Here is a 144,179-nt window from a genome sequence, read left to right on the forward strand (position 1 = left end):
CCTGCAATGTACTAGTGCTCTATCCAGAGTGCATTCCTGCCTTGTGCTTCGTGATTCCATGCTGTTTTTACTTTTGCCGAGAAAACATCTACAAATCTAAATACACCAAGAATCTAAATACAAGGCTTTTCCCCATTCATCCAGCTGGTCACATTATGATAATGCTTCTGAGAACCTTTTATTTTACCCTAATCTTTACATCAAACTGAATGTACTACAGTACAACTGAACCCATAGCAGATCCCTAAATGTTCAGCAACTTACTGCATTGTAATAAAGCTAAAATTCAACTTCATGCACCTTTCATGGATGTAAATGTCAACGTGGCATATTTAGAACTGTTTGACCTGCTTCTAATTCTTAATGTCTACCATTGTCTCTGACTATCAATTCCTTTGGGGCTTATGGCCTAAATTCTGCTCCAGTTCACATCCAAAATACAAGACCAAAAGTGCAAACCAAAGTCTAGAACACATGGGACATTAGGACACACTGTCATGCAATGAAGCATTTTATTGTGTTATACTGTTTCAGTGTGTTATACTGTTTCACTTGTGAGAGGAAACTGGATTCCCCGTAGGAAAGTGTGGATCCCACACCAGAAACAAGGAGAATATGCAGACTCCACACAGAAAGGACCCTGACGGTTTGGCCCAGGAAATTGAACCCAGGCCTTTTTGTTGTGAGGTGACAGCACTACCCACTGTGCCAGCCACAAGCTTCTGATGAGTAGATCAAATAAGTAAAAACTAAGTTGTATGATTGTGTGCTTAAATGGAAAGACTATAACAAAGTAACTGACATGGTTATTTTTACAAATGTGCTTACTTGCTTTTCAGTAAAGCCAAATATATGTATGTATTTAAATATAAAATATTTTATAATATAATATATACAGCGGTACCTTGAAACTCGACTCCAGTTAGTTCTGGGACTGGCATTCAGTTTTAAAGGCATTGAGTTTCAAGGTATTTTTTCCCATAAGGATGTATAGGAAACCTGTTACTGTGTTCTGGTTTTAGCACATTGCTCAAGCCAAGTGCTGAACAAAGCGACTGTTCATTGTTCTCTATACTTTTTAAAGATAGATGGATGGATGGATGGATGGATGGATAGATGATAGACAGACAGACAGACAGACAGACAGACAGACAGACAGATAGATAGATAGATAGATAGATAGATAGATAGATAGATAGATGGATCACTTTATTAATCCCATAGGGAAAGTCAGTAACAACAGCTCAAGATACATTAAAGCAAAAAGTATTAAAGTACACAAGTATTAAGTAGTATAATAAAAAATGTAGTATGTAATATAAAAAAACATTAAAAAGTGTAATTGCAGTAAATATTAGATGAGATATTTAATATGTAATTTTTTAAACTGTTGTTAGGTGTTCTTTGCAGTAAATATTAACATGAGTGTAATGTAATGTAGGCTCCATAAACAGGGAACCAAATGATGCTCCATGGGTCTATCCTGATAGAAGCTCAGTGTTCAATGACTTCCTGAACCAGTGAAGTACTATACAGCGTGATCGCTGCTGGTACAAATGATCTCCTGTACCGTTCCTTGTTACAGCGGAGTTGGATGAGTCTGTTGCTGAAAGTTCCCCGCTGTCTGACTAGCAGGTCATGGAGGGGGTGTGATGAGTTGTCAGGTATGGTTGTGAGTTCCGTCTGAAACTGTGAAGTGAGCAGCCCAAGACTGAGCCAGGCTTCCTGATCAGTTTGTTGAGTTTCTTTACATACCCTGCTCTGAGGCTGCCTCCCCAACACACTGCTGCAAAGAAGACAGCCCCCGCAACAACCGACTGGTAAAAGATTAGAGGACATGAGCTTTCTCAGAGGACATCAGCTTTCCTGTACACAGCCTCTGTGTTGGCCCTCCAATCCAGTCTGTTGTCAAGCCATTGTCAAGCTATTTGGAAACTAAACGTGGTGTTCCGTATTGAACTGATACAGGACGCGCTTTGTTCCGTATTTTTATCAATGGGAGAGAGAGATGCTGCAGATTAGACTGAGACAGGCCGATATGTATGAAACAAAAGGAAACTGTCGCTACCGTGGTAATTAGAAAGTGTTTAAGGAGCGTTCACTTTTAGTCTTAGTAACGCCGTGTGTGCGCAGGCATATCAGCATAACAACCTATTTAATACACCGTTGTTTGAGTAGCGCAGTGGGCAGAGTGCATTGTGCGTATTTTTCCGCCCTAGGTTCGAATCCGGCTTAGGGCGAAACTAAAGTAACACAAGCAGGGCCGGCGCTATGGGGGCGCTGGGGTGGGCATTGCCCCCCAAGATTTTCTCACTGCTCCCCTAAGCAACGCAGTCCAGAACTGGGGCTGCATGTCAGTGTGAAGATGGATTATGTACAAATGTTGTTTGCATTATTGAGAAAAAATGTTACCTATGACGGTGTAAGACCCGTTATATTTTTTATAGGTGCAACCCTAACCGCCTACCCCCCGCTCCCGCTCAGGTAAACACCCACCACACCACCCCCCACCCTATGCCCTCCGCCAACCCGCCAGCCGAGGGTCTTCCTTATTTCCAGTTCTGAAAGTTGGCAACCCTACTTGTAAGTGTCCACCAGTTCTACGTTCTGACTCATGATGGTAACAGGTCTGATTGTGGTCCTATTCCTCCTGAAGTCCACTAACATCTCCTTCAACTTTTCCTTCAAGATTCAACTTTTCATTCAAATTCTGATGCTTATTATAGACCTTGTAATTAAAAATGTATTAAATGCAAGAAAAATGCTAAATAAAAGTTCGTCTGCAAGTGTTCTGAGACACTCAGCCGCCCAATAGAGCTTAAATACTCAGAAATGCTTCAATTCCACCCAGCAGCCTGAAATTCTGATCCTCACACTCATCTTCACTCCACCAGGATCAAAAACGGCCAGCCTGGGGCTACACACTTTCAACCAATCACAACACAGCGCTGAGGACTTTTCACCAATCACAGCACAGAGTCTCAGAATCCCCGCCCCTATTCCAAAGCGGTTACTCTTGGTTACGAACTTTTCACCAATCACAGCAGGGCAACGCTTCCCTCGAAGCAGACATGGAAGTTCGGGCTGTGTTTTGATTCTGAGTTGAGCACGAAAAGCAAACACTTTAACTCGCTGTAAACTTGACATTTCTCCTCAGTGTTCTGTTTTCAAATCTGTAGAAAATGTTGGGCATGTACGTGCCAGACAGGTTCATTCTGAAGTCCTCCAAAGTGCAAGACGGAGTCGGACTGTTCACTGCGAGACCAGTCAACAAGGTTTGTTCGTTTTAGTCCAAAAATAAACAACTTAAGCGCTTAGACCGTCACAGACTGGGAACGTTCACAGCATAACGTCATGTTTTGTGGTTATCTGTGTCATGTCCACTTTTAGTCGCTCGTTTTTAACTGTTCTGACTGATGATGTGCCACGTATATACTGCACTGGAGGTAGCGTAGGAAACGAGGCTGTATCTCAAATCGAATTGATCCTCACTACATTTGCGCACTACGTTAGTATGACCTTATAAGGATATGCGCACTACCTAGTGTGCATAGCTAAACATTTTGAAGGTATTTGGAACCTGTCCTTGAGTTTGTATTCCCAAATAGGCAGCTCATTGTTCCCTGTCACGACTCCTTCATTCATTGCAGTTTAACACAAAAGTTGGTAAAAAGAATTGGTACTTTAGTTCCTTGGTACCTTATGGTTCTTACTGTACATTAACTGGGACTTTCTAAGTGTAGAATAGGTATTTTATACTGGAAATAGTTCTTTTGGTAGATAAACGTTTGAAATTGGAACTGTTATATTTGTTATTAGAGCTAGAAGTTTTGGAGCTGTAACTGGTTCTGTTGGTGTTTGGGTTGGGGTGACACAGCAATGTTTCCCATGGATCTAACTTAAATCCTTGAATTGGAACACAAAGTTTGGCATGTTCACCAAGTGCCTGTAAGGCTTCCTGCATCTCCCAAATTATGCAGAAGGTAGAGCGGCCTCTTTGAATTGCCCCTTTGTGTAGATTTCACATTTTGAGCATTTAGCAGACACTTTTATTCAAAGCGACTGAAGAGCACTGCTCAAGGGCCCAACAGTAGCAACCTGGCAGAGATGAGGCTTGAACCAGCAACCTTTTAATTACGAGTCCAGTATTTTAACCACTGGGCTACAGCTGCCTATAGAAAACATAAAAGTCTGTAAAAGTAGTGGCCTGTTATAAATGCCCTGTTGATGTGCTGCACTGGAGAAGATGAGACTCAATCTGACCTTTTGTACTAAGGAATTAGTGTGGTCACTTTCACAAGTGCTTTTATGTTGCACCGAATACCAAGAATTTCTGGAATTCATGTTTTTACTCAAATGGTTATACCGAAATTATTCCTTTAAATGAAAAACATTGTACTAAATAAAAACAATATCTAAATAACAGCATTTTCACCAGTGGCTTCATACTTTTTGGTCCCCATGTCCCTGAATAGTGAATGTAAACTTTTAATATCAGATGTAACACTCTTTTTCCCGAATCTACACTGAAATATGAATATATGTGTTTTAAGACGCTTGTGTTTTTGTATTTTAGGGGGAAAAGTTTGGCCCGTTTGCGGGTGAGAAGCGAATGCCCAGTGACTTGAATGACAGCATGGACCCGAGGCTGATGTGGGAGGTGGGAATCATTTTCATGTAGCTTCTTTTCATAACCCACCAATGCAAGATCTGAAAACAATGAAGAATCAAAAATGTCAAATTCAGATGGTACAAAATCACAAAAAATCTTGTATTTTCTTGGATTTAATGTGATGAGCGTTTTGTGCTTGGTTTACCCCTACGGAAAACCAAGCACATATTGCCACAGCGGTAGGGTAATGCCAAGTTCACACTACATGACTTTCCAAGTCATCAGGTCGCTGTACAGTTCACACTACACGACTGGATCTCTTGTAATCGGGAGTCTTTCAAGTTGGTGTGGCTTTCACACTACAAGACTGATCGGCGATAGGGGGTTTCACACTACACCATCTATCACCAACTGGAATTGCAGGCGAGCTTCTCTGGTCTCCCAAACTACGTTCTGTCACGAAAACAATTGCGAGAAGTGACGAGGGGTTTAATGATAACTGTAAAACTTGTGTGTGTGCCGATGTATTGATATAAACTATATTATGCCCCTGTCCCACCTATTTACACCCCTCCCCTGCGTTTCCCCTCACCCCGTATCTTGCGTTCTCATTGGCTGTTCGACATAGCACATCATTGCCAGTTGGGCAACTCAGATCCAGATATTTGACAAGCTAGAAATGTTTCTTTAGTCGAGTGCTTGGCGAGCCGCTCGGATCGAGTTGTTGAGTAGTTCACACATAGCGATTGAGAGCTTAGTTTCGCCGAGCGAAAATCAGGGCAAAAATCATGTAGCGTGAACTAGACATAAGCAGCTCTGCCTCGCTTCATAGGAAACAATGGCACAGTCAAAACGTTGGGTGTGACAAAACATTTCACTAGTACTTTAGATTAGAAAGATTCTCATTAATATTAATCTTTTGCCTGCTTCGCCACACCGGATCATTCTGGTCCACATACCTGTTTTGGCACAGTTGTTTAGACAGGATGCCCTTTCAGCCTTATTTTATCCAGGCTTGGGACCAGCACTGACAAGAGCACCTCTCAGTAGCTATCCAAACCCCCTCTTTAGACATAGCCAGTGATTTCTGTGTATACACCTGGCGGTCAGATTTCAACCCCAGATCTCAGTGGTAATGGGCTAGCATATTTTGCATGCGCTGTTTATGATTATATATGTTTATGATGACATAACCCCGGTGTATTTTTTTCATGGAGCAAAAACCTGTTTAACTTACAGATGTTCCTTTGGTTTTTTTCGATACAGAATTAAAAACAGACTGGATGCACAGGCATCAACTAGAAAAATAGCTAAAGCATGAAAACATTCCTGAAAGTGGTTTGGCGCTGTGAATTGCTGCATTTTAGCCTAGAAATGCTCGACTGGGCAACTCTTAGCGACGAGTAATCAGGACAGGCATGTAGACCATGTTCCCAGCTCATGCTGCCTGGCCTCTATAGTCTCTATAATAATGGCTTTGCCTGCCAAGCGGCACCACGGGCACACAGCAAATCCCCTCTGCCCTGAAGCCGCTCTTCCACCATGTGCCCTGAAGGATTCAGGTTTTATTTTCAGCTCCGTAGCGTTTTAATTAGAGCTGGCATTAGCCGGGGTTAAGCCACATTACTGGGGTGATTTATTCATCTGTCTGTTTGAATGCGGCTCTGCGTTGCCTCCTGTACAGTACCGTTTGAATCCTAAATTACAGTGCTGCTCGTGTGTTCGCTCTGATTTGCAGCCAGGACGTGTAATCTGCTAACCATACTGCGTTTTATGTGCAGGGGGGGTTTCGGTGCTGCTGTGCAATTACGAGAGACTGTTGTTTCATACTTTGGGAGAGTGAGGCATCATTTGCTATCATTTCAGTCTAGTAAAGCTAAATTATTCACACAAAATAATCATTTGTATCCAAAACAGTGCTGGAGGAGCGCTTGTTAGCGTGTCTGAGCAACTGTGACTTTGATATATGTAGGATTTTCCCATCCACTGAAGTTTGAGGCTTTTTTAGGGGGTTTTGTTGTTGCTGAAGTCAAAGGTTGACGTTTACTTAAAAGGAACACGTACATTATATGGCCAGAAGTATTGAATTCATGTGTTTCAGCAACAGTTGAAATAAATCAATTATATAAAGAAACTTCTATGCTTCTAACTTTGCAGCAACAGTTTAGGGAAGGCCCTTTCCTGTTTCAAAGCATTTACATTTTAGGCATTTAGCAAAGCGACTTACAATTATGACTGAACAGGATTTTTAAGCAATTGAGGGTTAAGAGCCTTGCTCAGGGGCCCAACAGTGGGGTTTGAACCGGCAATCTTCTGATTACTGGTCCAGTACCTTAACCACTGAGCTATCACTGCCCCTAAGCAAGCTCTATAAAGACACAAATAAAATCTAGGCTCCAGTGACCAGTACAGAGCCCTGACCTCAGCCACACTGAACAGTTTTGGAATGAACCGGAACATCAGTCAAGGCTTTCTTGACCAACATCAGTGCCCAGCCATACAAAAGCTCTTTTGGGCACTAAATGGGCACACATTCTTACAGTTATACTCCAAAGTCTTCTCAGTAGAGCGGATGTTGTTATAGTTAAAAAGTTCTCATAGTGTTGCTTTATTTGATGTCCGGGGCGGCACGGTGGCTCACAGCAGGAAGGTCCTGGGTTCGATCCCCAGGTAGGGGGTTCGGGTCTTTTCTGTGTGGAGTTTGCATGTTCTCCCCATGTCTGCGTGGGTTTCCTCTGGGAGCTTCGGTTTCCTCCCACAGTCCAAAAACACACAAGTGAGGTGAGTTGGAGATACTAAATTGTCCATGACTGTGTTTGACATTAAACTTGAGTGAACTGATGAATCTTGTGTAATGAGTAACTACCGTTTCTGTCATGAATGTAACCAGAGTGTAAAACGTGACGTTAAAATCCTAATAAACAAACAAACAAACAATATTTGATGTCCAGCAAGCTCATGGTCAGGTGTCCAAATACCTTTGGCCATATAGTGATGTCACGGCTGTTATGGAATTTTAGCGATTACTGCAACTCTTCTTTTTCTGTGACTGGATGTAGGTCCGTGGAAACAGAGGTGATGTGCTTTACATACTGGATGCCAGCAATCCTCGACATGCTAACTGGCTCCGCTTTGTGCACCAGGCGCCATCTCAGGAACAGAAGAACCTCGCTGCGATCCAGGTACGACTCGTACGACAGTCAAACACATGTGATCTGCCATTTACACCCTATGATCTGCTGTTATCTGCCACCCATGTTTAAATAATCCACATCTTTAAAGCTTTTACTTAAAATAACATGAACATTAAAAAAAATGCTGCATGAAAGGTTGGAGGCCACTGTTCATCAAACAGTGTAGATGTGGCATTAAGAAATTATTCAGCATTTCATTTCCCCCCCATTTATTCATCGAATTCAGTCATGGCCAAGCGGAGCTTATCTTTCTCTCTCAGAGCTGACGCCACCACCACCCACACGCGTGCACAGCCGCTGCAGTTGGGGCGTGGTCTCACAGAGCTCAGTATTGTGTGTGGAGAGCCACGCTCTGCCATCTGTGATCAGCCGCCTCCGTGCAGGCACCTTAACTGGCCAGCAAAGGCTGTTTCAGCCATTCTGAATCTTGTGTCTCTGTAGGTGCCCGGCCGATTGATAGCACAGTCGAAATTCCCGCCCTGTGATGGACTGGCGACGTGTCCAGGGTGTTTTCTGCCTTTCGTCCCATTTATAGTGATTAGTAAATCTAAACTATTTGACATGTTCCCCCAATTCATTCATTTCCAATTCCCTTCTTACACTTCCTCAACCACAGTGAATAGAAACTGTCCAGTTTTCTCTTCCTTAGCCACGGATAATAGCGTCCATCCAGTCCCTGGCTAGTATTATACTGTATGCAGCTTCTTCCTTTGTCCGACAGCCTGTGCCAGTGACTGGACAGTGCAACTTTTAATCCATAACACACTGTGTTTTTGAGGTTTTTGGATCAAAGGATCAGACCATCAGAATAGATTTGTTCTCAGTGACAGTTTGAATTTGCTGGCTTAAAAACTGGACAAAGGTACATAAGAGCTAAAATGTAACCAAACATAAGGTGTGTGTGTATATTTTTGATCAGATTTAAACCAGAACAAGAACGATAGTATGGGTTTGTTATGTCTGCTGTGGGAGTGTTGTGGTGTGTGCACTTCAGTTTGTGTGTGTGTGGGTGTGGGTGTGTGGTGATGCTTTGAAGACGGCCCTGATAAGGAGGTGTAATGATGTTTGGACTGTGATAAGGAAATAAAGACAGAGGAACACACACATGCATGAACGTATAAACACACACCCACTTACCCTCCATGTTTCATCTGGCTCCCTCTCTCACGCCCTTTGTCTCCTCCCTTCCTCATGTTCCCCTTCATCAGTTTCATCTCTTTCCAGTAAAGAAGTGCAGCGGCATAAGGAACTGTCTCAAACACACACACACACACACACACCGTTCAGCCTCCAGACGACTTCAAATGAAAAAGTTTTGACTTGCAAATAATAAACAAATTACTAAGAGGTACTTGGGTGGCACAGCAGTCTATTACTCCAGCCCACCATCGAGACCTGGCCTGGTCAGGCACGCTACAGGCACAGCTTGTCATGTCTGAGGAGAGGAGAGCCGGATAGGTTATCGCCTCATTGTCGCTGTCTGTTTATTAACACCTGCTGTCTGGTCAAGGCACCACCGGCTGGTAAAAAGAATTTCAGTAGTCCAGTCTGCAGATGACAAAATACTGGACCTTAATAGCTTGGACACTTCCATGCATTCTCCTAAAGTTTCAGAGCAGAAACCAGCATGACCAGGTCAGGTTAGAAACATGAAACACACACAATACAGTAGAATAGAATAGACATTTTGAAAAAGACAAAATTGTGTGTGTGTGTGTGTATGGCTCAAATGTATGTGTGTGTGTGGCTCAAATGTATGTGTGTGTGTATATGACCTATGTGTGGGTGGGTCTCTATGACCTGTATGTATGTTTGTGTGTGTAACTGATCAGTGTATAAGCATGTGTGTGTATATGACCTGTATGTGTGTGTAAATGATGTGTGTATGTGTATCTGATCAGTGTATGTGTGTGTAAATGATGTGTGTATGTGTATCTGATCAGTGTATGTGTGTGTATGTGTATGACCTGTGTGTATCTCATCAGTGTGTATGCGTGTGTGTATGTGTGTGTGTGTGTGTGTGTGTGTGTGTGTGTGTGTGTGTGTGTGTGTGTGTGTGTGTGTGTGTGTATGTGTGTATGTGTGTATGTGTATCTGATCAGTGTATATGAGCGTGTGTATGTGTGTATATGGCCTGTGTGTGTGTGTGTGTGTGTGTGTATCTGATTGGTGTATATGAGCGTGTGTATATATGACCTGTGTGTGTGTATATCTGATCTGTGTGTGTGCATGGCCTTTGTGTGTATGAACGTGTATATTTCTTGAATACAAAGTGCAGAAAGTGTGAGGGATTGGTGGTCTGTGTTTGACCCTCCAGGAGATGAAGTTTTGTTAATGGCAAATTTAGGGCTGCACGGTGCTTGACCTCTGACCTCAATCAGGAAGAGCGGATGAACTGTTTTCCTTCTCTTTCCGTCGGTGTTTGCGTGTGTGTGTGTTTTTGTAAGGATTTGATTAGCAATTCCTCATCCTGTCATCTGTTCTGCACAGTCTCACTCTGACATGTATGACCACAATCATAAAAACATATTTCTTGCATATTTATTATGGTTCGGCTCTCTTTACATTTTCCTGTGCTAGCTTTGCGTTCTCAAAATAAGTGTGAGTTATTTTCCTGAAGCCACTCACACACAGATCAGCCAGAACATTAGGACCACCCTGAGCTCCACCTGTTTGTGTGTGTTGTGTTACAGGATGGGGAGAATATCTTCTACCTGGCGGTGGATAATATAGAGCCGGATACAGAGCTGCTGATCGGCTACCTGGACAGTGATATGGAGGAGGACGACGAGGACGACGAGATAGTTAAAGATGAAGAAGATGGCAAAGAAGCCAAAGCCACAAACACCCAGCCAGGTTTGTGTGTCCTTCTTCTTCTTCTTCTTTTTAAATGACTTGGATCAGTCTGTAACTGAACAGTATGCAAGAGAGAACATCCAACAGACCGTCTTGTTATGGGGAAATAATTCACAGGATGGAGACGAAGATGAAGAACCTTGACTGTGTATCTGTTTTGCTTTTTAAACATCTCTTTTCATACACTATATGGCCAAAAGTATTTGGACACCTGACTGTGAGCTTGTCGGACGTCCCATTTCAAAAACAAATGGTTTTAAAACAGAGTGACCTCTGTGTGATCTCTTCATCTCTAAGAACAGCCACTCTTCTGAGACGGCTTCTCACAAGACTTTGAATTATGTCTGTGGAAACTTGTGCCTCTTCAGTCAAAAGAGCATTTCTTTGGCTGGTCAAGAAAGCCTCAGTTGATGTTCCAGTTTATTCCTAAGCTGTTCAGTGGGGCTGAGATCAGGGCTCTGTGCAGGACACTGAAGTGTCACTTTGAACCGAGCTTTATAGAGCAGAAACAGGAAAGGGCCTTCCCTAAAGTGTTGCTGCAATTTGGAGGCATATAATTATATATTTTTAAATAATCGCAACTCTTGTGGCTGAAACACATACATACAGGGGTTGGACAAAATAACTGAAACACCTGGTTTTAGACCACAATAATTTATTAGTATGGTGTAGGGCCTCCTTTTGTGGCCAATACAGCGTCAATTCGTCTTGGAAATGACATATACAAGTCCTGCACAGTGGTCAGAGGGATTTTAAGCCATTCTTCTTGCAGGATAGTGGCCAGGTCACTACGTGATGCTGGTGGAGGAAAACGTTTCCTGACTCGCTTCTCCAAAACACCCCAAAGTGGCTCAATAATATTTAGATCTGGTGACTGTGCAGGCCATGGGAGATGTTCAACTTCACTTTCATGTTCATCAAACCAATCTTTCACCAGTCTTGCTGTGTGTATTGGTGCATTGTCATCCTGATACACGGCACCGCCATTGGATGCACATGATCCTCCAGAATGGTTCGGTAGTCCTTGGCAGTGACACGCCCATCTAGCACAAGTATTGGGCCAAGGGAATGCCATGATATGGCAGCCCAAACCATCACTGATCCACCCCCATGCTTCACTCTGGGCATGCAACAGTCTGGGTGGTACGCTTCTTTGGGGCTTCTCCACACCGTAACTCTCCCGGATGTGGGGAAAACAGTAAAGGTGGACTCATCAGAGAACAATACATGTTTCACATTGTCCACAGCCCAAGATTTGCGCTCCTTGCACCATTGAAACCGACGTTTGGCATTGGCACGAGTGACCAAAGGTTTGGCTATAGCAGCCCGGCCGTGTATATTGACCCTGTGGAGCTCCCGACGGACAGTTCTGGTGGAAACAGGAGAGTTGAGGTGCACATTTAATTCTGCCGTGATTTGGGCAGCCATGGTTTTATGTTTTTTGGATACAATCCGGGTTAGCACCCGAACATCCCTTTCAGACAGCTTCCTCTTGCGTCCACAGTTAATCCTGTTGGATGTGGTTTGTCCTTCTTGGTGGTATGCTGACATTACCCTGGATACCGTGGCTCTTGATACATCACAAAGACTTGCTGTCTTGGTCACAGATGCGCCAGCAAGACGTGCACCAACAATTTGTCCTCTTTTGAACTCTGGTATGTCACCCATAATGTTGTGTGCATTGCAATATTTTGAGCAAAACTGTGCTCTTACCCTGCTAATTGAACCTTCACACTCTGCTCTTACTGGTGCAATGTGCAATTAATGAAGATTGGCCACCAGACTGGTCCAATTTAGCCATGAAACCTCCCACACTAAAATGACAGGTGTTTCAGTTATTTTGTCCAACCCCTGTACATTGTCCTAATACTCTTGTCCATATGGTGAAGTTACCTGGTGCTTTCATCCAAACTGATGGTGCTGTAAATGTATGTAAACGTTTGACTTCAGCTGTGTGTGTGTGTGTGTGTGTGTGTGTGTGTGTGTGTGTGTGTGTGTGTGTGTGTGTGTGTGTGTGTGTGTGTGTAGAATCAGTAATAAAGCAGGAAGATCACCCCTGTTTGCTGTGTGAGAGCAGTTTTCCCAGTGAGGAGGTTCTGGCTGAGCACTTACAGAGTCTGCACCAGAGAGCCAGCGCTGAGGACAAGGAGTTCAAATGTCGAAACTGTGGAAAGGAGTTTCCAGTTAAACAAGCTCTACAGCGCCAGTCAGTACATACACACTCATACCTGCATGTTAAAACAGCAAGCTTACACATCAGTTTTCTTTTGGCTGCTTCCATAAGTACTGTATCAGATGTTGCCACAGCTGATCGTTCTGGTCTGCAATATCTGGATTGGCACAGTTTTAGGGCCGGCACGGTGGCACAGGTTTCACTGTTGCCTCACAGCAAGAAGGTCCTGGTTTCGATTGCCAAGGGAAAGTGGTCCGGGTCCTTTCTGTGTGGAGTTTGCATGTTCTCCCCGTGTCTGTGTGGGTTTCCTTCTGGGAGCTCCAGTTTCCTGCCACAGTACAAAGACTTTGAAATGAGGTGAACTGGAGATACAAAATTGTCCATGACTGTGTTTGATATTAAAAACTTGAATCGATCAATCTTGTGTAACCAGTAACTACCTGTCCTGTGAGTAAAGTAACCAAAGTGTGTAAAACATGACGTTAAAATCCCTATAAATAAATAAATAAGTTTTACACCGGATGCCCTTCTGACGCTATCTGCCTTATTTTATCTGGGTTTGGGACAACTGACAATTGCACCGCCTAATGACTAGACTATTCAGCCATCACCCCTCAGACACCAATCATGTCTGTGCAGACACCCAACCAACCAATAGCACAGCTAAAATTCGAACCCAGAATCTTGGTGGTAGCGACCTATCGTGTTTTACTGCTACGCCAATCAAGTGCAAGCTTACACATTACTGATAATGTTAGTTTTCAATCATTTAGGTTTTTTGTTCATTCTTGGAGTACAAGTCTGCTTGTCTTGGTGTTTTTCAGTGTTCTGCACTGCACAGAAAGTCCTGATTTGTCAGTAGACGCTTCCAAAGTTCATCAGTGTGCTCTCTGCCATTCATCCTTCAGCTCTGAGTCCAGGTACACACACACACACACACACACACCAGTCACTTTATTAGGTTCACCTATTTTGTATGTATATTCATTATTCAATTGCATGAGCTACACCTACCATATAGATGCATTTTGTTGGTATACAATTACTAACTGTAGCTCGTCTGTTACTCTGTACTGAGTAAGTCCTTTGTACCCCATATTTTAATGAAAGAAAAGGCCCACTGGACCATTCTCTGCACTGTACTGACACTAATATGATAATGACATGATAGTGGGTGTTGTCCTATTAGGTGCAACAGTGTTGTTGGTATTTGAAAAAAACTGTGTACATTTCTTTTTCTCATCATTAGAAACACAAACACACACCCTTAACTCTGGTTGTAGGTGTACAGTTAGACAGTTAGACAGTTAGAGAGCAGAGCTGTTTACGCTCTGTGTGAACACTTTGTGATCACATGACACTGTTGGCATAATATTTTTGGATTTTCCATTGTCCCTCAGCAGTGACATTCAACTGGTAGTAGCTCAGTGGTGAAGGTTTTGGACTTGTGATCAGAAGGTTGCTGGGTCAAGCCCCACCATTGCCAAGTTACCAGTGTTGGGCGCTTGAGCAAGACTCTTAACCCCTCAGTTGCTTACATCGTATCCAGCCTCTGTCAAATGCCAAAATCCCACCAACACTGCTGCATCTGCTACACTTATTCAAGTGCCTTACTTACTCCTACACTCCTACATTACCTGAGAATGGCCCACTAACTAAATAATATTAGGTCATTGGGGGTCCTATGGGGAACATAGCCCACAGTCATTAATTATATCCACAGTGTGCATCCATATGGTAGGTGTAGTTTATAAATCTGCAATGAGAATGTCCAGTGAAAAGATATAACTGACCATGCCTCGTGTAAATGTGTGTGTGTGCAGCTTTGAGCAGCATAAGGAAGCATGTAAAGGAGAAGCTAGATTTATCTGTAAGGTTGAAAGCTGTGGGAAGAGATTTAAGAGCAAAGATGCCTTAAAGAAACACAAAAGCAACGTACACACAGGTACCATCATATACATGTGCACAAACACATATTTAGGATGTCGGCTGTGGTGTTTTCTCACTGCAGCAGTGTTTAATAATGCACATTTGTGTATTTATTTTCTTTAGTACTTTTTATTTTATTGTTTTATTTTTGATCCAATCTCACTGGTGATGCAGCGGTCGGTCACGCTTACTGAACACAGCTGAGATCCGGGTTTGTGGCCGTCACTCATTCTCTCAAGCACTTTTTCATTTTTTGAAATGGGATGTCCAACCAGGTCATGGGCAGGTGTACAAGTAATTTTGGCTATATAATGTATGTCCACAGTACAGGTTAAATAGCAATAAATGAATATGTAAATAAATAAATAAATTCTTTTTTCGTAGACTAGGAGGCCACGTTTTTTCCTGTAATCCTCTCACACCCTCAGACTTCCTCTCACAGAGTCTGTTGATATATAAATAAAAGAGTTAACATTGATAAATTGTTTCTGATCAGCTCAAACTGGAAGCTTTTAATCAGAAACGACTTTCAGTTGAAAAGAAGCCGTTTGTTTTCTCCACCGATCCATCCAATCTGATTCCACCAAGTAAGTGATATCAGTGCAGCTTCCAATGGACTCCTGATGTGTAAACAAACTGACGTAGCAAGTTAAACAAAGCTCCTAGCGGGACTACTGTTGCTGAAAGGATCGAGTGAGGACCACACACATGCATGTGTTAGTGTGTGATTGAGTGTGTACGCTGAAGTGGTATTCTACACTAAAGTGATAGCAAGAGGCCTGGAAAGCTCTGAAAGCACTCAGACTAGTTTTTGTTCTGAACCGGAGTCCATTCGGACCTTGGTCGTGTCTAAAAGTGTCTTTATGTTCAGGTGCGGCCCGGGGTTCAGAGCTCCGATCTGCTTAAAAACGACGGTCTGGGATTTGCTTTAAGTGAGCTTCACGTGATCTGCTCCAGAGGCCGGAAACGGAGTGATGTGATTAAATAAACATGTGTTACTCAAGATCTGGACGCTGTGATGGACTGATAAAACAGTGAGACCAGACAGACGAGCAGGACGAGGACGAGCTTCATTCATACGGAGAAAGAAAGAAACACGAGTAACTAGAACTAGAGTAAAACACGTGGTTTTGTATTAATCATGCAGCTTTGTCTTTAAGAATTCACCTAAATCAGTAACAAAGCAAAATGATTAAAGGAACAATGTATGCACCAGGGAACACTGGGCTCGAGGCAGGAATACCCCGGACATTATACTGTAGATTCCCAGCAGGTTGGTGGCACCACTGAGATTAAAACCCGAATCTCTGAAAATACACCACAGTAACTGTAAACAATAGCAGTAGCGTAAATAGTTTTCCTTTTTTAATGTTTTTTATGACATGGCTTTTATGAAACCGTGTGCAGTTTGGATTTGTATTTGGTGCTTGTGCTTTCTCAGTCCTGTGCTGATTCTATTTAACCAATCAATCGTCTGCACTGTTTCTTGCTCCTCCCACCAGGTCTCTGGTTGAGATGGGTAAGGGTACATTTACATGAGAAGCAGCAAAACTGTTTTTGCGCTGGCTGTGCCGTTGTTTCCTATGCAGTGAGACACTTTTTTGCTGCGTTGGGCTGGCGATTTTTGCACTTGCCGCAGCACTTAAAGCGCTGACCTTTTTAAAGCGCTTCCAATAAGACGAACTGTTTGACATGACTCGTTAAAAGCGACAGAACAAACGAAAGTTAACGTGACTTATTGCATTAAAACATCGAGCGAGGAATTTCATTAGTGGTGAGAACTTATGAGCAGTGATAATTAAGAGAAGTTTAGTGCTCCTGTCTCCTTCTTTTAGTACATTAAACCACTTTAAGCTTTGGTTTTTTTTTTAACGATAAGCGTTTTAGACTCTCAGAAAAAAGCTGATTTTTACAATTTCTCAAAACCTCGAGCTGTAACACAAGTTTAAAAGTGAAACAGGGAAGAAAATCCAGATGAACACATACATATGGAGCTTTCAGAGTGAATTTGATGGTTATTCCACACAAATGCAGATTCGTCTCATATTCGCACTTTGATGACGTTTTACTGCACTGCTCAAGCCGAGCGCCCTAACTGATTTAAGACGGGTACTGAAGTACAGTATGGCTTGCTTAGCAATGAAAGCATCCACTAAATGTTTGGAAAACACCCATCTTTATATCTCTTAACTCAATTACCCCGAGCTTTTGATTGACCGGCTCCCAGCTGTCGGTCACTGACGTCACTGCCCTCCCTGGCCTCTTCATAATGAAATCACAATGCTGGTGACTTTTCTATATAATTCTTTCGCTATATGTTTCACTTTGCTGTGAATGCGCTGATTCATTTTGCGTGTGTGTTTGTGCAGGCAGCACTCGCAGGAAGCTCATCTGCACCATCTGCAACAAGAAATGCTCGTCTTCAGTCAACCTGCAGGAGCATCGCAAGGTCAGCCATGTGTCCTCTCCTCGCTCCATCCATCCCTCTATTTTTCTTCCCTCTATCGCTGATCTGCGTGTCTCGTGCTCATCTCCTCGCTCCTCGTTTTTCTTCTCTTTCCTCCGTCAGTCCGTCTCTCGCGTCTCTCGCGCGTCTTCACTCGACTCTCCTGTTCTGCCTTTCTACGCTTCACAATGGCTCGTGTTCCAGCTTTCTGAATATTTTTATCTCTCACAGCATTTCTTTCAGACTTTTACACACTCTCTGCCCTCTCGGTAGGAGGTGAGCTTTATGTCGACGCTGTAACATTTTTTTTTGCCAGTGCAAGCACACACAGAGGTCATCTCTTGTGCTGTCGTTTCATGAACGTCCCCACCGCTCTCGTGAAATCAGCGTCCGCTGATGGATGTTAGCCAAAACCCAGTCAGGTAGGAAAACGTCCAAAGGCCAGGATTAAAAGACCTCTCAGTTCAGTGCTGGTTCAGACTGGAGTCTGTTAGCACCCAGAGTTTGGAGCGTCTTAGTTGAAACTGATTTCATAGTCAAATGAGATTTGATCTTTCGTTCATCTAAAACAATCGTCTGTGGTTCACTTTAAGTAAAATCTGGGGCAGATCAGGCCTTGTGTGAACTACATGGCCAAAAGTAAATAAACACCCCTTTTAATAATTGGTTTAAGGTGTTTCAAAAGTGTTTGGACACCTGGCCATGAGCTGATTGGCCTATTTAAAAAAACTGTACTAAAACATAGTGACCTCTATGTGATCTTTTCAGCTAGATTAACAGCCACTTTGGAATATGTCTGTGGGAACGTGTGCCCATTCAGTCAAAAGAGCATTTATATGGCTGGTCGGCAAGGCTGAGGTCAGGGCTCTGTGCAGGACACTGGAGTTTCTTTACTTTAAACCGAGCTTTTCTTCATGGCTTTATAGAGCTTTGTGCACAGGGGAACAGTCATGCTGGAACATGAAAGGGCCTTCCCTAAACTGTTGCTGCAAAGTCAGAAGCACATGATTTCTGTTAGCAATTATTCTGGCTGAAACACATGAATTCAAGAATTAGAAGGCGTGTCCTAATACTTATAGAGTCCATATCGTGTATATAAAATACATAATGCAAATAATTGCTAACAGCTTGGTCTAAATACTATATGGTCAAAAATATGTGGACAGCTGTCAGTGAGCTTGTCCCGTTCCAAGTCCAGTTAGTTTCCTCTCAAGCTGAAAGTCTAGGTAGGTGCTGGTGAAGTGTAGTTAGAAAATATAAGAAGTTCATAACATAACAAATCTACCGCCGCTCAGGTGACACAGTGGTGAAGTACACTCACCCACTACGGCTCATATCTGTGGATCCAGGGTTCAAATCTCAGTGGTGCTATTAGACAGTCAGGTATCTGCATAGACATAGACATGATTGACTAAGAGCCGAGATGTATATATGGCAGAAACAGCCTAGCCATTGGGAGGTGCACCTCTCATTGCGCTCTCAAGGCCGGCCCCAGGCCCAGATGGAAATGGGAGGGTTGCGTCAGGAGAGGCATCCAGCGTAAACATGTGCCAAGTCTGGTATTAGGGTCAGATCCTCTGTGGTGACCCATATATACCTCATTGATCCCCCCAACATCAGTGGCCAGAACAGCATTTTCTTCATCTTCTTTTCTCCAGGACATATTCACTGCCCTTTACGTTCATCCTGATTCCTCCACGACCCTAAACGATTTCGCCACATGTTTGCAGCTGTGTAACACATACGAACACAGCCGAGCTGTTTGTCTTCCTCTGCAGAGACGTCTCCGTACTGTCCACACCACAGCTCAGCCTGAATGACCAGATCCATCTGGAACTTTAGGACCCAGGGGTGAATAAACTGGCACTAATCGACGTTTCTGCACTGTGGATGACAGCAGCACGTAACTCAGCGGTTATTAGGGTCGACCTCACCGAGACCTTATAAGATCAGATGTCGGGTGCTCGCGGCCTGGTGTGTATGACTCTGTGCTGAACGTTGCTGAGAGAAGTTGCATTCAGATAAATGTTAACTGGCTGAACGGATTAAGCTGGCGTGAGGAACTGAGACAGACCCATAATTCCACCAGGGTTATCTGTTACAGGTCAAAAGTTTACATGCACCCACACATGCACGTGGGCATCATGTCAGTATTTAGCAGCAACACACCCTTTACAGATTCCAGTCCATCACTATGTCTCTTCTATACCCCCCAACCCACCCAACAAGGCCAATCATGTCTGTATCTAGACAATCCATGTTGTATGGGCTAGCTTAATTTATTGCTGTTCTACCCTAAGTTCTTGAATTTATGTTTTCTGAGTATCTGGGTGGCACAGTGGCACTTCTGTTTGGAGTTTGCATGTTCTCCCCGTGTCTGTGTGGGTTTCCTCCTTGTGCTCCAGTTTCCTCCCAAAGTAAGAGACGTGTAAGTGAGGGTGAATTGAAGATACAAAATTGTCCATGACTGTGTTTGATATTAAAGACTTGAGCTGATTAATTTTGTGTAACCAGTAACTACTTGTCCTGTCATGAATCTAACCAAAGTGTGTAAAACATGATGTTAAAATCCTTATGAATAAATAAATAAATAAATAAATAAATATTTGGCAGCCTTTGAGCAGATTTGTTACTGGTGTGTCACTGCAGTCCAGAATAAATGCTCAACATCTTTTGTTACAAGCCTTTTCCATTTAATTGGGCTCCAATAATCCATTTTCCATTTTTGCTCTCACTGGCTGCCACTTTCTGGTGGTTTTATGAGACACCAGTACTTTTCTGATGATGGGAGTTAATTAGCTGCTTAGTGAGTCTTTGTATGTATTAGATTGGTTTAATTAGGGGAGATTAGTTGAGCTGTATTTGCACAGACGGTTATCAGAGTGCTATACAGAAGGGCACATAGATGAGCTAATGGGGAATTATTTACAGTAAAGACTCAGGATTGGTGTCATTTACTGAATTGGTTTTTGATGAAAAAGTTTGTAGTTCTTATGTGTTTTGTTTCACCATAAGTTGGTTTAATCCTTTTGTGTTTATGCATTTTAGGGTTCTAATACGTGAATCTTTAGGGTTACAGTATATCTCATGATTGTAAAAGCTGATAAAGATTTGATTGTGTGGTTTGCTAAATTAAAGACTAAAGTAAACAAAACAGCCGATGTGAAAATGAACATATTTGGTTAAATAAGTTTGTGTTTGTGTAAGGGTTTCAGATTTAATTTGTTTGTTTTACCAGTGTTTTATCTCAGTCAATTTGCAGTGTGTCCCGTTTCCCCGGAATCACTGGGTGCAGTGCAGTAACACACCCTGGACAGGACGCAAATCTATTTCAGGGCCTCGTCCACCCACAGACATTGTCAATCATGTCTGTGTGTGACTGGCTGAAACCACAGTGGGGATTATAACCCTGGATCCCAGCGGTAACGGGCTAGCATAATTTACCGCTGTGCCACCCAAGCACTTGGAACATCCTCTGTGAGAATCGTCTTTATTAGACTAAAATGAGTAGCTACCAATTCGAATCACAGCTCTGCTACCGGCAGGTTGGGCAGCGACATGAACAATGATTGGCTCGTTCGTAGGGAGGGTGCTGGAGGGGATTCCTCATACCTGATACAGTTATGACCTTTGCTGGCTGATTAATGGTGCCTTCACAGAGACGGGGGATAATGTGATCAGGGTGTGTCTATCCGTGTGCAAATTTCATCCACATATGAACTCGCCTCGTGCAGGTCAAAAGATGCAGTCGACTACTTCACACTGCCGTGTGTCAGTCACAACTCTCCTCAGTCAGGAGTGGAGGTCAACATCAGTAGAGAGAAAGCATAATGCAATTAGGGTAATTGGATACAAGTAGATTGGGAGAAAAATTGGGGGAAAATGCAAAAAAAATGAGTAGCCACGTGGTCAATGCTAGCTTATCGCTGCTTAAGATTGGTAGCAGCCAGTCAGGCATTTAAGCAGGCATGATTGGTTATGTCTGAACGGTGTGGTTGGGATGGTTGAAGCCCTGCGATGGATTGCCGTTCTGTCCAGGGCCTTTCTGCCTCTCGTCCAGTGTTTCCCGGTTCAAACAAAATGAAATGAAAATGAAAATTATTGTTATGATGAAGAAAACATGAGAGGAAATCCAGAGCTTTTATTATATGGCTTATTTGATGTTACAGATTTACAGACGTCCTCGTAAGAGCGAAACATCCGTTAAGCAAACAATACCGGCGCCATCGACCTAGAAGATTTCATTATACAAATATTATAGTTCCTTCAGTGTGTTTTCTGAGTCTTAAGGACACATTGACTGACTATAAAAGCCATTTAAGAATTTACTGTCCAGTTTAAAAAAATTTGAACTTGTACTCTGACTGGTGAGAAAATGTCACCTTTTATAACGCTCGTATTTATCACTTGTTGAATTTGTGTGGTCTGCTAGAAGACATGTCAGTATTCCTCAGCAGAGACACATTACAGACTTTATCGAGTATTATTGTATTGGGTGGGTAGCCGTTTAAACTTCTCGTAAGTGGAATTATTTTTCCATCTGTTGAAGAACGGCTCCACGACTCTTTGCGACCGCTCTGGAAGGTTTCTCTCAGGACGTTTCCAAGGCTGTACTTTACCGAATCGTCCCCGAGGGGGGCTCCGAAACAACCCTGAACCTTCAATTAAAATACCTCTTACATGCTCTAGTGATTATATACTGAGTTGTTCTGCACCAACAGTGCTGTGTGTTTTGGCTGTGTGCACAGCAGGGACTGGGAAACGTATGTTAGTGTTTTTTTTTTTAATTGATTGGGACTGGAACATTGTACGTTTTTCGGTTGTCTAGTTTCAGATGGAATTTTTGACAGATTTAGTTGATTTGATTGTTGACGATCAATAGTTTAGTTTCATTGGGTTTTTGATGGATGTGGAGCATGTTTGGTGTAAAAAATGCCCAATCTGACGAATTTCTGACATCACACATGTTGGTCTGTGGTCTAGCGGTGTGAGTAGTGTTACCAACCAACATCAGATAAACACTTACATTTTATTATACACCGATCAGCCATAACATTAAAACCACCTCCTTGTTTTTACACACATTGTCCATTTTATCAGCTCCACTTACCATAGAGAAGCACTTTGTAGTTCTACAATTACTGACTGTAGTCCATCTGTTTCTCTACATACCTTTTTAAACCTGCTTTTCAGGACTCTCCCAGGACCACTACAGAGCAGGTATTATTTGGGTGGTGGTTTGGTCCACCAATCAAAAACATCCAGCCAACAGCGCCCCGTGGGCAGCGTCCTGTGACCACTGATGAAGGTCTAGAAGATGACCAACTCAAACAGCAGCAATAGATGAGCGATCGTCTCTGACTTTACATCTACAAGGGGGACTAACTAGGTAGGAGTGTATAATAGAGTGGACAGTGAGTGGACACGGTATTTAAAATTGTGTCTGATCCACTCATACCAGCACAACACACACTAACACACCACCACCATGTCGGTGTTACTGCAGTGCTGAGAATGATCCACCACCTAAATAATACCTGCTCTGTGGTGGTCCCCGGGGGTCCTGACCATTGAGAAACAGGGGGATACCGGCTAAAAAAGTATGTAGAGAAACAGATGGACTACAGTCAGTAATTGTAGAACTACAAAGTGCTTCTATATGGTAAGTGGAGCTGATAAAATAGACAGTGAGTGTAGAAACAAGGAGGTGGTTTTAATGTTATGGCTGATCAGTGTATATACTTATACATATACAGTACAATGAAATGCATTTTCCGCACATCCCAGTCTCTTTGGAAGCTGGGGTCAGAGCCGAGACAGTTAAATGCCTTGTTCAGACGGGTTAGTCATGAGGGTTAGGGCCCAGCAGGGGCTTCATGGCAGAGCTACGATTCAAACCCACAACCTTCCAGTTGGTAACCCACAGCTCTACCTACTAGGCCACTAGTATGTAACTCTTAAGCAGCTCTTGATCAGTGTATTTAAGCGACGTGTGACCTGAACTCTGGTTCACTGTTCATCCTCAGGTCCACGAGATCGTCGACTGCACAGAGTGTGACAAGAAGTTTATCTCGACCAATCAGCTGAAGCGCCACATGATCACACATTCAGGTATTTCATGCTCACCTAGACGAAGACCGGACGCCACTTGTCAAGCGTTCATACCACTATAATTCTATAACATAATAAAATAAGTTTGTGTGTTTTTTCCACAGAAAAGCGGCCGTACACCTGTGAGATCTGCAACCGCAGCTTTAAACGTTTGGACCAGGTGACCGCTCATAAGATCATCCACAGCGAGGATAAACCATACAAGTGCAAGCTGTGCTGGAAGGAGTTCGCCCATCGCAACGTCTACAAGAACCACAAAAAAGTGGGTGTTCATGTCTGTGTGTGTGATGTGACGTCCTCATCAGGATCTCATGGGCTTATTTTGTGCTATATATAGCAGTAAAACTGTAGGAATTTGTGATGTATCAGTAAAACTATCAGCTGGAGGTCACAATATTAAGTGCCAGGTATGGTTTTACTGACTGAACCTGCTCTTCAGGTGGAACAAATGGCTTTTTCTGTCTCAATTTTAGCTAAGTGGACTGTCGCTTCACAGCAAGAAGGTCCTGGGTTCGATCCCCAGGTGGGGCGGTCCGGGTCCTTTCTGTGTGGAGTTTGCATGTTCTCCCTGTTTCCGCATAGGTTTACTCCAGGTCCTCCAGTTTCCTTCCACAGTCCAAAGACGTGCAAGTGAGGTGAATTGGACACTAAATTGTCCATGACTGTGTTCGATATAACCTCGTGAACTGATAAATCTTGTGTAATGAGTAACTACCGTTCCTGTCATGAATGTAACCAAAGTGTAAAACATGACGTTAAAATCCTAATAAACAAACAAACAATAGGATGATGTGATAATAATATAATAATAATAGTAGTAGTAAAGGTGCCTGCTAGCACTCTAGCGCCGAGATTCTGAGCTCCCGGGTTCGAATCTCGGCTCTGCCACCAGTCGGCTGGGCACAATTGTCTAATGCCTGCAGCAGACAAAATTGCCTTCCAGTCTGCTGGGTGGGAATGACCAAACTAAGGGGTGTGGTTATCAACGCTGCGTAAGGACCTTGGTTACCAAGGGTGCCTTTACAGAAAGTGGAGGAAAGCAGAGATCGGCGTGTGGCTCTCCGTATGTGAAGCCGACCTCACAGACCTCCAGAGTATAAGTGATTAAGGAGGGACTGCGTACACATCGGAGTATTTGTGTCAGGTGAATGTACACCCTCCTGGGAGGTCGTCGGTGTCCCCAGCAGTGGATTGTCTATGCTAAAATTGAAAGATAAAGAGGGTAAAATGCATTAAAAATTGCAATAATAATAGTAACAATTAAAATAATAGTACTAGGAGTAATAACAATGATGATAATATTACTACTACTGGTATAATAATCATTATTATAATAATTATGATGATTATTATTATTTTGCTGTTCATTCTATAACAGTGGTATCTTGTAAAAATAAAAGACCTCTTTTTACCCGTCCTGTTCTGCAGACACATTCGGAGGAGAGGCCGTTTCAGTGTGAGGAGTGTAAGGCCCTGTTCCGCACCCCGTTCTCCCTACAGCGTCATCTCCTCATCCACAACAGTAAGATATACCTCATTCCCAAACCATGTGTTTGTGTGTGATTTAAAAACATTACTGTGTTTTTATACAGTACCTATGTAATCAGTTTCAGTCATAATGAGGCAGAATTCTGCCCTGCATGTCATTTTTAAAAGGCTTCATTAGCCTCACTTAAGGCATTTGCAGTCACCCTTCCAGTTCATCCCGGTGGACTAGAGGTCATGCTTTTGTGCAGGCCTTAATTGAAAGCTGACAGTAAACTTTAGCTTTCATCTCAGTCCATTTCCAGCCCCTTTGCTACTGTTGTGTGTGAATGTGTGTTTAGAGCTGGCACGATGGCCCTGTCCTCTGCCTTTTATGTCTAGACCGATGACACAGAGGGTACAGAATGGTAGACGGCTCCAGCTGTCCCTCACGGGGGCCAGTGCCTGCCTTCCCTGTACTCGACGGACTTCTTTTACTCTTTTACTTCTTTTACTAAGTGAGGGACAGACTGAAAGAAGAAAGATGATCACATATAAAAACTAGAAAAGATTAATTATGTGTGTGTGTGTGTGTGTGTGTGTGTGTGTGTGATTACAGTGTACAAACTTCTCACTGTGAGAAAATAGAACATGTTATTTTAGGAATTTCTTCCAAAATAAATCTGCTGTTGTGAGAATGAATGAAACCCTTTTGCTCTTTCAACAAGGTCAACGAAATTACTGGGATTAGTCTTTAAACATACCTATATAACAGATAGGGTGTGTGTGTGTGTGTGTGTGTTCCACAAATATTCAAACTGCTGACACGATCAGCATATAAAGAAACCGTAGTCAAAGGGAAACTGAGTCAACCATAATTATATTAATTTAAGAAGAATTTAAATTATCCAACACCCATTGTAATAATTGTTTAAGCATTTTGATAAAAGGGACTGAAACCTAACTGGGTCGGTGGAGTTCCTGAGTCTTTAAAATTAGTTTCTTAAAATTTGTCTTTTGTCTTTTTGAGCAGAGCAGATACACTTAGGCTGTAGGAACAGACAGAGGTGATTGTGGTACAAGTGAACTGTTGCTCACGCTTCTTTCAGGTCATCCAGCAACCTTTAACAAATAGCCACTTTTTCCTACATTTCTATTATTAGTCCAGGAGGATTTGTGGTTTTATGAACGTATTAAGCCACTCCTGTCAGCACAGGGGTGTTTAATGTGTTTGTGTTGGACTGTAATGGCCGGTCCAACACGTGTTCTCGCTCTGTGCCCAGTGTTTCAGGGTTGGGTTGTTGGGTCGTCGGGTCGTCGACCACCTCAATCATTTGGATGGCATGCTTTCAGGGGAAGGATGAATAGAGAATGTAGTTTCCTATTGTGGCACCCAGACTGGTTGTCTTGGACGTGAAACATGCAGCACGGTGCCATTTGGCAACTCTGGCCCTCTGTAACTGCTTTTTTTGGTCAAATTCATGACAATGAGTCACAGTCACAGTGGGACCAGTTTCCCAACAATCACTGGGCTCGGGGCAGCAACACGCCTCAGACTGGATGCTGGACGGCTGTGAGTGTATGTCAGAATTGTTGATATAAGAGCAGTGGCTGGCTTTATGTGTAGCAGAGGAAGCTGCTGTCTTGTGAGAAGGACGTGCTGGAAGAAATCTGAATCAAAAACCAAACAAAAGCCAGTCAGTGCACGTTTTTTTTGGGACGTATTGGTCAGACAATGTAAATACGCACCTGAAGTATTTCCCCCTGCTGTATTTCTGAATGAAAGCTTTGATAAAGGGAATTGTATTGAAAAATCCACTAAACTGAATAACCGACCTCGAACAGCATTAAAAATCGATTCCAGATGTAAGAATTTTCATTAAAAATGCTCCACTGCACATTTTCGGCTGGTTGGACTCCGATCCAAACACCAACTCAACAATGTGATGAGTGTAGGAAACATTTTTACACAGAACAGATTGGGAGCCTGCGCTAGCTCACTGTGGTGGCGGTTAAGCTTCCGTGCCAGTGACCAGAAGGTTGTGGGTTTAAATACCAAGACTGCCAAAGAGCCCCTGGCGAGCCCTTCAGCGAGACTCCTAAGCCACATGTGCTCAGTTGTAGGTCTAGATCGGATTCTGCCAAGTCGTAACCTGAAATATTTAAATGTGCGAATCTAGCCTTCAATAACCATCTTCACTCCACACTGTGTGAAAGCTTTCCACTTTATTATAGAACATCACCACTGGGATTCGCTTCAGTTTAGCCCATGCCTGGCCTGCTGTTGTGTTTCGGAGCATGCCCACAGGGTTGAGGTCGTAGCTCTGTCCAGGATTTCACACCAAACTCAGTACGTTATCTTTCTGGATCTTTCACATCCACGTGGACCTCACATTTAAAAGAAATGAATGTTCTGCACACACACGTCACTAAATGCGGACCTTGTTTTTCAGAAATCACAGATTTCACAGATTTTTAAGGAAAAGAGCCACATTTCACAGCAATCATTAAATTACACTCGTAAATTGAATGATAGAATAAATAGAAGCTACAATACACAGCACAGCTACCTTAATAGTTTAATGTAAACCTAGAACATCCAGTGACGGTGCTTCATGTTTAAAAATTCTCATCCGTGTTTTGACCTCCCCGCCCACTCCCCTGCGTCCACAGAAATGGTTGGAAATTTTCCAAACTCCGTTACCTAGGTCGTGTTTTTAGCTGCTTTAGACTTAGACATCTTGGACATTTTGACTAACCAATTGCTAACTGAATTGTCGTTGCAAATTCACATTCAGTTCACATCCATATTGTTTCATCAAACTGCCTAAAGTTGTAGCATGATTTGTCATTCCAGAGATTGTTTCAGCTACTCAAGAGACCAAAGGCGGCGTGCTTTGCACCACGTTTAGCATTTTGCTTGGTGATCTGAGGCTTGTCTGATGCAGCCTTGGAAACCCTGTCTGTAAAGCAGATGAACTGGAATTCGGCTAGGAATTCTCTTACTGGACATTCATTAAGAAATTCATTAAGCTAAAAGAGCTTTGTAGTGCGTCCCACTCTACAGATGTTTGTATATAAATGCTGTATTGCAGCATGGCTTATTTTAGGGGCGGCATGGTGGTTAAGTGGGTAGCACTGTCGCCTCACAGCAAAAAGGTCCTGGGTTCGATCCCCAGGTGGGGTGGTCTGGGTTCTTTCTGTGTAGAGTTTGCATGTTCTCCCCGTGTCTATGTGGGTTTCCGCAAGTGAGGTGACTTGGAGATACAAAATTGTCCATGACTGTGTTTGACATTAAACTTGAACTGATGAATCTTGTGTAATGAGTAACGTTTCTGTCATGAATGTGACAAGTGTAAAACATGACGTTAAAATCCTAATAAACAAAAATTGTATTTTTTTATTTTATAAACCTGATGAACCGCCTTTAACAAATTCACTGATTATTGAACACACCCCTCTGGATCTTTTTTTGGACATTCTGCTAAACAGAGTTACATTCACAAACAGCAGCTGCTCCTAAAAACCCTATATGAGGAACAGTTTCTAGTCTTTAAATCTGAGATCTGGAGTAGCGTTTGTTTCATTTTTATTGTTTCTAACTCAAACCAGAGCCTCAGCCTGGAAAGACACATTTGGATTTTTTTCCAGCGTCCATATTTTTGTGGAAAGTTTCCATTATTGTGTGGTTTCTATAAAAACGAACCAAGCTTTTAAAGGAAACTTTCAAAGCGCTCGGGCTTTTCGGAGGAACGGCGCGGACCCTCGCTTCAGTCTTTATTTGTTTACCACTTCATTTTTCTTTTTTATTTCTCGCACTTCCTTCACCACAGACACAAGTACAAACACCCAGCAGGGAAAATATCGTGAAGAGAATAATAGAACCATTCGTGTAGCCAGACAGACACTTCACTTCACTAAGCGGTGGTGAAGTGGCTCCCACAAAGCCGTCGGGACGCAGATTGAAAAAGCTGGACACGTGTTGACGCTCGGAACAAAAAGATAAAAAGCCGAGATGCTTTTTTATCCAGAAGAAATTGTTGCTCTTTTGCTGAGTGCCTCTTCCGATCTGATCTGTTCTTTCCTGATCTGTCCAGGTGAGCGGACTTTCAAGTGCGACCAGTGCGACGCCACATTCAAGCGCAAGGACACGCTGAACGTGCACATCCAGGTGGTTCACGATGGCCACAAGAAGTACAAATGTGACCTGTGTGAGAAAGCTTTCGTCACTCCCTCCGTCCTCAAGAGCCACAAGAAGGTACCGGACATCCCAAACTGGAAACACTGCCTGTCGTTTCTCATTTAAATACAATAACAAATAAAACAGGCTTTTTAAACGTGCAGTCAAGGTCAAACGTTTACATACACTTGTGAGGATTTACTGTCTGAGCAATTGAGGGTTAAGGGCCTTGCTCAAGGGCCCAACAGTGGCAACCTTGCAATGGTGGGGCTTGAACCGGTGACCTTTCGTTTACTGGTCCAGTATCTTAACCGCTTGGCTACAACTGCCTACGTGAGGGGACACGTACATTTAATTTTACTTCATTATTTTAGTGAGAGTTCTCTGAAGATCTAACAGTTTGCTCATATTTGGTCCCAAAAATCCATACCGCAACTTTGATTGCTCTGTCGGGGGTGTCGAAAGTTTTGCCATGTCCTTTTAAGTCCCCATTAGTGATGATGATGATTCACTATAGCTGGTGACTTCTCTGTGCCCACGTAAATGATGTCTGACAGCACATATGGCCAGAGGTCTACACAGACATGAATGGATATATCTGAGGTGCAGATGACAGACATTCCTAAGATTGAGCAGTGCCCTGTCCAAGGTATTCCCGCTCGAACCAGAGCCACAACCCTGACCAGGACAGAGCAACAGATTGAAATGAAATACAACCCCATAGTGAGGAGGTTTAAACATTTTTTTTCATTTAGAAAGCTGTCTGAAAACCTGGTGATCGCTCTACATAGACGCATTTTACGTCATCCTACACTCCCGAGAAGAAGGCATGTCTAAATTCTTAGAAAGCTTAAAATGCTGCCTAATGAGGTGCCTTATTTTGAAGTGATAATCTGACCGAATAACGAGGGAGCGTCCGATGCTTCCTTAGCAGTAAAGGCAATCCCAGCATTCAGTGCAGCACAACTTTTCTGTCAAAAAATTACAAATGTGTCGGACGAATGCGGAGCAACCAACAGAGTTCTTTTCAAATGTAAATAAATTCTCATTGATTTTTATTTATATAAAGGTACACAAGTGTCGTTTATTTGCAAATTCGGGCTCGTTAGGGACAGTTTAACCATTTTTGGTACACAGAGGGAGACTTTAGCTGGCATGCTAGCGTGTTGTGCCACCTCAGCCCGTTGGTTTGAATGGTCTAAGCCTAACTGTGTTAGCTTAGTAAGCGAAAACTGCGGTGATGTAAGTAGTGCGTCTAAATAATCTGCCTTATACTGTAAGTTCATTGTCTTATTAGAATCCTCTCTACTGAGGCAGCTGCCCAGGTACGCAGTCGATTTTCGAACAGACCCACAGAATTTGAGCAGGCTGGTTGCATTTGACTTCAGTCACCCTCAGTTGTTCAGCAGTCGCTAACCTTCCCAGATGAAGCTCAGTGGAACCTGACACAAACTTTTCCTCACTCCACTTTCCTGTTCAGTTTCTGGTGTGGTTCTGGTTTTACTCTGTTAACTGATCATGAGCGGTTGGGATTCTTATCAGTAGAACGACTGACGCTGCTTCCTTTTTCCTCTGAAGTCTGTCTTTATTACAGCCAGTGAAGTTTGACAGCATGTACAGGAATCCAGAACCCTGTCGACTCTTTAAAAGATGAACTCAGGCACGCAGTCCATTAGCACCACCGAGCTTTTACAGCATCAGACTGAACGTGAAGATTAAACGTGCAGCAGTTTGACAGCATCTAATGCGGATTTAGATCAGATTAAAATCAAACCAAATCCGGATCACATGATTTCATTCATGCTCAGTTACATTTTTAAGCACAGACTTCACGACAGTGTGTGTGTGTCGGACAAGTAAACCGTCAGTGTAAAAAAGCCAGTGTAAAATGTTCAGCTTCTCTTCGACATGTAAACAACACTGGAACAGACTGAACACATGGCCATGTGGTAGACGTGTGTTTGGTCTGCGCATGAGTGTGTGTTTGGGTAAAGTACATCTTAAGGGTTTATTGGGGGTGAGATAGAGGGCGAGAGGACCATACGTCATCACCAGCTGGCATCGGGAAGACCGTGAGCAATCGCCAGACCTGAACAGGCACAAATTTCCACAGACATACTCCAGAAAGGGATGTCCAACAAGCTCATGGTCATGTGTCCAAATACCTTTGGACAAATAGTGGATATAATGGTTAAAAAAAGGTCTGTACGTATGTGAGTGAGTATTTAAGGAAGGAAGGCTGAGAATGGGCTGAGGGAGTAGCGTACTAGGGAGAGAGGGAAATGGAAAAAGGGTGGAGAAGATAAGAAGTGGGAACGGAACTGACTGGATAAGGAGAGGAAAAGGGGGAATAAGGACGAGACCAAAAAATAGAAGGAGGACGTGACATCACACCTATTCTACTCACATTATATCTGGTTTCTGTTCTGGAACCTTCAACATTTTGTGCTAATCTAATGGAATATGACATATCTTTATCTTTTACACTGAGGATTATTAGTTGACCGGTCTTGGATGTCGTCAAATTGCTCTCTTTGTCTGTCCGGCAGACTCACACCGGAGAGAAGGAGAAGATCTGTCCCTACTGCGGTCAAAAGTTCGCCAGTAACGGGACGCTGAGAGTGCACATCCGCAGCCATACAGGTCAGCAGCACAACCCCCGCACGTGCAAATACAGTTTCGTTCGAACACAAGGTCACCTCAGAAAGCTCCGTCTGTTTACCCCATAAATCCGTATTCCCCAAACTGCTGAATGTGCAGCCTGTTATCACTGACTCACACAGATATTCGGATCAGGTTTCATGCATTTATAACAGTGTTTAACCTCGAAGTAACAGCAGAACAGCAGCAGGAGCACCGTGCGTACGCCACTACACGATATATCCCACCTATATTATGATAAATACATGTGATGGGATATAATCCTCCCAAAGATTCATGAAACGTTCATTCTTTCATTTTTATTACATTCATGATTTATTATGGTTGAAGTCAAACACTCATTACAAGGCAGAAACACACTCACACATGTACTCACACATGTACTCACTCACACACAGCACTGATTCAGAGTAGCCAGTCCAGCTGAGGACCTGGAGAGAACATGGTGAAAACAATCTAAACTCTTTACAGACAGGGATGGGTTTCCCAAGGTTCTAGTTTGATCCTCGCTTTCTCGCTACAGTGGTGCATTTAATGCATTTATGGATTTTGCTTTTGTAATTTTAGTTATAAATTGACATGAACTGGTGAGACTACTTATTTGCCTTTGGGATTAATTAAGTATCTATCTATCTATCTATCTATCTATCTATCTATCTATCTATCTATCTATCTATCTATCTATCTATCTATCTATCTATCTATCTATCTATTCTGTCTGTCCGTCTGTCCATCTATCTAATCTGTCTGTCTGTCTAGATGGATGGATTAATGGATGGATGGATAAATGGATGGATGGATTTAAATGGATAGATAGATTCAACTTTATTGTCAGTGCTCAGTACAGTTACAAGGCAATGAAATGCAGTTAGCAAATAGTAGCACCGTGCAAAAAGAACATCAGTAGACTTATATATCTATACTTAGTACAATAATTATAACAATAGATATTTACATATATGGTATTAGGTCTATATGCATGGTAATATACATAATAAAATCAGTATTACAACAATAATAGTAATAAGCATCAAAATGGGAATATTAGGTATGTATGATAACAATAATAATAATAATAATAACAAATAACTATCTATCTAAAACAACAGTATATCAAAGAAAACTAAACAATCTGTTGCTTTACTTTAATTACTTTAAGCACAGCCAGCTGATAGCAGAGCTATAGAGTTACAATCCCAGCTCTCAGAAGTGGTGGGCTAGCGCAACAGACCGCTGCTCCATGTGAGCGCTCAATCTATCAAATCTAAACATCAGCTATGAGATATTATCATGTAAGGAAAATCAACCCACTGGTGCCCAAACATCTGGGTCCAGTACTCGGCTAGTAGCTCCATCATCTCTTAAAAGTCCTGATGACAGGTCATTTTCAGTACAGTAAACACACTTGCTGGCCACTTTATTAGAAACACCTGTACCCCTGCTCATTTGTGTAAGTATCCAGTCTGCCAGTCAAGTGGTTTGAGTGTATCAGTTTACACAGACTGCTCGGTTGGTCGGGCGGGACCTTAAGTAAGCGGCGTGTTTACGGGCGGAAACACTTTGTTGATCAGAGAGGTCAGGGAGGAACTTTTTAAACCAGACCGGTTTGAGCTAACAGGAATGCTACGGTGACTTAAATAACCGGTGCTTACAGCCATAGTGAGAATTAATGTGTCTGAGAATGCCCGCAACATAAGGGTGTTTAAATATTTCACAAATGCATCAATAATGCAACTATGTTATTAAACTTATAAATAAACAGCTACTTTTTAACAAGACAACTAACAAATGCGTTTAAAGTCAGACGATCTCATACTTTCAATTCAGCGTTTAGCCCTAAACAATAAAAACAACAACAAATAAAATAGTTATTATTTTATGCCAAGTTCACACTACACGACTTTCCAAGTCGTCAGGTCACTGTACAGTTCACACTGCACAACCGGATCTCTTGTAATCGGGAGTCTTTCAAGTTGGTGTGGCTTTCACTCTACAAGACTGATCGGCGATAGAGGGTTTCACACTACACCATCTATCACCAACTGGAATCGCAGGCGAGCTTCTCTGGTCTCCCAAACTACGTTCTGTCACAAAAACAAACGCGAGAAGTGACGAGGGGTTTAATGATACCACGTCCAAAAATACACGTCAACAAGTAGCGAGCGATCAAAGTTTGTGCGCTGATGTGCAGCGTAAAATCAAAGAGAAACAATAAATGAATCTGAGTGGATTTTGCTTGGATTGTTCTGTAGTGAGTTGGAGGTTAATAAATATTGTTTTGCAATGCAGCATGGGTGTTATGTTTTGTAGAGAACAATAAGGTCAGAAATACTGTATAAAACTTGTGTGTGTGCTGATGTATTCTGATATAAACTATATTATGCCCCTGTCCCACCTGTTTACACTCCTCCCCAGCGTTTCCCCTCACACCGTATCTTGGGTTCTCATTGGCTGTTTGATATAGCACTCATTGCCAGTCGGGCAACTCGGATCCAGATATCTGACATGCTAGAAATCTCGCTTCGGCGAGCCACTCGGATCGAGTTGTTGAGTAGTTCACACATAGCGATTGAGAGCCGAGTTTCAATCGCCGAGCGAACGCTGAGTTGCTCCCGAGCCGGTAAATCTAGTGCCGACCAGTCGGCGAGCGAATATCAGGGCAAAAATCGTGTCGTGTGAACTAGGCATTAGTACGAGCATTTGAAAATGTTTGCGCTGTTTCAGAATCGGAAGAACGCTTTTTAACAAGGCAGACATGCTGCAGTCCACTGATCTGTAGCTGTTGTGATGCTCTGTGGTGTGAAATGCAAAAACTCCCTCTGCAGCAGTAACGTGTTCCATTTTACCCGGTCTTTACCTGACAGATGCCTTTCTTTAGCTGCAGTTTTGTATTTTCCTTAACTCGCACCTTTACTTAACTATGACACGTACATGTCAGCTTTGCTGGTCATGAATTCTGCTTCCAGTGATCCATACTGAGACAAAAGCGCAGATTTTTTTTTTGTAATTCATCTCTGAATTGTTAATTTGCGCTTGGGCATTTTTAAGAGAAGTGCGAGAAGGCAGGACCTAATGAGAAAGGTGAAATCAGTGCAAAAATATGCAAAGAATAGAGTACGCACACAGACTACAAAAGCCAAATCCCGGACATTTTTGGTGATTTAGAATTCCCGGCCGGACTCATTTTTTAGGTCCAAAAAAGAGGACGTGTCCAGGGAATAAGAGGACGTATGGTCACCCTACACAACGTCCACTTCTGTTAGACAAAAACGGAATCCATGTCTACAGCATACGCCGAAGAAAAGGAGCCAGCTCGTATTAGTAAGGTCTTTCTAGTATGGTTTTCCTACGTTTCCTGCTTTTTCCAATGCTAATTGAATGACAGGGGTCCGAACGGCGAGCCAAACATTCCTGCGTGCGGCCATGACAACGTTTCAGCGTGAGGCCACACGCAAACACACCAGAACACTTCCTCGCCTCCCCCCATTCAGGTCTGGTCTCTCTGAAATATACTGATACTGATACAGATACAGATAATCTTGCTTCCTTTGGTCTTTTTCGGTTTTCTTTTGTCTGGGGTTCTTTTTGCCAGTTTTTTTTTTTATACCACTTATGTTCTCTGTTAACGATTTTCTTTAAACACCAGCGTCTTCCCACAATGTCATTTAGAACATCTTCCAGCTGGATCTCTATCAGAGCTTTAGAACTATAGAAGGAACGACAGAAGGATGGTAAGAGAGGGACGGCTGCCAAAACGAGCATAGAGAAAAGAACTTCTCATTGTCCTCAGTCTTGTTTTGGAACGCAGCTCTGTAATAAGACGCTTGTTCTTTTTCAGCCGCTTGGTTTCATGCTTAATGGGGTTATGATTGTAAATTGAAAAACACGTCTTCAGTGCTTCTCTTGGGCTCTTTGAAGAGTCTTGTTTTCCTTCCCTCAACCCGAGATTAAAACTGGGCGTCTGCATGCACGTCCCGTAAGTGGGGTGTTGACGGGGTTACACTAGATGTGAACCAAAGCTCAGACGCCTGTCAGCCACACCCATTGCTAACAGATGCAAGTCAAGCATACAGCCATGCGATCGCCATAGACAAACACTGGCAGTAAAGTGACTCATACTGAAGAGCTCTGAGACTTTTAGTGTTTTCCCGCCATACGTTCTGCCCCGTTCTGCCAAATAGAGCAACAACAGCGCAGTCGCAAAACTTCACAAGCTGTTTGTATGATACACCATCGAGCTCCAAGGCACTCGGGTGATGCAGCGGTTAATTATGCTACCTCACTACTTCTGGGAAACAGGGTTGGGCATCTACATACAGACATGATTGGCTATGTCTGAGAGGGGGGGTTGCCGGGGCTTAGTGATGGATTGCCCTCCTGTTTGAGGTGTGTTATGGCATTGCGCCCAGTGATTTCAAGTAAACTGGACCCACAGGGTGGCACGGTGGCTTGGTTGGTAGCACTGTCGCCTCACACCGAGAAGGTCCTGGGTCCTTTCTGTGTGGAGTTTGCATGTTCTCCCCGTGCCTGTGTGCGTTTCCTCCGGGAGCTCCTTTTTAACCTCCATTTCTGCTCCACCTCACTATTTGGTAAAGCCAGGAAAAACCAACCTAATGAACTAAATTAGTTTTTTTGAACACGTGTGGATGGGATGTTCAGGTGTCTACATAGTTTTTACCGTGCAATGTATCTTTTGACGTCCATGTCAACTATTTTTGTGTCTCGGGAGACAGATTGAACTTTATGACTTTATGATCCTGGAGTTGTCTTTGTCCACAAACTAACACAACACACCCTTTATTAACACTGCCGCTCTTCTTCTCCTCTCACACTTCCATGTGCGCGTAAACATGTCTGGCTTAAAAATGACAAACGGCCGTCCCGACCAGCGAGAGTAGCGTCCGCGTCGGAATGTGCGTGCGAATGTTTACGTTTAGGTTTGTTCGTGTATAGAGGCTGGTTTAACCCATGTTTGGAGGGGTAAACAAAGAGAGGGGTGTTTGGGAATGCAGTAGGAGGGGTGGGAGAGAGGGACGCATCTCCACACAAGAAAAGAGCCAAGGAGGGAAGAAGAAAAAAAAAAACAAGTAGAGGAAGAATGGCGCTCTCCAAGACGGCATCTAGCAACATGACCTCTGACCCCTGCTGCCTGTAAATCTGTTTCTCTAAGCTCAGGCATCCTTTCACTTTTATTAGCCTTGCCCCCCCCCCCCCCCCCCCCCCCCCCCCCAAGCTCTCTCTGTCTAAATTCACACTGAGAAATCATTTATGTGGCATCCAACACACGTTACAGAAGTCTACACTGCAGTGAAAAAGTATTTGCCCCCTTACTTTAATGTCTCATATCTTCGCACTAATTTGAATAAATGATAAACACAAATGCAGCCTTTAAATGATCTGTCCATTTTTTAAAGATAAAGATTTATTCAAAACCTAAATCACCCACGTAAAATTTACCCCCCCCCTCCCCAATCTAATAACTGCTTGCACCAGTAACAACTGCAATCACAGTTTTACGGCCTTTTTTTGTAGAATTGTTTTAGAATTGTTCGGCTACGTGCCCAGGTGGCACAGCGGGATATTCCGCAACCACACCAGCGCCGAGATTCTGAACGCCGCGGTTCGAAACTCGGCATTGCCTGCAGCAGGCACGTCTCTGCTAGGGCGGGAGGACCGGACTATGTGTGTGGGGTCTTCAAACGCTGTGTAAGAACCCTGATTAGCAGGTAGGTGAAAAAGGGTTCTGGTAAGGGCTGTGCGCGGGTCGGAGGAGGCATGAGGAGCAATATACCCTCCTCGACTGCAATCGGGGATCCCCCACTAGCGGAAGACAAATTGACTACTAGGGATGTAACGATGCACCACAAGACAGTTAAAAATCGATTCACATGTGTACCGATTCAAATCTGTTATTCATTTAAGATGAATCGATATTCACTTTAAACAGCAGAGGGCACTGGCGCTATTTACCGCCCCTGGTTGACATCACTATAGGGTTGCCAGGTTCAGAATTTTCCAGGCAAATTTATTTATGTGAGGATACTTTCTTTATTTGTGTTATTCATATATTTATTTAATGTGGGATTTATTTCATTTCAGGTTTTTTTTTTTTACACAAAAAGGGAAATGTGCAGCATTGTTTTGCATAGTTTGTACCTACCTCAGAAATAAAAGGACATTCATTATTTAAATAAATAAAAGATTTTATTTTATTTTTTAAGAGAATTAATGAAAGGAAACTGTCATAATTTCTCTTCAATTTAATTTTGTTTAAAAAAACGGGGAAAAATCGTATCGTGAACCCAATATCGTGAACCGCATCGCATCGTGGATAGAGTGTATCGTTACATCCCTATTGACAACGCTAAACAGGGAGGAAAAATTGTTCGGCTACGTTGAAAAGTTTTCAAGCATAAACGGTCTAAGGTCCTGCCACAGCATTTCAATGCGATTCACGTCAGGACTTTTAACAATTATTTAAATAACTTGAGCAGGATATCAGTGAAGGATTATCAAAAACTCTCCCTGAGCTCAAGTCCTGAAAGTGCTGAAGACCAGCGCTGAAAGACCTGAGGGGTTAATCCCTCACCATGTGTTTGATCAGCCGGCAAAGGAAAAGTCTACAAACAGCGTTTGTTTTCTTTAGCACACACTCTAAAATAGCTAACCTTATCCATAAAGGTCTAACCAATCTCTTCCTAATCCAGATCCAGATCCTGTTAAACCCCGTCATGCTGGAAAACTGCAGTCGTGAATTAGCACGTCTGATCAGACTTTATTAGGCTCGTCGCTTAGTCGACATCTGCATTTTTACTTTTGGGTTTTAGACTTCCTTCTTGAGAATTGGGCGACATGGTGGCTCGGTGCCTCACTGTCACCAAGTTCCTGTCCACTGTATTCAATCGTAATTGAGTCGCTTTGGATAAGGACGTCTGTTAAATGCCATAAATGTAACTGTAAATGTGTAGTGGGGCTGGGATCAGGGCTCTGTGGAAGCCACTGGAGTGCTTTTAAGTGTGTTTATTGACCTCACTTTATGAAAGCATACTTTGGGTCTGTCCGAAAACTACACTACACAAAACTCTACACAAAACTCTCTACACGGACGCATTTTACGTCCATTTTACGTCCTCCTATGCTCCCGAGAAGAAGGCATGTCCAAATTCTTAGATAGCTTAAGATGTTGCCTACTGAGGTGCCTGAATTCTAAGTGATAATCTGACTTAATAACAAGGGAGCATCCAATGCTTCTTTAGCAGTGAAGGCAATCCCATCATTCAGTGCGGCACAACTTTTCTCACAAAAAATAACAATTATTTTGGACGAATGCGGAGCAACCAACTGAGTTGTTTTTTTGCATTTTATGCATTTTCTCCACTTTTCTCCCAATTGCCTGACTGCGTCATGCTTCATCTTCACCAATGCCCGGTGTAATTGAGGAGAACGAAGCTAACCCACGCCCCCTCCGACACGTGGGCAGCAGCCGTATGCATTTTGTCACCTACACTTTGACAAGTGCAATGCAGATCAGCACTGTGTACGGAGAGACACACCCTGACAGCACTCTTTTCCCGTCTCTGTGCAGGCACCATCAATCAGCCAGCAGAGGTCGTAATTGCATTAGTTATGAGAAAGAGACCCCATCCGGCTTTTAAATCCCACCCCTGTTTGAACAACAGGCCAATCATTGTTCATGTGGCTGCTCAGCCAAGCCGGCAAGCAAAACTTAGACTCAATACGATGTATTCGAGATCCCAGCTCTGGTGTTCAGCGTGTGTTTTACCGCTGCGCCACCTGAGCGGCTATATTTTTATTGATTTTAACTTGTATAAAGGTGCACTTAAAGTGACACAAAAGTGTCACTTATTTGTAAATTCAGGCTCGTCAGGGACAGTTTAACCGTTTTCAGGACACGGAGGGACATGTTAGCTGGCATACTAGCAGGTTGTGCCGCCTCAGCCCATTTAAATAATCTGCCTTATGAGTTTGATGTCTTATTAGAATCCTGTCTACTGAGGCAGCTGCCCAAGTAGGCAGCAAGGCAGCTCACTAGGTTTTCGAACAGACCCACTGTATTTGATATAATTTATTTTATACACCTGAAACTGAACTAATTAGGAATGTCACATCCTTTTGACGCCGGTGTACATCGGTCTGTTCATGAAGACCATGTTTATCCGTTTTCGTACAGGACTGATCATGAATGTCACACTGTAACAGTGTGAGCGCTGGCACCAGCACCGGGTTAACACATCCCAGATCAGAGCGATTTGCCTGCCATCAGCTTCCTCATGTGCCAGCAGTCTGTCTGGTCTCTTCTTTTTAGTCCAGTATGTTGATTATCGGGCGCCACTGAGGCCTCGATTGTTTTCCGACAGGCACTTTTTTGGAGTGTAGTGTTTTGGCTGAGCTGTTTCCAAATGTTGGGTTGATTTAACCTAAAGTGTTAAACTCTGATCTTTAAAGGGTTTTAGCTTGTTTCCTGTGCCTGCCAGTCCAAAATAAGGAGGCGTAGTTTATTTACCTGCTCATCCTACTGAATAATCCATGTCCTCGGTACCCATCAGTCCTGTGAAAGAGGTCGAACCTCTGTTTATTATATAGGCTAGATCTGTGTGCCCGTCACTCCAAAAAAAAAAGGAAACTTATCCAGTCTACCTCTTTACCTGCCAGTCTCAGTGCAGGAGGAGAGGTGCCGCCTCTGCCCCTGTCAGTCCTGTTGAAAGAGAATGTGCGTGACCTCTGCACTTCACGAGCCCCAGTAAAGATGGATAGGTGTGAACTCTGCCCCCGTCAATTCCAGTGACCGAGCATGGGTGTGACCTCTGCCCCTGTTAGTCACAGCAAAGAAGAATAGACGTGGCTTCTGTGCCTGTCAGTCCTACTGAAGGAGGATAGGCATGGCCTCTTTGCCTCTCCACAAGAAGGGAGATGAACTTGGTCTCCATTCCTCTCAGTTCTAGTGAAGGAGGGTGGGGTTCCAGGTAAGGAGGAATAGAGGATAGAGGTTTTCATGCCTGTCAGTCCAAGAGATGAGAAAATAGAGAAATTGTGCCTGACAGTCCCACTGAAGAAGATGTGTCCTCCCTACTCGGGAAGGGTATCCTTGTTCCTCTGCTCTGTTTCTGTCAAGGAGACATATTTGCATTTTAAATGTCCCAGTACAGAAGAACAGCTATGGGCCCCCCCTGTTTCTGCCACCTCTGCTGAAAGAGGATAGACATCTGATGATGTCTGAGGATCCCTGCCTATCAGTCATCGTGACAAGGGACGGTGTGGCCTTTGTTCCTGTCAACCTATTTAAGGAGAATAGCTTTGTTGGTCTTTATGTCATATATTTGACCCCTTTTTTGCATCTGTAACAGTCTCTACTTATCTGGAAAGGCTTTGCTTGAGGTTTTAGACTAGAGTATTTGTGACGTCAGACACTAACATTGTACAGTTAGGTCTGGCTCCCAGTCTTTATTCCAATTTATCCCAAAAGTGTTAAACAGAGTTAAAATCAGTGCTCTGTGCAGGTCACTGGAGCTCCTTCACATCAAGTTAAGACAAATCAAAGTTGCTTTACAAAATCCAGGACCGACAGACCAAAAACCCTGTTGAGCAAGCCAAGAGCGACAGTGGCAAAGAAAACTCCTTTAAAATTACGGGAAGAAACCTCCATCCTCCTTGGGTGTATCGTCTGTAATGACGGAGGATGTTCATCCTTCATACCCCTCAGTTCACGTACGGCAAATGTTGTCTAAGGAGTCGTGGCCTCTGATGGGTTCGATTCAAAATACCACCACACATCCAGTCACCTTGAATTTCCGCATCTAAACATTTTGGTTTCCTGGATTATTAAAATGTCTGTAAATGGTGAAGGTTCAAACGGGTTTTGGAAACAGTTACGGATCAGAATGGGGAGCAAGTGAAGGCAGCACTGTTTAAATGGCTCAAGCATGGAAAAGGTGTTTTCCTGTAAAACCCTCCAAACTGCTTCCTTAGACAGATCTCAGACTGGCACTGTGACTGGATGGCTTGTTTACCAGCCCGCTCTGGCACTGTGTCACGGACCAGCTGTACCCGAGTGAATATTCATGCGCCTCTAACGCAGCGCTGTGTGCATTATTTGTCGTCTGGTCCGCGGGCGACATCACGTCACGCGAGGCCGTTATTGCCCCGGGGATCCGCTCAGCAGGACTACATGAAGGCAACACTAACAGAATGCAGACACAGAATGACATCACTGGGCGTGACACGGTGGGGAAAGGACCCAGGTGTAGGTGTTTTCCCTGGATTCATGTTTCAGTGAAAGGCGGCTTGTAAAACAGAGACGTGGAATGTATCTGTATTCAGCGTGTTTATGACTGGGCCGTGCCACAACATGTAAAAACACAGTGTGTCGCCAGTCAGACAAAATCCGGACTAATTAGTAGAACACGTTTTCCATGTTCAACTGTGTTACATATTTTTTGAGAACTGGCTGTACTGGAATATCACGAGTCAATCATTAAAGACATTTGTTAGAGACATGTACAGTATGTCGTGGTAGTCCTGGGATTTCAATGATTTCTGCAGCCTTCTTTGTCCAAAACACTTTTTTGTACTAATTTCACTGGAAAATGTGCTTAATTTTACAGACCTCATTACTCATCCGTGTTTTGACCCCCCCGCGTCCACAGAATTGTTTTGGAGTTTTGCAAACTTAGTTACCAGAGTCGTGTTTTTAGCTGCTTTAGACTGTGACATCTTGGTCATTCTGTCTAACCGATTGCTAGTGTAACCGAGCGTCTTTAGAGCTTATGAAGAAAGAAATAGTCTGTACATAGACAAACTATCGTAGGTATATTTCTTTACTGACTTGTTCTTTTAAGCACAGACTACAGAGAGATGATCACGTGTGTAGTGAAGCACACTTTTCCACTGATTATGGAATCCACAAAGGTACAAAATGCACTCTGTGCAGCGAGAGATTCTGAACTCCTTGGTTGCCACCGGTCGGCTGGGCGCCATCTAGCGGGCATAATTAGCAGTGCCTGCAGCAGACACGTTTCTGCTATGGTGGGATGACCGGACTATCTGGGTGGGGTCTTCAAACGCTGTTTAGGAAACCTGATTGGCAGATAGAGAGGTGTAAAAGGGTTCCACTAAGGGCTGCGCGCGGGTCGGAGGTGTGAGCAGCAATATACCCACCTCGACTGAAATCAGGGATCCCCCAGCAGCGGAAGACAAATTGACCACACTAAATTGGGGAGAAAATGCATAAATAAAAAATGCACTCAATACGTAAACACATACATCAGACATTGGCAATGTTTCTCTACACACGTGATCATCTCTGTGCTGCGCCTTAAAAGAACAAGCCAGTAAAGTATTCTGTTCCTGATAGTCTGTCTATGTACTGTTTATTTTTTTACTTTATAAATTCAGCAAACTCTAAAGCTAAAAACACGACTCGGGTAACTGAGTTTGGAAAACTCCCAGTCAATTCTGTGGACACGGGGAGGGATGACAATTTTCTGTGTGTTGTAGCTTCCATTCTGTCATTTAATTTATGAGTGTAACTGAATGACTGCCATGCAAAAAATCTGTGAAGTCTGTGACATTTTCCTGTGAATTTAGTAGGGCCCTAGTTATAACGCTTGTTTACTCCACTCTGGGACATTGTGGAAAGTCTGGAGGATCCAGTATATTAACTGTCTTTTGCTGTCGGGCTCTGAAACTCCGTCCACTAAAAGTTTCAGGATCCTGCAAAGGAATGAAATCGTCTTTTGTCTGACAAGTGTCTTCTTGCCAGACTACATCCTAACCGGCACAGACTTGAATAGTATCCAGAGACACGAGATGTGAAGGCTGCAGGGCGCTGCAGGGCTCTCCACGACCGCCTGAGCGCATCACAGATCAGAAAAAAATGTTCCGGTGCTCTTACAGAGGACGTACATGTGCATCGAGTTTGGATCTAAAGAGGATGAGTATGTCTGCATGTGCAGGGGTATCTGTCTGATACATGTGCTTATGGGTAATTCCTCTGCATGTTCTCTCTGCTGGAATCATGGCCTCTCAGTAGTCAGACATGACACACACTCGCTCTCGTACCCTTACGGTCAGAATCCACATCTGCACGGGGGAATACTGAAATCCCAGCCTACATATATACACACATACATATCGCTGCAGCGGGACGCCAGCGTGCGATGCTCCGACGCTCCGATGCTCCGGGCAAGTAACCGATCCGGATGGACGTTACGGTTATTTACGTCTCCTGTGCTTTTAGTCATTTCTCTCTGTATGATCTCGATCTAGATGGACAAACGTTAAACGATTGTGCTCGAACGCTCGGTTGATGAGTTACTTTCCTGACTGAAATATTCTAATCGAATGCTGTGATGAGCTCAGCGTTTGGGAATTGCAGATCCATTAGCAGTCATAAATCTGCAGCTGTAATTCGAATTCAAGTTTGGTGAACGCAGTCCTCAATTCAACGCCGTGCATCCTAATTTCCTCTGTCGAACGTTCACATGCAAGATCCATGTGGTATCAGTTACCCTCCCACATGTTCATGCAATAAAAAAAACATCAGTTTATTGGATCAGAGAGGATCCGTATCTGCTCTGATACTGATCCAGCATCTCATATTAGCCCTATTATGTATTATCATGTAACTTGTGGGCCTGTCTGAAAACCTAGTGCGCTGCCTTGCTGCCTACTGCCTACCTGGGCAGCTGCCTCAGTAGAGAGGATTCTAAAAAGACATCAAACTCATAAGGCAGATTATTTAGACGCACTACTTACGGACACTCCCTCGTTATTCAGTCAGATTATCGATTGGAATCAAGGCACCTCAGTAGGAGCATTTAAGGCATCTAAGAATTTAGACATGCCTTCTTCTCGGGAGAGTAGGATGACGTAAAATGCGTCGTAAAAGGCGAGGGCGCCGCGGTGGCTCGGTGGGTAGCACTGTCACCTCACAGCAAGAAGGTTCTGGGTTCAATTCCCAGCTGAAGCGGCCCGGGTTGTTTCAGTCTGCAGTGTGCATGTTCTCCCCGTGTCTGTGTGGGTTTCCTCCGGGAGCTCCGGTTTCCTCCAACAGTCCAAAAATGTGCAAGCGAAGTGAACTGAAAATACAAGATTGTCCATGACTGTGTTTGACATTAAACTGGAACTTATGAATCTTGTGTAACCAGTAACTACCATGTCTGTCATGAATGTAACCAAAGTGTGTAAAACATGACATTAAAATCCTAATACACAAATAGATAGTCAGAGGCGTATTCAACTACCATTTAATGTCCAGTTTACGACTGCAGCCTTGGTAAATCCTTTTATTTTTAAGGTCGTCTGAATCCTCACATTCATTCATTTTCCATGTCAGCTGTTTTTATTTCTTTTTGTATTTAATCACACTGTCGTGTTTAGCTGCCGCCGTGGTTCATTGCAGACGTTATAATTGAATTAGTTTGTGGGTTTTGCTGTTTGGAAAACGCTGCTTAGCAACTTCTACATTTTCCCCTCATAAAGGCACTGAAGACCGGTCTTGTTGTGTTTAGGTGTGACACTTTGGTGTAAGTGCAGCTGTTTACAGTCCTCTAATGATCAGTGGCAACCCACTCTTGACGTGAGGAAACATCTTTAGCTGCTTTTCAGTAACATATTTTTGACATGTTAAATACTTTTTTCCTGGCTGCTTAAGGATTTTAGGATCATTCTGGTTGGCACACCTGATTTTGCTTTTTTTTAAGCACCCCTGTTTGTTTATCCAGGCTTGGCACTTGCACTAACAAGAGCATCCCCCAATGGCTAGACTGTTCAGCCATCCCCCTTTCCTAAGACATAGCCAATCACGTCTGTGTAGATGCCTGACTGGCCGATAGTGGGCTTGCATGATTTACTGCTGTGCCATCTGAGTGCCTGTTGGCATGTTAACAGCCAAATATAGAGTCATAACTGAGACCATGAGCTTACTGGATACGTTTTAAAACCATTGACAATAGTATGGAGTTCCAACTGGTTATAAGAGCCTCCACAGTTCAAGCAATTTGAGGGTTAAGGGGCAACTTGGCAACCAGTAATCAGAAGGTTGCCGGTTCAAGCCCCACCACTGCCAGGTTGCCACGGTTGGGCCCTTGAGCAAAGCCCTTAACCCTCAATTGCTTAGATTGTGTGGTCACAACTGTAGGTCACTTTGGATAAATAGCGTCTGCTCAGTGCCTGCCACAGACACAAATTGGCCACCCTGTTGTGGGTGTGGTCTTCAAACTCTGTGCAAGGACCCTGGTAAGCAGACCAAGGTACCTGTGCAGAAGCACGGGCATAAAGAAGGGGTCGTGAGCAGCAATATCCCCTCCTCGAACGCACTCCGGGATCCACAGCCGTGGAAGACAAAGTTACTATGCTAAATCGGGAGAAAATGCATAAATAAATACAAATAAAAAAAGCGTCTGCTAAATGCCGAAAATGTAAACGAAGTCCAGTATCATAACCGCTGAGCTACCTTTGTTACCTCTACACTGTCTGTGGAAAGTTGTGCCCATTCAGTTTAAAAAGGTAGTTTGTATTGTCAAGCACTGATGTTGCACAAGAAGGTCTGACTCACAGTCGACAATCTCGATCAAATTCATCCCAAAAGTGTTCAGTAAGGTTGAGGTCAGGGGTCAGGACTGGCTACTGGAGTTTCCTCAATGTTAATCAAACTCATCAAACTACGACTTTTTATTGCCTTGTTGCTTCAAAAACATATTCATTAAAAGTGGTGTCCACAAACTTTTGTAGGATTTCTACCTCCTCTTTGGTCTAAGGCTTTGCATGCAGGCACACATGTGTTTGTGTACTTAAACCTAATCCACACGGGCCTTCTTAGCTTAAGCGTTGAAGGAAGTAACGTGTTATGAGATATTTAGCAGAGCCTCTCTCTTCACCGGCAGGTCAGATGGAAAGATGTCCGGGAAAGATTTCAGTTAAACGCTTATCAGTTCAAATGAACGATATTACGTTACTCGCTCGTGTGGAGACTGAGCAGAGCATGTGTGTTGATATCTAAGAGAAGGAAGCTGTGAATCTGTGACGGACAGGGCTAATGTAATTCAGACCGCCGCCTCAGAGCTACAAAGCGTTACACACAACCCCGACAAACATGCTCAGCGGGCGAGGCATGCGACGGGGACAGCCATATGTCGGCCAGACCCACAGCCGCACACGATAGGGGTGCTAAATGAATCGATTGGCTGGGGCTCGGGGGCCGCTGGAGACTGCCAGGGCTAAAGGTAAGCTCCAGAGGCACCCGGGGGTCACACACACACGGTGTCTTCTTACAGAGCATGCCAAATCAATTAGCCCCTCTGTTCCTCCACACACACATCAGGTCTCATGCTAATCCCCAAGTGATGAGGCTCAATCGGAATCCAGCTATAACGGCATGTGGCGAAAGCTGGCGAGCTCCAATTCAGGTGAATCAAATGGACTTTGTTCTTAGAATAGACTGCAATGGAATTTAGCAGCATTGTCTAGATAGGCGTCTGATTAAAGGCTCATCTGTTACATTTGCTAGCGTTCTGAGACAGTAAACCATCAGTGCAGATTAGCCTGGTGCATCCAACCCAGATAAGGTCAGTGTTCATAACTCCATATGAATAAGACATTGTTGAGTAGAATGTAAAGCCGACTGTCCATAAACTGAAGCTCTAGCACATTTAAACAGCAGCACAATGAGCCAAATCATCTTTAACGCATTAGAAAGGGTTCATTGACGTTAAGTTGGAGTCATTGCAGCAAATGTTGGTGTAACCAGTTATTTACTTTAGGGGTTTATACATTTTCAAGGGCTCTATCTCTCTGTCCTGGCGTTAATCCCGCAGTGCAGGGTCCGCTCTTGTGCACAGTCTTCTCCATTTGGCGCGATCTAAGATGTCTTCTGGGGCTGCGTTGACAATCTTCATGTCTACATTGATACGATCCAGCCACCGCATCTTTGGTCGCCCCCTTGGGCGGCGCCCTTGAGTGTTCAGTTGCAGGGCTGTTCGGGCCACTGAATCTGCATTGCTCCGCATGACGTGTCCATACCAGCGCAGCCTTGCCTCTCTCATCTTTTCTTGGATAGGGGCAATGCTCAGATGTTTCCGGACGTCCTCGTTGGTGATGTGATCCCGCCGTGTTAGCCCCAGACTCCACCTGAGCATCCGCATCTCCATGACATGGAGGGCTTGCTCGTGTTTTACCGATGCCGGCCAGCACTCGGTGCCGTAGAGGGCCACTGGGCGGACGACGGTCTTATATATTTTGGCTTTTAGATGGTCAGGCATATGGCGGTCGCAAAGCACTCCTGTGACTTGGCGCCACTTCAGCCATGCCGCGTTGACCCGGGCTCGGGCATCGGGAAGGGTGTTGCCATCGCTACTGATGATGGAGCCAAGGTATTTAAATTTTGTAGTCTTCTCCAGGTCTTCGTCGCCGATGCTGATGGTGCCATTGGTCTGGGTGCCGCATTCCATGTATTCTGTCTTCTTGGTGTTGAGACGCATGCCGTAATCATCCAGACGGGTCTTCCATTGCTGGATTTGACATTGCACATCCTCACGGGTCTCACTTGCAAGGAAGACATCGTCAGCATAGAGGAGTGACCATGGGTGGGGTGCTTGCAGATCGGCGGTGACCGTGTCCATACAAAGGATAAACAGGAGTGGCGAGAGGGCAGAGCCTTGGTGAACACCGACAGTGGTGGGGAAGGGCGGTGAGGTTCCAGCTGGACAGCGTACAGAGCTGGTGGTATCGGTATAGAGGAGCTTGATCCAAGCCACGTAGGCCTCAGGTATACCATGTGACCGGAGGGCATGCCAAATGAGGTTGTGGGGCACCCTGTCGAAGGCCTTCTCCAGGTCAAGGAACGCCATGTGCACCGGCTTGTTCTTCTCACGATGCTTCTCCAAGAGAAGACGGGTGGCATGGATTGCATCCGTGGTGCCACAGCCTTGCACAAAACCACACTGGTTAGGTGACACAGAGGCGATGCTCCGGAGCCGTGCGTCGATAACTCGCTCAAAGATCTTCATGGTGTGGCAGAGGAGGCGGATTGGGCGGTAGTTGGAGCAGTCGGCCACATCGCCCTTACCCTTCCAGATGGGCATGGTGGTGCTTGTTAGCCAAGCGCGTGGGACCTCACCTTCGCTGGTGATGCGGTTAAAGAGGTCCGTAAGGATGGTGATGCCTCGGCTGCCAAGCAGCTTCCATACCTCAACTGGGATTTCGTCGGGGCCAGTCGCCTTCCCATTCTTCATCTCCTTGATGGCTGCAGCTACCTCGTTGGTGGTGATGGACGGGATGGGTCCTTGCACAGGGTCTGCACTTTGGATTGGTGGGTGGGGGAATTCATGGTTGCAGATCCCTGAGAAGTATTCACTCCAGCGCCTAAGGATGGCAGGCGGGTGTCGCAGGACCTGGTGGTTGTCGTTCTTAATGCATCTGACCTGGCAAAAATCTTGTGTGGAGCGATGACGTGCATTGGCGATGCGGTAGATCTTGTTGCCACCTGCAGGTGTCTCAAGTTCGGCATACAGCTGTTCATAATGGGCAGCTTTTGCCTCCGCCACTGCTCGTTTTGCTGCCGACTTGCAGGTCTGGTACTGCTGGTAGTCTGCATCCGCATTTGTTTGGCGCCACTGTTTAAAAGCCATCTTTTTCTCCTTGACAATTTGTTGCACTCCTTCATTCCACCACCATGTTTGCTTGCTGATGTAGCGTGTCCCTGGTGTTGTTTGTCCAAGGATCTCACATGCTGCCTCCTGGATCTGGAGAACTACGCAGCGCCACACTGCATCCAGTGTTTGGCTGGGGTCCATCACCACTTGTTCTAAGGCCGTCCTAAACTGGTTTTCATGTTCTGGCAATCGCCACCATTTGATACGCGCTGGCCCGGTGGTCCGTACTTGTCGATGTTGCCCAAGGTCTAGTCGCATGTCCATGACAAGAGTGCGGTGTTGTGGGGCGACATTGTCAGAGGGGATTACCTTGACATTAGTCACCAGCTTCAGGTCGCGTCTTCTCAGCAGCAAGTAGTCAATCTGGGAGGCTTGGCCACCGCTGGCATAGGTGATCAGGTGCGAGGGCCTCTTCTTGAAAAACGTGTTGGCCACAGCAAGGTCATGCGCCTCTGCGCAGTCCAATATACGGCAGCCGTCGTTGTTCCGGGTGCCGTACCCCTGGCCACCATGTTGGTTTTCGTATCCATCCCGCGAGGTGCCAACGTGCCCATTCAGGTCGCCGCCAACTACAAGGTGTTCTTCAGAGCTCACTGCTCGCAGGTGGTCCTCCAGCTGGTCCCAGAATTCTGCCTTGACATCGTCGGGACAGCCGGATTGTGGGGCGTAGCAGGAGACAACTTGAAGGATGGACTCGCCAGTATCGATCTTGATGGACATGAGGCGATCAGAGATGCGGTTTACCTCAATGATCCTGTCGCATAGCTTGCTGCTGAGCACGATGCCTACACCGTTCTTGCTTGCTTGGATGCCATTATAGTAAAGCTTGTATCCTTCGCCGATGTTTTTGGCCTTTGCTCCTTTCCACTTGGTTTCTTGGATGCACGCAATATTAATGCGGCGGGTTTTAAGGGCAGTGGCGAGTTCAAGGCTTCGTCCAGTCATCGTGCCGATGTTTATGGTGCCAAGTCGTAGGTGGACTTGCTTCTTTAGCCTGCCCCGTCCAGGGGTGAGTAGCCCTTGCCCACTTCTCGCCGGAACAACGTCGTTGTTCACCCGGAACAACGACGGCTGCCGTATATTGGACTGCGCAGAGGCGCATGACCTTGCTGTGGCCAACACGTTTTTCAAGAAGAGGCCCTCGCACCTATGCCAGCTCTATAGGAGTCCTTAAAGTTCTGAAGTGTTGGTTTTTACTCAACATAACATCGAGACCTGGGTATTACCATGAACCCCTGTTGGCACAGGCAACATTGTGAGTGTTTGTGCTGTTGAGATAAGCATTGAGTCAATTATAAAGGAGCTGTGGACGTGTTGTATGAGGCTCCCAATGAAGGTGTGGCCTCTCTTTGTTCCTTCTAACCTGTCAGTCCCCGTAAAAGCGGTGCGCCCCCTGTTCCTGTCAGTCTCAGTGAACTTGTAGGCTGTGTACCTGTCAGTGTCATCGAAACAAGCATGTCCTCTTTATCTATCAGAACCAGTAAAGGAGGTGTGGCCTCTGTACCTGTCGGAACCAGTAAAGGAGGTGTGGCCTCTGTACCTGTCAGAACCAGTAAAGGAGGTGTGGCCTCTGTACCTGACAGAACCTGGTTGTCAGTAAAAGAGTGGTGGTCTGTACCTGTTAGTCTCATTTGGGGAGGTGCTGCCCTGGTGGTTGTCAGTCCCAGTGAAGGTGGTGTGATCTGTACCAAGCATGTCCTCTTTATCTATCAGAACCAGTAAAGGAGGTGTGGCCTCTGTACCTGTCAGAACCAGTAAAGGAGGTGTGGCCTCTGTACCTGTCAGAACCAGTAAAGTAGGTGTGGCCTCTGTACCTGACAGAACCAGTAAAGGAGGTGTGGCTTCTGTATCTGTCAGAACCAGTAAAGGAGGTGTGGCCTCTGTACCTGACAGAACCAGTAAAGGAGGTGTGGCCTCTGTACCTGACAGAACCAGTAAAGGAGGTGTGGCCTCTGTACCTGACAGAACCAGTAAAGGAGGTGTGGCCTCTGTACCTATCAGAACCTGGTTGTCAGTCCCAGTAAAAGAGTGGTGGTCTGTACCTATCAGTCTCATTTGGGGAGGTGCTGCCCTGGTGGTTGTCAGTCCCAGTGAAGGTGGTGTGATCTGTACCTGTCAGTCTTATTTGGGGAGGTGCTGCCCTGGTGGTTGTCCATCCCAGTAAAGGAGGCATGATCTGTACCTGTTGGTCTCATTTGTTGAGGTGCTTTCTTTGTGCTTGTCAGTTCCAGTGAGAGGGACTAGTGATATCATTGAAAATCCAAATATAGCTTTTTAACCACTGATAATCTTTCTCTATTCTGCCTGCTGTTTGCAATAAAAACATCAGATCTTTCCACCACAGTTATACAAGCTTTATGAAAATCCTCCACAGTCCCAGAATTCACTGCTGCTCTGTGTCTCGGATGGTTTCCCTTTACTAATGTCTTCTACAGAGCAAATCTGGTCTGAAGGGTGATTTTAAACCTGATACACATGATGTTTGTCATGCTCTCTAGTTAAGTTTGGCTTTTTGGTTGGTTTGAGTCTTTGCTTTTAGTAACTGAGCTCATTCATAGCAGTTTATCTTTTATTTTGATAATGTTGGTGAAACTAAACTGGAGGTGAAGTTATGAAGGTTGTGCAGATGTTTTAGGAGTATGGCATGGAAAATATTTTCCACAGTTGTTTGGGAAGCAGCTTGGACTAATCACACTCATGTAATGCATGTGATCAGGTTTTATGTAACTGATAGGCTGTAAGTTATTAAACATGGCGAATCAATAAAACAGGGCACCTGGGTTAAACTACTCATCATATTGAGCTGGTAATTTCAGCACAGATTTGCCTGGAGAGCCGCGTGAAGCTTAATGAGGATCCTACCCCGGTTAATTCCCCCGAAGCCAAGCTAATTAACCTTATTACTCACAGCATGAAACAATCTCTCACTATCTAATTAAACAACATGTGTTTTTTCTGTCTGACAATTAGTCCCCTAAGAGGTTACACCAACAACGTGAATTAGAAATCAGCTCGGCGTACAGTCGTGCTGCTCACCGACACACAGCTGGCGTCTCTCCTCAGGCCGCGTCTTATGAAGTTACGCGTTGCCGTTTTGCATTTCCTTGAGGAGTCGTCCCAGTTGCCAGGTGCATTAATTATTCCAAAGGGAACCGTTTCTCCAGCCAGCCAAGCCCGTATTTTATTAGGCCAGAAGAAAGCAATGAAATTGGAATAAAGCTTTGTTGCATGGGCGTGAGATTCCCTGGGTTTTCCTGTGGTGAGGTATATGGTTCACAGGAGCCTCGGATCTTCATTCTCCTCCAGAAGCAGTTAAATGAATCACTTTGCATACATGGCTCCGTTTCAGACATTACAGGGGTCTATTACATCTGTCAACGTAATGGATCTCAGGGTTTAATAACTCACAATTAAGGGAGGCCTCTGAGCCAAACATGCTAACGCTGCTCATAATAAATGCACACTGTTAGTGGACGGTAATATTTGGAAAATGTAGTTCTGGTAATAGTGTGGTGCCAATGCTAATTGATTGTAAATACGAGTTCCTGACCTGAAATCTCCACATAAATGTCTATTCAAGTCTTAATTATAAGCTTCAAAAGCTACTTGTTTGACTTTTTGCTTGAGTTATTATGAATAGATTATAAAAAAATACTTCATAAATAATTTATTATATTATAATACAGAGGAACCTCAATTTAACGGATCTCCATTTAACAGATTTCAACTGCATTTTACAGACCAGTGCAAACCCCCCCCCCCCCCCCCCCCCCTTTTTTTTATCTGTTAAATCAAGGTTCCTCTGTATATATATATATATATATATATATATATATATATATATATATATAATATTCTCTTTCACATTTCCTGAACAGCTCTTAAACTTAGGAGTCTCCACAGCAGGTAATTCTGCTCCACACACCTGATCTGGCACAGCTTATTATTAGATGCCCTTCCTGATGCAACTCTCTTAGTTGTTTACTGGACTTGGGACTGGCACAGTAAGCGCACTGAGAAGTACACCTCCGAATGGCTAGGCTGTTTGGCCTCCTCCTTCTTCAGACACAGCCAATCATGTATGTGTAGACGGAATGCTTTGTGTTGATCAGTGTCATTAGTCAGAATGAGTTTGTACTTCTTTCCTGTGATCCTGCATTCCACAAAATGCGTTCCACAGCGTCTGCATTTGTTTTCCTTCTCCGTTTATGGAACTTCAGATATTTGGTCATTAAAAAGTCTTTCTTGCACAACTGATAAAAATCTGTGTTGAAATTGATATTGAACCGTGAAACACCTGTGGTTCCATATATTAAAACATAAATATTAATTCTCACATGAGAATATTTTCTGGACAGTGTGGACCGTCTCTGGGGCTTTCTTTAAAAAACATTCAGAGAAGTTCCAACTCCTGAGGATTTTCCAAGGCCAAAAGCTTTTCTGTTAAATCAGATTCTGAATCAGATATGAACTCGTGCTACCTTACGTGCGTATGCAAAAAGTTCCAAAGAGCGACGGTATTCGGGCATTTGAGCCGAACGCCTGCCCACCCATCAGAGCCGCTCGGTGCTATCTGCTGCCGAATCGACTCGGTGCAAATCGGATCCACGTGTCTGGCCCTACGGTGATTGACGGCTTGTCACTCTCTGTTTGCAGCTTGGTGGAGAGTCCGGAGATAGCATCTCTACCAGTCTGAACCGTGAAGCTTTAATCTGTAGGGAGGTGGGGCCTTTGTGACCCCACCTATTTAGGGTCAGTCTGGCTTTAGATCTGGAAGATAGAATAAAGATTGAATAGCGTGCAGATAAGAGTCGATGTGCTGGAGAGATGTTTGTGTAGGAACGCATGCCGTTTAATCACGCTGGTTTGAAAGAATTGCCCAAATTTGACCTTCCAGACCAAACTACAGCATTTTTAAGATGACTGAAAAAGGGCACAGTTAAAAGAATTTCACAATGGTGTATATCCATATTTCAGTTTTATTTATACAGTGGGGTCGCTTGGTGGCTCAGTGGGTTGCACTGTCGCCTCACAGCGAGAAGGTCCAGGGTTTGATTCCCGGGTGAAGCGGTCCGGGTCCTTTCCTGCATGTTCTCTCTGTGTCTGTGTGGGTTTTCTTTCTGGAGCTCCGGCTTTCTCCCACAGTCCAAAGACGTACAAGTGAGGTGAATTGGAGATACAAAATTGTCCAGCAGCTATACAACAGTCTGAGGTTCAAGACTCCAAATGATCCAGGATGACAGTAGCAAAGAAAAACACTTGAGAGGAACCAGACACTATTTTCCTCAGTGCAGCGACGTCAAGTTCTTCCAACATTTACTTGAAGTCTTTCAAACACAGCAGATCTCTGATGGAACTTTCATGGCAGAAATATACATAAATGGCCTGCAAGGATGAACGTAAGCTCCAATACCACAGGATTTTCTGTTCTCCACTCCCGGCTCTTAACCACAGCTCAAAGAGCTTAAAGAACTTTGATTCTGGCACAAGAAAATGCCACAGAATTCAGCGTGATGTCATAACAGAACTGAATCCTCAGATGGACAGGGTCCAGTGGGTCTGGCTTTGCCGGAATGTCCAGTTAGACGGTCCAAAAAGGTGCCAATTCATCAAATATAGGCTGAAATAGTCAATAATGTCTGTATGTAGATGCCGATAACATTAAATATGTTATAACTATTTAAATGAACTATTTACTCAGTCATGCATTTCGACATGTTAAGGCCTATATTTTTTTTAAATATTGGTAACTCAGATCCATTACTGTCATGTCTGCTTTGCTATACTTTTTAATAAAAAAGCCTAAAGCTCGCTGTCTAATACAGGTCAGTTAAATTAATTTCACAACACATACATCTCTAACCCATAATATATCATTCCAAGGTAATTCAAATAGAACAATCTACAAGAATTGTCATAATAATATATCTTAAGTTATGATGTAATAATTGCATTTTCACTGCGTCCACTTTTTCTTTTTTGCTCCAGTACTGGAGGGTTTTTTCTGTTCTGCCACATTTTTGTTCTTGCTGAAGCTCCACTCCCGGCTCCTAACCACAGCTCAGGCTCGGCCTTCAAGATCTTAAAGAACTTTGATTCTGGCACAAGAAAATGCCACAGAATTCAGCGTGATGTCATAACAGAACTGAAATCCTCAGATGGTTTAATGGTTTTGTTTGTTGGGTCATCCTGGACAGTGTTGCAGTGGGTCTTATTGCAACTGCCATATTGGCAGACATAACCAATCATGTCTGTATGTAGATGCCGATAGCACTGATGATCTGATGCAGAATAACTGTTTTACTCACTGTAGTTTTTTTTTGCATGTTCAGGCCAACAGTACTTTAAGCTATTGGTAACTCTGATCTATTACTGTCATGTCTGCTTTGTTCTTCTTTTTAATAAAAAAAATACTCAAAGTCTGGTGCCCAGGTGGCACAGCGGGATATTCCGCTAGCACACCAGCGCCAAGATTCTGAACTCCTCGGTTCGAAACTCATTGCCACCGGTCGGCTGGGCGCCATCTAGCGAGCATAATCGGCAGTGCCTGCAGCAGACACGGTTCTGCTAGGACGGGACGGCAGGACTATGTGGGTGGGGTCTTCAAACGCTGTGTAAGGACCCTGCTTGGCAGATAGAAAGGCGCCTGTGTAGAATGCATGGGTGAAAAAGTGTTCCGTTAAGGGTTGCGCGTGGGTCGGAGGAGGCGTGAGCAGCAATATACCCTCCTCGACCGCAATCAGGGATCCACCAGCAGCGGAAGACAAACTGACTACACTAAATTGGGAGAAAATGCATAAATAAAATAGAAAAAAAAACCTAAAGCTTGCTGACTGTTAAAGCTCAGTGAAATGAATTTTACAAAACATGCATCTCATAATATACCTATAATATACTCATAATGTGTTCCAAGGTAATTAAAATAAAACAAGGTACAATAATTGTTATAATAATGTACCTTAATGTACATTTTCACTGCATCCACAAGACTTTTCTTTTGTAAACACGACACTTTATTTCATTGCTGTGTCAGTGAAACCCCTGCAGGATCAACACCGGCTCCAGTACTGCAGAGTTTTTTCTGTTCTGCCACATTATTCTTTTAAAGAAGCTCCACTCCCAGCTCCTGACCACAGCTCAGGCTTGGCACGGTGGAACTGGGAGAAGGAGTTTAAGATTCTGGCAGCACACGATGCCACAGAGTTTTGTGTGATGTCATAACAGCACCAGAGGAATCTGAAACTTAATCCTCAGATGGTTCAGGGTTCGGTCTGCAGCCAATTTACTCCCAGCACTATACAGGAGCGATTTGAGGAAGTCTGGCGGTGTAGGTACTGGACTAGTAATCATAAGGTTCAAGCTGGTTCAAGCCTCACCACTGCCAGGTTGCTACTGTGGGGCCCTTGAACAAGGCCCTTAAGTGCTTAGATTGTATAAGGTCACAATTGCAAGTAGCTTAGAGGGCCATAAATATACATTTTCAAGAGCCTCATTCTGTGAAATCACATGAATTTTGTAATAACAGCTGTTATGTTGTTTTTACAGCTTCGTGGTTGATCATTTTTATTATTTAACAGCAGCTTTTTAACCCTGAGCCTGGGAACTTTGGTAGCTGGTCCAGAATGAGGGTGTGCTGTGGGGGTGCAGAGCACCTCATTAACTTCGTACATTTAGGCCCGACACTACTAGAAACACAGCGCACACAGTAACACACACAGTGTCCGTGGGTCGATGCTCTGGTGTGCCAGTTTGATCTCTGTATTTAAAAAAGGTGTGTTTGTGTCCTAATAATGATGATTAAGTGTCTGTGTGTGTGTGTTTAGGTGAACGCCCTTACCAGTGCCCGTACTGCGACAAGGCCTTCAGCAAGAATGATGGGTTAAAGATGCACATCCGTACACACACACGGGTAAGAACAACCATGTTCTCAACACCACAGGCACATCAGCATAGACTTACAACACACACAAGCATACAGGTCCTGTCAGATCATGGTTTGATGTCCACATACTTTTATAATATAGTATATACAGGGGTTGGACAAAATAACTGAAACACCTGTCATTTTAGTGTGGGAGGTTTCATGGCTAAATTGGACCAGTCTGGTGGCCAATCTTCATTAATTGCACATTGCACCAGTAAGAGCAGAGTGTGAAGGTTCAATTAGCAGGGTAAGAGCACAGTTTTGCTCAAAATATTGCAATGCACACAACATTATGGGTGACATACCAGAGTTCAAAAGAGGACAAATTGTTGGTGCACGTCTTGCTGGCGCATCTGTGACCAAGACAGCAAGTCTTTGTGATGTATCAAGAGCCACGGTATCCAGGGTAATGTCAGCATACCACCAAGAAGGACAAACCACATCCAACAGGATGAACTGTGGACGCAAGAGGAAGCTGTCTGAAAGGGATGTTCGGGTGCTAACCCGGATTGTATCCAAAAAACATAAAACCACGGCTGCCCAAATCACGGCAGAATTAAATGTGCACCTCAACTCTCCTGTTTCCACCAGAACTGTCCGTCGGGAGCTCCACAGGGTCAATATACACGGCCGGGCTGCTATAGCCAAACCTTTGGTCACTCGTGCCAATGTCAAACGTCGGTTTCAATGGTGCAAGGAGCGCAAATCTTGGGCTGTGGACAATGTGAAACATTTATTGTTCTCTGATGAGTCCACCTTTACTGTTTTCCCCACATCCGGGAGAGTTACGGTGTGGAGAAGCCCCAAAGAAGCGTACCACCCAGACTGTTGCATGCCCAGAGTGAAGCATGGGGGTGGATCAGTGATGGTTTGGGCTGCCATATCATGGCATTTTCTTGGCCCAATACTTGTGCTAGATGGGCGCTTCACTGCCAAGGACTACCGAACCATTCTGGAGGACCATGTGCATCCAATGGCGGTGCCGTGTATCAGGATGACAATGCACCAATACACACAGCAAGACTGGTGAAAGATTGGTTTGATGAACATGAAAGTGAAGTTGAACATCTCCCATGGCCTGCACAGTCACCAGATCTAAATATTATTGAGCCACTTTGGGGTGTTTTGGAGAAGCAAGTCAGGAAACGTTTTCCTCCACCAGCATCACGTAGTGACCTGGCCACTATCCTGCAAGAAGAATGGCTTAAAATCCCTCTGACCACTGTGCAGGACTTGTATATGTCATTTCCAAGACGAATTGACGCTGTATTGGCCGCAAAAGGAGGCCCTACACCATACTAATAAATTATTGTGGTCTAAAACCAGGTGTTTCAGTTATTTTGTCCAACCCCTGTATATCACAGTGTAAATCATGGGCATTGTATAAAATTAACCCCTCATTGGTCACTGTAACAGCCTCCACTTTTCTAGGATGGCCTGTGGAAATTTGTGCCCATTAATTCAGTAGAACATGTAGGAAGTCGGGCATTGATGTTGGACGAAAAGAACTGGCTTGCGATAAACCTCAATTCAACTCGGTTAAATTCACTTTAAAAGTCTTCGTAGGGGTTGATGAAAGGACTCTGTTCAGGCCAGGGTAGTTCTTACACACCAACCTTCTCAAATCATGTCTTTATAGACCTTGTTGGTCACAGAGACGCAGTCATGCTTGATCAGGACCAATAACTTAAGTATTTCACTTTGGATCTGATAAACTCAATAATTAGAAGGGGTGTCCACATATTTTTGGCCAAATATCATGGCAGCCTTGTGATGTCAAAGATTTTTTTGTCAAGTTTTTGTCTGTAAGACCATCAGCTTCCAAGTTTACTGAAAATGAAACAAAATCAGCTGGGTCAATATTATATGGACAGCAGTATAGATGATTAATTTGGTTGTCTGTAAGTAGCAGTCTTCAGAATCCACTGTACAATCAAATGTCATGGAAGTGCATGGAACTTTGGTATCATGCTAAGATCTTATCACTGCTATCGACCTGGCCGGGCATCTTACATTGCTTGTGTTCAGGAATGTCTGATGGAATTTCTCACCCCTGTAGCTCTGATATGAGATCCCTGGTGCTGGCCAAGGATTCACGTAGAGCACAGCAGTACGGCTTTGTGTGGGAACCCGCCCGCTTTGTGTTACGAAGCGGCCAGTGAAAAGCTGCTTCCAAGTTGGAAAATGATTTAATCGGATGAAAAAGGAACAGGAACGTCTGTTGAATTAGAGTTTTAAAGTCAGATGAAACCAAGATTGGGTTATTTGGCCACATTCATCAAAGCAGGTTCGGGTATAACTAAATCAGGCTAAAATGATGCGTCTACAAAGAAAAGTCCTAAATTTAACCCAGTCTAGTATTTGTGTATACTGAAAAGCAAAGTCTGTGCCAGGAAATCAAAGAAACTGGTTAAATGTGGTGCCAATACTGACTGGACCGTGTTCGACGATCCAATTAGTGTTGTGCCAAAAGCTTTTTGAGGGCTGATAATCGTGGCTAATTCAGATCAAAAGAGCTGGAGGGAAACCCACAATGCATTTGTAAATAAAACCTCAGTTTGATCTGTATGCAGCGTGTGTGCTTGACTGAACGTTGCTCAGGCAGATGTTTAGGATGCACAGCATCTGGCTACTGGGGAAATGCCCGTCCACCACAGAACGAGCCGTCTCAGGAGCGACTTTTTCTGTGTGTGTGCCAGAGATGGCTGGACTGGTCAGACGTACCGACCGACTCTTGCACGTGTAAGAGCTTCCTCACGTTCTCTTCAGATCTGTGGGTGTGATGGGTAAGGTGGCGTGAGGGCATGCAGGTACTGGGTGTGTTTTTGGCACAGGAGGAGAAAGGTAAACATGCTTTGGGATTTAAAAGTATAAACACTTAATCCGATACACCCACATCACTAACATTTGACTTTATTGTGACATGAGTTTAAATTTTTGGCGCACCAACGTAAACCTGAATGCTAAACTAGAAACGAGTGCATGTCTTTACCTGTCTACATATTTAAACGATGGAAATAATTTATCCAGGGCAAATAAAAGACTTGGGCCTTTAAAGTTTAAAGTACTCCTATTTCTTAATTTCTTTATAGAATGGATTTATTACACCTGATAGTTATTGTTGTGGCTGAACCACATGAAGTCAAACATTAGAAGGCGTGTCCCAATACTTTTGTCCTCTGTCATTTATGTTGACTCACACACAAGAAATTTGGTGTCAGCTGTTGGCTTCTCTTTGGTATTATTATGTATATGCAATATACAGACAATGTACGTGTAATTTACATAGGAGTGGTCCGAGTCCTTTCTCTTTGGAGTTTGCATGTTCTTCCCGTGTCTGTGTGGGTTTCCTCCGGTAGCTCCGGTTTCCTCCCACGGTCCAAAAACATGCATGTGAGGTGAATTGGAGATACAAAATTGTCCATGACTGTGTTTGACATTAAACTTGAGCAGGGTTGCCTCAGGAAGGGCATCAGTATAAGAAAGTGCCAGATCAGGTATTTGGACCAGAATGATCGGCTGTGGCAACCGAACACACTGAAAATATACAAAAATAAAGAACGTGTTAGAGAGCGCTGTGCCAAGGCTGCCACTCATGGCACCATCATGCTTTAATGTTGGAACTTTGAGACGACTACATTTACAAACATTAAATGTTTAAGGGTCCATCTGATGGACTGGCGATTTCAAAACCATTCGCTCGTTTCAATAAGATTCAAGTGAGCAGACTGACCAGGCCGTACAACTCCATTCCAACACCATGGTTTTCTCAAGCCTTTATTTCCTGTTTGACACGTAACAATGGGCCCGAACACTTCATTCAACAGAGGCGACATGAAATCGGCCCGGTGTGACGTGGACACTCTGTGTGATGAAAAATACAAAAGTGTTTCTGTTTGTTTACGTGTCATGTCACTCAGCAGAAGCGCTTAGCACAAGCGCTGATCAAACATTCTAGCTAACATTTAAACAGTTGTCTGTGTTGTGCTTGTCGTCGTCGAAAAAATGCTGTCATGTTTTTATTTTTTTCCAACCTGCACAAACAAAGTAAAAAAAAAAAAATACACAATGTTTTATAACAGTCTGGAAATGACAGGCTGCTGAAGTGGGAGACATAGGGCGGCACGGTGGCTAAGTGGGTAGCACTGTTGCCTCACATCAAGAAGGTCCTGGATTCGATCCCCAGGTGGGGCGGTCCTTGTCCTTTCTGTGTGGAGTTTGCATGTTCTCCCCATGTCTGTGAGGGTTTCCTCCGGGTGCTCTGGTTTCCTTCCACAGTCCAAAGACGTGCAAGTGAGGTAAACTGGAGGTACAAAATTGTCAGTGAGTGTGTTTGATATAACCTTGTGAACTGATGAATCTTGTGTAATGAGTAACTACCGTTTCCTGTCATGAATGTAACCAAAGTGTAAAACATGATGTTAAAATCCTAATAAACAAAAAACAAGTGGGAGACATATCAGTGCAGGAGGGTCGCTTCAGCAAGGGCATCCGGCGTGAAAACTGTGATAAATCAAATATACAGACGGACGATTCGCTGTGACGACCACTAATGGGAACCGCAATGAGTCATTCGTCATTCATTCCTTGTCAAATGTGATGAACCAAGAACTAATCCTTGAGGAACTCCTATGTGAAATAGTGACGTGTGTGAAAGCAGGTTGATCTCTGACACACAGCAGACCCGCGACACCCAGCGATCACGACGTCATAGTTCTTAATCAGGTCACACAAAACAAAGGAAACAAAACTCTGATGATAGTGTGTTAATTATCTGTGTGTGTGTGTGTGTTAATGACAAGCTACTGTCATTGGGATGTGTGTGTGCGTGTGTGTGCCTGATAAACATTTCCTGCACGACCCTGGTTCTAATCATAACACCAGAAAACTTTCGCTTTATTCTTTTTGGCCGAGTGCTGAAAATGAACTCACCGGACACATACACACACACACATACTCATACACGGCTTGTTCATAGACGGCTTGTCCTCATGATCAAAGGTCTGTAATAGGAAGGGACGGCAGCTGCTACAGATGTTTTGTAACGGTTCACCACAACATACACAATTATTTATCTAATAAATCTTTACACTGTAAATTTGAGGGTTTTGTATTTGTTTATTTTGGAGTTTTTATATATAAATCTGCCGGATCTGAAATATACATACAGCAAATTAGTATTGATAATTCATTATTTAATCAGTCGCTTTGTTTTTATGATTGGCTACAGCTGGTGACTCTGTGCCCATATGAATTGGGCTTGTTTGCACAAACTGCAGGCATGAAAACAAGGGGTCAGAAAGCTGACTGTAGTTTTGTCATGTTACCTGGAGCCGTGGCTAAGCTGCTGTAGATGCCAAGATCTCCCATACCAATAATGGTCTAAGTACAAAGTACATACAAAAGTGTACATACAACTGTCACCTTTATGCTGTATGAAAAGTTCTTTGAATGGTTTGGAGCCACCAGAAAACAGGTCTGGCATGAAATACAAGCTGGTAAACACAGCTGCCACTGTTTACAGTCAAACAAGCTTTATTTCACCATGGGCATTGAGGCTGCCATGATAGAAATGCACCCCCACTTAAATTCTAACTTATTTAGTTACTCTAAAATCCAGCTTGGCTGTGTTTCTCATAACACACACACACACACACACTAATAAGACGCATTACGGTGTCTCAGGAGATTGAACAGGCACTGGCTGAGAGAAGAGATGCTGACTCTTATTGCAGTTTCATAACAGTTTTGTAAACCAAGACCAGGAAAATAATTGGGACTTTTTAACAGCTTTTATCTTTGTTTTTTAAAGTTTTTAAATTTAGTGAACATGTTGGTTATTTATTTTGTTCACATGTGTTATACACCGACTAGGCATAACATTATGACCACTGACAGGTGAAGTGAATAACACTGATTATCTCTTCATCACGGCACCTGTTAGTAGGTGGGATATATTAGGCAGCAGGTGAACATTTTATCCTCAAAGTTGATGTTAGAAGCAGGAAAAATGGGCGAGTGTGAGGATCTGAGTGAGTTTGACGAGAGCCAAATCGTGATGGCTAGAAGACTGGGTCAGAGCATCTCCAAACCTGCAGCTCTTGTGGGGTGTTCCCGGTCTGCAGTGGTCAGTATCTATCAAAAGTGCTCCAAGGAAGGAACAGTGCTAAACTGGCGACAGGGTCATGGGCGAGGCTCATTGGTGTATGTGGGGAGCGAAAGCTGGCCCGTGTGGTCCGATCCAACAGACGAGCTACTGTAGCTCAAACTGCTGAAGAAGTTAATGCTGGTTCTGATAGAAAGGTGTCAGAATACACAGTACATCACAGATGCAGAGCTGTTTTGGCAGCAAAAGGGGACCAACACAATATTAGGAAGGTGGTCATAATGTTATGCCTGATCGGTGTATGGGTGTTTTACAACTTTGTTCCTTTTATAAATAGAAAAATAATGTTTTACTTGATGCTTTTTTAATGTTTTATGTTCTGTTAAGTGATGCTTAATATTCATTTTAATAATAATCAGTTGAATAGGGTGCAGATACTTTCTCACAGCTCAGTGCATTAACACTCTCTCTCTTTTCTCTGATGCAGGAAAAGCCGTATAAATGCAGCGAGTGCAACAAGGCCTTCAGTCAGAAGAGAGGACTGGACGAGCACATGCGTACACACACGGGAGAGAAACCCTTCCAGTGTGACGTTAGTATTGTACTGCACACACACACACACACTCATCACACTCCACATGCTCTTACAGTTGCACTATATCGAGCGGTGAGTTGTAGGAACAGTAGGATGTTGGTCAGCTTTGGAAGTCCGACTGCTGTAGTTAGGGGTTTCATCATGAGTTTGGGTGTGTGTGTGTGTGTGTGTGTGTGTGTGAGAGAGAGAGACTTATGCTTGTGTGTATACAGTTAGGGTCTGAATTGTTAGCACCCTCGATAAAGATATAAAAAAGGTAAAAACATTCAATGATTACATGATTTAGTGCGCTGAGGGACACAGCGGTAAAGCACACTAGCCCACCAGTGCTGACATCTCAAGCTTGCAAGCCTGAATCTCAGCACTGTTTATGGCAAGTTGGGCACCTACATGGGCAGTAATTGTCTCGTCAGAGGGAGGGAAGCCAGAAGGATTCCTCATAACCGCTGCAGTTGCGACCTCTTACCTCTTCTGGCTGGTCTATGGTACCTGCACAGAGACTGGAGATAATGGGGATCGGTGTGTGACTCTACATGCGCGATACGGATCTTCATATAAACCCGCCTCATGCAGGTGAAAAGAAGTGGCTGCTGCACACGTTTCGAGGGGGCTGTATGTTAGTCACAGCCCTTCTCGGTCAGGAGTGGATGTCTGCAGCAGTACAGCTAGAAATACAAATCAGGTACAGTAGACCCTTGTCTTATGAATTTAATTGGTTCTATAGGGCTGTTTTTAAGTCAGAATGTTTGTAAGTTAAACCTATTTTTTCCATAAGAAATAATGTAAACAGAATTAATCCGTGCCAGACCTCCCAAACCCCCCCTTACCCCTAAGCTTTCTAATGTCTTAAATGGTCTTTTTTGTTATAAATACAAGTATATTTTCCCTTAAATCTTAAATTATAGAATAGATAACACTGTAATAAACAATAATAAACAACAATACACAGTAGCACTGTACAGTACATAAAAAACACACATCACATTTCAGTACAGTATGTGTGCTGTACCAAACACCATAATACATTTTCTTAAATGAAACCATAAACGTAAGCACCTGCTTCTCATTAGATACAAGTGGAACTCAGGTTTTCTGTTCAAATGAGACAAAAGATAAATCTTTATACAGTTAAGACGGGTTTTGCATAAAAAGTAGGACAGAAAATGACCTTATTGCCCGTGTTTAATCTGGTGATGGATCTGTGATCTTGGGGGGGCTGTATAAATCAGGCTGCTTCTGCCAAGAAGCTCAAATGTTTAGAATCTTCCAGCATGACAACAATCCAAAACGTCCAATCTAAATGTACACAGAAATGGTTTGATTTAAACATAACCGAGTCATGACCATCCCATCACAGTCTGCTGACCTGAAGCCCCTCAAAATCTGTGGGGTGACCTGCAAAAAAGTTTGTCTGTGTGTGTGTCTGTGTGTGTGTTGATGGAGTGTTTGTGTGGCGTCAGAGCCCCAGAGGAAGGATGTCCCGCCAGGCGGACACACGGTTGTAACCACCCTGCACAAACTGGCCCCTCGCTGACCTCCACACACACACACACTCACACACTCACACACACACACACACACACACACAGTCCTCACAGGGGAAGCAGTCTGGCTCCAAACCGCACTGTTAAAATAACACAAGTCCTCGAGGGGACAGCACACTGTCTCACTCTGTCACTCGTCCCGTCTCCGCTCAGACTGCTGGGACCAGACCAAAACCGGAGGTCCTTTCATACGGAGGATTCAGAATAAAGATTTACGGGTTCAGACACACACCAGCGGTCAAACTGTACACAAAAACACGATGTATATAAAATGATGCAGGTGTTTATTGTGTGTGTGTGTGTGTGTGTGTGTGTGATGCCTTGGGATTTCAGTCATTTCTGCAATTGCATTTACTGTGTGATGCAATGATTGGAACACATCGTGCATATACACTATATGGCCAAAAGTATTTGGACACCTGACCATGAGCTTGTTGGACAGCCTATTTTAAAAACAAATGGTAGTAAAATTGAGTGACCTCTGATCTTTTCAGCTATAACTGTCTGTGGGAATTTGTGCCCATTTAATAAAAAGAGAATTTCTACCATTGGGCTTTGATGTTGGTCAACAAAGCTTCAGTTGATGTTTCAGTTCATTCCAAAGCTGTTCAGTGAGGCTGAGGTCAGGGATCTGTGCAGAGTCTTAATAGAGCACAGTCATGCTGGGACAGCAAAGGGCCCTCCCTAAACTATTGCTGCAAAGTTGGAAGCATTTGGTTTTCTTTATATAATTGATTTATTAAACCTGTTAGCATTTTTTGTGGCTAAAACACATACATTTCATAATTACAAAGGGTGTCCCAATACTTTTGTCCATATAGTGTATTATATTCTAAAAGCTGATGCAGATGTTTTTGCAGTCCATCTGTTCTCAGTGTTAAATCCTCCTTTGATCGTCTGTTTATGATCATTTTTATTACTTTTACATTTCTAATCTTAAATTGCCCCAAGCGTGACGTATTTGGAACATGTTGCAGGCATTATTTCAGAAGAAGCGTATTTTTACAATACAGCTGATCAAATAAATCATAACATTTTATTTAATCATTAAAGATTTTAATACTGTTGCTTTTTAATGCTGGTCAGATTGCTATATTTAGGAATTTAAGAAACATTAATAATGAATGGAAACTATTTGGGAACTGGAGCCTCTCGGGGTGTTCAGTGTTAGCTCAGGATCTACAGATATCAATCTTTTATAAATACACACACACACACACTGTTTCAAACACTTTCTAAATAATACTTACACTGAGAAACCTGAGAAAACACACAGCAGGAGCTAGCAAACACTCTCATCTCCACACACACACACACACACACACACACACACACACACACACACACACACACACACACACACACACACACACACACACACACACCAACCACATATCACCACTTACACCAAAGGTTTGGCTGGCTCAGTGGGTAGCACTGTCGCCTCACAGCAAGAAGGTCCTGGGTTCGATCCCCAGGTGGGGTGGTCCGGGTCCTTTCTGTGTGGAGTTTGCATGTTCTCCCCGTGTCTGTGTGGGTTTCCTCCCACAGTCCAAAGACGTGCAAGTGAGGTGAATTGGAGAAACTAAAAATTGTCCATGACTGTGTTCAATAAAACTTTGTGAACTGATGAACCTTGTGTAATGAGTAAATTCTGGTGATATCCAGTATTAGTGCTTTAAATTGTGTGAAGGTTTGTTCTTTGTAGAGATCGTGAGCTTAATTTGAACACAGAATTTGACACGACTTCACCGAGTACACGTGACCGTCCCACTGATCCCGTCATACCCAGTGAAAAACGATCCCGCTGCTTTTCTTTGACTCTGCTGGTGAGCCACCAGCGCGTCTTTCCAAGTTAAGTTGTCCTATTTTTTCCTCTATCCATAAGCGAGTGAAATTGGCTGTTTCCTCTGCTCTCCTCTGATGTGATGGCTTCCTTAAGCCCTGAAGAGCTTTTTCTTTCTGAGCGCTGGCCGTTTAGTCACATAATTCTTTCATGCGCCCGCGCGAAGCACAAACCGCCTTTAATCCGGATTCATTTCCGTGTTCTCCGTGCTCAGTGGCTCGAAGAACGATTCCGTTGACGTTTATGGTGGTGAGGACGGTTTCGAACGTTCATGCCTCGTTTGGAAAACGCTGCGCCGTTAATCAGACGTCGTCTTTAATACGCGAACGTGAGCTGTCAGGAAGCGTGGAACTGTCCGCGGCACAGTCTCACATTTTACACCGACCAGAGAGAAAGTCTTTAGCGGTTTTAGCTGGAATTAACCAGGATCGTGCTGTAATGTGGTTAGCACATGTCACATTTTTTTAAAACGGACGACGTGACACAAAGCAGTTTTTGTGCAGTTGGATTTCAGATCAGACGGTATCAGAGGCCTCGAGCTTTCAAAAACACTTCAGCTTTTATTGTCTGTCTAATAAAATCTATTGTTTTTGATATTTGGACTCTCCTCAAGCGCCCTGCCAGACACTGGCTCCGAACAACCCCACCACTGCGGTCTAGACCAAGTGGCACCATCACTGGTTAACAGCAAACACACACACACACACAGTTTTTGCATTTCCATTTACTCTACCCTACGTAACCCAAATGATGTAGACACTCTTCCTAATTATTCCTGCTTTCCTAGCAGGTGCGTAAAAGTAATCATATTATATAAATTATACACTTCCAAGCTGTGGCATGAGTTTGGGGAAGGCCCTTTTTTGTTTCAGCACTGTGTTTCTGTGCTCTGAAGAACCTCCGTAAAGACTTAAAAGAAATGCTCGTGGCTTTTATAGTATTTCATTTATTTATTAGGATTTTAACATCATGTTTTACACACTTTGGTTACCATCATGACAGGACGGGTAGTTACTGGTTACACAAGATTCATCAGTTCAAGTTTAATATCACAGTCATGGACAATTTTGTATCTCCATTTCACCTCACTTGCACGTCTTTGGACTGTGGGAGGAAACCGGAGCTCCTGGAGGAAACCCACACAGACACGAGGAGAACATGCAAACTCCACACAGAAAGGACCCAGACCGATCCACCTGGGAATCGAATCCAAGACCTTCTTGTTGTGAGGTGACAGTGCTACCCACCCAGCCACTGTGCCGCCTGCTTATATAATAGTACGTCCAAAAAGCTAATGGTTAGGTGTCCACATACTTTTGGTGTGCACAGTCACAAATATGAATTCATGCTTTTGCGTTTTGGATTTTACATTTTTGTAACTGACCTGGCCAGTTTCTGGTCAGGGTGGCTTTTGTCAGTTCTGTCTGTGTAGTTTAGTAAACTGGTTAATTAAGTAAGCAAGGGGGCAGTTACTTTTGCACAAGTGGTATTTTTGTGCTGGATAAAGTTGTTTGTTAAATAAATGAACATTTACAGCATTTTTTTATCCAAAGCGACTTACAGTACTGTGACAGTATACCGTCTAAGCAATTGAGGGTTAAGGGCCATGCTCAAGGGCCCAACAGCAACCTGGCAGAGGTGTGGCTTGAACCAGTAACCTTTTGATTACTTGTCCAGTACCCAAACCACTAAGCTACAGCTGCTATAAATAACTTTTAGTTCTACAAAATGTGTTAGTTTTACCCAATTTTCTTTTACTTCTTAAGTAAATTCATAAAGTTTTTAATTACAGAGGCAGTTTTTGAGGTGTATTTTTACCCCATAATTCATCATTCCATCCCAGCACATGATTTTCCAGATGTTTACTCTCATTACACCATCACGTCTGACCTGGCTGGTCTCCGGTGTAAAAGACAGCTGGATTTACCACCATCAATTCTGTTCAAGATTTCTATTTATACCCCTGTGTTTGAATTGTTTTATTAGCATGCTGTAGAAGAGCTAATCAGATGGCCTGTGTTTGTGTGCTAGCTGTATCGCAGGCCTCCACTCCTACTGATGCTTCCAAGCCAGATTTATCATCTGGCCTGGCTGATGTTCTCTAACTGCTCTCTGTAGACGTGATGGCAGTGTTTTTGCTGAGTGGTTTCGGGTTTGTGTATGTATGCGTGCATAAGTGCTTTCTCAATCGGGAGCATCTGCGAGTGAAAGTGTCCCCGCTTCAGCGCTCACTCCCCTGCTGTTCGGCTCTGTGTATATCATCGTGCCAAAGATTATTTCGTATCTGCAGTTAGCTTTTAAATAAACGGACTAAATAAATTCACTAATCAGATAAAGCCCTGTAACATTGTTTTAACCGTAACATAGCATGAGAGGAACCTCACATTAATGCTAACCATGACTTGGCATAAGAAGCCTTCTAAGGAAAACCAGGTCTTGCTAGCTTTGATTAAAAATGATTTAAATGTATGTAAATTAACATAGACATAATAACCATGTCTGACATGTTGTAGTACGTCCTCATACCAGTTTACATGTATGACGATGGTCTTGCCTGCAGCATCTGCACTGCACCATGAGTTTGGACACTTGACCATGAGCTTGTTGGACATTTCACTACATAAACTAATGTTATTAAAATAGTGTGACCTCTATGTGATCTTCTCAGCTAGAACAATAACCACTCTTCTGAGGAGGCTTCTCACAAGACTTTGGGACTGACTATATCTGTGGGAATTTGTCCCCATTCAGTCATAGAGTATTTAAATGGCCAAGCACTGATGTCAGTCAAGAAAGACTCAGTTTATGTTCCAGTTAATTTCAAAGCTGTTCAGTGGGGCTGTGATCAGGACTCTGCAGGTCACTGGAGTTTCTTTACTTTAAACTGAGCTTTTCTTCGGGCGGCACGGTGGCTAAGTGGGTAGCACTGTCGCCTCACAGCAAGGTTCGATCCCCAGGTGGGGCGGTCCGAGTCCTTTCTGTGTGGAGTTTGCATGTTCTCCCCGTGTTCTCCGGTTTCCTCCCACAGTCCAAAAACATGCAGCCAGGCTAATTGGAGACACTGAATTGTCCTATAGGTACATAGCCACTGGGATGCATAAACCAGTGCATTGTAGTGCCGGTCCCAAGCCCGGATAAATAGTGAGGGTCGTGTCAGGAAGGGCATCCGGCACAAAAAGTGTGCTAAATCAATAATGCGGATCACGATCTGCCGGCGACCCCTAACGGGAGCAGGCGAGGAAATAGAAACTGAGCTTTTCTTTGTGTCTTTATAAAGCTCGTTTGTGCACAGGCGCACAGTCATGCTGGAACAGGAAAGGGCCTTCCCTAAATTGTTGCTGCAAGATTGAAAGCCAAGAATTTCTTTTATATAATTGATTTATTACAGCTGTTAGTAATTGTTGAAGCTGAAACACATGAATTCAGAAATTAGAAGGGGTGTCCCAATACTTTTGGCCATATTGTGCATTTTCAGCTGGTTGAAGGCATTTTTCGCATTTTATACCTTGATTACAAACAGAGCTCTACGTTAAGACTGTATAGCAAAGCACATAAACTTTAATGTCTGTAATTATATGATGAAATCAGTTTGGATTTGGGTTTTTCCGTTGTTATTTTATTGTTCCAATTTATTTTGAGCTTTAAAAATGGCAATTATTTTGAAAAATGACACTATATGACCTCAGGATTTATGGACATCACATTTTAAAATCCTGATACAGAAGCCCTGCTTACTTTTCTGTAGTCATAACAGTCTCTTTCAAACATGCATTTGTAAGGTCAGCACTGATGTTGGATGGTCGGATGTTGATTGATTGTTATTTATTTATTTTTTAGGATTTTAACGTCATGTTTTACACTTTGGTTACATTCATGACAGGACAGGTAGTTTACTGGTTACACAAGATTCATCAGTTTAAGTTTTTAATATCAAACACAGTCATGCACAATTTTGTATCTCCAATTCACCTCACTTTCACTTCTTTGGACTGTGGGAGGAAACCGGAGCTCCCGGAGGAAACCCACACACCCCACGTCTTTGGCTAAATCCGCCGCCTCTGTACATGAAGAGATTGTGCTGTGGCCACAGGGCTGTAGACTCGTCTAACATGTCTGTTCTGTTTCTTCTGCCTCTGTGATTGGTTGCAGGTGTGCGACCTTTCGTTCAGTCTGAAGAAGATGCTCATCCGTCACAAGCTCACCCATAATCCCAACCGACCCATGGCCGAGTGCTCCCTGTGCCACAAGAAGTTCACCCGCAACGACTACCTCAAAGTGCACATGGAGAACGTCCACGGAGAGATCGAGGGGTAGACTTACACTCCCCGGTCTGATGTTTGATGTGAATATTATGTAAAGCTCGTGAGCATGTCTGTATGAGTTTATTATGTTTTGTTTTGCATTGTGCTGCTGCCAAACGGCTGGTTTATGATGTGCATGTTCTTAATAAGGGGGTTTATGTTTGTGAAACTTGAGCAGAAGTTGCAAAAACATCTTAATGTTTGAATCATTATATAGCAGCAGCTACATTAGCTGCACTGATGAAGCACGATGTTTTTCAAATGCTCTCTGACATTGATAAATGATATGTCAATCCAGTTTATCTGGTCTTCCTCGTCTTCCACAAGTCCTGCCTTAACACCTTCAGTGTCGTCCTGTGGGTGCATCATCACACCCAGAGTTACATAACTCAGACCTTAGTGTAATTCAGTAGCTCTGTTTCTGTTCTGGCCATCTTGTACGCTTACTCAGTGGTCTTCGTCTTCCTCTGTCAGATTGTTAGTTTAATTATACAGGATTAAAATCCTAGAGAGACTTTGGTACCATCTAACTATCCCACTTTGACCTGTTTGTGAAAAGGTGATCAACAAATGATGGTGCTGTTGGTAAGCCAGTAATGATTCTGTAACAAGGAATCATTAAGAGTGAATGAGTAGCTAATCACTTTATTCATACTCTAAGAACTCAAGTGTTTGAATCATGAATTTGACCAAAATATATCGTTTGTAGTATTTTTGTACACCACTCTGTGTGTATAAGAGGTTATCGCTTTAGCTATATAGCTTTAATGTATAAGCTATAGCTTGTAGCTATAAGGACAGTGGTGGGCAGAGCTTGTGGGTTTTAAGCCTGACTCTGGCATGCTTGAACAAGGGTCTTAACCTGTACAATGTCTGACCCTGTGCTCTGACCCCAGCTTCTCAAAAGAACTAGCGTATGCAGAAAAAGCATTTCTTTGTACTGTACATGTGTATACAGTATGTATATATGACAATATAAGGCGTTCCATCTACCCTAGATTATCATTATCATGAGCTGACATTCAGTACCAAGCTAACAAAAACAAGCATATAATGCATTATAGATGTTACCTGCAATAGAAACAATCAGTATTATGGGATCGCTTTTATATGTTCTGACTTATTTAAAGACTGAAAACGTTTCCCACATCCGTTTACATAAATTCGACCAAAATCCATAATTTGTAGTATTTTTATACATCGCTCTGCATGTAGCAGCTCATTCACGTGTACAAAGGTCGACTGCCTTGTCCGTAACCAGGCATTTACCCACGAGCTTTAACTTCATTTAAATAAATCCTGCCTAATGTAAAGCTATAGCTTTAGCTTATAGGTACAGGGACAGTGGTGGGCAGAGCTTGTGGGTTTTAAGCCTGGCTCTGGCATGCAGCCATTGTTGGGCCCTTGAGCAAGGGCCTTAACCTGTACAATGTCTGACCCTGTGCTCTGACCCCATATGCAGAAAAAGCATTTCATTGTACTGTACACATGTTTATATGTATATACGACAATATAAGGTGTTCCATCTGCTCTAGATTAGCATTATCATGAGCTGACAAGCTTATAATGCATTAAATATGAGGGATCTTCAAAAGGTTTCCGCACTTTTATTTTTTTTTGTTGGAAGCGGTGAGGGTGTAGTAGGAGGAGCAGTAATTGGTCGTGACTGAGAGACGCTTATAGTCCGGATTTAGCTCCATCTGATTTCCACCTTTTTGGACGGTCAAAGAAGCTTTAAGGGGAAGAAGATTTTCATGTGATGATGATGTGAAACCAGCGGTGCATCCGTGGCTACGTGCTCAACCCAAAACATTTTTTTGCTGATGGCTGGAAAATGCATCGCAAGGTGACCCTGAAGAACCCTCGTAGATGTTGCCTGTAATAGAAACATTCAGTGATATGGAATCGCTTTTAAACGCTCTGAACTCTTAAGGACTGGAAACGTTTGTTTACACTTGGTGAGCTTTTGTCCAACAGTGGGTTTGGTTTTCAGGCTGCAGCGAGATGTTTCCCCGTCCCTTATTCCACATTTTTCTGTGTTTACATGGAGACTGAACTGAATGATGTTTTGCTGAATGGATGCTCATGTACTGATGCAGTATTTAGACTCATAATGGGAGCAATGCAATATGTTACTTTGCAATATTAAACATGGTATAATGTTTTAAATACGATACATTCCTGATCAAAAGTGTTCATAGTTTTGTGTTATGAATCATTATTAAGAAAAAAATACATTTATTAATTATTGTTCTGACTAAAAAAGGTGCTGAATGATGTTTGCCGCCAGTGTTATGAAAGATTAAATATGCAGCTAAAATATTAAATATGTGACAGATACACCACGACTGTTTATATAACATTTAGAATGTAACTCTGTATGTTTATTGCTGTTCTTTGTTTGAATATGATCCTTTAATCAATATCATTATCAATATATCTAATTTTGCTGTTTTGTCTTTTATAGATCATATGCTCTTAGATTAAATCTTCTGGCACAGACATGACCTTTCATTTGAGTGCACATACACTGATCAGCCATAACATTAAAACCACCTCCTTGTTTCTACACTCACTGTCCATTTTATCAGCTCCACTTACCATATAGAAGCACTTTGTAGTTCTACAATTACTGACTGTAGTCCATCTGTTTCTCTGCATGCTTTTTTAACCTGCTTTCACCCTGTTCTTCAATGGTCAGGACCCTCACAGGACCACTACAGAGCAGGTATTATTTAGGTGGTGGATCATTCTCGGCACTGCAGTGACAGTGAGGTGTTTAAAAACTCCAGCAGCGCTGCTGTGTCTTATCCACTCATATCAGCACAACACACGCTAACACCACCACCATGTCAGTGTCACTGCAGTGCTGAGAATGATCCACCACCTAAATAATACCTGCTCTGTAGTGGTCCTGTGGGGGGTCCTGACCATTAAAGAACAGCATGAAAGGGGGGTTAAAAAGTGCTTCTATATGGTAAGTGGAGCTGATAAAATGGACAGTGAGTGTAGAAACAAGGAGGTGGTCATGGCTGTTCAGTGTATTTCTGATATGGTGGAGAGGCGTTCCTCAAGGATCTATTCTGGGTCCTCTTCTTTTCACTATTTACTTGTTACCCCTGGGTCAAATTATTCTGAGCCCCAGTTTTCTATGCTGTGCAGACAACATTTAGATATGTGTCAGTACTAAATACCCCCCTAATCTTTCCACCCCAGTGTCTGGCAGCCTGTAACCATGAACTAAAATCCTGGATGAGTAACAACTTTCTAAAATTAAACACAGACTTCAGTTTGTTGGACCCAAGAACCTCATCCATATAACGTACAACATCTCTGCTGACATTAATGATGTTTCATCAAAGTTTGGAGTTGTGTTTGATTCCTCACTCACCTTCGAGACTCACATTAACTCACTAACCAAATCTACATTTTTCCATCTTCAGCTCTTCGACCGACTGCAGCTGTTACTCACGACTAGTGATGCCAGAACATTGGTTCATGATTTCAGTTCTTCTGTATTAATCATTGTCATTTTCTTTTCTTTATTTTCATTTAATGCCATACTCCTCACCATAATACCTTTTAAAGTGAGGGGGGTTGAATATTTTTATTGCAACTGTAGGGGAGTGTATGATGTCCAGCAATGGTGCTCTTTGTTGCCCAAGGTGGCGCTGTACCCATCATAATCCTGATCTGGATAAAGAACTTGATTTTTAGGGGCTTTGATTTGACCACAAGTTTTAAACAGTCGGCTATAAAGTTTCTCACGACCCTCCTTTCCCTGCTAAGGAGTTGTGGGAAATCGACAGATGTGCGCCTTCCTCCCATGCAGCATTATTAATGCTTTGAGTGCCACTTGTACCCGTGTAAACAGACTGGCGAGAGGCGGCGTTACGCCCAAGCTGTCTTGTATTGTACACAATACTTCACTGTGTGTCGGCCAAACACTGACCGCCGTTTGCATTTGTTTACCGAGGAAACTCCACTCGAGCTAAATATAGCGCTCCCCCGCTCACTGGCTCACTCGCTGTGTTTCTGGTTTTCCACGGTTGTGCCTCCGATGCCTCTCTGATCTCTGTTGATCTAACGTTAATTCTTTAATGTATTTGCAGTGGCATTCTCTGCAGGCTGCAGGCCAACCCACACTGGCAGCGCTGCGCATGGAGTCATTGTGAACATACACAACTGCTGGTGGTGCAGCCTGGGTAGTTCAGATGTATTAAAAAGGTTTATCAGGGACCTACTTGCTTGTTTCTGCAAGTCAATGCAAAGCCACCTTCTGCACTGTTCCAACAGTGGCTTATAGAAAGAATGCAGGTGCTAGACTAACCTGCCTGCAACCCAGACCTGTCTTTTATTGCAAAATTGAAGTCATAGACAAAATGCTGCTTTTAAAACAACAATTTTTCAAACTGTCCCAACTATTTTGCATTTGCTTTTGTAATTTTGGTATACACCGATCAGTCATAACATTAAAACCACCTCCTTGTTTCTACACCAACTGTCCAGTTTATCAGCTCCACTTACCATATAGAAGCACTTTGTAGTTCTACAATTACTGACTGACCACTGTCTAATAGAGTGGACAGTGAGTGGACATGGTATTTAAAAACTCCATCAGCGCTGCTGTGTCTGATCCACTCGTACCAGCACAACACACACTAACACACCACCACCATGTCAGTGTCACTACAGTGCTGAGAATCATTCACCACCTAAATAATACCTGCTCTGTAGTGGAATTATTTAGTGTAAAGAACAGGGTGAAAGCAGGCTAAAAAGTATGTAGAGAAACAGATGGACTACAGTCAGTAATTGTAGAACTACAAAGTGCTTCTATATGGTAGGTGGAGCTGATAAAATGGAAACAAGGAGGTGGTTTTAATGTTATGCTGATCAGTGTATGAATACTTATTGAAAACATACATTTCAGTGGACATGCACTAAAATTATATCAAATAAGAATAAAAGTGGTAGAATTATTGTTTCTCTTCACTGTATTAAACGTGTGCTACTCGTGTAGCTGTGGGACGTTCGGTATCCGTACCTGCTGAGATAATTAGCGGTAATAGAATAACCTCCATGGCTCCATTTGCCAAACCCAACCCGGAATTGTTTTCACTGGACGAACAAGTGGAAATGATACAGCTTTGAAAATGCTAATCACGTAGTTTCCAGTGTTTGAGTCGCCAGAAGCGCCTACATTACATCTCCAGTTATACACTATAGCTAATATTAGTGATGGTGGTTAGAGGAGGGAAGGGAAGAAATGGAGATCATGTTCTACTGTGTGGTCCTGCTCATCACAATGGTCCAAAAACGTCTCACGTCCACTATTAACCTTAATCTAGAGTTGATTTACAGATGATACAGGTAATATCCTGATATATTCATTTATTTATTTATCATTAACAACCTCATAAGGGTGCTTACCAGCACTTGTTTTCTACTATGCAGCTCGGTGGACGCCCGGTGCATGGCAAAATAGTCCTGGGTTCGAGCGGTCAAGGTCCTTTCTGTGTGGAGTTTGCATGTTCACCCCGTGTCTGTGTGGTTTTCCTCCGGGATCTCCGCTTTCTTCCTCTATGTGCAAAAGTGTTTGGACACCTGACCAATAAGCATGTTGGACCTCATTTTTCGGCTATAACAACAGCCATGATGTTAATCAAGATAGACTATGAAGTAAGTCTGGGGATTTGTGCCCATTTAGTCAAAGGAGCATTTGTATGGCTGAACAGTGATGTTGGTCGATTGAGTGGAGCTGAGGTCAGGACTGGTGTGCAGGACACTGGAGTTTTTTTTAAACCAAGCTTTATGAGTGGCCCAGTGGATCGGTGGGTAGCACTGTCACCTCACAGCAAGAAGGTCCTGGGTTCGATTCCCAGGTGGAGCGGAGTTTGTATGTTTCCCCGTGTCTGTGTGGGCTTCCTCCAACAGTCCAAAGACGTGCAAGTGAAGCGAATTGGAGATACAAAATTGTCCATGACTGATTAATCTTGTAACTACCTGTACTGTCATGAATGTAACCAAAGTGTAAAATGTGACATTAAAATCCTAATAAATAATTACAATTAATAAACCAAGCTTTTCTTCATGTCTTTATAAATCTTGCTTTGTGCATAGAGGCACAGGAAACTGCCTTCCCTAAACTGTTGCTGTGCAGATTAACTACAGCTGTTGTGCCTGAAACACAAAAATTAACTGATTAGAGGTGTCCCAATACTTTTGGCCATATCGTGCACATAAAGTAATCGAATAGAATAGTTCTATAATGATTATTACAGAGTGTTCGTGTGGACTCTGCATGGTGTTGCATTCTTGAACCTCTGCATCTGTGCTTCAGAACCAGTCAGTGGAAGTATCACGCCCATCGCAGGCCTCAATGCTGCGTGTGTGTTTCTAATTATGCTTTTACTGGGTGCACTGGTTTCCTGTCCCTGTGAGGGTGTGTGTGTGTGTGTGTGTGTGTGCATGTACAGACACTAGTCCCCACCCAGGGTCTAAAAGTGTGAGCCACACAGACTGCCTGATTGGTTGACCATGCCATCGCTACGGCAACAGGTAGGGTGGGATGCTGCTCCGAGCCGCGGAATGCCAAGTATGTTCCAAGTGTGTTAATAAAACCAAGCATCAGCTGTAGAATGGATTGGACCTGCTAGCATCATCCTGGTCAAATAAAGTGACAGAAGTTTAGAGAAGAAGAGAAGAAGGCCTTTAGAGTACAGTACAACAAATTTCATTTTCCATGTATCCCATTTGTTTTGGTGGCTGGGGGTCAGAGCACAGGGTCAACTATTTTACGGTGCCCCTGGAGTTGGCAGGGTTAAGCGCCTTGCTCAGTGGCCCATCAGTGGCAGCACGGCAGAGCCTGGATTCAAACCGACAATCTTCTGATTGATAAGCCAAAGCACTACCCACTAGGGCAGGGTTTTTCAAACCCCGGGTCAAGAACCTTGGGTGGGTCGAGAGCCAAAAAATGGGTTGCAGAAAAAAGTAATAATTAAATAATAATTAAATCACATAAAGGGGCGGCACGGTGGCTAGACTGCACTAGACTGCACCGGGGTCATGCTGGAACAGGAAAGGGCATTCCCTAAACTGTTGCTGCAAAGTTGGAAGCATATCTTTCCCTGTATATAATTGTTAGCAATTGTTTGGCTGATACACACTCACTTAAACGCTTATCCAATCAGGGTCACGGGGGGTGCTGGAGCCTATCCCAGCTTTTCAATGGGCGCAAGGCACACAGTAACACCCTGGATGGGGCCCCGGTCCATTGCAGGGCAGACACACATACACACACACACACGTTCACCTATAGGGCAATTCAGTGTCCCCAATTAACCGGACTGCATGTTTTTGGACTGTGGGAGGAAACCGGAGCTCCTGGAGGAAACCCACATGGACACGAGGAGAACATGCAAACTCCACACAGAAAGGAGGCTGTGCTGGTGCTGTGAGGCGCCAGTGCTACCCACCGTGCCACCCGGTTGATATACATGAATTTAAAAATATGGCAAGTCACCGGATGACATTGTTGGAAAATATATAAATAAATAAATTTTGTTTTATTTTATGTTTATTTAATCTCCACATTCAGTGTTATAAAACCTGCCAGCAGAGGCCTGTTCTTCACATTTCAGGCCTAAAGTGTTTAAAACACGATCTGTTTACCTTTAGCAGAGCTTCATATTAAAACCATTCCATCCACACTCACACATTAAAACCTGCTTCTGTGCTTTATTCTATCTAAATATTTCACTTCCAAAGAAAACATTCCCTCCACCATTGTTCCTATTGCTGCAGGCTGATCGAGTGTCTGGCGAGGCCCTGACGGACTCCTTGATTCCTCCTCCTTTCTTTTATTCCGGGAAGGATAATCGTCTGGTGCGAAATGCAGCACTTGTGAAAATTCACTTTAAATAATTTTAACGTTATCTCTTAAGAAGTGTGACGCCAGTCTGAGCAGATAATCCTCGCGTCTGAATTGAAGGCGGCGATCCTAAAGCAAAGCAAACATTCTCTCGCTCTGATGAAACTGAGGTGGAGATGCAGGCGGAGACGTCCGTCTGCAGCAGAGAGACACACAGACGTTACAGTTTATTTGCTTTCAATTCAAACTCTCAGTCAATAGATAGCAAGGTTACAGACGCTGAAGATTCTGTTTTTGTCATGGTGTAAAGCTTTTATATAGGTTAGGTTTTATATCAATTGCAGAGAGTTATCGGTTACCGTCTACCATGGTCAGAAACCGGAGCTCCTGGAGGAAACCCACGCAGACACGGGGAGAACATGCAAACAGTTTTAGTCTACAAAGTGAAGTTCACAAAAAATGATTAGCTGGTAAATGTTTACTGGTAAATGTAACTCAGTTTACACTAGAAAAGTGTCTGAATGTTTCAGAATCTAGAGAAAGGTCTTCTAGAAAAGTGCAGCAGCTGAAAATAAACAGTCCATCAAGACATTTCCATAATGTAGAAGAGGGAGAGACAGAAAACAAACACACACGAGAGAGAGAAAGAGAGAGAGAATGATAAAACATGTACATGAGAGAAAGTAAATGAGTCTGAAGAACAAATACATTTTTTGTTCTTGATGAGGGCCGACCGTACCCCCTCACACACGATCAGAGCGTGTGCAGGGGCGACAGAGCAGAAAGCGTCTATCAGCGCCGAGCAGAAACTCTCCGCAACTGAAGTGCTGTCATCACGCGTATCACCAGCGTCGTGTGTTATCGTTACACACATACACCGGGGTGTACACACTCGAGGATGTATACATAAAGCCTTACTCATGCGCTCACACACACATTTACGACGCTGTCCTCACTCCGCCGGACCATGCTGATGGACACTCGCCAGGGGAACGATGTCGGTCGTGTTTCACTGAAAGAAAAGAAAGAAGAAGACAGGCACGGAGTCAAAGAAAACGTGAAGGAAATCCCGTTCATGACCGCTTCATTTATTTTCCTTCTTTCACACAGGAGAGAGAACGCAGAGAACATTTTTTGGAGACCGAAGAAAAGCAAAGAACCTGAATAGAGCAGCGATATACACCGATCAGGCATAACATTATGACCACCTTTCTAACTGACTGGTCTGCGGCTTTGCAGCACCATACGCAACAAACCGTGATGCTCTGTGTATTCTGACACCTTTCTATCAGAACCAGCATGAACTTCTTCAGCAATCTGAGCTACAGTAGCTCATCTGCTGGATCGGACCACACGGGCCAGCCTTCTCTCCCCATGTGCATCAATGAGCCTTGGCCGCCCATGACCCTGTCGCCGGTTTACCACTGTTCTTTTCTTGGACCACTTTTGATAGATACTGACCACTGGAGACCGGGAACACCCCACAAGAGCTGCAGGTTTGGAAATGCTCTGACCCAGTCGTCTAGCCATCACAATTTGGCCCTTGTAAAACTGGCTAAGATCCTCACACTCGCCCATTTTTCCTGCTTCTGACATCAACTTTGAGGATAAAATATTCGCTTGCTGCCTAATATATCCCACTTACTAACAGGTGCCGTGATGAAGAGATAATCAGTGTTATTCACTTCACCTCATAATGTTATGCCTCGTCGGTGTACACAACCAGTCAATTCTTTAGGATCTAGAGAACAATCTAAGCATGACCAATTCGAACGTGACTATTTTTGGTAACATTTTATTTTAAAGGGTACCAACATTATGCATTGTAACACATTTATATTTAAATAAGGGTGTAATTATAATATTTATAGACACCCCCTCCTCTCAGTATTCAGCTATGCTTAAATGCCCAGTACACTAATGTAACTATAAATAAACATATTTCACTCATTAGCTTTGTTATAATGTTAAGAACCGTCAGTGTTCCATCAGCTGCTGAATGTAAGTGAACAGGTGTAAAAGTGTGCATCGCCATGCGATGAATTTGATGTCCAGGTTGTGTTCAGGCCTTTACCAAGTGTTTTCAGGTGATGTCCACTTATTTTTAGAGGGAGGAAGACCTGCACTCAATTTCATTTTAGTACTTTAATTGACTTCATGTTGCAAGCATTTTTTTTTCATTGTATAAATTTCGATATACTCGATTTTCCTGTGCACTCTGGCAGCCTCTGGTGGTTGCTTCTGACATGTAAATCTGCTGTTTGCATCTTTACACCAGCCAGCAGTGAACTGTCACGGCTAGCTTTACTGCATATAGAGGACTGTGTTATTTTTTAAAGTCCTCATCGGCTCGCTAAAGGTTCACCTGAGCTACACAGCAAGCAAATGATTTTAAACCATTCTCAGTCGACCTATAGCAAAGTTCTTCATGCTTCTGGCTAATATGCTAGTAAGAATCTTGAAGACAAAAGCAAAAAAATGATCTGAATGTCAAATTATTAGCTGTACTGAAACCTGGAGGAACTGTCAAACGTTCAGAAGTCATTTTTCAATCCTGAACCTTATCATAATATGGTCTGTATATCTGGCAACCAGATGTCTGATATGAAGCACAAATTCTATATTTTATTAATGCAGTGGAATGTATTCAATCACTGTGTCATATTAAGGAAGAAATAAGCTGTGTCTTGCTTTTGTTTCTACACTTCTGCTAAACATTTACGCTGAACGGTTGTTAGCAATGTTAGCTTTGTAGCTCCACTGAAAAACTAAAGGAGTAAACTTAAGACAACAGTCATGCCTCACCTGGTCGACTACATTCGGTAAGTGTTAATGAGCTTCTCAAAACCAAATTCATTCCAGATTTTCATAGCAAAGCTTTAAGTAGCCGTGAAGTCATTCATAACTCTCAAACGTAAACATGCTTAATACGAATAAATCTGTCACCCAGCTACTGCTGACACAAACACCCAGCAATGCTAACACATTTCTCTTATTTAAAAGCACACGTTTGGATGGAGCTGACGTGATTTGTTGTGTGCTGGCGGTTTTTCCGGGCGGTAAGAATGAGGCTTTGTGGGATTTACGTTGCAGTAAAGGGTGATGATGGAGGAGTCTGAAACAGTCCAGTCTAAACAGCTGGAGCTACGTGAGGAGAGACGGGTCCTTTATTCTACCCTGCAGGGGGCAGAGGGGCAGCGGGGCATCACCCCTGATCCCCTGTTATTTTCTCAACTATATTCAGGCAGATCATTTCTTTGTAAGTCTCTCTGTCTGAGGCTAATCTCCTTTTAACCCTTACTAATTAGCTCCATTTATATTCTGCTTAGTCTTTGTATGTCCGAGTATTTTGTCTGAACTGCAGGACTGTGCATAATCGTTAAGAGAAGCTCAAAATATTGGACAAAGGTAGCTCCCAAACACAGCAGATCTGAGGCTAAGGTTGCCATGTTGGTTAAATTGTAGGCTAATTCAGACCTGTAACAATCCTGCGTATGCAACATGTACAAATTCTGCAATACTTTCCAAAGGTATGTGGACACCTGACCATGAGCTTGTTAACCAGCCCATTGGTTCATGGGCATCAGTATAAGGTTGACCCAGCCTGTGTGGCTGGTACAGATTTTGGATCTTGTCTGTAAGAATTCGTGCATAAAAGAGCTCTTGTGATCTCAGGCACTACATGCTGTATGAAAAGGAATGACTCACAATCAACGTTCCAATTCATCTCAGCAATGGTCAGTAAAGTTCAGGTCAGGTCAGGGCTCTGTACAGGCCACTGGAATTCCTCCACACCCAAGTATATTGTATAAGCATTACAGGGTTAAGGGCCTTGCTCAAGGGCCCAACAGTGTTAACCTGGCAGTGGTAGGCTTGAACCAGTGACCTTTTGATTACTAGTCCAGTGCCTTAACTGCTAGGCTACAACTGCCACCTGGGTCATACCTTAAGCTAGAGTGTATTTCTGCCTTATGCCTTTTTGTAGTTGGGTTCTGAGGATACTGTGACCCTGATCAGGCTGATGTGGGTACGATGAATGAGTGACAGACAACAAACACAAAGCACTCAAGTAAGTGTAGTTTAGTGCAGTGTAGTTGATTTATCAGCCTCTGTTATGTGTGTGTGTGTGTGTGTGTGTGTGTGTGTGTGTGTGTGTGTGTGTGTGTGTGTGTGTGTGTGTGTGTGTGTGTGTGTGTGTGTGTGTGTGTGCATAACAGAAGGTAAGACCAGGTCCGTCTAGGCCCCCACAATTAGTTGCGCTGAACTTGCATGGACCACACAATGGTAGACTCTATCAAACATTAGTAATGTGTACAGTTAGAGAATACTTTGCCAGAAAACACACACACACACACACATTTAATGGTGATAAAGGCCTTGTGGTGTCAGTGTGCTCTCAGTGGTGCACTAATCCTCCAAAACTCATACATCTCTCACAGGAAGCCACTTCTCAAACATCAGGGGCTTTGCAGTGACTGTTTTCATTCCACACACACACACACACACACACACACACACACACACACACACACACAGTACCCAAGGCCATTTCCTACAGCAGTTCTCTTTATTTACAGCCACATTGTCACTGTCACTACTTCATTATGCACACGCACACACACACACGGTCGTCCTCAGTTTACAAACATATCCAGTTAAACACACACCCACACACACACTGCATGTAGGACAGGTGGGTACAGGAGACAGGAAATGTACCTCCACACACTCTCTTCCTCTGTATTCAGCTGCTGACTGAATATGATCAAGAAATCATCACATGGAGCTACTGGTTGTGCGGTGTGACACAGCAGCGCCCCCTGTGTGTGATACAAAACACTTCAGCTCTGATCCAAACCGTCTCACACGGCTTACTGGATCATTAAAGAATAAACAAATCAATACAAATCTATTTATATAGTGTTTATTTTTAAGTGGACACTGTTTTAAAGCAACTTTACAGATTCCAGGACCGAAAAAAAACCCTGATGAGCAAGCTGAGGGGAACAGTGACGAGAAAAAACTCCCCAAATATTACAAGGAAGAAACATTGACAGGAACCAGACTTAAAGGTACACAAGGACAAATAAACCAGACTTAAAGGTCTTTTAGGACAAATAAAGTCTTACATTAAGCTTAAAAAATTAAAAAAATTTACTGGTAGTCTCTGGGGTTACAGTTATTTGGCAATTGTGTTTCAAAGTAATTTTAACTCTAATTTAAATAAAGAAATAAAATGAGTCAAAATGTCACACATTTCATCACTTAAACTGATCAGTGAAATAAAGATCAGTAATAACTTTTAAGATTTAAATAAAGGTGTGTTTACATATACATTTGTCTTCAGGTTGCCAATGCAAAAAAGCTTCTGCTCCAAAATTAGCTTCCAATGTTAGAAGTTTTTTGCGACGGTGCACGGTCCTGGACTTTTTTGATGGATTGATTGATTAATTGATTGATTAATAGATAGATTTTCTGTCCGACCTGGGCAAAGGGTCCACTGTTCCATGCACAAACTCAATCATACATTCATTCGTTCACTGTTCACTCTGTTTTACCACTGCTTTTATCCTGGTCAGGGTTACTGCAGGTCTGATTCATTTGGTGAAAGGCAGTTCATGTAAGACACAAAGTAAACCCTCAGTGGGCGCTCAGGTGGGGCACCTTTGTGAACCGGTTTCACACAGGTGCCCCAACTGAGCGCCCACTGTACGGTTTACTTTGTGTCTTACATGAACTGCCTTTCACCCAGTGAATCAGACCTAACCAGACCCCACAAAATATGTAGCTATAGTGAACAGCAAGCAATGTTTGGGTCCAGCTAGTTTTGGGTTAGGTGGTAGGGTAGAAGTCATGGCAAGTAATCAAAGCGTGAGTAGTTGACGACTCATCAGAACGTAGGGTGTAAAGAATTTTGTGTTGAGTTCATCTATTGTGTGTTTAGGAAGTGACGCTGAATTTTAAACAAAACATCACAAACGTCGGTGTGAGCACAAAGTTGTTTGATGTGATCACGCAAGGATGACGCTCTGGTTTCTAGTCCCTTTTTTTGGCTTGTTCTGAAGTAAATCAGCAGAAAAGATCAGCTGCATCACTGAGAAGAAGTGAAGCGTGAGTTAAATGTGTTAGAAGTGTTAGAAGTAAAGCTGGATGCATTCACAAACATGCTCTCTCGTATGCATGCTACATAAACAATAACAACTTTTATCTGAGTCTGAAGCATGATGTGTAGAAATGAGGGCAGATTCACACATCACACAGTATAGCATTTACAACCACGGTGGGAAAACCCTGAACAGGGTGCCAATACATCTCAGAACTTCCGCCATCCCTCCCCTTAGACGTAGCCAATCATGTCTGTGTAAATGCTCAGTGTAGATTCGAACCCGTATCTCAGTGGTGGTGGGCTAGCGAAACAGACCACTGCACCACCCGAGGACCTGCACTAGCTTAAAAAAAGAAATACCTTAAAGGCTTACCTGGGTTTGATTCCCAGGTGGAGCGGCAGGTCCTTTCTGTGTGCAGTTTGCATGTTCTCTCTGTGTGTGAGTGGGTTTTCCTTGGGTGCTCTGGTGTCTTCTCACAGTCCAAAATCATTCAGTCATGATTGGAGATACAAACTGCCCTGGGTGTGTGTGTGTGTGTGTGTGTGTGTTTGCCTGTGATTAACTGACCTGTCCGGGGTGTTTCCTAACTTTCGCCCAAAGAATCAGACCCACCGCGACCCTGAATATGTGTGTGTGTGTGTGTGTGTATGTGTGTGTTATATCTCAGTATGATTCTAGACTACAGCTTGTCAATAGCATTTACTTCTCTGCACAGCAACACCAAAACAACTGAACTGTGAAGTATGGTGGAGGGAGCATCATGTTTTAGGGCTACTTTATCCTTAACTGGAAGAAAATTTAATTATTAATTCTTTTCTATGCACTACTTTATCCTGGTATGGGAATGAATGAATGACTTACTGTGTGTGTGTGTGTGTGTGTGTGTGCGTGTGTGTGTGTGTGTGTATTTCTCAGTGAAGTGTGCTGTACATGAGCTGATATTATCTCACTGGTACCTCAGAATGCAGGCACAAGAAACCACTGTGACTCTTTTAAGAAACACTGCTTAGTGTGTGTGTGTGTGTGTTTGTGTTTGTGTGTGTGTGTGTTTGTGTTTGTGTGTGTGTGTGTGTGTATCTGTATGTTTGAATATCTGCTTGAATGTTTTTATCTCAGTGATTATAATATATAACATCTACAGTGACGTTTGCTTGCTTTCGTGTGCTTTGAGCATTAGAAGACAAACACAAACAGCTTAATGTTCAAGTGGTTAAAGCTGTATAAACATGAGAACAGGCTGTTAATGGGCTTTAGGATTTAGCTGACCAGTTCTTGTTTCTTTTTCCAGTTTCTCCCAGAACAGCTCACTTGGGTTATGGTCATCTGACAGTCTCAGAATTTGATAAAAATGTGTTTGTGTGTTGACGACCAGCTGTCCACATATTTTTGACCAGCGTTGTGTGTGTGTTGTGTGTGTGTGTGTGTGTAAATGAATTATTCAGGCTTCTTGGGTGTCCCAGTGTTTTAACGTGTGTGTGTGTGCGTGTGTGTGTGTGTGTGTGTTTGGAATAATTCCTTTTCATGGCTGTTTGAGTTGCTGCCTCCATCTTTACAGGCTCCATTTGAGGTCAGTGGCTGCTGGTAATCAACATGCTGTACAGGTGCAAAAACAAGGCTGTGTGTGTGTGTGTGTGTGTGTGTGTGTGTGTGTGTGTGTTATGTCTCAGTATGATTCTAGACTATATAGCTTGTCAATAACATTCAACATCAAATAACACAATAACAATCAAACATCTTAACTGTGAAGTATGGTGAAGGGAGCATGATGTTTTGGGGCTACTTTATCCTAAACTAGTAATACAGGTTAGTAATAATGAAATGCAGGTTAGTAATAAAGAAATGCAGGTTAGTAATACAGGTTAGTAATACAGGTTAGTAATACAGGTTAGTTATAAAGTAATGCAGGTTAGTAATAAAGTAATACAGGTAAGTAATAAAGTAATAAAGGTTATTAATGCAGGTTAGTAGTAAAGGTTATTAATGCAGTAATGCAGGTTAGTAATAAAGTAATAAAGGTTAGTAATGCAGGTTAGTAATAAAGTAACAAAGGTTAGTACTGCAGGTTAGTAATAAAGTCACAAAGGTTAGTAATGCAGGTTAGTAATAAAGTAACAAAGGTTAGTATTGCAGGTTAGTAATACATGTTAGTAATACAGGCTAGTAATAAAGTAATGCAGGTTACTAATACATGTTAGTAATAAAGTAATGCAGGTTAGTAATACAGGTTAGTAATAAAGTAATAAAGGTTAGTACTGTAGGTTAGTAATACAGGTTAGTAATAAAGTAATAAAGGTTAGTATTGCAGGTTAGTACTGCAGGTTAGTAATACAGGTTAGTAATACAGTAATGCAGGTTAGTAGTACAGGTTAGTAATAAAGTAATGCAGGTTAGTAATACAGGTTAGTAATAAAGTAATAAAGGTTATTACTGCAGGTTAGTAATACAGGTTAGTAATACAGTAATGCAGGTTAGTAGTACAGGTTAGTAATAAAGTAATGCAGGTTAGTAATACAGGTTAGTAATAAAGTAATAAAGGTTAGTACTGCAGGTTAGTAATAAAGTAATGCAGGTAAGTAATACAGTAATGCAGGTTAGTAATACAGCTTAGTAATAAAGTAATGCAGGTTAGTAATACCGGTAGGAGAGGTAGGGTGAATTGTAGTACCCCGAGGAATCCCAGAAGTTTAAACACAAGACCCCATTATGATGCCCGTCCACACGTGCGCATGCGGTACATGTGTTGGCGACGCACGACACAAGCCGTGAATCATCAGCAGTCTTCATTTCCACTATGGAAACAGCAGGGTTAAGCGGGCGTTTCCCTCTCGCAACCAGTGAAGGCCGTTTAGCGATTTACGACAGTCACTGGAGACGTTCCGTTCCCTGTAAATCTGTGGCTGGACAGAAACGCGAGTGTGTTTCGAATAAAGCCGTAAAAGGCCTCGTTTTAGAGCTGCTGAAAAGCTATAACTTAGCCGTGGAAGACGTCCATGTTGTTCGGCTCTGTGTCTCCGCTCTTCCTTGACCCCTGGCGAGCTGTGAGAGGAGCATCGTGAGGAGAAACATTTGTGAAGGATTACTGCTCATTTAACAGATTTCCAAAACAGTTTCTCATCTTCAAAGCGGGTGCGGGAGATTCGGTAGCCCCTCGACTCTCAGCAGGAGATTTTATCTGTCTCAATCAGGGTTTATCTGGGTGTCAAAGTGGGTTTAAAACTCCGGGTAACCCTAAAGACCTAAAGAGGAGTCGGGCGTGATTATAAACCTACATGTTTGAGGACAGGTGTGAGAAGCTGGTGTTCGGAATAGGGTCTGAGCTCATGGGTAATGACGTGTGCACACGTGTCATTTCTCCTGCGATTCACACTCTCGCTTTTCCACCCTCAGCACGCTTTGTTCTCCAGGTCCGGTTTGAACATGATTAGAAGCATGTTGTGGAATTGGCTCCATGCTCTTTTCAGGAACAACTGTTCCAGCTGGGCCGGGCACAGGGCTAAGTAGGAGCAGATCGTTCGACTGCGTTATATAATTGCACGGGAATGCATTAGTGTGGAGCGCTGAAGCTCTCTGAAGGATCAGCTATAGGAGATGGTGTTCTTTATAAATGTGCTTTAGGGGATCCAGAAAGCCTTTGCGGTTGCTGGTACTTCTACATGATTGATGCTAATGCTACAGCTTACTGTTAAAGTCAGATGATTGCGTACGCTTGTGAGGAACATGTATGACACGGCAATTTTGGGATTTCAACAATATCGGCAACTGTTTTTTTAAACTGTGTTCTTTTATCAGGTTTATTGTGTGTGTGTGTGCTGCCTTAGAAATATGTCCATCAAACCTTACATAACTTTATTCCATATCAAGTCAAAGCTATTTGTACCTCAATCAGTGCTTTTAATAGCCATCATTAATGTTTTGGCACAGCTCTGGTTGAATCTTTGACCGCTCTACTTGAATTGATAGTTGATAGACTTCAAACACACGTGTTAGTTTTCTGGCACAGACTTTATATTCATATTCATATTCTCATTCGGGTTAAAGCTAGTACCTCTGGTTAGGCCACGTTTTTCGGATTGTTTGTGGTAGTTTTTGATGGTTCCTGGATCTAACCACTAAACCACTGACAAATTTCCTCTTGTGTATGGTTACAGTTTGGGATTTCCCCTCAACCTTGACAAAGAGTCCATTGTTCCATGTACTTTGTACAAACAAACCCAGTTCTGGGCAGTAGGTACAGTTTTGGATCTGTGCAGAGCTTCCCAGACTTTCCTGTAGTAAAGTGTGTGTGTTAGTCTAATGGTTGCCAATCAACTACCTACTGTTTATATATGTGCTATGCTGACACCAGATTTAGAAGGTCCTGGGTTAGATTCAGAGGTTGAGTGGTCTGGGATCTTTCTGTGTGGAGTTTGCATGTTCTCCCCATGTCTGTGTGGGTTTCTTCTGGGAGCTCCGGTTTCCTCCCACAGTCCAAAGACATGCAAGTGAGGTGAATTGGAGATACTACACTGATTTTCCAAATGTTAGCCGTTTTATCCAATATAATAAGAATAGAAGTGTGGGTTGTAGAGGTGCCTTTTTAAAACTGAGACATGCATAGAGTTTGAGACTGGGGCAGTTGTAGCCTAGCGGTTAAAGTCCTGGACTAGTAATCAAAAGGTCACTGGTTTAAGCCCCACCACTGCTATGTTGCTCTGTGGAACCCGTTCTACAATCCGTGTCCCTGTGCCTTTCAGCATTTTGAACTTAAAGATGCTTGAAGAAGAGCACTAACACAATTCTGTCTAGACTAGTCAGCAGACACAAGACCTGCAAATAGCTACAGCGCAAAAAACCTGTGGAAATGATAAATGAGAGAGATATTTACACACTTCTGGAGTCGAAGACCTGCTAACTAAGTGAAGAAAGACGTGGCTGAGACTCCACCGCTGAGGAAATAAACTGGATGCCAAACCTGTCATTAGTGCTCCAGTGTGCATCCGGGTTCGGTTCAGGCTCTTGAACGCGAGGCTGTTTTTATAGGTGTCCGTGTTTGTTTTAACAGTGCATGACTTCAATGGGTATGTGGCCGTTTTTGTGTATTTGGATGTGGGCACGTGAGCGAGTAAATGCATAATTATATATAATTGGAGGCTCTCTGCAGTGTGAAAGAGAAACTGAGATTGTTGCTGTACATTCCAATATCAGACAGCAACATTCTGGCTTCAGAACCGCTAAATTCTCATATAATTTGTATAAAGGTGCACGAGTGTCGTTTATTTGTAAATTCAGGCTCGTCAGTGACAGTTTATCTGTTTTCAGTACACAGAGGGAGACGTTAACCGGAATGTTAACTGTGTTAGCTTAGTAAGTGAAACTGTGTTGACGCAATTGTTGTTTGTTTGTTTATTAGAAATTTTAAGTCATGTTTTACAATTTGGTTACATTCATGACAGGAACAGTAGTTACTAATTACACAAGATTCATCAGTTCACAAGGTTATGTCGGACAATTTAGTGTCTCCAGTTTACCTCACTTGCATGTCTTTGGACTGTGCGAGGAAACCCACGCGGACACGGGGAGAACATGCAAACTCCACACAAAAAGGATGCAGACCACCCCACCTGGGGATCAAACCCAGGACCTTCTTGCTGTGAGGTGACAATGCAACCCACTTAGCCACTGTGCCGTCCTGTTGACGCAATTGCTGTAAGTAGTGCATCTAAATAATCTGCCTTATGAGTTTGATGTCTTATTAGGATCCTCTATTAAAGCAGCTGATCAGATAGACAGTTTTCAGACAGACCCACTGTGGGGGAAAACCTTCATTTGGGTAAAAACATCTACATTAGGATTGTCAGGCTGACAAATATGATCGTCCAGAACATCCATAACATCTTAACGAAATCTAAAGACGTCTAGTCACTTAGTCCTTGTTGAGAAACAGAACAGTTGAGTAGCATTTACATTATCAGTGTTTAGCAGATGCCTTTATTCAAAGCGACTTACACTTGAGAGAATACTTGCTCAAAACCCCAACAGTGGCAAGCTGGCAGATGTCGATTTAAACCAGCGATCTTCTGATTACTAGCCCTGTACCTTAACCACTGAGCTACACCTGTCTTGAAGTAGCACCTTATATTCTGTATTCACCAAGACCAGGATTAAAATTACTTTGTTTGGCTTGGAGAGAAGCTGAGTGAATCCTTTAAACGTTTGAATATATTTTTAATTTTGGGCCATGAGCAGCTCAATAGCACTTCTGTTTCTGTAGCTGTTCTTACTGTTTCTCATCTGACCAAAAATTAAAACACCTTTAGAATCAGCAGACTAGTGATGGTGAATCAGAGACCATTCAAAGGATGGAAGGAACCCAGAGACAAGTGTGCATTCCGGGTCGCAACACTCATTCCCTGTGGAAAAACAGCACAGCTTTTAACCAAACTCACCGTAAATCATCTGAATTTTGTTAGAATGCATCATTTGGAATAGATGAAGAGAAGGAACATCATTCTGGCTGATGTACAATCCACATTCAGACACATTCCACATTCGAGTACATTCCTTGTCTACACCACCATTTGGGCTCAGAGGGGCCCATCACTACCTCGAGGAGCAGGTGATAATAGATCAATAGGGTTTATCTTCACTGTCAGTTCAAGACAGATCTGGAATGCCTAAAGGAGCTCAGAATTCAATCTGGCTGCTGGACATTCCAGGTCCAGACTAAAAAAAAAACACCACCATTTGGGATCAGGGGGGACGATTAGCACCCCGGATTCCCGCTGTGCTCGATGTTTGTCCTCCTATCAAGGTCTCAATGCCTCCGTTTGACCGGGAGGGCAGGTTATGGTGCATCAGAGGCACTTTAGATGCATGAGGTTCATCTTCAGAGTCAGGTCAATGGCTCAGAGGTATCAAGGATAGGATCCATTCCAGCTCAAAGGCGGCGTGGAGCAGATTAGCGGCGTGATAGTTTCCCGCTGGGAAGTTGCATATGCGAGCCAGATGCGGAGTGCCTCGCTGCTTGGCTTCAAAGAAGCAATTAGGGGGCAATTATCGCAACATATAAATGAATTTCATTCACGATCCGAACGGACGAGGCTGGAGCAGGTGGTTGTAATCTAATGTCATTTCAAAAGAGACGTAGTAACTTGTTTGTTTAGGCCCTTGTACATCTGGACAAGTGTTGTCACTTATTGCCCAGGCTCACTCTCCTCTGGGGCTTCGATACGCTTGAGAATACTCACACACACTTGTACAGTATATATTTGGACATGTGCGCTGTAATCTCCATTGCTGCTTTAATGGCAGTCATTGGTTTTAATGGCCGCTCATTTTCCAGATTAAAGGTGGTTTTTAGATTTGTGGTGGGTGGTCACCCTGCCCAAACAAAACCTCGCCCGTTTGACTTCACCCTTAGACGCGGGGTGGCCGGTTCACAGTCGTGACCGGTTAGTGTTTACATGTGTGTGTGTGTGTGTGTTTGTCATCATGGCGTCCACATGCAAAAGCAAGAACACAGCAAGTGTGTTTAGTAAAGTGGACAGAAAGACAGAAAGCGCATGATTAAGCTCTTATATCTGTGTGTAAGCATCGAGCAATCAGGTCTAATCAAGTTTGAAAAATGGAAGGCCATAACAGGCCTCATGAAAGCAGAAGGAGGGTCTGATGTCAGGCGTACATTGCGCAGTGCGTGGCTTTGAACCCAGATCGGTTTCAGTGTGTGTGTGTGTGTGTGTGTGTGTGTAGAATGATGCCACTTTGTGTGTTCACGTGGGAGTTTGTTTGTGTGCTTTCAGCTACTCTTCATCAAGCCTGTACTGGAAGTGTGTGTGGTCCTGTAGACGGTGATGAGTGAGGGTTTGATTTAGCCTCCACTGTAGTTAGCCACATGGTAAAGCCATTTCTGAGCCGGTCGGGGGGGGTGTTGGTGGTTTCTTTTGGGGTAAAAACAATGGAAGAGACAGATGGAGATGAAACCTTTTTTTGTTTGCTTGAGTTTCCCCAATACAGGGGATTTGCAAAGCGCTCAGGGCTTGTGGAGGCATTACAACAGGGTAGAAAGTTTATTTTTATTTTATTAGGATTTTAATGTCATGTTTTACACTTTGGTTACATTCATGACGGGAACGGTAGTTACTCTTTACACAAGATTCATCATCAAGTTTAATATCAAACACAGTCATGGACAATTTAGTATCTTTAATTCACCTCACTTGCACGTCTTTGGACTGTGGGAGGAAACTGGAGCTCCCAGAGGAAACCCACACAGACACGGGGAGAACATGCAAACTACACAGAAAGGGCTCAGACCGCTCCATCTGGGAATCGAACCCAGGACCTTCTTGCTGTTTCTACCCAAAGCATCTCAAGTGTGTAAAAATACAATTTAAGCAAGTGAGAGCTAGAGGTTTTGCTCAGGGGTCCAACAGTGGCAACCTGGCACTGGTGGGGCTTAAACACACAGCCCTTTGGTTCAAATTTAAATGTATTTGTGTAGCGCTTTTTACAATCGTCATTGTCCTAAAGCTACTTTACACAATCCAGGACCAAATACCCCCTGATGAGCAAACCAAGGAGAACAGTGGCTTAGAAGAACTCCCCAAATGTTACAAGGGCAACCAGAGTCAATAATGTATTCCTGGGTGATCGGTAGTCAACTGCGTTAATTGTGAAGCTACCACTTCCATAGTGTTAAAACTTCCAGTTACACCAGTACTTTGTGAAGAAGATTAGATGGTCCTGAATATGTTTGGACACTTTTTGCATACATTTGTATAATAATGAACTCTATAATGAACGCCTGTACACCTGCTCATTCATGTAATGATTCAATCAACCAGTCGTGGCAGCAGTGCAATGCAAACAATCATTAAAAAATCATAATAAAAGATCGTCACTTATCGTTTCTATTAAATATAAGAGTGGGGAAACTAGTGTTGATGCAAGACAGGCTGGTTGGACTATGTCAAAAATACTTGTCTCCTGAAGTAATTACAGTTTACACAGCAAAAAAACATCCAGTGAATTGCAGTTCTGCTGGTCAGAAATGGCCTTACATAGAGAGCGGAGAATGGCCAGACTAATCTGATCTGACAGAAAGCCTGTGGTAACCTAAATAAATATTCTTTACAAACCTTGAGGCGGGTGGGCCAGAGCTGCACAAACACCACATCCAGTTTCACTCCAGTCAGCCAACAACAGAAACATGAGGCTACAGTGTGGTGCTCACGTTCCCAATCCCAATCCACACACCCGTTCCATGTTGTGTTAACGGTTTAGGCAGATGGTGGTGATGTTGTGGTGTGGGGAATGTTTTCCTGGCACTAACCACTCAATCCTGGTCAGGGAGGCGGTAGGTCTGGTGCCTCACAGGTACACTTGGTGCAAGACATGTTCTGGCAATCACACACTTACATGTTTAATTGACTGATGGCAGCATGAGACTAAAACTTAAATCTGCTTTTTATTATTTTACGTGGTCCACAAAAACAAAACATACATGTGGTTTAAAAGACGATTATTATACGATTGTAAATACAGTCACGTCATGCTGAGTGGTTTGTCTGTTTTGCATCTTGCTCGATGATAGCAAAAGTACTGCGTCGCTCATGTGCTGTCAGCTTTGTATGCCTCACAAAAGTATTGGGACACCTCTTTTAATTTTTAAATTCATGTGTTTCAGCCACAACAACTGCTAACAGATTTAATGGAGCAATTATATAAAGAAAATCATATGCATTAACTTTGCAGCATTAGTTTAGGGAAGGCTCTTTCCTGGTCCAGCATGACTGCACCCCTATGGAAAAAGCAAGTTCTATAAAGATAACAGTTTGATTTAAAGAAACTCCAGTGTCCTGCACAGAGCCCTGATCTCAGCCCCACTGAACAGCTTTGGAATAAGTGCCCACACATATAAATGCTGTCACGTTTTGTCTGAATGGGCACAAATTCCCTAAGACATACTTTAAAATCTTGTAAGAAGCCTTCTCAGATAAATGGCTGTTGTTCTAGCTGAAAAGATCACACAGAGCTCACTGTATTTTATTGCTGTTTGTTTTTTAAATGGGTGGTCCAACATACTCATGGTCAGGTGTCTAAATACTTTGTAGCTGAATAACTGTATCTCTGATTCATCTTTTGACAAAACTTGCTTCCTATTGGATGTTTTTGGTATGCATTTTCCTCCCAATTTAGCACACTCAATTTGTCTTCCGCTGCTGAGGGATACCCGATTCCATCCGAGAAGAGCACATCACTGTACACTCCTCTTTCGACACGTGTACAGCCCTCCTCTTCTCTCCCCGGCATTCTGCACAGGCGTCTCTTCCACCAATCAGGGTCCTTACACAGCGTATGAAGACTCACTCACCCACACATAGTCCGGCCCCCACCCTGCAGATATGATGTCCAATTAGTATCTGCTGCAGGCACTGCCAATTATGCCCGCCAGATGGCGCCCAGCCGACCGGTGGCAACACCGAATTTTGAACCGGGGAGTTCAGAATCTCAGTGCTGGTGTGCTAGAGGAATATCCCGCTGCGCCACCTGGGTGCAGATTTAGTAAAGCTTTACAGGTGCCGATTAATGGTAGTGATTTGAGACAGTGGTAGCCTAGTAAGTAGGGCTTTGGACTATCAACTGAAAGGCTGAGAGTTTGAATCACAGCTCTGCCATGCAGCCACTGTTGGGCACTTAAGCAAGGCCCTTAACCCTCTCGGCTCCAGAGGCGCCGTACATTGGCTGACCCTGTGCTCTGACCCCAGCCTCCAAACAAGCTGGGATATGCAAAGAAAGAATTTCATTATACTGTACACGTGTATCTGTATATATGACATATAAAGGCATTCTGTTCTGTAATTCAGGGCAACTTCTAATCTTCTTGGATTATATCCGACCAACAAGTGTCCTCTTAGCATTAAAGTAAAATCATTCAGTCACATAAACAGTTACAGGAATTATTTATATTGTGTATGTTTTATTATACGTACAGTATAATGTCGTATGTACAGTTTATTAAGAGCTAAATTTAGTATAAATGCTGTTTTGTATAAAGGTTGTTTTTGTCTGAATGCTTGTTGTTGATGGTGTGTTGTATGAAGTCCTCTCTACCCTGTACCGTGTACGTAGGTTTTTCTCTCAGGTCAGTACCAGGTCTTATTAATGGTGATGCATGAGCTGTGAAGAGCAGCTCTGTGTTTTATGTGCCAGCATGGCATTAGTGTGATGGTGTTATCTGCTGTAGTGCAGAAAAACAGAGCTCGGAGAGTCAAAATGCCCTGCTGAGATACTGATAAAAGAGTCTGAACACTTCATACAGAACAACACACACACAGACACACACACATGTGTACCTGCTGCAGTCTGAAACATCGCTGTGGGAGAAAAAAATGTCCCCCTTTCGGACGGCCTCTGGTAGTGCATTTGTGATGATGAATTATTTCAAAATGATGTTACATCAAGAAGCAAAGCTGTGCAACACCCATATCACCTCCAAGTTATTTACTCCTTAATCAACCTGTTAATCAAATATAAGTGTTGTGCCCTTTATAGTCTGAGTGACCTTCACAAGGTTTGATTGTAATAGAAAATATACTGATCAGCCATAACATTAAAACCACCTCCTTGTTTCTACACTCACTGTCCATTTTATCAGCTCCACTTACCATATAGAAGCACTTTGTAGTTTTACAATTACTAACTGTAGTCTGTCTGTTTCTCTACATACTGTTTTAACCTCCTTTAACTCTTTAATGGTCAGGACCACCACAGAGCAGCTATTATTTAGGTGGTGGATCATTCTCAGCACTGCAGTGACACTGACATGGTGGTGGTGTGTTAGTGTGTGTTGTGCTGGTATGAGTGGATCAGACACAGCAGCACTGTGTCCACTCACTGTCCACTGTATTAGACACTCCTACCGAGACAATCGCTCATCTATTGCTGCTGTTTGAGTTGGTTATCTTCTAGACCTTCATCAGTGGTCACAAGACGCTGCCCACGGGGTGCTGTTGGCTATTCTCAGTCTAGCAGTGACAGTGAGTGGACACAGTATTAAAAACTCCAGTATTAAACGACCGTCTGTTTGTGAGTTCAGTCCAGAGTCACACATCAGTTCATCAGTGTCCAGCAGTTCACACAGATGTAGGATCATAAATCACAGATGACGTCTGCAGGTTCTTGTCCGGTGACACATTTAATATAAAACGAACCCTGGAAAACATCCTACACCAAACACGGCATAGTTAGACAGGTCATGCCAGGTAGTGCCCACACACTCGGGTATGAAGGACGTTCAGCTCTATCAGATTTGACATGTGCTTTATCTGATGATTGTGGTTGGTCACTGGTCACAGAAGAGCTTGTTATGTTTAACGTTTAATCAGTGAGCGTGTTGATTCAGTGAGTGATGGAATCCAGAGACGCAGAACCGATGCGGGTAACACCCCGATATATTTCTGCATCGCTAGCACAGAGATATGACATCACTGAAATCAGATATTTGTCTCGATGTTTCTGATTATTATGTGTTTGATTTACGAGGGATGGAAGGATTATGAAAGGCCCAGTGTGTTTTCGCTCTGATAATAACTGAGTGACGTTAAATTTGGAAAACAAATCAGTTGTAAAAGAAAAAATTTTCTCTTCAATTCGTGATAATAGTGCAAAGAATGAACACAGCTGCATCCCACACATCAACATCTTATGTTCTTCTGTTCCTCTGATTCTTACTCTGGTTGCTTCTGTAAGGAGTTTTACTTTTCTTCTCATGATCATGTGAGTTACTTTCTTTCTTGCTTTCTTTCCACCTCCCAAAAACATACAGATGGGGGAATTGGCTGCATTAAATTACCTCAAAGACTAAGTTCATTTTTTTTACCCATCAGGAAACACTGGACGCAAAGCAGGAATACAGTGAACAGGGCTGAAATACTTCACAGGAGTATGAGGAGCAGTTCTGCTCAGGAGTCCACAGCTGGGCTTTATTCCTCTCATTCATTAAAAAGACAAAAACACCATGTTTGACTAGGAATATTTACTGCACAGGACATGTTTATAATTGTCTATTATATCACATATTACATATCTTTATTATATTTATTACCTACCTGTATAGTACAGTAATACTCAAAATCTGTCTGTCTATCTATTTATATATATATTTAACTATCTATCTATCTATCTATCTATCTATCTATCTATCTATCTATCTATCTATCTATCTATCTATCTATCTATCTATCTATCTATCTGTCTATCTGTCTGTATGTCTGTCTGTCTGTCTATCTACCTATCTGTCTATCTATCCGTCTGTCTGTCTGTCTAACTATCTATCTGTCTGTCTGTCTATCTATCCATCTGTCTGTCTATCCGACCGTCTATCTATCTATCTATCTATCTATCTATCTATCTATCTATCTATCTATCTATCTATCTATCTATCTATCTATCTATCTATCTATCTGTCTGTCTTTCTGTCTGTCTGTCTATCTATCTATACTTTATATAAAATTCACCCACCGTGACCTTGAGTTTGAATGGCTAAAGGAATGGTGAGCACCTGTTGCCATGTAATGGACTGGCACCCAGTTCAGGGTGTATTTCTGTATTTCTGTTTTGCACTCAGTGTTTTTAAGTTTTAAAGCTGGACGCTCCATGACCAGTTTTTCTTTTATATGTAGCTTAATGAGCCAAGTGTATTTACACCTGTACAACATCTGGCTTTATGTGTTTTGTACCCACAGCAGTGGTTTAAACAGGTGCATTTTCACCTGCGCTTTTATGAGGACAATCTGGTTTTAATCCAAACAGTCAGGACACATAAAACAAGAATGTACAAACAACCATTAAACACTTCCATCTTGTTTCTCAATTCTGTTTCAGCTTTACTTCATTCACACCCCTAATTATTGTTCACACGTGCACTCATTTCTTTGTAGCTTAATAAACCTTTAATTTCATTTTGTGCTTTATGCAGGTGGGGGTTAAACCTGTTCTGTTTTTGGGAACAGAAGGAACTGTCAGACTGTTCTTTGGTGCAAAATGTGATCAGGTGGCATAGTGGTAAAATACGCCAGGCCACTACTTACCTTTATATGCTTCCAACTTTGCAGCGTCGTGCTAAAGTGGTGCTAAAATGACCAAAAGCTGTACCTATATCGTCCAAATCATGCTTGTTAATTATTTTGACATGTTGGCTGGTATTAAATAATTAGAAATAAACTGTGAATTAAAGCTAAAGGCGTCTGCAGCTTCACTCAGCTTTCACTGAGATTTAAGAGAGATTCACCAAACCAGCTGCTACAGAATAGAATTACAGCTGCACCATTTAAAGATAATAAACAAGGTAGACAGTTGCAGCCTAGCAGTTAAGGTACTGGACTAGTGAGCAGACGGTTGCCAGTTCAAATTCCACCACTTCCAGGTTGCCACTGTTGGACCCTGGAGCAAGGCCCTTAACCCTCAGTTGCTTAGATAGTATACTGTAAGTAAATGTAATAACTCTCACTGAAGTTCAGTGGAGTCCTAGAGCCTTATAAATAGTTTCGTAAAACTTTCCAGGTTTTCTATTTTATATCTGCTGATGAGAAACTACAATATTATACAATAATACACAATATTAAAAGATTACAATTTTACATTTTACAGTATCTTCATGGTCCATTATGATGGTTGTTCTCTGCTCACATATTTAGGTCATGATCAGCCACCTTGTAAAGATAAGACAAGCTCAGTTAAATCCAGTGTGAACAGAACCAGCGTGTGGAATTCTCTCTAACCAACCTTACATGGTCATCCTCGTCCTATCCTCTCTCAGCTTATCTCACAGTGCACCTTTATCTCACCCCGTGTTTGACCCCTGGGTTTAGATGATGTAACTGTAACATGGCAGGCTCTATTCTGCCCGGGTTCTGTTATCATAATTTATACACAACACTCCTGATGCTCAAACACTAGCAGATTAATCACCAGAGAACAAAGAGCAGCAATATGTTCTATTGTATACAGTTCTGTTTGGAAACCAGGGTTATTACAGCTCAGCTAAATTTTACATATAAATAATAACACAAATGTGTATTAATGAGCCTGAACAAAGATTTTAACCAGACCATCATCTGTTTTTTAATCTAAAGAAATTATATGCTTCCAACTTTGCAGCAATAGTTTAGGGAAGGCCCAGCATGACTGTACCCCGGTGCACGCTCTGTAAAGACATGAAGAAAAGCTCGATTTAAAGAATCTCCAGTGACCACAAAGACTCCTCAGCCCCACTGAACAACTTTGGAATGAACCAGAACATGAACTGAGGCTCAACTATGGGCACAAATTTCCACAGACATACTTCCAAATCTTGTGAGAAGCCTTTTCAGATGTGTTATAGCTGAAAATATTACATGTCCAACAAGTTCATGGTCAGGTGTCCAAATACTTCTGGCTATATAGTGGTTTTACTTTTACTTTTCAAGCTGTGCACACTTGTACCTTTAGGAAAATACTAAAACATGGTAAGTATTAGTGTTGGTTTATGTATATAAATATTGTTTATGTTTCTAGTAACTAAGAAAAGGATAAAAAACTTGTGGGTATCTTAAAGAAAAATATCAAAGGTAGAGTTGTTTAGCTACACCAAGCACAGATCAGAAACTGGCACTTCTTTAGCGCAGCACTTTAGTTTTATGGTTGTGCCAGTTCCCTAAAGCCTCATTGTTGTGTTTTTGAGTAATTCAGTCCAAACTGCACAACATGTGCTTTGATTGGATTCTGATTCACATGCTAGTGAGTCAAAAGAATAAAAGAATGAAGAATAAGCTGCATTTGTGCTCTGTGTTTTTGTTCACTTACTGTATTACTCAGCGTCTGCTGGTCATTATCCACACCAGTGATGATCTGGATGTGTCACAGCAGCTGAACAAAACCCTGTTGAGATCCAGCCACAGTGAGATCTGAACTATTTATACAGTGTTTAAATGAAGAACCACTATAGATGATGGTGGTATCTCAGCGATCATTCCTTGTGGTTTGTGACACAGGAACTTGTGGGTTTAGATTATTGTGTTGCTGGATTTTTGAGTCAGACACTTTATACACTGCTCACAGAAGACTATCACACTCTTTATAGTTGTAAACTTGTATAAAGGGAAAACTGATGATTTCATGTATAGATGGATATATATACATGTATATGTATGTTTTGATAAATAAATGCATCGATTTGTATTCATGCAAGTTTGTTCATTTGAATGGATAGATTGATGACTGAATAAGTAGAATAAATAATGGATGGATGGACGGATGGATGGGTTAATGGATGGATATATGGATGGAGGGATGAATGGATGGATTAACGGATGGATGCTTGGTTAAATAGACAGATGGATGGATGGATAGATGGATGAATGGATTAATGGATATATGGATGGATGGATTTAGATAAGTGGGTGCTTGGAAATGGATGGATGGATGAACGGATGGCTGGATGGATTAGTGAATGTATGAATGAATTAATTAATGAATGAATAATATTAGTATCCAACAGAACCAAAAAATACTGCAGAGGATGAGATGTGTACTGAATGTGACTTTTCAGTAAAAGCACCAGCCATGGTAACTGTGAGCCAGAGTTTTGGGGTCTCTGTTTAGTGTCGAGACTCGTACTAGCATGTGCTGGATAAACTTTCATCTCCCTCCACTGCAAATGTAACTAATACACACACAATCCCATAAACGCACACATCTGGACCCTCTCCCCAATTAGTGTCTTTCCCACACTTTAGAAAATTGTAGATATAAAAGAAAAAGTCCCGGTGTGTTTGGATCTTTTTGTACGATTGCATGCTAGCACATGAAAGTCGGAATTATAAAAGAACGTAAAAAAACATAGCGGGTTTAACAATCTCCAGCTGCACTGATTCTGCATTAAATAAGTGTAAATAAAGAGAAAGAGAAAGGCCGAGAGAGGTATAGAGAGAGAGAGAGAGCGCGAGAGAGAGAGGTATAGAGAGAGAGTGAGAGCGCACGAGAGAGAGGTATAGAGAGAGAGAGAGCGCGAGAGAGAGAGAGGTATATTCAGGTGTAGAAGGCCATGATGAAGAGAGACAGATGAAACGAGAGCTGTAATAAAGTGCACATCCATGGCAGATGTACAGATAAAGATGAATGAGGATAAATGCAGAAGAACGATGATGTCTGTGGCAGAACGAGACCAAACAAGACAAGTGAGTTCTTTCCCACAGATGCAGAAATGTAATGGAACCTGTTAAAATAGGAACAAGCAAGCTAACATGTGGCTATCCTTTACAGCAAGTGGTCCTGGTTACTGTATCTTTGTTCTTTAAACAGGGGGTTGTGTATTACACCCCAGCAGTCAAGGACACATTTTTCTTCCAAATATCACACAGAGCAAAGTCATCGTTCTATCAGATTCCCGGCATCTTATCATGGATATTTATACACATACTGTACTGTATTTACAGCTGAAGTTAAAGGTTTACACACACGTGTATTGTTTTTTGTGGGCTTAAATAACATGACAGGCACCACTGGGTCAAAATATAACACAGCACACCTGATAGCTGGTCATGTACACTAAATGGACAAAAGTATTGAAACACGCCTTTTAAATTTGGAATTCATTTTTGTATTTCAGCCACAGTTATTGCTAACAGGTGTAATACATCAGTTATATAATATAAATTATATGCTACAACATTTTAAAAAAATGCAAGCTCTAGGCAAGGCAAGGCAAGGCAAGTTTATTTGTATAGTACCTTTCATACACAGTGGCAATTCAAAGTGCTTTACATAAGGAAAAAATAAAAGCAGTAAAACATTCCTGAGATCTAGAACCTCAGAAAGACTTCTTGCAAACATTTAGTTACAATTAAAAACATGAAATTCAAACAAGAGAGATAAAAATTAAGAACACGAAAAATTAAAAGAAAATATTGTAAAATATACCCAATTTAAGAAATATGAAATTAAAACAAGAGAGATAAGCAATTAAGAACATGAAAACTAAAGGAAAATATAGTAAAATATACCCTACAGTTTAGAGAATATAAAATTAAAACAAGCAACAAACACTCATACACTGAGGGTAATAGCAAAAATTTCGAGCTCAATCATAGGCACAAAAAAAAAGAAAAGTTTTTAACCTGGATTTAAAGATTTCTACATTTGAGGCACATCTAATATCTTCTGCCAGTCTGTTCCAGTTATAAAGATCAATCAATCAAAATTAGAATCAGCTTAATTGGCCAAGTATGTTTACAGCACCGGGAATGTGTTTCTGCATGTTGGTATCTCTCTACAACATACAAACAATGTACAGGTTATTTAAATGAGCTAAACAAAAATGTACAATTCAGTTTGTGTTGGATTTGCAAGGGTTAAATAAAAGAAGCTCTTTTCCACCCACTTTTTTCCTAGGAGGAACATCGTGCTCTGAGGAGGTCCATTAAAAAACAATTGCAAATGTGAAGTAAGCAGTAAAATTGACCAATCATGTTGTCCCTCTAAATGGATGGGCTTTTATCGCTAACTGTATGACAAGTTCCGCCCGCTGTGCCAGCTGCAATCTGTCTGCAATCTGCAGAGCCACGTAGGCACGACTGTCTTACGAACTTTTGTTGTACTTTTTGTTTCTTAATATTCCTACTAAAACACACAGATATAAATTCTTATTTTGAAAAGCTCACACACAACATACAGACACAAAAGCAAAGTTTGCAGATGGTCCCATGGTGTAATGGTTAGCACTCTGGACTTTGAATCCAGTGATCCGAGTTCAAATCTCGGTGGGACCTTGTCCTCTGGGTCAATAATGACTCTGCTATGGGCCGGTGATCAAAACTCTGATCTTATATTAAAATCCCAAAACAACAAAGTTAAAGTTGGACATTCCCCTAACATGCATTGTTGATGCAATGATAATTACAAACTGCTCCTAATATTGTCAGGGTGGTCAGAAAGATTTTTATTACTTGGATTTAAATTTAAGATCAGCATTTTTATTACTGGCCCCTAGCAGGGTTACTATTGACCCAGAGGACGAGGTCCCACCGAGATTTGAACTCAGATCACTGGAATCAAATTCCTAACCATTACAGCATGGGACCACCCATCCTGGTTTAAGCCCCATCACCACCAAATTGCCGGGCCGGTGATAAAAGCACTGATCTTATATTAAAATCCCATAATAACAAAGTTAAAGTTGTTGGACCTTCCCCAAACTGTTGCTGCAAAGTTTATTGCAAACTGCTGCTAATATTGGGTCAGGGTGGTCAGAAAGACTTAATCATGTGACCACAATGATCAGAAGTATGTTTAAAGGAGAGAAGGTGAGGCCCAGCTTGAAAGAAAGCTTGGCATTGTTGATAGTCTAGGCCCGTGGTCAAGGGCCCAACAACTTTAACTTTTAGAATCATTATCGACCCAAAAGATGAGGTCCCACCGAGATTTGAACTCGGATCACTGGATTCAAAGTCCAAAGTGCTAACCATTACACCATGGGACCATCCACGCTAAACAGTATACACTGTAGGGCTTTGGTAGCTAAGTGGTTAAGGACCTGGACTAGTAATCAGAAGGTTTTTGGTTTAAGCCTCATCACCACCAAGTTGCTTAGCATGGCTTGAAAGAAAGCTTGGCATTGTTGATAGTTTAGGGCCGTGGTCAAGGGCCCAACAACTTTAACTTTGTTGTTTTTGAGTTAAATATAAGATCAGAGTTTTGAGTACCAGTCCACAGCAGAGTCATTATTGACCACAAAGACAAGGTCCCACCGAGATTCGAACTCAGATCACTGGATTCAAAGTCCAGAGTGCTAACCATTACACCATGGGACCATCCACACTAAACAATATACACTGTAGGGCTGTGGTAGCTAAATGGTTAAGGACCTGGACTAGTAATCAGATGGTTGCTGGTTCAGACGCCATCACTGCCGAGTTCCTTAGCATGGCTTGGAAGAAAGCTTGGCATTGTTAATAATTTAGGGCCGTGGTCAAGGGCCCAACAACTTTAACTTTCTTGCTTTTGGAGGTAAATGTAAAATAAGAGTTTTGATCAACGTCCCATAGCAGAGTCATTACTGACCAAGAGGACAAGGTCCCACCGAGATTTGAACTCGGATCACTGGATTCAAAATACAGAGGACCATCCACGCACCTTGGCTTTGTGTCTGCATGTTGTGTGTGAGCTTCCTACAGACCCTCCACGAGATGAGACGAATAAATCGCAACCGTGTACCTGTAAGTCACGCCATGGTTTGTAAACAGCTTTGAACTTGCGATATGTGGCCGCAGCTTCACACACAGACACGGATCGAGTTTCCATCAGGAATAGTTTGGCGCCTCTGGAATGTTTCACCTCCAACACATGGCCCGAATTGATATTCTGTTCAGAGTGGGATTTTATTTCAGGGCTTAAATGGTGTGATTGTGAGCATGTGTGTGCACTTTCCTGTGACACTTTTTCTTGTCTGTTTTCATTTGGCTTGGTTTAGGGTGCCAGTGCATCAGGGTGTGGAGCTCGACCTGAAACCTGAGCGAGGGCTGCTGTGTACACTCGGGAGCTTTTCAAAACAGGTCGTTTTTACATGAACTGGATTACAGAGAGAGAGCATTTTCAGACAGAATTTCCCACACTCTGTCCAGTTATGTGTGAAAGTCTGGACACCACGAGTCGTTTTATTGGGTTTCTGTTTAAAATGAAGCTTGTGCAACCTCTGATTCAAGCGTTTCTAATTATTTTTAAATGAACGGTCAAACGAATAATCCATGCTTGTTAACATGGATGCTTATTTTGAAAAGCTCACACAACATACAGACACAAAAGCAAAATTTAAATACCTGTGGTTGGTATTTTTGTGCGTAGATGGTCCCATGGTGTAATGGTTACCATCTACCAATGGGACCATCTACGCACAAAAATACCAACCACAGGTATTTAAATTTTGCTTTTGTGTCTGTATGTTGTGTGAGCTTTTCAAAATAAGCATCCACTCTGGACTTTGAATCCAGTGATCCGAGTTCAAATCTCGGTGGGACCTTGTTCTCTGGGTCAGTAATGACTCTGCTATGGGCCGGTGATCAAAACTCTCATCCCATATTTAAAAAACCAAAGTTAAAGTTGTTGGGCCTTGCACAAACTGTTGATGCAATGTTTATCTCAAACGAATAATCCAAGTTTTTTAAGTGCAAGCACAACACTAAGAGGTTTAAACGTTCAGGAAATGGTTAAAGTCTGATGTTGTCATCAACTGACTTACACTATACAAATGAGCTTGTTGAACATCACATGTCAAAAACTAATGGCATTAAATAAAATAAAATAAAATAAAATACATCTATGAGATCTTTTCAGCAAGTTTTTCTTCTTAGGAGACTTCAGTTAAATGAATCAGTCAAAAGAACATTTGTATGATTGGTCACTGATGTTGGCCAGAAAAGTCCAGTTCATTCCAGAGATGTTCGATCGGGCTGAGGTCAAGGCTCTTTGCAGGACACAGGGGCGCAGTCATGCTGGAACAAGAAAGAGCCTTCCCTAAACTGTTGCTGCAAAGTTGGAAGTATCAAATATACCTGATTTATTACATTTACATTTTCAGCATTTAGCTGACGCTTTTATCCGAAGCGACTTACAGTACTGTGACAGTATTTTGTCCAAGCAACTGAGGGTTAAGGGCCTTGCTTAAGGGCAACCTGGCAGTGGTGGGGCTTGAACCAGCGACCTTTGGATTACTAGTCCAGTACCTTAACCACTAGGCTACAACTGCGCTATTACAAAATGCTTTTAATATTGGACCAAAGTGTGCAGATGACCAGAACAATGACCATAAGTGTGTTAAATGAACAGACGGTAAAGCATTCAAACCCAACAGCACTGTACCTACTGTGAAGCATGGTGGTAGTATTACACTTTTGGCTGTTTTGCTGCCAGCCGAACTGATGCATTGTGGAAAGTGGTTAAAATAATAAAGTAATAATATTTTTAATTGTGTCATAGCCTTTTAAAAGTCCCTGTCGATTAAAAGTGTCCGATCAAGGTAAAAAGACAAGGGTTATATATCCAAATTTTTGGGATATATGTTTCAGAAATAAATCCTAATACGGTGGTACCTTGAAACTCAACGTCTATTGGTTCTGGGAGAGGCTTTGAGATTGAAAGCCGTTGAGTTTCAAGATATTTTTTCCCATAAGAATGTTTGGGAAACCTGTTAATAAGTTCCATGGTCCTGTATATACTTTGGCATATATTTTAGGCTAATGTAAAATAATGGGTTGTTTTTGACACTTAAACACGGAAAATAACACAAATATTATATAAAAACACTGAAATAAAAAGCAGATTCTTACAATTTCTCAAAACCTCAAGCTGTAACACAAGTTTAAAAGTGAAACTGAGAAAAATCCAGATAAACACAGATACATGTGGAGCTTTCAGACTGGAGCTGACGGTTATTCCACACAAATGCAGATTCGTCTCATATTCACACTTTGATGACGTTTTACCGCATTGCTCAAGCCGAGCGCTGAACAAAGCGCCTGTTCATCGTTAATCTGAAAAAAAAGTTGAGTTTCAGGTAAACGTTGAGTGTAAGGGTAAAAAAATTTCTACGAAGGGCGTCGAGTTTCAAAGATTTTGAGTTTAGGGGACGTTGAGGTACAAGGTACTGCTGTAACTAATAAAAGAACTCAAAGTTTTTTTGAACAAAGATGTGTGTGTGTCTCAATCATTCAGTCTCTTAGCTTACACTGCATCGACTGTAATATACTGATAATCACCTCAGAATAAAGGGCAGGATGGAGCTGACGCTAAACAGTACGTAACATCACTGCCCTGAACCTCGCCGTGTCAACCGAGTGTTTACTAACATCACTCAGCTGCAGAGATAAAACCTCATCATCCATTAGCTCTCCCTCGAGGCCTCTATTCATTTCACTTCTGATGAAATACACTTCAGCTCCGGCGTTATGCGCTCCACACCACTTACGCACACGCTAAACACACTAATGCTGACATAAACACAAACACACATAATCTGGAATCTCTCACACATGCACACACACACTAATTGCACGATAATGCCCAGTGCATCCTCACAGCACCTTTTCATCCATCACACGTTCCATTTTATCACCAGTTTCCCTCAGAACTCAGATCAGTCACAGGGGAACCGTGGGTGTTTAAATGGACCCTGAAAATGTTTACTTACTTTCTGCAGGTTTAGTTATTAGTTAACCCTTCCTGATTAGTTAATCCCTGCCTAACTGAAGCTTAACTGGTATAAACGAATAGAACTGCTTTCTAATCAGGCAGGATGTTAATTTGAATTAATTTTAAATGGGAATGATTTTAATAAGCTTGTATGAACAGAGCTGAATGCAAGTTTGGGCATTCCTGGCTGAAATCCATACACCAATGAGGCATAACATTATGACCATCTTCCTAATATTGTGTTGGTCCCCCTTTTGCTGCCAAAACAGCCCTGAAACTGTGATGCACTGTGTATTCTGACACCTGTCTATCAGAACCAGCATTAACTTCTTCAGCAGTTTGAGCTACAGTAGCTCGTCTGTTGGATCGGACCACACGGGCCAGCATTCGCTCCCCACGTGCATCAATGAGCCTCGGCCGCCCATGACCCTGTCGCCGGTTTACCAATGTTCCTTCCTTGGACCACTTTTGATAGATACTGACCACTGCAGACCGGGAACACCCCACAAGAGCTGCAGGTTTGGAGATGCTCTGACCCAGTCGTCTAGCCATCACAATTTGGCCCTTGTCAAACTTGCTCAAATCCTCACGCTCGCCCATTTTTCCTGCTTCTAACATCAACTTTGAGGATAAAATGTTCACTTGCTGCCTAATATATCCCACCCACTAACAGGTGCCGTGATGAGATAATCAGTGTTATTCACTTCACCTCTCAGTGGTCATAATGTTATGCCTTGTCGGTGTATTTTGTTGATTTCTGAAGTGTAAAACAGTAAACACGACCTCTGCTGCAAAACTTTAAATCTGTAAATGTTATCAGTATAACAAAGAGAGTGAAATCTCACTCTATCGTACTCCATGAACATCTACATGAAATTTCTACTGTATTGGTTTTGTTGTGTTAGTAATGAATGAATACATGAAAAATTAAACAACTGTAGTAAACATGTATAAAATGTATTTCTTTTTTTTTTCACAGCTTCACTCCAGAATCCAAAGACCCCACAGTGAGCATCAGCAGCCACCAGTAACAGTACAGAGCCAGAAACGACATATTGTACATTGTACGTTGTAAAGTCATTAATTCAACACTTTGTTAAGGGAACTAAATGATCTTGTCCTTTTTAACACCCATATTGATCTTTGATCTTTATTTCCAGCCAGATTCCTAATCCGAGCACGGGGACTTCGATTCGAGGCCGATTTCACATGGCCTGGGTTGAACATGCTGTTTTTCACATAAACTCTTCATGCCAGTGAAGCAAAAACAAATTTATCATTCTCATAAAGACACGGTGACAGGTTTCAATGATGAAATTCAGTTCATACATGAGAATGAACGATTATTGACAGAGGTTTGGCTAATGGGCCGCTCAGCAACAGGTGGTGGAGATCATTTGTAAAAAGTTTTGGCAGTGTGAAGATTCCTGATTTGTGAAACTGTGCTGTTTAACATTTGATGCTTTACAGACAAGCAGGTTTTGGATATGAGAGAGTTGTTCTTAAAAATCAGAATGTGTGGCTGTAGCTCACTACAATATGTCAATAATAAATGGCTTAAATAAGTTAGCTCCTGAGAAACTCCAGTAAATTATATAGAGATTTAAACCTTTCAATCTTTTAAATCTTCTTAAAGAACTATTTTAGTTAGATCAAAATTATACTGTGTAAAATCTGAGCTAATAGATTGTTATTGAACAAACAGTGAACATACTGAGCCAAGATGAAGCATTTACTGTTTATTCTTCTTTATAGGATGAAAATTCGTACAGTTTTAATCAGCATTTTTATTATTTAACATTCCCTCCTGAAGCATATTTAGGATTATTTCAGTATATTACTGACTTTATGTAGTTTTACTCCTTTTAAATAACATTTCTTTTTGTATTTTTACTGTAAACCTTTATGATTTTAATTTTATTTATCATATATTATTTTTCTCACTCACTTAACCAATCAGGGTCACGGGGGGTGCTGGAGCCTATCCCAGCTTTTCAATTGGCGCAAGGCACACAGTAACACCCTGGACGGGGTGCCAGTCCATCGCAGGGCAGACACACATACACACATACCTACAGGGCAATTCAGTGTCTCCAATTAAACTGACTGACTGTTGAAGTGCAGCACCCACTCAGCCAGCTTCACCACCCTGCATTATTATTACTCTTCTTATTCTTATTAATCAGCGCAGATACAAACAACTTAAAACAATATTTTGCTGAAGACCAATGTGTGTGTGCAACACCTGATTCTAGTTTAATGGTATTACAGGCAGCATTCACCTTTAAGCAACAGACGCTAGACAGATGCCCTACAAAAGACAGACAAGGGCAACAGGAGGGCAGTTTAAATAAGTGTGTGTGTGTAGTATGGAGGGGGCAATCAGACACCTATAAATTGCCCCAGTATTCTGTGAGACGGGTAAAGAGAGCTAGAAAGTAGGGATGAGTTTTTGACATACAGGTTGGGTGATGGAGGTCAGGGGTCTGCACTCTTACAGACACGACCCCTGCGTGACCCGGGACGCAGTTATGCCAAGTTCATCACCCAGCAGGAATATTCCAGTCCGTCTGATCATGCGGCTCGGCGCGCTCACCTGCTTAACATTTTTCATTACTAGCACCCCAGCACTGCAATCATACACAGTCAATATATTTTTAACTCAGAACACAGACTCGTCACCTTTCGCCCCTCAGCTGTTTGGAAGGAAATCTTCGGATACCAGACGGAAATCCATGGAAAACTGTGAAACCTCCAGGGCTTTTATGGATGGAAATTAGACACTAAATAACTGATGTTCACTCTGCAGTGGAAATGTTTCCCCGGAGCAGCGTATACCTGTTTCTAGTGCTGCTTTTATCACCATAGGCGGTCCTTCCATCTGCTATATTTTGTCCCACACTGAGGCCAGAGGTCACGGTGAACCATTAGAGGAAGTGAGATAAAAATGTATCCGTTCGTAACGGATGAGCATGTGATAAACAAAAACATCAGCCTCTTCCTGTTATACATGTGTACAGTGCCTTAAAAATAGTGCACGGTGGCTCGGTGGGTAGCACTCTCACCTCATATCTGGAAGGTCCTGGGTTCGATCCCCAGGCTGGGCGGTCCGGGTCCTTTCTGTGTGGAGTTTGCATGTTCTCCCCGTGTCTGCGTGGGTTTCCTCCGGGTGCTTCGGTTTCCTCCCACAGTCCAAAAACATGCAGCCAGGTTAATTGGAGACACTGAATTACCCTATAGGGGAATGTCCAGGGTGTTACTGTGTGCCGTGCACCCACTGAAAAGCTGGGATAGGCTCCAGCATGCTCCGCGACCCTGATTGGATACACGGTTAAGAAAGTGAGTGAGATGATATGGGTGTTTGATTGTTTTATAAAATGTTATACTTTTATAGGTTTCCATTTTGTTTTGAAATTATTTAGTGTGCAAAATATGCAATGATATTTGCACACCACTGTAAAGCACAACATCAGTGGACTGTGGAGCTGTAAGATTGATTTTTAAATTATGGATTATGGTTTAGCATCTGGCAATTTCATGAACTAATAAATCTAAGAGTAAACAGCTTACCTGAGTGTATATTGTGAAAAGCTTTGTGAAGTTTGAATAACAGATAACAGTGTGTGGTTGTTTGCAGACCGGTACTTGAGCTCCATTGAAGGTAAATCTTAACAGTACTGTGTCCCTTAGAGGTGCAGGAACCATTCTGAGTAAAAAGGTTTGTTTTCATATATAGACTACATACAGTCCTGAACCAGACCTGATATCCTACATCTTACACTTTTTCTAACATTAAAGGAACATCTGTAATCCTGATTCTGCCATTCCAGCTGTTTTCTGTTGACTTTTCTTTTGCAGTGGCAGTTTCACCTCCTTTATTCTAACTTCAGAAGAATAAAACTCATGTCATGAACGGCATATGCAAACATGAACGGCCTTTATTAAATCTTTAATTATGCATGGCTTGGATATTACATCACTGACAGGGCTGAAGAGTAATAAAGTGGAAGAGTCGTCTTCATGCACAGTGTTCAGGCTCCAAAATGAAGAAATGCAACAATAATCCACACACATTATCACTGATCTGAGTGAAAAACAGTGAGTTTGAGCTTTCTGTTGTTATTAGAAGAGTTCGTTTGAGGCGAAATGTGCCTGCTGAGACATTTCTCCCCCCAAATAAGCCACTGGCGTCTATACATAAACCACAGCATTAACATACAAATAAATCTCCCTTCTGTTTGTCTCCTTTTCTCACTGGCTTTATGGTTTCCTATATACACTTTTACCAGGAGTGTGTTCCTCACTTTTTGTGTTTTTTTAAAACCATGGGTCCCTGCTGAGACCCTCTACCCCTCTGTTTTGGTTTCCTTTCAATCACAACTAATGCAATTAGCACTGCATAGATTATAAAGCAATGGGGAACACACAGATGGCATATATATGCATAAGACTAAGAGACAGACACACACACACACACACACACAACACATATGGGCATGATTTTGGCTGCCAGCTTAAAGTTTGAAGAATTATCACACTTATGATGCATGTATAGTAGATCATAATAAAGTAAATACTGTTTTTACACTATATGACTAAATGTATGTGGTCACTGTTGTGGGAATTCTAAATAACCCTTAAAGATTGACAGACAACTGGAGTAATAGTAAAAGCAAAAAATCTAATTATTACTCAGCTGAGGACCCTCTCACCATGCAAACACACACAGGCCTTTACAGAAGAGAAGGGTGGATACCATCCACCCTATCGCCTTATTTATACCCTGCTTTACTACCCTGCTTTACTGCCCCTTCAGGCTAACTCTGCTCAGCGACCCAGCTCAAGGCCGACTTTCCACACCAAACTTGTTTATCATTCTACGAGAATGGTCAGCTTGTTAAGAACATGGCATACTTGCATAAGAATGTGTGTGCAATCAAAACTGTGTTTGCGGGGGTGCCCATGCCAGGGTCAACATATCTCTGGACTTCTGAAACCTTCTAAAAGTCTCTTACCTCTGCTAATTGTTCTAAGAAAGCAGAAACTTGTGAGTTTAATGCAAATAACTAATAAAATATCAAATTTCCAGTCACATCACCTGACCAGAAGCTTGTTTGACATCCTACTGTTATGGCTATTACAACCTCTACTCTTCTTAAAAGGATTTCCAAGATTTTAAGGTGCATCTGTGGCAGAGTTTTTTAAACCTGGTTAAATCGCGAATCCAAAAAAAATGGGTCGCAGAGAAAAATATTAATTACTAAATAATTTACATAATTATAACAGGCGCATAAACACAAAATGAACTTATACACAAACACCCCCTTGTGGAGGCTTTACGTTGCATCTTGTAAACCACAGTGGGACCAGATTGCCACCATTTCATTTATATTTTTTATTTATTTTGTATATTTTATGTGATGTTTCGTTTTGATGCTTTGTTTGTGTTGCCTGGGTCATGGTAAAAATCATGGACAAAATGTGGGTTGTTTGAAAATAAAAGTTTGGAAAACCCTGATCTATTGGAGTTTGTCCAATACAGCATTATTTATTAATATTACACTAGCATTAGCACACCCATACATGCATCATTTATTATTGCTTTCACGCTAAGGTCAAGTCAAGTCAAATTTATTTATATAGCACTTTTTACAACAGACATTGTCTCAAAGGAACTTTACAGAAGCCACGACCAACAGACCAAAAACCCCGTTGAGCAAGCCGAGGGCGACAGTGGCAAGGAAAAACTCTCTTAAAATTACAGGAAGAACCCTTGAGAAGAACCAGAATCAGCAGGGACCTTCATCGTCCACGGGTGGCCTAAAGGACAATTTGAATAAATTGGATTTACACAAACCATATATACACACAATTAAATTGAACTTAAAGTTATATCCAGCAAAAAATAATAATAATGTAAACGACTGAAGTTCTTTATTATTCAGTTCAGTCTGTGATAAAGTCCATAGTGAGTTCTGGACATTTTTGGTGCAAACACGGCAGGTTTCTGTCACATCTAGCAGTAGCAAAAGGTCACTATCTCAAACTGGCTTTGTTTTTGACTTCATATGTCCAGATGTGTTGTTCAGATCAAACTTGTCATGATCTCATGGAACAACATTTACACACCTGTATGAGCTTAAAGGAACAGACCTACATGAATGGAGGAAGGAAGGAAATAACCTACATGATGGTTTATATCAGATCTGCAAACCAAATAAAGTGGTTCTCCAATCTATTTATACTTCCATGTTCTCCTCTTCGGTCCAGATGCTCTTAATCTGTTCAGTCACCTTATGAAAGAAAGGCTTGATATTAATCAAATAACATTCCGTAGCTGGCTGCATATCTATTGAAATGAAGGTTAAGATCTCTGAAGGTCACGATGCTCTAAAGAACGGTAAATGGTGAGTTTAAAGACCTTTATAAACCTCACAACCTGTAGTCCATGAACATTTTCTTTTATATTTCAGATTAAAAATATATATTAAACTCACATGTAAGAAGCAAACAATGCTGCCTTTTACATCAGTAGCACCAGGGTCACTGTGATACACGTCTGAAAGCTTCCTAAAACCGCTGCCTTATTTCCTTTAGTTATATCCTGGCCTGAAGTAGGCGAGGGGTGAACTGAACACATCATGGATCAGATATTTGTGCTTCCAGTCTTAGCGCAGTATTTTACTAAATGGAGGAGGTGTATAGTTTGAGGTTGACCTGGTTTTAGATTGTATTAAAAGACTGGACGAGTATTCAGCAAAATGCTGAGACGTTAAAGAAATGCTTTTAAACAAAAAAAAGAATTTACAGAATTTACCAGGTACTTCAGATGCATTTTATTAGGCAAGAGATGTTAGGTGTCCAACATCTGCTTCTATCATTTTGCACTAGAGTGACTAGAAACCAGAGTAATGGAAGTCACATCCAAAACCCTGTCTGTAAAGCCTGATGGAACTGTTAATTCACACTGTTAAAATTATTTACACAGCTTATCACTATTGCACTATTGATGTTGCATGAGATTAAAGCTAAGAAAGTGAATATATTTTTAAATAGCACTATTTCCTTTTCTGTTTCCTACATTCAAGTAAGCTTAACCACTTTGCAGCAAATCACTGAACAGTTTGCAAACAGTTTAACAGTTTTAGATGATAGCAATGGATTTAGGGATTTACCATCAACAGTCCATAATATTATTAAAAGACTTAGTGACTATAGTGAAGTGAACTGTAATAAATAAAGACTGTAAGGGAAGGGAAAGGAACTGGACTGAAATTCATGGTGACCCCCACTTTGTGCTGGGCAGCTGACAGCATTTTCAAATTTACAATGATGTTGCAATTAAATATTCAGTCTTTATACTCTTATTATTAAGAGTATTAAGTATTTGCAAATTATTGTTGTCTGTTTTTATTTTTTATTTTCCTTTTTGTCCCAACTTTTTGTTTTTTTGAAGGGTTCGCATGTTTGAAACAAGCACTTGGACACAATAAAATATAATAAATTATTTAGGGCTGAATACTTTGTATACATTGTAAGATTTTGGGTGAGAAAGTCTTTCTTCAGTTCACAAACCCAACTTCAGCATTTCAGACACCAAAAATGTTGTGAGTAATCGACTACATTTAGGGTAGGGGGAACATTATCTAAATAAATGATTATATTTATGGTAAGTAAGTGTAAAAGCTGAAGCAGGTCACTGTATTAACAGCACGTGTCTGTGAGGTTCAGTTATCTGTGCAGGGTGTAAATGTGCTCGGTGAAGCAGTATACAGCAGGATCCTCATCGGAACTGAAAGCTGAGCCTATCTTGTGACTAAATGAAATCATAATGGATGAGAATAATGCAGAGATTGATGGAGCAGGAATTGATCGGGTAGGATTAGCACATGTGAGAGAAGGAAGCTTTGAAAAGAGAAAAGGGAAAGTTACAGAGAAGTCCATCCCTAAACTATTTTAATCAATGTCTTTAGATTTTAAACCACTTTTATATATAGTGTACATAGTTTTTATCACTTGATCTAATAAACTGACTGCATTGTGTTGAAGACATATGCACACATAGTTGAAGCAGAAGGCATGTTATGAGTAACTGGATATTTATGGTGATTTTTTTTGTGTGTATATATGAAGTGAATATGTGCACTAAAATAAAAGTTGTTATATACGTGTTTCCCCTCACTGGGTATTATGGGTAGAGAAGCATGAACTCTTCCAAAATCCATCATGTGTGTCTCATTTACACAATGCCAACAGAGAACCACAAAATACTCAAAACGGCGTTAAGTTACATCCTAGAGTAAAACTCACACACACATACACATCTGCATACCAAAACTCATCTACACATGTGGCTTTGTGTATCCTGTACTTGTGCTGCTCACTTTCAGGACTTTCCAAACAGGTGCACAGGCTTAAAGCTAATAGAACTAGGAGTTTGGGTTTTCTGCTGCTGAAAGGTTTAGATTTGTGAGAGGATAAAATGTACGACTGAAGATGATTTTCACTCGGACAAACTTTCATCACGTGTAGGTTTAGTGCTGAAACAGAAGAGCAAAGTTCAGACACCAGACTGGTTTGGATCATTAACAACATTTGATGTGCAAAATTGTCTTTTTAGACTTATTTCTGAGCTGTTTCTGTCACCACCACCCTAAAGAATTTGTGAATGTGTGTTGATGCTCCGTATGACAAACGTATTTATTCAGTGTGTGGATGCTCAGAACAGCTGATACTAAACTCACAGTGCTGACAGAACATATTTCTACAAGTTACTTTACTGAAGCTTTAAATTGAGCAAAAAAGATTAAATAAAATTACTTTTATTTCCATTTAAATCAAAACAGCACAATCACAGATGTCCAGCATAAACATACATAACAAATAAAATCAGGGTTGCCAGATATTTTTAAACCCATTTTGGTCATGAGTGATATTTTTAATAGTCAGGCTGAATTTCACTTTTAGCATTTTAGATTATTTGCATACAATATAATATACTGAGCTGTTGGATGATCTGGTGAATTTCTTGAGCGTAGGAATTTTATATCACATTGATAAAGTGTCTCATAGAAAAATGAAACTACTGGTAAACCTACAATAGGTAAATCATCTGCAGATTATTTTATAATCTATTTAAATAATAATATTAATAACAACAATAATAATTTTTCATTACTATGAAGCACTTTATCTTGGTCAGGGTTGCACCGGGTCTTGTAGGTGTTGTGGTCATCTTCCCCCCTCCTCAGATTTCATGCATTTCATTGTTTGCTAGTGATTTTTGTTGAGTACAGTGTTTTCTCGATTAGTATTCATAACCCAAACATCATCTACATCATCAAAGATGTCTCACAAGCATGTGATAAAAAATAGAATAACAATTTAATTAAAGAGATGACCAAGAACATCTCTGTTATGTAACTGTACTTTTTAGCAATGCTCAAAATCCCACAACTTCAGTGACCGCCTGGTATTAGTTGTGCTTGTTTGGTCTGGACATTCCACTGATGGAGTGGTGCTGGTTTTAAAATATCAAAGTTGTGCTACAAAAGAGGTGAATGAAGCATCTACAATAAACCTCCCGTCATGTCTGGTTTTGCCATGGTTAAAAACACTTCTTTGCTAAGACTAGGAGCTGATTGTTCGTATTGCAGTACAGAAGATCTAATATAAACAAGCTTACTGTAACTGATTACCTAAAAACAAACTTGATTAGAAATTACAAACAGGTTTACAGTGTTTACATGGTTTGAAGTGGTTTTGAGTTGGAAACTTGATGCCTTAATTGCACTGCAAGCGGTTTATGGCCAGGAGCTGAGAGTTAAGTGGCTTTGCTTGATGGCAGATTTTGTAACTGCAACTGGACAGGAAGGGGTACAGGCCGCCTTCAAGCATGTTGATAAACAACGGACGCATAAACTGCTCTTAACAATGCAGTCAGTGTTGTGTTAAAAGCATGTACAAGCCTTTACCTTTCACTGACTGATGGCTGTTATGTGAAATGGGAGACCCAATAAACAAATGTCAATTGGTTAATGACTAAATTGGTAAGACTAAAACCTCACATGTAAAATAGGTGACACTTATTTCACCAGCACACATGACCTGTAGTGTTTTGTTTTTTTGGGTGTAGTTTAACACCAGGCTGGACAAACGCTTTCTAAATGAAACCCTATAGGTACAAAGTCAAACACTCGTGTCATTTATAGCTCTCCTGTGTTCTGTGATATGCACGTCTCAGGTGTTGGGTCACAGAGTCTGTCCACGCAGGAATTTGAATAATTCATCGTACCAAGGCTGTAATCACATGAATCACACAGTACAGCATGGTCAGAACAGGGTCAGGGCTTGATGACTTACTGGAAAGACACATTTTAAGCGTTTTATGTGCCTGTTCGGGGGGGCAGGGGACCTGTGGAGAGAGTCCATTAAATCTCAGGAAGGCTACAGCTCATCACACAAATTCCATTCTCCATAATACATCAAATCTGAAGGCTGGCTTGGTGAGCTACCAGGATGGTTGCTGAAAAGTGTCTCAAATGTTTTCCGCTGTTCATATGGTACATATAGCTTGCTAGAGATTTTTCCTGAGGAAGCTTTACTAGACCAGTGTTTATCGACTGGTGGGGTCAGACCCAAACCTGGTTCACTGATCTTTATGGGTGGGTCACAAACATAGTAAAAAAGGTGCTGAATAGGTGATGAATATAGACAGTTGTTGTTAAAAGTAGATAGATAGATGGATAGATAGATAGATAGATAGATAGATAGATAGATAGATAGATAGATAGATAGATAGATAGATGGATGGATGGATGGATGGATGGATGGATGGATGGATGGATGGATGGATGGATGGATGGATGGATGGATGGATGGATGGATGGATGGATGATAGATAGATAGATAGATAGATAGATAGATAAGTATCCCGGGGTAGTCCATATGTGCTCAGCTTAACCAATTTCCCCAAAACCACTAATTCATTGACTCACTTTAGTCAAAGGACAATTTAGAGCAGCCAACACACTTACTTGGGAAAGTGGAAAGAAACTAGAGCACCCAGAGAAAATCCATGAAGAGAACAACATCACCCAACATCTGGAGCTTCTATACCTGGGGCCAATTTAGATTTGCTTGTCCACTTACTGCCATGTTTTGAAAGGCGATAAGAACTGGAATACCCAAATGAATATGTGAAGAACTCCTAATCTCACTATAAGCTGGGATTTAACCTAGTTCCAAATGACCCATGATGCTGTGCAGCATGTTGAATTTAATCCACAACCCACATCGTGTCGTGGCTCATCAGTCAGACAGTCTGCAGCATGATCAGCCTGGGCGTCAAGAGTTAACCCGGCTGTTCCTTCTGTATCCATCTCAGACACACTCTCTATAGAAGTGGTGTTCAGATCTAAACCCACAGGCAGGATGCAGCTAAGCATCATGGGTAATGCCTAGCCATAACCAGAGGTCATCAATCAGCAGCATGAGTGGCAGGTCTGTAATTGTGGTGGGAAAAAAGCCTCCCTGTTCTCAGGAAAAGCAGAGCATAACTGAGAGGTGAAATCTCCAGATCAGGACACGGACAGAAGCTCACTGTCCACAAATAGTTATCTGGATTTAAATGGTGATTTAACTTTTTAAAAGTAAACATGACATTAACTGTTTGGTTTCTACTTACATAAAACCAAGCTAATCCACCATGGCTTGCTGAATGTCTGATGTGATCTTTAGTTTTGCACTGGAGTTACTGGAGGCTAATGCTGGTCTGAATGGAAGTATTAAGTTCTTTAGTAATGTTAACTGGGTTGGTAGGTTTGGTTCTGGCAGGGGTGGATGGGTTAGGGGTTTGAAAATTTCAGAAATGAAATGAACTGGAATCTCTGGTGACTGTGGCTGACAGAAGGAACCTATAAGCAAACTTCACTCCATCATGGACAATGTGAACCACCCCCTGCACACTGCTATTATAAAACAGAGGAGTATGTTCAGTAACAGACTGCTGTCACTGAGCTGCTCAACGGACAGATTAAAAAGTCCTTTGTCCCCAGAGCCATTAGGCTCTATAACTCCAGCATTCGAGGACAGCGGGTGATCACTAAAAACTGAGGGCACTACATGTAGCCATGTATGTATGTGTATATACATGTATATATGTGTACTTAAGTATATTCATACACATGCATATGTATGTTGATGTACTGTATATATAGATATGGCTGTTGGCCCAATTCAATGTGCAATACTCATCACATCACTTTATATTTAATATATAAATCTATAATCTATAATCTATATTTAATCTGAACCATAACCATATAATCTATCTATCTATCTATCTATCTATCTATCTATCTATCTATCTATCTATCTATCTATCTATCTATCTATCTATCTATCTATCTATCTATCTGTCTATCTATCTGTCTGTCTATCTATCTATCTATCTATCTATCTATCTATCTATCTATCTATCTATCTATCTATCTATCTATCTATCTATCTATCTATCTATCTATATTTCTGTCTATCTGTCTATCTATCTATCTATCTATCTATCTATCTATCTATCTATCTATCTATCTATCTATCTATCTATCTATCTATCTATAATGCAACTAAATAAGCAGCTACTCTTTAACAAGACAATTAACACATGCCTTTAGCGTTTGGCCCTAAACAATAAAAACAACAAATAAAATAATTCATCAGTAGAGCTATTTATGCTGTTTCAGAATCAGGGAAAGCCTTTTTAACAAGACAGATGAGCTGCAGTTTATTGATCTGTAGCTGTAGTGATGCTTTGTGGTGTAAAATGCAAAAACTCCCTCTGCAGCAGTAACACCATCTTCTCACAAAATAGTTCATTAACAAGCTCATGGTCAGGTGTCCCAATATTTTTGTCCCTATAGTGTATTGTTTTACTATTTTAATGCCTTAAGCCTCCACTACGTAATATGATTGAGTGTTTACACACCTTACCTGAGACCTGTGATCTACGTTCAGGCTCTGGGAGGGGGGTTATAAATGGGGGTGCAGGGTGCTGAAATGCTGGAATCCAGAAATAACAGATTGCTGTGGTGCACTGAACTAACGAGGTGGTGTGACCCACTGTGGAGCGCACGTTCCACCCCCAAACCAGTCCTGTACCAATCATCCTGGAGCTGCTGAGCACAGAGGGAGACTGTATGAAGACCGTCTGGCATGGATGAAGTTCTGGTCTGTGTGTTGGCTGCTTCTTTTAAACCTGGACGAAGCAGTGCCCTGCACATTGGTGTTGTCATGGTCAGGACCTGGGCTCGTGGTTTGCTACATGACCCACGGTTAATACTTTCCAGCTATTGATACAGTAGCAACCAAGAGTTCAGGATCTAATCCAGCACTGCACCCATTCCTCGCTCCTTTCACCAATCATCCTGACTGTATTTCATTTCTGCCTTTCTGACACGCGACTCTGTGGCTTCCAGTTGCCCTTCCTGCCATTCCTCTGTCCATCTGAACTGTGGTCTAGACTGAACACCAGGTCACATCCAGGAATCTAAAATAAACTGTCCATGCCCTCACTCTGTCCTCTTTCCACTCATATGTTGCGTGTAAATCCATCAGAAAAGCATTTGGGAACCAAGTGCAGCTGCTTTTTTTCTTGCGGGCTCCCAAGTTCAACCTCAGCACCACTTCCTGTTTTGGAGGCCTTTCAGAAATCCCAAGGGCTCTGGAAGTGCAAACCCAATTGTTTACAAAATCAATCACAATCTGTTACAGTCAAACGTGGCACAAAAAAAACGCTGCTGGAAAAAATATATATACATCGGTCAGCCATAGCATTAAAACCACCTCCTTGTTTCTACACTCACTGTCCATTTTATCAGCTCCACTTACCATATAGAAACACTTTGTAGTTCTACAATTACTGACTGTAGTCCATCTGTTTCTCTGCATAACTTTTTAGCCTGCTTTCACCCTGTTCTTCAATGGTCAGGACCCCCACAGGACCACCACAGAGCAGGTATTATTTAGGTGGTGGATCATTCTCAGCACTGCAGTGACACTGACATGGTGGTGGTGTGTTAGTGTGTGTTGTGCTGGTATGAGTGGATCAGACACAGCAGCACTACTGGAGTTTTTAAACACCTCACTGTCACTGCTGGACTGAGAATAGTCCACCAACCAAAAATATCCAGCCAACAGCGCCCCGTGGACAGCGTCCTGTGACCACTGATGAAGGTCTAGAAGATGACCGACTCAAACAGCAGCAATAGATGAGCGATCGTCTCTGACTTTACATCTACAAGGTGGACCAACTAGGTAGGAGTGTCTAATAGAGTGGACAGTGAGTGGACATGGTATTTAAAAACTCCAGCAGCGCTGCTGTGTCTGATCCACTCATACCAGCACAACACACACTAACACACTACCACCATGTCAGTGTCACTGCAGTGCTGAAAATGATCCACCACCTAAATAATACCTGCTCTGTGGTGGTCCTGTGGCGGTCCTGACCATTGAAGAACAGCATGAAAAGGAGGGTAAAAAGCATGCAGAGAAACAGATGGACTACAGTCAGTAATTGTAGAACTACAAAGTGCTTCTATATGGTAAGTGGAGCTGATAAAATGGACAGTGAGTGTAGAAACAAGGAGGTGGTTTTAATGATATGATCAGTGTTTATCTCTGGAATGCTGATCTCACTTGTTTCAGTAAGTTTTTGTAAATTATTGCGCAGAGATGATCAGAGTAAAATAAAGAAGAGATTTAGGATGAGGGCGGAGTGAGTGAATTCGGTCCCTCTACTGAACAAGCTGTACCGCCTCTGTCCTCTAGTGCCGAGTCCCTCAGTGGCTTCCCAGCTAGTTTAAAGAGCTGCAAAACTTACACTGTGTTGTCATTTATAGTGCTATCATGGGTCATAATGGGAGGATTACAGCGTTTGCCTTTTGATCCCGTAATCCTCCACCCTCTCTGTCAGCTTATTACAATCCCAAAAACTCAGGCAGATTTGAGGAGCATTAGAGGGGAATTGACCCCAGATCCAAAACACCACGGCTGTACAGTTTTACTGCGGTACAGCTCCTCATTTTAGTTCTTCTTTTTTAAAAGGATTATATCAGTTTTATATCAAATCACACACAATAATACTGACCCATTCCACTACACTCAGAAAACACTGCTGTTGTTGTAGGTGCGCACAATCACTGATTATTTTATACACATAAACATGTGTATACAGTTACTGACTGTAGTCCATCTGTTGCTCTGTACACTTGCCAATCATAAATTCTTCATTTATAAATTCATAAAGTCTCATCCATCTCTGTACTTTGCACACTTTATTTTATCATCAATCCTGACCAGACTGCCAGGCTGCTGAGTAGCGTGTATTTAACATGATGCTACCACCACCACATTTTACAGTAGAAGTGGTGTTTTTTCTTGACTGTTTAATTCATTTGTTTTCTTTATTTCTGTGTAGTCCATATACACTGATCAGCCATAACATTAAAACCACCTCCTTGTTTCTACACTCACTGTCCATTTTATCAGCTCCACTTACCATATAGAAGCACTTTGTAGTTCTACAACTACTGACTGTAGTCCATCTGTTTCTCTACATGCTTTATTAGTCTCCTTTCATGCTGTTCTTCAATGGTCAGGACTCTCTCAGGACCACCACAGAGCAGGTATTATTTAGGTGGTGGATCATTCTCAGCACTGCAGTGACACTGACATGGTGGTGGTGTGTTAGTGTGTGTTGTGCTGGTATGAGTGGATCAGACACAGCAGCGCTGCTTTTAAACACCTCAGTGTCACTGCTGGACTGAGAATAGTCCACCAACCAAAAATATCCAGCCAACAGTGCCCCATGGGCAGCGTCCTGTGACCTCTGTGAAGGTCTAGAACGACCAACTCAAACAGCAGCAATAGATGAGCGATCGTCTCTGACTTTACATCTACAAGGTGGACCAACTAGGTAGGAGTGTGTAATAGAGTGGACAGTGAGTGGACACGGTATTTAAAAACTCCAGCAGCACTGCTGTGTCTGATCCACTCATACCAGCACAACACACACTAACACACCACCACCATGTCAGTGTCACTGCAGTGCTGAGAATGATCCACCACCTAAATAATACCTGCTCTGTGGTGGTCCTGTGGGGGTCCTGACCATTGAAGAACATGATGAAAGCAGGCTAAAAAGTATGTGGAGAAACAGATGGACTACAGTCAGTAATTGTTGAAGTACAAAGTGCTTCTTTATGGTAAGTGGAGCTGATAAAATGGACAGTGAGTGTAGAAACAAGGAGGTGGTTTTAATGTTATGGCTGATCAGTGTTTATATCTTTATAATTTTTATATAGTCTGTGGTAAATACACATATTAAAAACATAATGAATGAAAAGCAGATTGATTGATGCTACATTATTCCTCTATAACATTAAATTGTAAGCTTAAAAATGGCAAAAAATTATATACAGACCTATAATTGATATAAAATTAAAGATTAAAAAATCCTGACGAGCTGCTGGATCACCACTGTAACGATACCATGCATGTACTCACATGACTGATATATTTCAGGAGTGGAAGTTGCTGTAACGTGGGCACACTGTCACTGGCGATTATTTAAGACTCTACGGTAAATCTGTAGATGATCTGATGGCTTGATGAAGACAGCTGGAGGAGATTTAAACCCGTGATGGATGTGTCGCCGCGTGTGATTAATTTACAGACAACCAGGGATGGACGGCATGAGCGCCAAGGCTGGTGTTTGGGCATGAGCTCATTCCTACAGGGCTCTTCATTCATCTAACGTTGTCTTCATCATCGGTGCGCCCGCAGGATTAACGGCCTACTTCAGTTCCTCTGCGTCACTGTCCTTCCTTCATTTCATCCCTCGCTCGTTTTCCCTCCCCACCCCGTCCGCCACAGCGCTCTGATCAGAGTTGGCAGAGCTTTGGCGGTACACCGGGGAGGAAGAAAGAAAAACGAAGCAATTTAGACGAAAGGAAGTTGGCACACGCGAGTGGAACTAATTAATGAACAGAGCGCTGTTTATATAGAGCAGCCAAAATGCAATGATGTAGAGAAGAAAACAGAGCTCCAAGAGGAGGAAATAGAGATTTAAGTAAAATTATAGCCTGCCAGAAAAGAGAAGGGCTGTAACGGTGTAGGTGACCAAACATACGCTAGTTCCTTCCTCACATCACTATTATATTACATCCTTTCTTCTTTTCTATAGCAGTTTTCATTTGGGTTAAAGGGCAAAGAACTGGCTGTGCTGCTGACCTTCTTTATTATTGTAAATATACACCGATAAGCCATAACATTAAAACCACCTCCTTGTTTCTACACTCATTTTATCAGCTCCACTTACCATATAGGAGCACTTTGCAGTTCTACAATTATTGACTGTAGTCCATCTGTTTCTCTACATGCTTTGTTAGCCCCCTTTCATGCAGATGGACTACAGTCAGTAATTGTAGAACTACAAAGTGCTTCTATATGGTAAGTGGAGCTGATAAAATGGACAGTGAGTGTAGAAACAAGGAGGTGGTTTTAATGTTATGGCTGATCAGTGTAAGTACAATAAGAAATTCAATAAAAATATATGAAGATGAATGTCCAGGGTGCCCATAAACATTTGACCCATGTAGTGTTTTATTATAGTGTTTCGTTTATTACTTGACCCGTGCACATTGCTGACACGATTACTGACCCTGATTTTAACTTTCCCTGATTGGAAACTTTACCTCATATTATAAATTATAATGGAATATTTCGTTCCTCGCAAGCTTATGGATCTAATATTTCTTGGAAACCATTTTTCCTTTCTCCTATTTCACAACCATCTCTGACCTGACAACTCGACCTACGGAACATCACGCAGGACGTGGTCAGATTCCTCCTGAGTGCTGAAGTGGATAAAACCAGAGGAGGGAGCAAAGTGAGGACAGTATGGCTAATCCTTTATTAATTAGACACACACTGGTTTTCTAATCAAGGCCCCGGTCACCACTTCCCACTCTGACCACCCAAATCTGACGCATCCGAAAAGTCCTAGCCGCTGACGTCACGTCAGGTTGTCACGTCTCCACGAGGACTGATGTTAATGCGACACCTCGACTGTCCTGCGAGCTCGGTGTGGGATTTGTCATTTCACCTCGACGTTTCTATTTTGATCGACTGTGTTACGTCCTTTCTGTTAAAACCTGGAATGGAAATAACAGAAGAGCTGCTTCTCATCTGTGATAAATGAGCTCTGGGAAAAATTCATTTCAGTTTTTAAAGTGGAAATACTAGCAGTTGGATGACGTATATACGTTAGCATGCTAATCTTCCTGACGTTTGGATTAGTTAATCTGAATACCATGTGACCGCCCAGATTAAGCTGAGATGGCTTGATCAGTATTGCACAACTCTTGGCTGTTGTCCATTTTTAATCATTAATTTATTGTCATTGTTTTACTACTGCTCGTTCCTGGTCAGGGTTGCAGTGGGTGCAATTCACTGGGCAAAAGGTAGGAAACACACACACACACAATCACACACATATTCAGGGCAATTTAAGTAGCTTGAATTGACAGGACTGCACATCTTTGAACTGTGGGAGGAAAACAGAGCACCCAGAGGAAACCCAAAATGGACCTCAAAACAGAATGGACCCGAACCTCTCCACCTGGGAATCAAACCCAAGACCTTCTTGCTGAAAGGCTTTATTCAGGCTGAATTGTTCAAAAATGTCATTCCCAAAGCTTAATTCTAGCTTGATTTTAATTATAAGTCCCTTAAAACTTACTATATAGTCCCTTAAAACTTACTATATAGTCCCTTAAAATGTATAGTCCCTTAAAATGTACTGTACAGTCCCTTAAAACTTACTATATAGTCCCTTAAAACTTACTATACAGTCCCTTAAAACTTACTATATAGTCCCTTAAAACGTATAGTCCCTTAAAATGTACTGTACAGTCCCTTAAAACTTACTATATAGTCCCTTAAAACTTACTATATAGTCCCTTAAAACGTAGTCCCTTAAAACTTATAATATAGTCCCTTAAAACGTAGTCCCTTAAAATGTACTGTACAGTCCCGTAAAACTTACTATATAGTCCCCTAAGACGTATAGACCCTTAAAATGTATTGTATAGTGCCTATAAACGTGTAGTCCCTTAAAAGCGTATGTTAGTTTTGAGTCTGGACATACTGTGCAAGCTTTGGTTTGTTCTGTTTTGCTAATACAACAGTCACTGCATATACGTAGATGTTTTCTGCTGTCTGTCACTGTCACCAGCATTCCCAACCAACATCAAAAGCTATATGATCCCATCTGGTAGAGAGCGGAAGACGCTGGTTGAAACGCAGTCGAGGTCCAAAAACACCCTTTGACAGATGCTAGCAATGACGTGCGACGGGCCTCCGCTACGGCCAGAGCAAAATACCTTTTAATGGCCTCGCTTAACAAGCAAGGGAAGTGGTTTTCCTCCCCACCCTAGTCACCCACAAAACCCCAAAATCCAGCCTGTGCAAGGCCCCAAATTTCCCAGAGTTCAACAGGAGCAGTATTAATCATCCCTAACGTTGTTGTGCATAAGTCACTCAAGGAGGAGGAGAAGTCTTCAATCTGGACCGTTTCACCTCTTTATGTGCTGGTCTCGGTCCAAACCACATGGACAAGAGTCAGAAACGCCACCGATACAATTTCCTTTCGCAGAATGACTTCAATGAATCTCGCATGCGACAGTGCGGCGTTCGGCCATACAGATCCATTCCCGTGAGGCCTGGACTCGCAGTGTACACATATGACAACCATCAGATAGGATAATGTGTTATGAGACGCCTGTCATGTTCTGATGGTTTTGGTGATTTGCAGGAAGGGTGGACGTTTAACGTCTCTTATACTGCACTGATGTTGTGTTTCATATGCACTCTAATCTGTGTTATTGAATTCTCAGAGCTATTTATACAATAGTACTCAATGTTTAACAGACCAACAGCATCATTTTATACTGTATATACCATGAGAAGAAATCTGAACTTTACCTGTAGAAACTTCTGGAAGCTAAGCTGCATAACAAACTGCATAGACAAGCATAGATAAGTCCAAATCTAGTCATGTGTACATGTTAATGGCAAATTTTTTATGACAGGCCCATTACGAAAGTATTGTTGCATGGAGTAATCTATGAATAAAATATTGTTTATCAATATGGCGGTACTGATTCATAATTATCATTCAACTCATACAAGACTTTATGAGAATTTTATTTAAGCATTTTCTCCTATTTTCCCCCAATTGAGTGTAGTCTCCCGCTGCTGGTGGATCCCTGATTGCAGTCGAGGTGGGTATATTGCTGCTCATGCCTCCTCCGACCCACGTTCAGCCCTTAGCGGAACCCTTTTTCACCCATGCACCCTGCACAGGCGCCTCTCTATCTGCTAATCAGGGTCCTTACACAGCGTTTGAAGACCCCACCCACATAGTCTGGTCATCCCTCCCTTGCAGAAACGTGTCTGCTGTAGGCACTGCCAATTATGCCCGCTAGATGGTGCCCAGCCGACCGGTGGCAACGGCGAGTTTCTAACCGAGGAGTTCAGAATCTCGGCGCTGGTGTGCTAGTAGAATATCCTGCTGCATTTATTATTCGGACAATGAAATTTACCTCTATAACCAACTGTACTAAAAATAGAAAAAAAGTGTAAATGTGGGTATTTTAATGTGGGTATAAATGTGACTATAATGGACATTTAACAACAAATCTGAGAAAATGGTTAATGTTCATGACGTTATGTTTTTTTCCCCACTTTTAATTTGTATTGACATGGTGCCTACATGCTTACATTGACATCACTGGCATTTAGCTGATGCTTTTATTCCAAAATGGGCCTTGGTCACCTTGACCCAACGGTGGCAACCTGGCAGTGGTGGGGCTTGAACTAACAACCTTCTGTTAAACAGAAATCTAAATCACTAATCTCAGTCCAGCTACCTTCTGTCCAGTATTCAGTAGAAATTTCCCCCCTTTTTCTCCCAATTGAGCTCTTTCCAATTTGCTATTATAATTTCTATGCTGCTTGTTCCCTCTCCTCACTGGCTGAGGAAGGCTGAGAACTAAAACCAGCCGGCTGCTTCTTTGTCATTAGCCAGCAGTGGATTCCCACAGAGAGACATATTTTTGTGGTGCCTTGACCAGCAACAGAAATTCTGAGAAAACCCTGTTTGACCTTCCTTCGTCGGACACAGCCAATCGTGTCTGGCAGACGTCACTCGTGCGAGTACCCTGTTGTTTCCTGTACTATTATAAACCCGGTCACAGTCCTGTTATCTCAATTCAGATCTGATCTCCAGACTTTCTGCTCATTGTAGTCATTTATGTAACTCTAAAACTATTTTCACTATCCATCCACCAGAGTTTTATTCTCAAGCAGTCGTCTAAAATGTCACAGAAATCGAGTTAAATATTTTTGTGGTTGTTATGACGAGTAAGTGGGATTTTTTTGAGACAAGGAGAAAGAACAGACGACAAAATCTGCTCTGAGTCACGTCTAAATCAGCAGAACGATTCAGATATAATAACACTGGTGTTAACAATCACATCAAGTCCTACATGAAAGTGTCTGTGAAATGTTTGTTTGTTTGTTAAGATTTTAACGTCATGTTTTACACTTTGGTTACATTCATGACAGGAACAGGTTATATCAAACATCACAAGGTTATATTGAACAAAGTCATGGACAATTTAGTATCTCCAGTTCACTTCACTTGCACATCTTTGGACTGTGGAAGGAAACCGGAACACCCGGAGGAAACCCACACAGACACACGGAGAACATGCAAACTCCACACAGAAAGGACCCGGACCGCCCCACCTGGGGATCGAACCCAGGACCTTCTTGCTGTGAGGCGACGGTGCTACCCACTGAGCCACTGTCATTGGTTCAAGCCCCATCACTGCCAGGTTTCCACTGTTGAGCCCTTGAGCAAGGCCCTCAACCCTCAATTGCTTAGACAATATACTGCCACAGTACTGTAGGTCACTTTGGATAAAAGCGTCTGCTGAAAATGTAAATGTTATTTTCTTTTTTAATGCTTCAGTGTTGTATTTATGGTACAAAGCTAACAGAACCGTCATGTGCTTTGGGAAATAAGGATATTTATGTGGAAACATTTACATTTTCAGCATTTAGCGGACGCTTTTATCCAATGCGACTTCCAGTACTGTGACAGTATATAGTCTAAGCAACTGAGGGTTAGGGACCTTGCTCAAGGGCCCAACAGTGACAACCTGGCAGTGGTGGGGCTTGAACCAGCGACCTTTCAATTACTAGTCCAGTACCTTAGCCACTAGGCTACAACTGCCACAAACACACCACACCAGATTTACTCCACAGATTGAAGTAAACTAATCAAGTTTATTTTTCTTTTTATTCCTCTGATGAAGGAAGCTCTGTATAATTTAACCCTCCACGTCTGACTGAAACGCTCTCTTGTGCTCTTAAATTAATGGCTCTGTTCATGAACTCAACTAAAACTACCTCAAGCGTCGACACATTGTCCAGACTTAGCAGTCAACACCGGTCGGCCTGGGTGATGTATAAGTTCCTGCTGAAGCAAGTTCTAATGCAGGTGTTTCTAATCCGCCACACATAATTAATGTTGCAGTAACACGTGAGAAGCGCTTTAGCATGCAAACAGTAGAGGAGTGTTATTGTTCTCTAATAGTTATGACCTGAGCTGAAGTAGGAACATTAGCACGCGCATTAATCACGTCTACGTTAATGGAGTCTGTTTAACATTACGCAGCTACACGAGTGCCGACACGCCGGCATTATTTTCACTTTCTAATAATCTAATAATCCCTCCATACATGTTTTGTTTAGTCTGGTGTGGAAAGATAATCTGTAAATATACATCATGCTGCACAGCTATCAACATTACGCGACCATTTTCACCAAGTACTACGAACAAGGAAACACCTGAAGGAAGAAAAAGAATAAAAACGTTCAGCAACAGACAGGTTTGATCTACGTATAACAAATGAAATGTCTCAGAAAGAGGTGCAGGATGGCTCGACTGATTTATTTATTTATTAGGATTTTAACATGCATTAGCATTTTAACATGTTTTGGACTGTGGGAGGAAACCGGAGCTTTCGGAGGAAACCCACGCAGACACAGGGAAAACATGCTAACTCCACACAGAAAGGACCCAGACTGTGCAGCTGGGGAATCAAACCTTGTTGCTGTGAGGCGACAGTGCTACCCACCAAGCCACCATACCGTCGATCGACCAATTTCATGGCATTTTTTAAACTTGTAACTTATAATAAGGCCTGCAACACATTCCAAAAAAAGTTGGGACGGTAAAGCATTTACCACCATTGCTTCTCACAACACTTAAAAGAAGTTTTTGGGCACAGAGGACACCAAGTGATGAAGTGGTTCAGATGTCATTTTGTTCTGCAGAATGTGCAGTGCACCGTGATGGACTGGTGTCCTGCACCCGATGCTTCCAGGTGGCAACTCTACAACCATTACCTTTAACTAATCATACTAAGTCCATTTATTAATTTATTAATAATTAATTAATCCATTTATTCAGTTATTGTCTGTTTTACCACTGCTTTATCCTGGTCAGGGCCATGGTGAGTCAGATTCATTGTTCAAAAGGCATGAAACACGCCGGACACAGAGCAATTGGCCTGACTGCTTGTCTTTGGACTTGCAGGAGGAAACCGAATCACCTGGACGAAACCCACACAGACACTGGGAGAACATACAAAACCCACACAGACACTGGGAGAACATACAACTCCACACAGAAAGGATCCTGGCTGCCCAGCTGGGGAATCAAACCCAGGACCTTCTTGCTGTGATGTGACAGCGCTTTCCACTGTACCACGTAGTGTGGGAGGAAACCAGAGCGACAGTGCTACCCACCGAGCCACCATGCCGCTGATGGACCAATTTCATGGATTTTTTTAAACTTACAACCACGAATCCAAAAAGTTGGGACAGTATAAAAAAATACCACCGTGTCGCCTATTACTATTATATACGATCATAAAGTGTACACAGCTCAATAGATTGGCCAGTGTTGATATGACATGTATGTAGACACACTGGGATGTAGTGAGGCGTTTCTTCTGACATGATCCGCCTCATCTCGCTCACCATAAGAACCAAAAGTTCTGAGTTTAAAAGCACTTCAAGTCGAAGGTTTACAGTTTAGCTGATGCTAGGTGAGCTGTACATAAAACACAACCCTGAGTGATACAGGAGGAGATCCAGCACCTGTCTCTGCTTTACCCATGACCTGACTTTCACCCTAATTCCCATCTCACAGGTCACATAGTGTTAATCCGGCTAATCCCCACCAGAGTAATAAAAGATCTGGATTCAATCAAATGCCCCTCCAGAGTTCCACAGTGATAATGGAACAACCCGAATTCACAAGCTAACCTGTGATCCTGACCCACACTCATAACCCGAACCCATTAGCCTACCCAGAGTGCATCACTTCATAATCAGAGCCTTTCTTAATCGAATGCCTTTCTCAGTTGACTTTGATTGCTTTTGAAAAGCCACAGTTTCTCACCGGTTGTTCTAGTCTCTCTGCTGAGTTCCTCAGTTCGGTCATTAGCGAGGGCATGGGGGGTTTGGAATCGTGGAGTTTCCTGCCGCGTGTTTAAATGTGGTTTGGCCGGTGGCCTCGATTCCAGTCGAGTTTTGTGCCCTGGTCAAAAGTCTTCAGGATTTTCTGTTTGACTCCACCACCAATCTGCCCCTGGATTGTATCATGGACCGACTGTAAACAGGGGTACAGTTAAAGTCAAAAGTTTACATACACTTATTAGGGACAAGCATTTCTTAATTATTTTCTTTGACTGAATAATTAAAAGACACTTCTAAGTTTAAAAATACTAAAATATTAAATATTAAACTGAATTTGTCTTGGATTTCTTTAAAACACAGATTATTAATTTGGCTGTGTGGATATTTTATGAAGTCATTGGTATGATTTTTGGCCTCCTCATTTTTTTATACTTTTGATTGCCTACAGCTTGTGACTCAATACATGCCCCAATAAATAGTGCACTAGTTTGACCGCTTCAGTTAAAACAAACAAGGAACAGTGGTCTTTTGCCAAGGTTTAAAAGATGGAAGTTTATTGCTGAAACCAGCTCTCATTTACCACCAGAGAACTTTATTAAACAAGAAACGCGCTCAGAGGCACAGCGGGATAATCCGCTAGCACACCAGCGCCGAGATTCTGAGCTCCTTGGTTTGAAACTCGGCATTGCCACCAGTCAGCTGGGTGCCATCTAGCGGGCATAATTGGCAGTGACTGCAGGGAGGGATGACCAGAATATGTGGGTGGGGTCTTCAAACACTGTGTAAGGACCCTGACTGGCTGATAGAGGCACCTGTCCAGAGTGCATGGGTGGAAAAAGGGTTCCGTTAAGGGCTGAACGTGGAATATAGATTTACATTTTTAGCACTTAGCAGCTGCTTTATGCAAAGCAACGTACAGTACCATGACAATACACATTCTGAGCAATTGAGGGTTAAGGACCTTGCTCAAGGGCCAAACAGCAGCAACCTGGCAGTGCTGGGGCTTGAACCAGCAACCTTATGATTACTAATCTAGCACCTTAACCGCTAAGCTACAACTGCCTATATATAGATAGACAGACAGACATAGATAGATAGTTAGTGTGTGTTGTGCTGGTAAGAGTGGATCAGACACAGCAGCGATGATGGAGTTTTTAAGCACCTCACTGTCACTGCTGGACTGAGAATAGCAGCAATAGATGAGCGATCGTCTCTAACTTTACATCTACAAGGTGGACCAACTAGGTAGGAGTGTCTAATAGAGTGGACAGTGAGTGAATGGTAATACTGAGTGAGTGGACTCGGTATTTAAAAACTCCAGCAGCACAGTGTCTGATCCACCATGTCAGTGTCACTGCAGTGCTGAGAATGACCCACCATCTAAATAATACCTGCTCTGTGGGGGTCCTGTGGGGGTCCTGACCATTGAAGAACAGGGTGAAAGCAGGCTAAAAAGGTATGTAGAGAAACAGATGGACTACAGTCAGTAATTGTAGAACTACAAAGTGCTCCTATATGGTAAGTGGAGCTGATAAAATGGACAGTGAGTGTAGAAACAAGGAGGTGGTTTTAATGTTATGGCTGATCGGTGTATGTATATATGTATGGAAGTGTATTTATAAATATTTATATACATAAAGTTTAAATAGTTGTGTTTGATCCCAAAACACAAAACCAACAGTGAAGTATGATGATGGAACAACCTTCAACATAAAGCCAACATAACTCAATAAATCCATAAATCCATAAAAGAGACCTCTGTAACCCTGGGAAATTGAAGAAAGTTTATTTCTTCTACAAAGCCGTAACTGCTCACAGTGCCTTCAATCCAGTAAACAAATCCTTTATACTAGATATATGGAATGTGCTTCAACTTGAGCCCCACAGCTTCCATTAGCATTGTTGACAAAAACCCATAGCCAGTGGCACTGACCTCACAGCAGCATTTGGGATTCACTGGGGCTCAGGGTCACTTCATCATCTTTTTTAAATAAGTGGGTGGAATCCTAAAAAAAAGCATCCTGCAGGACCAGAACCCGAGCAGCAGGCCCCACACAGATGCATCCTTCCAGCTCAGTCAGGACGGTTATTTGAAGCTGAGTGACATTTATTAGTGCACTTCATAAAAGTGTGTCAGCTCATATCCTGCCGGCCGTGCTCCCCTTTGACACTTGGCAATGCGAACACAGTCAGGAGAGTAAGAATAAAGAATCTGTGCACTAGAGCTGCTGGAACAGGCGAGTCCGGGGAAAGAATGCAGGATCTAAACGCTGAGAGAGGGAAGGTCATGGCCAAGAAGAACAAACGGAGCACAATTCTGACAAACCAGAGAATGTGGAGTTCTTCACTTAATAGAAGAAACATAAAACAGTGTGTGCTATTGTGGGTAGAGGAAGCAAATAAGGATGAGGATGTTTATTAGATTTGTAACAATGATTGATATGAAATAACATTTGAAATGGTACAATTATCAAATATTAAGACTAAACACAGGCACAGCCTGAGTATTAAAAAGGATTTAAATATAAAACTCTTATATACAGCCCCAAATTGTGGACTTACAGTGGGTGCTGACACTGTGAGATCACTAGTAAAATGCTACTACATTTTTTAAATTTAGTACAATGTTGTTTTTTGTACCAACATGTAATCAGTATGACAATTAAACAGTTTGATTGGTAAGTTGAATTCCTCAGTATTTGGCGCTCTTGAAAAGCAAATAATGCCTCGTTCACACTACACAATTTTTCCTCCCCCTACATGTCAAACACATATTTTTTTAAACTTGTGGTAGGTCACTTGTCTTTAAAAATGTGTGTGTGATGTGCAAATAATGTGTTTATGTATACACAGGGGTGCAGCAAGACAGCAAGAAGGTCCGAGGTTTCCTTACCCCACTGGGTTTTGAGGGTCCTTTGTGTGTGGAGTTATGTTTTTCCTGAGTCTGTGTAGGTTTGCTTCAGGTGCTCTGGTTTCCTCCCACAGTCCAAAGACATGCAGTCAGGCCAGTTAAAGATACTAAAAATAGCTTTAAGTGTGTGTGTGTGTGTGTGTGTGTGTTTACCCTGTGATGGACTGGCAACCTGTCCATACACTTTTATATTTTGGTTGGAATCAGTGAGGGTGGGTGGAGGAGTAATCTGGTCGTGTCTGAGAGACTGAGAGATGCTTATAGTCCAGATTTAGCTCCATCTGATTTACACCTTTTTGGACGCTCAAAGAAGCTTTAAGGGGAAGAAGATTTTCATGTGATGATGTTAAAGCAGCGGTGCATCAGTGGCTACACGCACAACCACAAACATCTGTTGCTGATGGCATTAAAAAGTTGGTAAAACGCTGGAAAAATGCATCAGAAGGTGATTATGTAGAAAAGTGAATGGTTGTTACAGCCATGCTGAGAGGAGTTTAAACTACTAACAAAAATGTCGCCTCTGTGAAAAGAAAACATTCCTTTCAGGCTAAGATATCCAAGCTAGAGTCTAATATCTAGAGGTGCTAATATTTCTATGAGATCTTATAAACAAAACCCCATGAGGTAAACGTGTAATATCCGCCGATATCACAACAGTGTGAAGGGAAGAAGAATGGACAGAGAGAGTAAAGAAACATTAAAAAGCCCCCTGTGTTCCAATGTGACACTGTTCATCCTGCTTTATTGTGTACATGGTTCAATGGTGCTGGACTAAGCAACTAAATTAAATGTAGTACAGGGTGACATTCATTGTGTTTTAACATGAGAGAGATATACACTGATCAGCCAGAACATTAAAACCATTTCCTGTCCATGTTATCCACTTACCATATAGAAGCACTTTGTAGTTCTACAATTACTGACTGCAGTCTATCTGTTTCTCTACATACTTTGTTTGCCCCCTTTCACCCTGTTCTTCAAAGATCAGGACCCCCACAGGACCACCACAGCGAAGGTATTATTTAGGTGGTGGATCATTCTCAGCACTGCAGTGACACTGACATGGTGGTGGTGTGTTAGTGTGTGTTGTGCTGGTATGACTGAATCAGACACAGCAGCGCTGCTGGAGTATTTAAATACCGTGTCCACTCACTGTCCACTCTATTAGACACTCCTACCTAGCTGGTCCACCTTGTAGATGTAAAGTCAGAGACGATCGCTCATCTATTGCTGCTGTTTGAGTTGGTCATCTTCTAGACCTTCATCAGTGGTCACTGGACGCTGCCAACGGGGCGCTGTTGGGTGGATATTTTTGGTTGGTGGACTATGCTCAGTCCAGCAGTGACAGTGAGGTGTAAAAACTTCAGCAGCGCTGCTGTGTCTGTTCCACTCATACCAGCACAACACACACTAACACACCACCACCATGTCAGTGTCACTGCAGTGCTGAGAATGATCCACCACCTAAATAATACCTGCTCTGTAGTGGTCCTGTGGGGGTCCTGACCATTGAAGAACAGCATGAAAGGGGGTTAACAAAGCATACAAAGAAACAGATGGACTACAGTCAGTAATTGTAGAACTACAAAGTGCTTCTATATGGTAAGTGGAGCTGATGAAATGGACAGTGAGTGTAGAAACAAGGAGGTGGTTTTAATGTTATGGCTGATCGGTGTAGGTGAATTGAATTTGATTGTTTTTGTGTAATAGGTGAAACGTTCTCAGAGCAAAAACAGAACACGATGGAGTGTGAGAATAAAATCTTCAGCTGCTACAAATGAACACCATTAGTACTTGTTCTCAGCAATTACAGCTTTAAGACGTCCGCGGTAAGAAAATGATCAGCTTTTTGCATCATTGCGGTTCAGTTTTGGCCTCGTCCTCGTGTCGAACTGTACTTCTGTTCAGAAAAACATGTTTTGTCAAGCCTGGTGTGAAGATATTCCAGTGGACTGCACACCATGGGGATGAACTGGAATATCATTTACACTCCAGGCTTCCTCATCCCACCCAGATCAGGGCCTGATTACTTTTGACTAAATGGGCACAAATTCCAACACCACAAAAACATGTCAAAATCTTGTGGAAAGCTTTTAGAGAAGAGAGGTGATGAACTCCAAATAAATGCTCATGGTTCTGGAATGAGAAATCCAACAAGATCATGGTCTGGTGTCCACCACAGGACCACCACAGAGCAGGTATTATTTGGGTGGTGGATCATTCTCAGCACTGCAGTGACACTGACATGGTGGTGGTGTGTTAGTGTGTGTTGTGCTGGTATGAGTGGATCAGACACAGCAGCGATGATGGAGTTTTTAAACACCTCACTGTCACTGCTGGACTGAGAATAGTCCACCAACCAAAAACATATCCAGCCACAACGCCCCGTGGGCAGCGTCCTGTGACCACTGATGAAGGTCTAGAAGATGACCAACTCAAACAGCAGCAATAGATGAGCGATCGTCTCTGACTTTACATCTACAAGGTGGACCAACTAGGTAGGAGGGTCTAGTAGAGTGGACAGTGAGTGGACACAGTATTTAAAAACTCCAGCAGTGCTGCTGTGTCTGATCCACTTAAACCAGCACAACACACACTAACACACCACCACCATGTCAGTGTCACTGCAGTGCTGAGAATGACCCACCACCTAAATAATACCTGCTCTGTGGTGGTCCTGTGGGGGTCCTGACCATTGAAGAACAGGGTGAAAGCAGGTTAAAAACTACAAAGTGCTACTATATGATAAAATGGACAGTGAGTGTAGAAACAAGGAGGTGGTTTTAATGTTATGGCTGATCGGTGTATAATAATATTTCTGGGTTAGAATGAGCGAGCTCTGAATATAATATGTAAATTCTTGGCTTTCAGTTGATAGTTTCATACCATTTCACTCATCCCATTCTCTATATCTGGAATGCATTAACCTCCGTTATTTAGATTTTTAGCTGTACGTTTTCAGTAATGCGCACTTGATAAACGATGTGATGAAATTTTAAAATGAGGTACGAATGGTGACCACTGGATTATTCCCGCTCGGCCATCTGTCGTCCGCTCTGATGATGAGCCACGGTTGCTGGCTTCTCGAGTCGACGCGCGAGACGGCCAACTGGCAAACAAACCTACAAAACGCATCCATTGTTTGCAAACCGTAACAGGATAAGCTGTGTCGTGTCTCCACCAAATGGGACGCGGAACTGTGCGTAATTAAAACGGACTCGTGCTTACAATACAGTCGATGGCAAGCGCTCGCGATGAACACAATGGATGTCTCAGGAGGCGACGTGTTCTCACACCACTGTGGTTTTCTGGTTCTGATTTCGTGAAGAATTCCGTAATGCATCATCCGTCTGAGCGAGGATCCAACCAACGGCAGCGGCGATGATAAACAATTTCTAGGTCACTTTTCAGAGAGTAACATCTTTTTGGTTATCCCTGTCTGGCACCATGCATGCGAGGATGAATTATTATTCATAAACAGCATTTGCAACTTATAAGCTTTAAAAACTGATCCTTCTGTCTAGTCGATGCAGAAGTGAGTATGTGTGCATACAGAAGACGTAATTGGAAATGAATTCTGCTTAGCACGACAAATGTTTCTAATAAAACGTATACTTTTATTTCATCCACAGCCCAGCTCAGCTCAGCCCAGCGCAGTGGCGTGCTTACTCTGCTCGATCTGCATCTCACACAGATGCATTTTCGGTTCTCTTTTTCAGTTTTGATTACTATCAAGGCAAGGCAAGAGTCCACCCTGGACCGAGCACTGATCCATTGTGGGGTCACCACCCCCTCCACAAAAATGCACGGTGGCTCGGTGGGTAGCACTGTCGCCTGACAGCAAGAAGGTCCTTTGTTCGATCCCCAGGCGGGACGGTCCGGGTCCTTTCTGTGTGGAGTTTGCATGTTCTCCCCGTGTCTGCGTGGGTTTCCTCCGGGAGCTCCGGTTTCCTCCCACAGTCCAAAAACATGCAGCCAGGTTAATTGGAGACACTGAATTGCCCTATAGATGATTGGGTGTGTGTGTTTGCCCTGCGATGGACTGGCGCCCCATCCAGGGTGTTACTATGTGCCTTGCGCTCACTGAAAAGCTGGGATAAGCTCCAGCACCCCCCACCGTGACCCTGATTGGATAAGAAAGTAAGTATTTATTAATATCATTAATATCAGTGCATATCCACATGTCCTATAGTCAATCGTAATCATTCGTTAAATCATCGTTAAATCACATTATACTTTCTATAACACCAAATAATGAATCAAAGTTGCTGCACGTATATTTTTGACAGGGCAAAAGAAAATAAAAATAATAAACATAGGAAGAAGTTTTAGAACAAAGATTCATCTAATAATCTTTATGTCCAATAATCTGTACCTCACACATCTATACAAAATGTTAACTAGATCATTTTAGTTTCAGTGTATTTAAATAACTGTGTTAATAAGGGATGTAACGATGCACCACAAGACAGTTAAAAATCGATTCACATGTGTAACGATTCAAATCGATATTTACTTTAAACAGCAGAGGGCACTGGCGCTATTCACCTCGCCTGGTTTACGTCACTACAGGGTTGCCAGGTTCGGAATTTTCCAGCCAAATTTATTTATGTAAGAATACTTTCTTTATTTGTATTATTCATTTATTTATTTAATGTGGGATTTATTTTAAATTCATTTCAGTTTTTTTTTTACACATAAAAAGAAATGTGCAGCATTGTTTTGCATAGTCTGTACCTACCTCAGAAATAAAAGGACATTCATTATTTAGATAAATAAAAATACATAGACAAATACAGTATTTTATTTTATTTTAAAGAGAAATAATAAAAGGAAACTTTGTCATAATTTGTGTTCAATTTCATTTTGTTAAAAAAAAATCTGGAAAAAATCGTATCGTGAACCCAGTATCGTGAATCGCATCACATCGTGGGTAGAGTGTATTGCTACATCCCTAGTATTAATTGATTTTACTGCAGTATTTTTGTACATCTTAAATTTAAGCCATGGTCTGCTGTGATGCATTTCCTGCTGTCTCTCGCTCTCTCTCTCTCACCATTTCTCTTCCCTCATCGATCCTGACTGTGACCTTCCTGTGACCAGGGTAAACCAATCCCGAGAACGTCCGCTACACCGCAGGGTGTGTGTCTGCCCTCGTAAATGTTACAAATAAAAAAGCAAGAGAGGAAAATGTGAGAGAGAAGCTTTTTATCACTGAGTACCACATACTGTCACAACAACACAACACGGTCACATGACTCCGGGGACAGGAGCTGTGCCAGTGTGATGACCTACACAAAAAAATGAATCAACCGTATACTTACCACCTTTGCCTTTCAAGATCACAAGGTATAAGCAATAAAAAGAAAACCTTCATGAATCACCTGCTATTTAATAAAGTAGCATTTATAATGAGTCACCCTACTTACACACAGCTAGGGCCAGTTCAGAGCAGCCAATTCACCTTCTGCATGTATAAGACAAAGAAAACCGGAACACCAGGACGAAAACCCATGCAGACATGGTTGATTACAATTAACAACATGTATTAACTATGAGACCTGGACATATATGGATATGGGATTGTTTATTAGGTTTTTAACGTCATGTTTTACACTTTGGTAACATTCATGACAGGACAGGTAGTTACTCAGTTACACCAGCCAACAAATTTAAGGTAACAGTACAGGAATAGGTGCACCTTATGGTGCAAATAGTGTTTTTTATTAATAATACCACTGCTAAAATGATAGGAGTGGTTTGATGAACATCAGGACGAAGTCAAGCTCCTTCAACATGTAGACTGCAAAGTAGATCTCCACTGCCCTCATCCCTCAAAGAACAGAAAGATTAGTATGGTCCAATGTTCTGCTATAAAGCTTATAAAATAAAAATAGATTAAAATGTAAGGAAAAGAGTGTCTGAACATTTTAAAAGCTCACTAAAATAAAAAAATAAAAAAGTTTGCTATATTATATGTAGGGGCGTCAGGGTGGCTCGGTGGGTAGCACTGTCGCCTCACAGCAAGAAGGTTCTGTGTTCGAGCCCCAGACGGGGAGGTCTGGGTCCTTTCTGTGTGGAGTCAGGTCAATTGGAGACACTGAATTGCCATATATGGATAGGCTCCAGCACAATCCCCCCCCCTACAATCCCCATTCGAATCCAGCTCTGCCTCCCCGGTTCGAGGCTGAGTGGCTGTATGAGCAACGATCGGCCCGTTGCTCAGTTGGGGGGTGGGACAAAGAACCGGATGTGGGTCTCTCTCTGTCAGAATGCGATTATGACCTCTGCCGGCTGATTAGAGGCGCCTGCACAGAGATGAGGAAGAGTGCCCTTAGGGTGTGTCTCTCCGCATTCAACGCTAGGTGGCGCCAAACTCATCAATGTGCGGGTGGCAAAAATGCATCCGGCTGCTGCCCATGTTTCGGAGGGGATATGGGTTAGCTTTGATCTCCTCGGTCAGGGCAGGGTTCGGCATAGACAGAGAGGAAGCACGATGCTAATTGAACAGTTGGATGTGCTAAAGGGGGAGAAAAAGGAGAAAAAAAAAAAAAAAAAAAACATTTATATTTGGCCAAAGATATTCAATGACAGATGAAGACCAAAACTCAAGCTGGTGCCCTTAGTCCTTTTCCAGACTCAGCCCTTCTGTACAAAGTGACTTTTAGGCCCTGACGTGCACACATCTGGTTCGGTGCTGTCTCGTTATCATGGTGCTGGGGCGCAGCAGGACGCAGGCGCTGCATCGACACTCGGCATGATTTTGATGGATGAGTGCAGGTTACCGCTCGACTCAAAGTAAATTTCTTTCATGAGGTCAATGCTGCACTTTACTTGCCCTGCAAAACAAAAGTCTGACACCAGCGGGAGGCTCTCCGAGGCATTTACGTTAATTTACACACCGTATAGACACTGACAGGACATAAATGATCTGGAAAGGTGGGTCAGGACGGGTGGATCCATGCAGGTAAAACAGGAAAATACTGAAATAATCGTAACATTTATTACAAATTCAAATGTAGAAATTATCTATCTAGTACCTAAAGTTTGTGTATGATAGAGAGGAAATAAAAAAGTGTGTGTGTGTGTGTGTGTGTGTGTGTGTGTGTGAGAACTGCACTGTCAGGACAGATCAGAGTAACACCGGACCCCGAGCCTCAATCCCTTAAGAGCTATTAAATTGCACTGATGAGGCTTGAGTGGTGGCTATTGATTTTAGCTCAGCGCTAGCAGCTTCTCATTTATCTGCAGTCCAGTTAGCGCTTACATCGCTATTAGCTATTCAAGCTGGATGAAGAGACGACTAAAAATATTGTCTCCAGATTTAGAACTGTCATAATATAAACAGTTCCAGTTCTAGCGTTCTGTTGGGGACTATTTGACGTTAGCGGGGAATGTGGAACTCTTCGGATCAGTTTAAAAGCACACTGTCCATTTTATCAGCTCCACTTACCATATAGAAGCACTTTGTAGTTCTACAATTACTGACTGTAGTCCATCTGTTTCTCTGCATGCTTTGTTAGCCCTCTTTCATTCTCAGCACTGCAGTGACACTGACATGGTGGTGGTGTGTTAGTGTGTGTTGTGCTGGAATGAGTGGATCAGACACAGCAGCGCTGCTGGAGTTTTTAAATACCGTGTCCACTCACTGTCCACTCTATTAGACTCTCCTACCTAGTTGGTCCACCTTGTAGATGTAAAGTCAGAGAAAATCGCTCATCTATTGCTGCTGTTTGAGTCGGTCATCTTCTAGACCTTCATCAGTGGTCACAGGATGCCGCCCACGGGACGCTGTTGACTGGATGTTTGTGGTTGGTGGACTATTCTCAGTCCAGCAGTGACTGTGAGGTGCTTAAAAACTCC

At 42.4% G+C, this 144,179-nt stretch overlaps 1 protein-coding gene and 3 non-coding genes across 7 annotated transcripts; 2 read left to right on the forward strand and 2 right to left on the reverse strand.

Annotated features, from left to right (window-relative positions):
• The first annotated feature begins 3,076 nt into the window (after positions 1–3,076).
• Positions 3,077–98,573, forward strand: prdm5 (PR domain containing 5). Of its 4 annotated transcripts, none has more exons than XM_063015174.1 (16): positions 3,077–3,275; positions 4,577–4,660; positions 7,672–7,794; positions 10,500–10,662; positions 12,691–12,868; positions 13,660–13,755; positions 14,659–14,780; positions 17,134–17,213; positions 23,237–23,321; positions 23,426–23,583; positions 24,750–24,843; positions 28,883–29,043; positions 31,515–31,608; positions 57,119–57,204; positions 63,813–63,917; positions 98,458–98,573. In XM_063015174.1, exons 1-16 carry the CDS (start codon positions 3,183–3,185, stop codon positions 98,497–98,499), a joined length of 1,764 nt encoding a protein of 587 aa, XP_062871244.1. In that variant the 5' UTR covers positions 3,077–3,182; the 3' UTR covers positions 98,500–98,573. The 4 variants fall into 4 exon arrangements, with proteins under 4 accessions (XP_062871244.1, XP_062871242.1, XP_062871243.1 ...); XM_063015172.1 differs by lacking the exon at positions 98,458–98,573 and adding an exon at positions 71,460–73,954; XM_063015173.1 differs by lacking the exons at positions 4,577–4,660; positions 98,458–98,573 and adding an exon at positions 71,460–73,954.
• A 5,731-nt stretch (positions 98,574–104,304) lies between these two features.
• Positions 104,305–104,376, forward strand: trnaq-uug (transfer RNA glutamine (anticodon UUG)). The gene has a single exon. It is a non-coding gene; the product is annotated as a tRNA-Gln (tRNA).
• A 638-nt stretch (positions 104,377–105,014) lies between these two features.
• trnaq-uug (transfer RNA glutamine (anticodon UUG)) lies at positions 105,015–105,086 on the reverse strand. The gene has a single exon. It is a non-coding gene; the product is annotated as a tRNA-Gln (tRNA).
• Positions 105,087–105,345: 259 nt separating this feature from the next.
• On the reverse strand, positions 105,346–105,417 carry trnaq-uug (transfer RNA glutamine (anticodon UUG)). The gene has a single exon. It is a non-coding gene; the product is annotated as a tRNA-Gln (tRNA).
• Positions 105,418–144,179: the final 38,762 nt, after the last annotated feature.

The sequence above is a fragment of the Trichomycterus rosablanca genome, chromosome 19, assembly GCF_030014385.1.
Source record: "Trichomycterus rosablanca isolate fTriRos1 chromosome 19, fTriRos1.hap1, whole genome shotgun sequence".
Taxonomy (NCBI): domain Eukaryota; kingdom Metazoa; phylum Chordata; class Actinopteri; order Siluriformes; family Trichomycteridae; genus Trichomycterus; species Trichomycterus rosablanca.

What these genes read in the sequence shown, in the direction of transcription:
- prdm5 (XM_063015172.1), top strand. Translation starts at nt 3,183, where the DNA reads ATGTTGGGCATGTACGTGCCAGACAGGTTCATTCTGAAGTCCTCCAAA. An exon ending in CTGCGAGACCAGTCAACAAG is followed by an intron (nt 3,276 to 4,576) that starts GTTTGTTCGTTT and finishes TTTGTATTTTAG; the next exon opens with GGGGAAAAGTTTGGCCCGTT. An exon ending in CAAAAGCAACGTACACACAG is followed by an intron (nt 14,781 to 17,133) that starts GTACCATCATAT and finishes GTGTTTGTGCAG; the next exon opens with GCAGCACTCGCAGGAAGCTC.